The 142,638-nt window shown below is 47.9% G+C and overlaps 1 protein-coding gene and 3 long non-coding RNA genes across 14 annotated transcripts in view; 3 read left to right on the forward strand and 1 right to left on the reverse strand.

Annotated features, from left to right (window-relative positions):
• Positions 1–12,434: 12,434 nt before the first annotated feature.
• Positions 12,435–40,167, reverse strand: LOC132686272 (uncharacterized). Its single transcript, XR_009613543.3, has 3 exons — positions 40,062–40,167; positions 25,685–25,827; positions 12,435–12,728 (listed from the first exon to the last, which is right to left on the reverse strand). It is a non-coding gene; the product is annotated as an uncharacterized LOC132686272 (long non-coding RNA).
• Positions 40,168–54,238: 14,071 nt separating this feature from the next.
• On the forward strand, positions 54,239–77,990 carry CD34 (CD34 molecule). 3 transcript variants are annotated; one of them, XM_060643958.3, is made up of 9 exons: positions 54,239–54,567; positions 56,540–56,608; positions 64,407–64,589; positions 65,258–65,511; positions 66,544–66,624; positions 74,841–74,991; positions 75,228–75,280; positions 75,599–75,763; positions 76,327–76,467. In XM_060643958.3, exons 1-9 carry the CDS (start codon positions 54,489–54,491, stop codon positions 76,339–76,341), a joined length of 1,050 nt encoding a protein of 349 aa, XP_060499941.1. In that variant the 5' UTR covers positions 54,239–54,488; the 3' UTR covers positions 76,342–76,467. The 3 variants fall into 3 exon arrangements, with proteins under 3 accessions (XP_060499941.1, XP_060499939.1, XP_060499940.1); XM_060643956.3 differs by lacking the exon at positions 76,327–76,467 and adding an exon at positions 76,474–77,990 and having other exon boundaries at positions 54,241–54,567; XM_060643957.3 differs by lacking the exons at positions 56,540–56,608; positions 76,327–76,467 and adding an exon at positions 76,474–77,990 and having other exon boundaries at positions 54,241–54,567.
• A 15,607-nt stretch (positions 77,991–93,597) lies between these two features.
• Positions 93,598–97,849, forward strand: LOC144614894 (uncharacterized). Its single transcript, XR_013553180.1, has 5 exons — positions 93,598–93,751; positions 94,920–95,147; positions 96,510–96,606; positions 97,309–97,471; positions 97,581–97,849. It is a non-coding gene; the product is annotated as an uncharacterized LOC144614894 (long non-coding RNA).
• Positions 97,850–138,729: 40,880 nt separating this feature from the next.
• LOC132686274 (uncharacterized) overlaps positions 138,730–142,638 on the forward strand; it is a 22,551-nt gene continuing 18,642 nt past the window's right edge. For 2 of the 9 annotated variants that reach the window (XR_013553318.2, XR_013553323.2), the window contains exon 1: positions 138,732–140,741. This is a non-coding gene — a long non-coding RNA (uncharacterized LOC132686274). Of the gene's footprint in view, positions 140,742–142,638 lie in introns of all 9 variants that reach the window. The other 7 variants (XR_013553322.2, XR_014136431.1, XR_013553319.2 and 4 more) reach the window with 6 other exon arrangements.

Raw genomic sequence — 142,638 nt, forward strand, 5'->3', positions numbered from 1 at the left:
ACATGTGCGCATATACACGGTATGGTATATTCCTCGATGAATAAACTATTTCTCGATCAGAACAAGCGAGGGGAGGAGGAGGAAAGCCCAGAGCCCACGCTGCCCCCATCCTGCTGTTCCATCATCAAACAGCACACTGCAGGTCTAACCAAGGACAGGGAGCCTTTACGTCAGAGTTGTTGTAAAGATTCAGAGTGGCCTCAAGCATTTAGAACAGAGCCTGGGGACAGCGCACAGTAAACGGTGGCTGCTGATGTGACAGCTGATGGTGGGCTGAAGCCATGGCTGCTGATGTGACAGCTGATGGTGGGCTGAAGCCACCGGGAGAGCAGGAGAGCGAGCTCAGCAGGCAGGAGGCCCGGGCTGCGGGAGGGAGCAGAAGAGCCGGCGAAGGCCAATGTCTCTCAGAAAGGATCCTTCCTTGCCTCTTCCAGCTTCTGGGAGCCCCAGGCGTTCGTTGGCTTATGACTGATGGTGTCCCTCCAATCTCTGCCTCCATTCCCCGCACGGCCGTCTTCCCTCTGTGCCTCTGTCTGTGCCCGTATTTCCCTCTTCATATAAGCACAGCAACCACATCGGATCCCCCCCCCCCAACAACTCCAGTCTAACCTCATCTCAGCCTGTTTACACGGCACAGAACAGACCCTAGACCCTACTTCCAAATAAGGTCCCATTCACCGGCACCAGCGGTTGGGACTTGAGCATATCTTTGCGGGGGACACAGTCCAACCCATAACACCGGGGCTCTGCCCTACACACTGAATGTATCTGTGAGGATGGTCGGCCTACACGTGCGTGCAGGCGTGCCTTCACACATCCGTGCAGTGCCCGTGTGGAGCTGTACGCGTGCTGTGCACACCCGTATGCTCTTCCCGGGTGGCCCCAGGCACTGGGTTCTGTGCGGGAGTCTCAGGTTTATATCAAACATGGGAGTTTCCGTCTTTAACAACGGGCTGGGTTTCTCCCCAGCCCGTTCTGAGATTCCTCACCTGCCTCCGGGCCCCTGCGCTCACCCGCAACACGATGGGTTTTCAACGGCTTCTCACTAATAAAACGGTTATTTCCTGACTGACACATTCCTTCCTCTAATTATACACTTAAGTCCGCCCCTGGCTCATTCAGGAGAAGAGACAAAAGGCCCGGGACCCAGGCTGACTCAGGGCACACACGCTCACAAGCACACGCTCACTCACACGCTTTCACAAGGAGCAGTCAGGGTGTGGTTCTCAGAGCTTGTGATGGACCCTGGGGGCCTTCTTGACCGAGATACCTACCTGCAAAACTCCCCAGAGCACTTCATGGCACCAGAGGCTTCTACCAGAGCTGCATATGTATTTAAAGACCCAAACATAGGGGCGCCTGGGTGGCTCAGTCGGTTAAGCGGCCGACTTGGCTCAGGTCATGATCTCGCAGTCCGTGAGTTCGAGCCCCGCATCGGGCTCTGTGCTGACAGCTCAGAGCCTGGAACCTGTTTCAGATTCTGTGTCTCCCTCTCTCCCTCTGACCCTCCCCCATTCATGCTCTGTCTCTCTCTGTCTCAAAAATAAATAAACGTTAAAAAAAAAAAAAAATTAAAGACCCAAACATGAACATCATCATCTCAAAACCTGGTAAAAATTAGGTAAAGATCCCAATAATAATCCATCCCAAAAATGTTACTGTAAGGCTGAGGCCAGTTTCTCTACCAGCAAGTGGGGGCAGGCGGTCGGCATGTCACTCCGCATGGCCTCGAAGTCACTGGACAGGGCGCCCAAGCCACAGAGTCTCTCTGCCTCCTTTCAAAGAAATGCAGTTTAAGAAAGGGGGAAGACAGTTCAAGGCCACGTATCAACCTCCTCATTTTACAGAAAGAAAGACTAAGACCTACAAAGTAATTCAGCGTTGCCGAAGCACAGGGACCCAGTGTCTCCTACCGGATCTTTCCTGCACAGCGTTCTTTCCTCCTCACCTGCCCCACCCACTCCATCTCTCGGGCTTTGGGGGTGAGGGTGGTGGAGAAGGAGGATAGAGGAAAGACTCCCCTCCCCACCCAAGAGGGCCACAGGAGAGTGTCTTATAAGGCTCAGAAGTCCTCCTTCCACCTGCAGATTCCTCCATAGCCCAGTCCTCCCTTCCGGAAAGTCCATGGCACCCACCGCCTGCCCTAGCCGGCTCCGATGAGCTGTTTAACCCAGAGACACTACTGCTTCGGTGCTTTGATCCTGTAGGCACCTGCGGCTTTTTCTTCTATTTTTCACTGCAGGGTGGATGCTGGGTTTTCTTTCCTTGTTACAGGCTGTGGTCGGGCTGCCCACTGCCTCTCCAAGGCCACCGGATGAGGTCCATCAATAGGACAGTAGCAGCAACTGGATTTGGGATGCCTTTTGCAGAAGGGATTTGCACCAATTCAGAATCGGCGTTTTCTACAAGCCTCTTTTTTGGAAGAGGTTGGAGAGGAAGACGATGTGCATGAAAATCACGGACGTACATATAGAGATGATGCTAAGAGGCACGTCTTACCTGCCCGGTTGAGCAGCAAGCTTTGAAGGCAGGTCCTCCTCTTATATGTCTGTGTCCCCCATAGCACCCAAACACACAGTGAGGCATCTGCTGGGGGATCTGGGACAGTCACTTCCCCTCTCTGGGTCTTAATTTGCCCCTCTGTGTGGCGGGGACTTAGATCTCCCATGAGGTCACCCAGTCCCGACGTTTCTTGAACATCAGTGTCACCACCCAGAGTCTACACCGTGAGCCTTTCAGACACATGCTCTGTCACTGGCATCTCCCTCCGCAGGAAATCCTTACAGACCCCTCCATCACAGAGTGCCCCGCTAAGCACAGTAAATGCGGGTATGTGCAGCCAGGGCAGGGGAAAGGAAACACCCTCTAATGGAATGCCTGACTTCTGCAACAGTGGCCCAGCCTTTGAGGGTTCCTATCTCCAGTCCCTGAGTTGCTCTCCTCCCACCAAAACTCCCCGCAGTGGATCACGTCCATCAGTGGGGACGGAGTCGAGAGCTGGAAGAGCCCATAAAGAGGAAAAGCCCTAACGAAGCTCTTCCCTGGCAGACAGCCCGAGAAACGCAGGTGGAAGTGAACAGAGGCAGAGGCGAGTGACGATTTTCAGGACAAATCTTTCTATCTCTGATGAGGGAAAACACATTCCAAAGTAACTGCCTGAGACAAGAACAGGGTGGGACGCAAGCTGACGAAGGACAACTCAGAATCAGGAATTAGGGGAGGACTCAGCACACGCGGCTAGTGAGGGTGAATTTCAAGGGAACTGTAGGCAGTGTGGCTCCCTGAGCAGACCGGGGCACGTAATTCTCCTTCCACTCTGGGGCTTCACCCTTCTCAGCTAAACCCTCCCTTGTTGGGGTTGCCCTTGAGACATCGTTGGGCCTCTAGCGACCCCTCTGCCCTCACCCCCACCTTGCGGAAAGCTTGCCTCCCTGGAAGTGTGACTACTCCATACATACTATGTCTTTGTGGGTGGGCAGAGCGGGGGTGGGGGGGGTAGGGGGGGTGAGAGGTGGGGGGGTGGGGGGGTGGGGAGTGGTATCCACCCCCACCCTTTAAAGGTCCAGGAGTGGAATTTGTGGGCTGGGCCCAGCTGGCTCTTTCTTCTAAGTCTCCACTCCCCTGCCATCCCCTCCCTCTACCCTGCGCAGCAGAGTTGTTTTGCCAGCAGCGCCTTGCTCAAGGTCAGGGAGCGGGCGGTGGTTCCCAGCACTGCTATCACCTGACATTTACTTTACAGGCTGTTGACTCCCAAACAATACAGTGCATGCCGATTTGCAGGGTACCTTCCGTCTAGTTTTCCAGTAAGCCATTCTCACCAAACAAACACGCAGGGTTCCCCTGGCCCTTGCGCGGACCTGGAAAAACACAGCGCCTGGCGCAGTTCCCAGAGCTGGGTTCGCGGGTCCGCGGCCGGCCAGCGCCGGCCACGCCATGGCGCCCAACTTCCACGAGAGGGCAGCCGCGGGCCGCAGAACCCCCGACCGCGCCCGTCTTCCCGGGCCGACTCGCCTGCGCCTGCGCCTGCGCAGACCGGCGGCCGCTGTGGCCCAGTGCCCGGCCCGCGCTTCCGGCCGCCGGGGCGGAGCGGGCTGCCGAAGGGCCTCCAGCCGGAGCAGTGGTTCTGGATCCCGGGAGGGAACAATAGGCGGATTTCATCCGTCGGGGGCGACCAGCCTTCCTCCGAGGCCCCTGAGACGCGATAAGAGGAGTGAGCTTCGGTCGTGGCCCAGGGGTTAGAATTTCCGCGCCGGCTGACCTCGGGGCTCGCAGGCCTCCCCCGCCGGCCTCCCGCTCTCCCACCAGCCCCAGGGCCCCTCCCGCGGCCCACCCTCTGCCAGTCTGGCTCTGTTTTTTGAGCAAGGTCGCCTTGGCCTCTCATTTCCGGAGGTCGCACCGGCCAGGGGTCCCCGGGAGCGGGCACGGGCCACAGGGAACGTCCAGTTAACAGGCAGCCCCAGTAAAGGGGCTGTGGGCTGCGGGCCCTCACTGCGCATAAAGACCTGCACGGTCAGAGCTGGAAACGACTTAAAGGATCGGCCAGGCAGCAGTGAAGAAATGAGGGAAGTACATGAGTCCAGGTCACGAAATTTGCCAGGGAGGAATAAATCAGACCTTGTCTGTTCCCTACGCAGGACCCAGTAATAGTTTCCCTACCTCTTGGGAGAAAGTGGGAGCTCCTGAAGATGGTCTCCAGGCCCTCCAGCTCCATCTACCCCTGCTTATTCTCCAATACACCCTACCCCCCCTCTTTCTACTTGGTTCTACCCCATCTTAGACTTTGCACATGCGGCTTCATGACCCCAGCCTCTCCGGGGCCCCAGCCTCTGCTGGCTGACTCCTGCTCAACGTTTAGACTTTGGCTTACACGCCATTTCCCCTGGAAAACTTCCCGTGCTTTCCCTGTGCTCCTCGCATGGAACCCTACACAGCACATGCTGGGGGTAGACCCCACGCACCACCCTGTTTGTTCACTCCTGTAGTCCTCTTCTCGGCCCAGATTGTGAAAGGCCTACAGTAAGTCCACGTTCATATTATGTCCCCGGCATCTAGGCCAGTCTTGGGCCCAAGATCGGGACTCCATAAATATGTGATGAATGAATGGGCCAGAGCTAGCTTATCTAAGGCCCCAGCCTCTGGACCTGTGTACTTTTCACTACATTGCCCTTTGGCCCTTTCACTCTTGTAACTAAAATAACCAGATTTATGGTATAGAAGGGCCTATGATATAGGGCACAGGAGGGGAAACCCAAGTGTCCAAATGAAAGTCACTTCCTGGCAGAATTATCACGTTCTTTGCTTCGGCGGTGAGGAGAAAAACTTCCAACGGCGTGTTGGAACGTGATGTTCTCCCAATCTCTGTATTCCAAATGGTCAGTTCTAACTTACTATTCTGGTTATTCTACTTAGAGAAATGACGTCGCCAAACAGAGATTTCAAACCACGTTCCTACAGTTTGGCAGAAGTGTTCCGGGGGCCCAATGTGCCCACTTCAATCCGAGCAGCACCATTTTTATTTAGGTCTTTCTTGTTGGGGGGGGGGGGGGGGAAGAGCCAAGATTCCTCTTAATGCTTCATGAAAGTTTTGAGTCCACGGCACCAAAGGATTGTGATGTAGAGGAGCTCAAAAGCTGTGAACAATCATTAACAGCTAATCATTTCAAAGGGCTATAGCCTATGTTCTCAGTAAAGTACGTATCACAACTAGCCAACGTGCCAACCTGCCAACCTATTGACCCACCGAGCCCCATTCCTTTCCTTTTATATGGAGTCTGTTCCCTGCTACCCAATGGGGAGTCTGATGTTTAATGGATATAGCAAGGAACTGGGAGGTATTTTTTCAGATTTTGTTGGATTTACACAAGGAGTTGCTATGTTACTTCTTTTGTGTCCTTTATTTTTATTTTTTAAGCTTATCTGTTTATTCTGAGAGAGAGGGAGTGGGAGAGGGGCAGGGAGAGAGAGAACCCCAAGTAGGCTCGGTGCTGTGAGCACAGAGCCCAACTTGGGGCTCGAACTCACAAACTGTGAGATCATGACCTGAGCCAAAATCAAGCATCACGGGCACCTGGATGGCTCAGTCGGTGGCATCTGACTTCCACTCAGGTCATGATATCACGGTTCGTGGGTTTGAGCCCCATGTCAGACTCTGTGCTGACAGCTCAGAAGCGTGGAGCCTACTTCAGATTTGTGTCTCCCTCCCTCTCTGCCCCTCTCCCACTTGCTCTCTCTCTCTCCCTCTCTCCCTCTCTCTCTCAAAAATAAATAAACATTAAAAAAAAAAAAAAGAGCCAGATGCTTAACCGGCTGAGTCACCCAGGCACCCCTCTTATTTATTTATTTATTTATTTATTTATTTATTTATTTATATTACTGGGGCATTTATTTTTTGTTCTTATATATATACTTTTCTTTGATGGCCAAGAGAAGTAAGAATTAGTGAAATTCGGCTTCCAAAGATTTTGCTATCCATACATGAAAGTTGCTCGCCGGATAATTTTCTTTTTCGCCTTATTTTATTTACTTTGATTTAATTATTTTAGAGAGGGGGAGAAGGAGACAAAGAGAATCTTAGGCAATCTCCAACTCTTGATTTTGATTCAGGTCATGATCCCAGGGTCCTGAGATCGAGCCCTGAGTTGGGCTCTGTGCTGAGTGTGGATCTTGCTTGGGATTCTCTCTCTCTCTTTCTCTCTAAAGAAAAGAAAAAAGTCAGATGCTCAACCAACTGAGTCACCCAAGTGCTCTGCTCTGTTACTTACTTGAAGAAAAAGGGACAGTTGGGTATTTCATATTTCTCTTTAAAAAAAACCTTGTTTGATTAAAGCTCTAAATTTTTTTTTTTCTTAAGTGCCCCTTCCACCCCCAAAGATGTCCAGGTCCTAGTCCCTGGAACCTGTGAATGTTACCTTACACGGCAAGAGAAATTTTACAGATGTGATTATGTTAAAGATCTTCAGGAGATTATCCTGGATTATCCACATGGGCCTATTGTAATCAAAAGAAGGTTTTATAAGCAGGAGGTAAGAGAGTCAGAGTCAGAGCTGTGTCAGTGGAAACAGAGGTTGGAGTGACACAGTGCGAGAAAGACTTAGCTGAATACTGATGGCTTTGAGGCTGGAGGAAGGGTCCGGAAACCGAGGACTGCAGGTGTCCTCCAAGAGGTAGAAAAAGGCAAGGAAACAGATTCTCCCCTGGAGCTTCCAGAAGGAACACAATCCTGCCGATTCCTTGATTCTAGGCCAGGGAGTCACATTTGGAATTCTGACCTCCAGAAGCGTAAGATAGTAAATTTGTGTTATTTCAAGCTGCCAGAGTTGCGGTAATGTGTTAACAGCAACAATAGGAAATTAATGCACGACCCCTCCCGGGAAAAAAGAAAATCCTGCTGTAGACCCACATTCATAGAAAGGGATGAACTGGGGAGAGGAGACAACTGGGCAAGAGCTGTTAAGAAGACAAGGGGCTCCTGCAACGCGGGTAAGAATGTCAGAGGCTACCCACATGTGTGATGTATACGTAGGTTCTTTCTTATTCCAACACGGGTATGAGCTGGCGTCACGGAGATATACGGCGCAGTACTTGCCTGAGACTGCATCTTCTATTTTAACTATTTGTGTAGCCCTTTTTATTTCCCCTGCCAGCCTGCGCTTTTCCGTGATGGCATTCCTCATTAGGTCCTGGTCCTTTCCTCTGCCTTGTATGAATAACCCCGCCTTGCATTTATGAGCATCTCCCACTTCCCCAAGCTTTTCTGCAGCCATTCCCCATTTTGAGCCCTACCACAACTCTCGTGGGGTCGGGCAAGACCACGAGTAGTGTTACCAATATATTTCACTGTCTCACGCAAGTTCTCCAACACCCAGGCCCTTCTGTCCCCGGTAGCCCACCCATTTTCTCTGCAAGGTGAACACTAGGCCAGGGGTGAGAATGTGGAGGTGCTGTGGGCCTGGAGGGGTCCTGAGACTGTGAGCTCAGGGCCACCCAGAGTTACTGTGTGCAACTCCTTGGGCTTCTAACCTCTGAACCTGGAAGAAAAATGCTTTTGCCCAGCTTGTGGGTGGGGGACGGCGGGGAACTGCACCACGGTGAAACCTTTTTCACTGTTCTTCTCAAGGACGTGGAGTAATTGGATAGGAAGAAAAGAGGTCAACCCCTGGTTCGGGGCGGGGGAGGGCAGGTAGGCCAGGCTGACTGTCAGGGGTCCCCAGTCTGAGCCCCCTCCTCATCCCCAACTGTCCTACAGAGGCTCTACTGTGAAGGCAGGCAGGAGGGATAGGCATGCTTCTGGTCCGGGTTTCAGGGCCTGGCGGAAGGGAGCGTCAGAAGAGAGCGGTACCCATAATTCTTTGCATGCCATCCACATCCTCCCAGAGACAGCGGTGTCTCTGGTTAGAGACGGTTTCGGGCCATAGGTCCCCATATATCAGGGGTCTAAGCTTGCCCTGAAGCTTGCAAGTCACTTTGCCTGGATCGCACTTCCTCTGCAGAATGTGGGTAACACCTATCCTGCAAATCGCTGGGAGGATAAAAATAATACATGGAAAATAGGAAGCACTCAAATGACAGCTCTATTATTTACAGCCAAACAAACCGAGAGGGGAAGTGGATTTCTCAAAGTTGGGCAGCTGATAAACGGAATCAAGACCCCATCTTCAACCCAAGTCTTCAGTTTCTCATCCAAAGGCCCTCCACTTCCCACAACCATCTGTGGCCCGGCGTGGGACAACCACCCTGCCCCCCCCCCCCCCCAAGACAAATCTTCCCAGCTCGGCTCACACAGAGAGAGCAGCAGGGGCTGCTTCTGCGCGCGGCCCCCACCCAGAACCCGCTGGAAGCTGAGCGCCGCACAGCTGCACACAACTGGCAACCCTCCCGGCTGGATCCCCGAAGGGCGGCGCCGCGACCCGAAACCTCTGCGCGGGGAGACGTCAGGGCGGCCGCGTGCGTCTCCTCCCTCCGGCCGCTGTCCCGACCGCCGCCCCGGAGCACAGGGGCACTGAGCCCGCGGTCAGGGCGGACCCCGGAGCGGCGCCAGGCACAGCCTGGCTGGCGAAGCTCCCCGCGCGCCTCCGCTCCCGGGTGCGAGCGCTTCGAGCCGGGGCAGCCTGGGGCAGCGGGGAGTAACCGGGAGCGCACGGAGCCAGGGCGCACGCACATCTGCAAACCCGTCCGCAAAGCTCTCCCTCTGCAAGCGTGTCGGGTTCGCGCGAAGGCCGGGCGGGAGGAACCCGGGGCGGCCGGGGGAGGCCTCGCGAAGTCGGCCCGGGGCGGCCGGGAGGCGACGGGAGAGGGGCCTGGCCCGCCGCCTGCAGGGTTCAGACGGGGCCAAGGAAGCCAAAAGCCGGCCGGCTCGCGCCAGCGCCAGGAGCCAAGGCTGACGCGGGGTGCTGAATAATGTTTGGCCGGCGGGCGCAGCCCCCGGGCTCGGCGGGGACGCGCGCAAGGGGCGGGCGGCCTCCCTAGGCGCCTCTGCCCCGAGCCCGCGCAGCACGCTCCGCTTCGGGAGCGCTCCCGTCCCGGGCCCTGCCACCGCCGCGTCGGCCCCGAGGGCGGGCAGCAGGCGATTCCAACCCCACTCGGCCCCTCGGGTCTCCCTGTTCTGGCGCGTGCCGGGGATCCCTGAGCAGATCGTGGGAGGACAGGAAATGCGGTCCCACTCCCCACGAAAGCAGTCCACCCGCCCCGCGCATGTTCCCAGGCGGGACAGCCCTGGGGCCCAGCGCTGAGATGGCTTGCGCGCAGAACTTCCTGAAAGTGAGCACCTGCTTTGGGAAGATGACAAGAACGGGGAACCCTGAAACTCAGCTGTGCTGAGCCCCTGAAACTCACCTGTCGTGAGCCACAAAGGGGCCTCACACAGCCCTGTTATCCCCTTACTGTCATTAACAAGACTGTAAACATAAACAGGTTTGTATTTTACCTGGGCGCTTTCAACCCATCTTTCCTTGTTATCCTTACAGCAACCCTGTGACGCAGACAGAGCTGGTACCTATTCATTTTACAGGTGAGAAGTCGTAGGAGTGAGAAAGACCTGAGTTTCTGTGCCCATTTGCCCAGCCGAGCTCTGTCAACCAAAGGCTGACCCCCTTCTCCCTCTCTCTCTCCCTCTCTCTCTTTCTCCTTCCCTCAGCGGGAAGCCACATTTCCACCCCCTGCAACATTCTTGAAGACGGTGGCCTCTATTTCTCTGAGAATTAGGCCTTCTAGTCTTCTGCTGCCTGGAGAGGTGGTGATAGCAAGTGATGACGAAGCAGGTTCTCCTTACAGCAGGACACATTCTGTGAGTGGCCTTCTTGATGCTTTCCTTCCAGCTGCAAGGAGGATCAGCACTCCTTGCCCTGGGCAAGTAGTTCTCAAAGTCTAGTCCTCAGACTGGCAGCCGGAGCGCCACCCAGGAACTTGTAAGAAGTCCATTCGCAACCTCTGCTCCACCCCAGACCTCCTGAATCGGACACTCTGGAGGCGGAGCCCAGCAATTTTGTTTTAAGGAACCATCCAGTGGATTCTGTGATACATGCTGAAGTTCTGGGAACCACTGTTCTAGAAAAACCTCTGCAGAAGCAGACTCCGAATCCAAGAGCCTGACTGCCGCACTGCTGAGGAGGTCCGAGAAGGCAAGAAATGAACTGGTCCGGCGATCGGCAGCAGTGTGATGGGTCCATTCCTCAGATTCTCTGTTAACTCTGTGTGTGTGTGTGTGTGTGTGTGTGTGTGCGCGCGCGTGCATATGTGGGTAAACCTTTGGGGCCACATAAGAGATGGGAAAGAAATGGGGTCTTTCAGGGTGCCACACAATACTGCGTTCACACACCCACTCGACTCACACACCGAGTGTTCCTGCTGTGGACCAGTCCCTCAACTTGCTAAGGATGATCTGGATGTTCACTGATTCTTTGAGTTGGAAGAAACAGGTGCAACCAGGTCATGTCACGCAGTGGAACAGCATTGCTAGGTACGAGGAAACACGTGAAATGGACACCGTTGTTTCGTTCTCCCTGGCTGACAGGAAGCTGACCCTGACTCAGTTGAAGGGTAGAGCCAGGCTGTGTTTCCGGGAAGGGAGGGAGGGGGGGGGGGGGCAGGCTGCACTCCTCCCAGCTGGCCCCAGTGCTTAATGTAGGGACGGGTACCAGGTATGATTCCAACCAGTGACGGAGCAGGGAAGCTTGCTGGGGAGCGGTTGGAAAATTTTCCTCCCTGTCTGACAGGGTCACAAGAAACATGCATTTCCTTTTTTATCTCTAGGTGCCACTGCCCGGAATCACTACAGTCTTTCTGAAAAGACAGTGACACATTGGACTAGAGGCGCAGACAGCATATTGAGGGTGGCAGAGAAGAGAGTTAGGAAACACTTGTTATCTTCAGGATGTTGTTCAGCCACCAGGTTCATGGATTTGGAGAGGTGGGGGAGGGGCGCGTTTTGGGATTTTCCTGTTAAATGAGATGGATTATCTTTCTTATCTAGACCGCTTCAAGTGCGGTTTTCTTTTGCAGCCCAAACCTTCCGAATACAACGAGTGAGACCAGAATCTCCCTGCGATACACAAGCAGAAATGCAAGTCCCATGCGGCATCAGAGGGGTTATCAGGAGGACGTTCAGAGGCTCTGACAACGCTAGGCCTTAGATCGGCTGGTGTCCCGCATCTGTCTGTCTCAAGAGTTTCCGGCTCTGTTGCTCACGCTGTCGGTCCCTTTTTGTGTCTGTTGTTTCCACTTTCTGCCGGTTTCCAGGTCAGATTTTCAACAACGAGAACCAGACTCGCCTCGTTGAGCAGCACAGCTTCTGATGGGGAAGGACTTCTCATGTGGGGCCTCCTCCTGGGTCGCTGGTCAGTCTGTGCATTGGCTGTCGTTGAATCAGGGTCCTGCTCCTGGTAAGGAGGGTGGATATGGAACGTGGCCAGCCCCACTCAGCCCGAGGCAGAGGCCGTGGGCTGGGAATCCTCCCTGACAAGTAAACAAGGCCCTTGGCAGGTACTGAGACTGACTTGCCACCACAGCCTTCTTGGGGAACAATGAAATGGCAGCGCTGAGCCAACCAGGGTCAGAGCAAAGGAATCCACTCCAACCACAACCCCCCTCCGCTGTTGATCTGTCATACACCCGACAGTCCGGGGGGGTCTGGCCAAAACGTGTGCCTGGGTGCCTCGATCTGCCTCCAGACGCACAGTCGAACTGCTCAGAGACTATCCCCACCCCGGTGGGTCCCCGCAGGAAGGAGGCGCCCTTGCTGCCCGCCCCGAACGCGCACACCACACATGATTTTTCCATATGGCACTTTATGGCAACTGTCTGCAGGGTTGCTTTGTGGTGTGCCGCATCAGGAAAGCCTTCGCGGTGCCGCCTTGCGCTGGGATGTGCCTGCAGCCGCCGCGCTGACGGAACTGAGAGTCGAAGGGACAGCAAACGACCGCAGCAGAACGTTTCCTAAAGCCACGCTTTAAAAAAGCATAAGGGATACCGGCAACAAGGAGCCCAAGTGTGAGAGCACGACCTCGCTTCCGCTGTGTTTATGGCATCCTGATCGGACGTGTGTTATTCTTTCCTTCAGAGCAAGCAATCACAGGAACGGAAGAGGCGCAAACTGAGTGTTTCTGTCACTTGTTAGTTCTCTATCCTCAGGCGAGTTGTTTGAACTTTCTGAGCTTCAATGTCTTCATTGGTAAAATGCGCCTAATACTCCTTCCCTCGCAGGCTTGCCGTATTCCTTCTACGCAGTGAGGCACCTGGGAAGATGTTGAACACCTAACGTCATAATATGTTAAAGCTGCAATTCCGAAAGACCCCCTCCCGGGGGCAGGTGGGCTATCGGATGACTTTGAGAGAACCATAGTCTGAATCTCTAGAGCGTGGTATTGACTGAGTCCTGCGATGTCAGAAACGAGCCGTGGCTGGAAAGTGCCAAGTGGATCGTGGGATCTTGGGAAGAAGACAGCTTCGCTCATGTTCATCTGACCAGGAAATGGAGAGGAAGCCAAAGTAGCTTCCAGAGCTGAGCCCAGGTGTCATTCATCATTTTACGCTACATGGGAAGTGGGACAGGACCCGGGCCTGACACCAGCTAGGCCTCCGAGGAAAGAATCAGAAGCCACGGTTACCAGTCAGTGAATGATGCCAGGGAAAACCACTCAGGGCATTAGGAGATGGGTCAGGAATAAGAATGGGATTTTTCGGGATTTGGGAGCCAAAGGATCTTCAGGGGAGTGATAAAGATGTTTAGGAATTCTCGGGCCTAGCATCGAGAAAGGTCAACTAGACGTCTGAGAGCACTCAGAAGTCTGGAATGGCTGCCTGAGGCCACACTCGAAGAGGAAATCAGCAGTGAGTGTTGGAGAGATTTTAGGGATCCCTGAAGGCCACACGATAGGAGTACCAGACACTGGTGTTATTTAAGATGGTGGGGAGGAACAGGGCCAATTTTTTCCAGAAGACAAGAGTCTAAGGTGTTTCACTCCACCCCGCCCCCACCCCACCCCTGCACATCCTGCAAAATCCTCAGAACCATGAAGAGCCTGGGTCTGACTCCCATCCGTAGGTTACATTAAAATGCCCAGTCGGCCTTAAAATAGGAAGAGTCATCCAGGTGGGTAGGACCTCATCCTAAGAGCCCCTTGGAAGCAGAGAATTTCCTCTAGCTGGTCGCAGAAGGGGAAGTCAGGGATCTCAAGCAGAAGGACTCAAGTCACTACTGATGGCTTGAAGAGGGAAGGGGCCACTTGTTAAGAAATTTGGTGGCTTCTAAGAAAAGTAGCTTTGCTGACTCCCAGAAACAAGAGAGGGATCTCAGTCCTACACCCACAAGGAGCTGAATTCTCCAACAGCAAGAATGAGTGTGGAAATGGATTCCTTCCCAGGGCCCAGGCTGGTCAACACCTTCACCTTAGCCTTGGGATACTCTGAGTGGGGGACCCGGTCAGATCCAGACCCAGATCCGGAGATAATAAGTGGGTGTTGTTTTCAGCTGTTCAGTTTGTAACGATTTTGTGTGCAACCGTTGGACACAAATACAGGTCAATGAAGAACACGTAGCTCAAACTTGAAGACTTAGAAATGTGTCCATCTTTGCCTCGTTTTGACTCTGGTTCTTTCCACCTGTTGTTTACCACTATCTTCTTCAGACTTTTTTTTTTTTAATTCACTATCTGATTACTAGGAACCAATAAGAATTTAAATATACATAAGTGCTAATAAAATATAAGAAAAATATGCAAAAAGTGTAAAGTCCATACTGTTTCTGCCACTTAGTTTGTGTGGCCTCGGAAAATTTTTTTAGCCTCCTTGTGTCTCAGTTTCTCATCACAAACAGGGTTTATAAAGCTTACTTACTGCATTTAAGTCAGACTCAACTCACACGGTGTATTCCAATGTGGTTTATGAAGTATAAGGCTTTATACAAATGTAAGCAACTGCTTCTGTAAAGCCAAAGCAACCAGCAGGATGCCTGGGGCAGCCGGGTGAGCCAGCGACAGTGAAAATCCCAGCTAGAATGTCTAGACACCTAATAGGAGAACATTAATGAGAAGAGCCCCTGGAAGAAAGTATGGAGGACCATTTGCAAGGACTATTTTTCCTCTTGGCTGTGCTTTCATTCTTCAAGTAAAAAAAGAACAGACTCGGAAGCATGCTAGACTAATTCTCGGTATCACTAATAACAGAGTTTAAAATCCTAGATGAAAAAAAAAGTAATATGATTCCCAGAACGGCCGACCAAGTTGTTTAGAGAGCAAAAGAGAAAAAGGAAGCCGCCCTGTAATACGTTATGTAATGAGGACATTAAACAGAACAAATGAATGAAATCAAACACCTATAAAGCAGAGGAGAAGCAGAAGGACATTTCTTGGGGGAAATGTTATCGTTGGTTAAAAATAACACACGCCTGTGCTTCACAATAGGGTGTGAAACGTCTTGCACGGTAAAGAGATGGTTGGGAAGAAAGGCTACAGGCACGGCGTGGCAGCATATGGAAATTCAATCTATAACAAAGAAAATCAGACAAGCGATGGGTGATAAGCACGCCCATGAAGGACAAAAAGACAGATGTAAAAAGCTGATGAGTTCTCCCACTACTAACAGCATCCAAATTAGCAGAATGTTTATTATAAATCATACTACAATAGCTACACAGAGGAATACTTTGGAGAAGGTTCAGAAGAGGAAGAACCAGCACCAGTGCTATATTTAGTCAACAATACCAACAAAGTGTTTTGTTTCCTGCCTGTTCCATTGTTGATTGACAATGAAGCTGCATTTGAAAAACATGAACCCAGGTAATACGAAAGCACACACATACGTACGCACGCCAGGTAAATCTGTAAATAAATTTACAGGCAGAATTAAAAGCTTTCGCTAGCACACAACATGTTGCAGTCATCCTAGAGAATGGACAAAACTGAGAACCAATTCCGGGAAGTAACCCCATGCCACAGAGGAGCCCCGTGTTTAGGATCTTAAGTGTACTTGAGACTAGAAACGGGCTTGAGTTCAAAGCTTAGCTCCACATTTATCCTTTGGGAGATACTGAGCATTTAAATCAGCCTCTCTGAGCATCAGTTTCTCTGTCTGTAAAATTGAGATAATAGGGGTTTGGAGAGGACTAAGTGGAATGTTACACATAAACGGCTGACATATGGTCAACGATCAAAAATGGTGGCTAATTTTTAAATCAGTAATACCCCTCCAGCTGTAAAGGAGCTCATTAAATAGACTGAGGATCCTTTCCACTTTTAAAGTCTTACAGTTCTACCCTTGTACATTTTGATGGGAATATAAAATGGTGCAGTTTCCGTGGAAAATAGTTTGGAGGTTCCTCACCAAACTAAACATAGACTCAGCCTACAATCGAGCAATTCCAGTCCCAGGTGTTTACTCAAAATAATCCAAAGTAGGGATTTAAACGGTTACTTAGAGCATTTTTCATTAGAACATTTTCTTACAGTAGCCAAAAGGTGGAAACAACCCAGTGTCCATCAACAGATAAGGGATAAACAAAATGTGGTACATAATATAATGGAATATTATTCAGCCATAAAGAGTAATGAAGTTTTGTTACCTGTTACAACATGGATGAACCTTGAAGACTTTATGGTAGATGAAATAAGCCAAAGGCAAAAGAACAAATATTGTATGATTCCATTTATATGAAATACATAGAAACACATAGGAAATTTCATAGAAACAGAAAGTAGAGATTACCGTGGGCTGGGGGAAGAAACAAAGGTGAATTATTACTTAATGGGTACTGAGTTTCTATTTGGAATGATGGAAATGTTTTTGGAAACAGATTGTGGTGATGGTTGCACACCAGTATGAACAAGAATGATGCTACTGAATCGTATACTTAGAAACGGTTAAAATGGCATTTTTTATATATAATAAATTATATATAATTTTCCCACAAAAAAGCGTGGGTCTATCTTTCAGACTCTTCTCCTGTGATATGCCAACATCCCAGTTAGAACGATGAATGCCACCTGCCTTTTCCTATTCCCTACAGTCACAAGTGTGGGCTCTCGAGACAGTTCGCCTGGGTTCGAACCCTCCTTCTGTTACTTACTACCTGTGCCATCTGGGGCAAGCCGCTCAAATTGTTTGAGCTTCAGCTTCCTTCTATGTAAAATGGAGATAAAAATAATCCCTACCCCGTAGGCTTGTTTGGAGGAAACTGTGAGATGCTTACAACGGGGCTGGGATGAAGAAAGTGCTTCTGAAATACAGGTTCTTACAATTCCTTGACAAGGGCCGCTACAGTGGTAGCGGAAGGTGAGAGCGTCAGAGTGGGAGTCTAACAGTGCTGGGGCCAAAGTTCCGATTCTGATTTCCCAAGATGCTCCTCCCTGAGGTAGGAACCCTTGGCTCTTGTCCCCAGCTGATCAGAAGACAACAAAGTACTCCTTGAAGCACTACCCAAGCCCACTCCATCCTTCCTACTGTAGGCAGAGAGATCATTCTAATCTTTCAGTAGAGAGCATCTCACGGCTCTTGAATTCAGTCCCAGCTCCTGAATACCCCTTTCTGCTCTAACCAGGTAGACCTGCTTACTGCCCTGCCTGGAAAGCTCTTACCTTGCCACTTGCCCCAGCTCTCTGCTCCCCATCTTTTCGGTTAACACGTGGACATCACCTCTTCCAGGCAGGTTTCTCTGGCTCACCAGGGTTGAGTTAGATGCTTCTCCTATGAGCTCTTTCCACTACCCCTACCATTGCATACTCACTCTGATGTTATTGCCTGTTTTCTTATCGTCTCTTATTAAGCTCCCTATGCTATCAACTTTTTTATCCATAGCACCTAGCATAGTCCCTGCAGTGCCTGGATCATAGAAACACATGCTGGTTGAATGGATGAATAAATTTGAACGGAGGGAAGAATGGCCTGGCATTGGTTCTATAAATTGCGTCAGGTTGTGAGACGGCGATATCAACTTCTATAAGCCTTTGGCCTCTTTCAGACCTTTATCAGACCGTTATGGACCCTTGACGTTATGTCAATATTAACGGAACATAGTAAGTGACAGCACAGATCCTAAACAAGGGAGGTGGGCAACTGTTCGTTTTTTAGAAACTTACTGGCCCCTACTGTCTATGTGCAAATAGATTCCTACCTGTGGTTTCAGTCCCTCCACCATCCAAACCTACCTGGTTCTTAACTTTCCTACTTGTACCGGTGGTGGCCCCATCACCTGAGCTAACCAAACTTCAAATCCTTTCATCTTTGACTCTCCCATAGCCCCTCAGATCTCCACAGTCCCTCAGGCACTCATTTGACCTCCTATCTACACCCACTTTCCCATTCCTACGATCGCTCTTAAAAAGTGCTTTGTGTAAGAACAAAGCTCTGTTAGAGAGTGTTTTCCTCCACTTTGGGAAATCATCAAGGACACCCGGGCCACTCAACGTCATTTAATATGGAACACAGACTTCAGGCTAGTGTCTCATTCTCCAGCACCTTTGGGAAAACAGCGCTGTGAGACTAGTTAGACTCTCAAGGCAGAAACAGCACCAATTTTAAATGGCACCAAATGGGGCAATGACCTAGAACTGCTCCTTTTTTTTTAATCTTCATAATACTAGGAAAATTAGGGGCATGTCCCTCTGCCTTAGGAAACAGGAAGGCTAGCCTTTCTCCTTTGAACCAGTGGCATTGTTTTATTGTCTTTGCCTAGGAAAGGTCTGAAGCAACCATTGAATTTGTACTTTAGCTATTGCCAGAAGGAACATTAATTAATATAAATTACAGCATAATTAAATCACAGAAATAAGTAAGCATTCATCAAAATTTTAAAAAGAACAATTTTATACAATCTTCTCCCACTGGTTAAATGGAATCATTCTGCTATTTAAGCTGCTTTTCCACACTATTACTTATTTGTGGCGCCTAATAGACGCCTTCCTCAGCAAAAAGTACAGAATAATAGAGGAGTTCGCTTTGAGAAGGTATAGACAGGTGGTCACCGCCTAAAGCAGGTTGTCCGATGAAAGTCTTGTTCTCCCAAGCAGTCCTATCACTGTCGCCCTCTGTCGAGAACAGGGTCTCCTCACTCAGGGATGCTTATATGTGACCTTTGATCTCCCTGGGCTTTCAACTTCCTCTTGGAAGATTGTAGATGATAATGGTGTCTCCTTCATCGAGCTATTTAGAACGGTGCCCAGACATCATTCAAGCATTATTCCAAGCTGTTCCCCTGCCCCATCCCATGTTGTTCCTGCAACTCTGCAGTGGGTAGCCTGCCTGAAAAGGATTGCCAAGTCCAGATCTTAATATTACAACATAGAAGGACATGTTTCTTGCTTTCCCATCTTGTATCAAAATTGGATAGCTCTCATTCAGTCCAGAAAAATCTATATCGTTTAGAGGTTTGGGTCGTTATTTATAGGTGTTTAGCATGTGCCCAATGATTGCTTAGGCATCTGGGATTGGAGAGGGTCAAAGCATATAAACCACCCATCAGAGATTCCCCAGGTTCTACACATGTGATCTTCTTAGGCCTTGAAGGAAATACAGGATCACATTTTTTCAGCCTGTGGAGATGCTTTAACAAGTAGGAGGTTAGTATGTAAGGGTAGCGGCTCTCAAGATGACAATCAACTACCTGACTCTCCTGTGTCGCATAAAAACCTGGGAGGCTCAGTCAGTAAAGTGTCCCACTCGATCGCGGCTCAAGTCATGATCTCACGGTTCATGAGTTCGAGCACCACATCAGGCTTCTCCCTGACAGCACAGAGCCTGCTTGGGATTCTCTCTCTCTCTCTCTCTCTCTCTCTCTCTCACTTTCTGTCCCTCCACTACACTCTCTCTCTCAAAATAAATAAACTTAAAAAAAAAAAAAACAGAGTTAGGTATTTTCCACAGTGCTGCCTATCTCCCTTTATTTAAAGGTTCATACATTAATTCCTTCTCGAGTTGTCTGCAGCTGAATTTCATTCTTCTTATGGTCAGAAAATGAAAACTATGAAATCTAATGTGTTTGGCTTTTGTTCTCACTGTCAGAAAGCTGATAGCCAGCTCATTGCCCATATGTGCCAATCCGTTCCCTTTAAGTGTCTAATTGTTTACTCTCCTTGCATCCTTCGACTGTACTTTCTGTTAGTTACCTTATCTTTTTTTTTTTAATTTTTTTTTTAACGTTTATTTATTTTTGAGGCAGAGAGAGACAGAGCATGAACGGGGGAGGGTCACAGAGAGAGGGAGACACAGAATCTGAAACAGGCTCCGGGCTCTGAGCCGTCAGCTCAGAGCCCAACACGGGGCTCGAGCCCACGGACCTTGAGATCATGACCTGAGCCGAAGTCGGACGCTTAACCGACCGAGTCACCCAGGCGCCCCTGTTAGTTACCTTATCTTGAGCTTCTGAACAAAGGGCAGTACAATTTTCAACCTTAAATGAAAAAAAGTAGATAGTTCATTTGATTCAACAATAGCAATAATAGCAAAAATAGTAGGTAAATATGAACAAGTGTGAGTAAATCACCGGATAGTATTTAAGATTTCTGTTCAGAAAAGGTTAAATAGAAGCAATAAGTAAAAAATACTAGAGATTTAAAAAATTTTTTTAATGTTAATGTTTTATTTATTTTTAAGACAGAGAGACAGAGCGTGAGTGGGGATGGGGCAGAGAGAGCGGGAGACACAGAATCTAAAGCAGGTTCCAGGTTCTGAGCTGTCAGCACAGAGCCTGACGCAGGGCTCGAACTCACAAACTGTGAGATCATAACCTGTGCCGAAGTCGGACACTCAACAGACTGAGCCACCAGGGTGCTCCAATACTGGAGATGTTTAATATAGACGCATATTACATATTTATATATAATATATAGATAGAGACATATACCTATACATAGATATATAGACAGGCATGATATGTAGATACATATCTCATATATCACACTTATTTTTTAATTTTTTAAATATTTTTATTAATCTTTGAGTGACAGAAAGAGACAGAGCACGAGTGGCAGAAGGGCAGAGAGAGAGGGAAACACAGAATCTGAAGCAGGCTCCAGGCTGTGAGCTGTCAGCACAGAGCCCAACATAGGGCTCAAAGCCACAAATCAAGAGATCATGACCCGAGCTGAAGTCAGATGCTTAACCAACTGAGCCACCCAGGTGCCCCTATCATACTTATTTTTATAGAGACATATATATGCAAAGATATCAGATTCTTTGCATTCTTTGCATAACTCAGACTGTCTAGGTTTGAATCATAGCTTCATCCTCTACCAGCTGTATGTTCTCGGACGAGTTATTTATAATCTCATTGCCTCAGGTTCATCATCTCACAATTACAGGTAAAAGTATTCCCAACAAAGGTTTCTTTGAGGATTAATGAGATAGTTAGGATATGGCGAGCTTTCAATAAATACTAGCTTTTACTCTTAACAACTCTCTTTTACTCATTTATGCTAAGTGTTCCTGACAACATATCCTGACAATGTTTCTAAGTCCTGTATCCCCAATTTGAACAATAGGCTTCCATGTTTTAAGATGGGATGGGCTATCTTCCCCAAATGCTAAAGACCAAAGAGTCCTTAATTGTACTTCCTGTAAATAATGCCTCACTCAAACTCCAGTCATCTGGGACATATGAAGATCTTTCATGGGCACAGCTGGCCAGGCAGAAGCAGCTATGGTTGTGGACGAGGAGTTCAAGGCCAAGCCATAGCAGCTCCTTTCCTTCTGCAGGTTGCTCAGGATACACAGGGATCAGGGTAGAGAGGGAAGAAGATCGAACTCTCTCTCTCTCTCTTTTTTTTTTTTCATTTCCAAAACAATAGCTGCATGAACTTGCTGTGCATGAAAGTGAGCTCTAAGCTACCCTTTGGGTAAGGTCCCCCACTCAGTGGCCAGCCTTCCCTGTATTTGTGGTCAGAGAAGAGGGGGTCTAGCAAGCCCCTGCTCGAGATGATGAGCTCCTGTGATGAACAAGCCCCACTCCCTGCCAATCAGGGATGTGGGCACGGGATGGGGAGGGGGATGCTGACGAGGACGTCTGCTACCTTCCAAGCCCAGCCTCAACTCCCGAACATCAGTCACCTTTGGCCCTCCCCCCGACCCACCCCAACAGCAAAAGGACAACAGCACCAACTTCTTTTGGCTCAAAATAACCAGCAATGTAAAGAAGACATCCGGATGGCCAACAGGCACGTGAAAAGATGTTCAACGTCGCTCCTTATCAGGGAAATACAAATCAAAACCACACTCAGATACCACCTCACACCAGTCAGAGTGGCCAAAATGAAGAAATCAGGGGACTATAGATGCTGGAGAGGATGTGGAGAAACAGGAACCCTCTTGCACTGTTGGTGGGAATGCAAATTGGTGCAGCCGCTCTGGAAAGCAGTGTGGAGGTTCCTCAGAAAATTAAAAATAGACCTACCCTATGACCCAGCAATAGCACTGCTAGGAATTTATCCAAGGGATACAGGAGTACTGATGCGTAGGGGCACCTGTACCCCAATGTTTATAGCAGCACTCTCAACAATAGCCAAATTATGGAAAGAGCCTAAATGTCCATCAACTGATGAATGGATAAAGAAATTGTGGTTTATATACACAATGGAATACTATGTGGCAATGAGAAAAAATGAAATATGGCCTTTTGTAGCAATATGGATGGAACTGGAGAGTGTGATGCTAAGTGAAATAAGCCATACAGAGAAAGACAGATACCATATGGTTTCACTCTTATGTGGATCCTGAGAAACGTAACAGAAACCCATGGGGGAGGGGAAGGAAAAAAAAAAAAAAAAGAGGTTAGAGTGGGAGAGAGCCAAAGCATAAGAGACTGTTAAAAACTGAGAACAAACTGAGGGTTGATGGGGGGTGGGAGGGAGGGCAGGGTGGGTGATGGGTATTGAGGAGGGCACCTTTTGGGATGAGCACTGGGTGTTGTATGGAAACCAATTTGACAGTAAATTTCATATATTAAAAAAAAAAAAAAAAGAAATAATGGAAACTCAGATGGTCTGTTGCACAACCCAAGAATATTCATATAAAAATGATTACAATGCTGTAATATAATATAAAATAATAAAGAAAATATAAAGAAAAAAAAATAACCAGCAATGAGATGACACAGGGGAAAAAAACCCCAAACAGGTGCGTTGCTTGTTATGTTTTATTATGTTAAATGGTTTACATGGGATAGCCTATTTAATACAATATGTAATAAACAAAAATGTGGAACTTGCGAAAGCTAGATTTCTGAAAGTTGAACTTTTTAAAAATCTTTATTTATATTGTTCTTTCATTACATCCTTGTTTAGAGGAGCCACCTGAATTATAGCATAATTATAGTTTTCAAATATCTCTGCATGTGTGGTTTTGAATATTCACTTAAGGGAACGGAATCAAAACCCCTTGAGAGAGGCGTTTTAGATTCAGCTAGGAGTCTAACCAGGGATGGTTAGTACATAATCCGAGACTGCACCATCCAGGGTGGTGACCACTAGCCACGGGGGTCCACTGAGCACTCAAAATGTGACTGCTGCTGCTGCGGCATTGCATTTTTAAATTTTGGTTCACGGTAATAATTTGCATGTAAAAACCGAAGTCGTGCAAAGTATTTTTCTCGTCACACAAGTTGACCCCTGGTAGGACCACACATGAAACATTCCTCTTACCTGAGGGTGCTCATGTCCAGCACGTGCCCTGTTTCTAGTATTACCTGTAAGCGTTTCACTGACGCGGATGATAGCCACCTATTGATTCAATTCAAATGAGTTCTTTTTTTTCTATACACCAGTGTGACCTTATGATGTGTTCATGTGGATATTTTACGTGCACAGCGCGAGTTACAGTGATATCCGTAAATCATCGTCGGTGATTACATCGAAATTTTAATCGTAACACAGTTGATGTTTAAATTCAAAGTGAAGGCATGCTGGGGCGTCTGGGTGTCTCAGTCGGTAAAGCGGCAGACTCTTGATTTTGGCTCAGGTCATGATCGCATGGTTAGGTTTGCGGGTTTGAGCCCCAAGTCGGGCCCCATGCTGACAACGCGGAGCCTGTTTGGGATTTTCTCCTTCCCTCTCTCTCTCTCTCTCTGCCCCTCCCCTGGGCATTCTCTCTCTCTGTCTTTCTCTCTCTCTCTCAAAATAAATTTTTTTAAAATGTTTTTCTTTATTTTTGAGACACAGAGAGACAGAGCATGAACGGGGGAGGGGCAGAGAGAGAGGGAGACACAGAATCGGAAGCAGGCTCCAGGCTCTGAGCCGTCAGCCCAGAGCCCGACACGGGGCTCGAACTCACCGACCGTGAGATCATGACCTGAGCCGAAGTCGGACGCTTAACCGACTGAGCCACCCAGGCGCCCCTCAAAATAAATTTTTAAAAATGAAGGCATACCACTGACGCCGAATTGCTTAGAGGTCCAGAAGCGGGTACTGTCATGGAAATGATACGTTGTAAACGTCACAGTGAATGGTGATTGCGATTTGCTGACGGGATGCCAAATGAGAAAGCTGATTGTGGTATAAAGATGTTTTTAAAGGTAATGAAGTGTGCAACAGTAAGAGACATTTTCACCAAATACACGGTGAATTTGCTAAATTGCCTCTCAATATTCAAAAAAGGGTTGTTGAAATTAGTTACTTCAAATCAGGATCAAATATCTAAGACAGATTTTCCCCTTTGTAGACAATCTCCTTTCTTTCTTTCTTTCTTTCTTTCTTTCTTTCTTTCTTTCTTTCCTTCTTTCTTTCAAATTTTTAATTTTTTTTTTTATTTGATGAATTTGGGTATATGTAGACACCTGTGATGTTATCACTACAATCAATGTAATAAACATATATCACCTCCAAAAGTTTCCCTGTGTCCCTTTGCTGTGTGTGTGTGTGTGTGTGTGTGTGTGTGTGTGTGTGTTAAAAACGCCTGAGATCTACCCTCCTAACAATTTTTTAAGTGCATAATATTCCATTGTTAACTACAGGCACCAGTTTGTGCAATGGACCTCTAGAACTTACTCGTCTGTTCTAACTAAATTTATATCCATTGAACCAGTCCCCATTTTCTCCTCCCCCAGCCCACTGGCAACCAACATTCTATTTTTCGCTTCTTGAGTTTTCTGCTTTCTTAAGTTTGACTAGTCTAGATACCTCATGTAAGTGGAATCGTACAGTATTTGCCTTCTGTCACTGATGTATTTCACTTGGCATAATGTCTTCCAGGTGTACCCGTGTTGTCACGAAGTTTTAAGACGTTTTAAATAGGATCTGCGCTTGTCACTTTCACCAGATATAAAATTGCTTTGATTCGCACATGCATACATACATATGCATACATTTTTAGATGGAGACATGGTAAAAGAAACTATGATTTCAGCTATAGAAATGTTTTAGAAAATCATGAGGAAAATACTAAAAAAAAAGATATTTCGCAAAAAGAACTTCAATTAAGCCACCAAACAATTGCTTATAAAAGACAAGACCCCTTTAACAATATCAAAGTTCAATTGATTCAAAATCTGAAAAATTGCAAGTTTTTGTTCTGTTTTGCTTTGTTTTGTTTTAGCTTTAAATGAGTCACAAGGTAGAACACTGCCCAATGAGTCCTTAGGGTATGTTTTGTCTCTAAAGGCTTCTTAATTTATAAAGAAATATTGTCCATTCATAGCCTAAAATATCAAGCTCATGGCATGGATATTTTTTATTTTACATCTGTCAAAGAAGAATTTTGTCTGGATATTAAAAAGTTAGTTTCAAACACAATAAACAATTTTCCAGCCATGTTAGCGCAAATCACAGATTTATTGAAATTTTTAAAAAGGAACTGATGTTCCTTTATTTCTTTGTTTCACTGTATGATACATCTTACAAATATTTATGCCCAGTTTTCCAAAGCAGACTCCATGAAATTTGTCCTGGATACAGTTGTTAAAATCAGTCAGTGTATACATGCAAATGCAATCAATCATTAGAAGTGAATAGCAGTGTTGAAAGAAGTAAGAGACAACCTAATGGGCTCGTGGCCAACACTCTGGAGTGGTGAAAAAGTTTTGCAAACATTTACTGTACTGTTAACCTCAATTCCAACTTTCATTCTTGAAAATAAAGGGATATTTACCAAATACCCGATAATTAGAGATTTAAAAAATGGCATCATGACTTAGATTTTCACACCGATATCATACTACATATCAATGAGCTAAATGTGGAGCTCAGAAGAAAAGAAAAGCTTATCAGTGACCTACCAAGACAGAGGCAAAATCTTCAGTTAAAATGGAAGCTCTTCATAATCAAATCAACATTAATGATCTTTATAGTTTTCTTTCATGAGTCAATATGCAGAAGATCTTCATTGTAATTGAGAGCATTCTGTAAACCGGCTGCGAAACTATAAGAAAAAGATGAAAAGCTCAATACTGACCAAAAGCTGCTTTTCAATGTCAATACCATTTTGAGTTCAGGGTTAATACTGAGTTAGCACAGGAATGAATGAGTTTCCTTAGGCAGACCTGGATTTGAAAATCATGCCTTTTGCTTTAAATCGAGGCAGTTACTTTTAAAAAGATGACCCAGTTTTATCAATGTGGATGTGAATATTAAAGGAGAATGATTTTTCAGTTATGAGGAAACTTTTAAGGATGTTTGGAGCAACTTAGGTATATGAGTATGCTTTCCAACTATAAAATTTATAAAATCATACACGGCATTTATTCCCCATAAAAACCAAGCCATACAAATTTGCTGAGCTTTAAGTGCAAAATGCACTTAAGAAGAAAAGAATCTAAAAAGAATCTTCAGGGGCACCTGGGTGGCTCAGTCAGTTAAGCATATGACCAATTTGGCTCAGGTCATGCATGATCTCATGGATTGTGAGTTTGGGTCCCATGTTAGGCTCTGTGCGGACAGCTCAGAATCGGCTTCAGATGATCTGTCTCCCTCTCTGTCTGCCCCTCCTCCGCTCGTGTTCTGTCTCTCTCTCTCTCTCTCTCTCTCTCTCTCTCTCTCTCTCAAAAATGGGTAAACATTTAAACATCAATCAATCAATCAGTCAATCAAATCTTGATTTCAGCTAGGTTGTGATCTCAGGATTCATGAGATTGAGCCCCGCGTTGGGCTGTTGACATCTCAGAGCCTGCTTGGGATTCTCTCTCGCGCTCTGTCTTCTCTCTCTAAATAAACATTAAAAAAATACATGGCTGCAAGAAAGTTTTAAATCACATATGTGGTTTACAATACATTGCTATCAGACAGTGCTGACATGGGGGAGTCTGTGAAAACTGCCTCCCAGTCAATACTGCACTTAGGTGCCTTCAGGGGATAAGGAGGGGAGGGGAGGAAGTCAGCCTGGGTCAGTGATAACCACCCTGACCACTGGGAGAACTTTTTGTCCTGTTGGATATATAAGTGTTTGTCGCTGCTCGCCCTTGTCTTCCTGATTTTTCTTCTTCTGACAGTGGAAAGAAAAGAAAAGAAAAGAAAAAAGGAAGGAAGGTCAGTTCTGGAAGCTTAAAGCCAGATTTCCTCTGGAAGTCTGGCTAGCCAGTTAAAATACGTCAGAGTCTATTCAGAGCACCAAGGAGTGAAAGAGAATGCCTTTCTCTAGGAAGTGAAGGAAATCGCTTACAGGCTTTTGACCCTAGAACCATCAGAAACCCTGAAGCAGAGAAAAGGAGAAACTCCAAGCTTCTGGGACCCTTTGAAGAGTTAGGACTTTCTGACCCTGGAAACTTCATCTAAGAAAGTGAAATCTTGTTTTTGTAAAATAAGGAAAGTGTGGTTAGGAGAAGAAGAGACGAAAGCTAAAAGTCGAAGTTTAATGGAGAAAGGATATTTATTTTGTCCTTACGTATTTTATTTCTATTTTTTCTCCAACATATACAGGAATCACACACAATGATCAGTGATTACCCGTGACCTAACAATTTATGCTTTTATTTTAATAATCACATTTGGAATGGATATCAGTATAAATGACCTGGCTGTTTGCTGCTTTGGTCATGGTTGGGAAAAGGTTTTGTTTGTTCGGGAAGGTGGAGTGCTATGGAGAAACAACCCGTTTACCTAGTGGCAGATGCAAGGAATCCAGACATGGAAACTGGGGGGAAAGAAACACTTTCTGGAACAAACTTACAAATTCAGCCGAGGTACTTGGTCTGTGTCATAAGCAGCTCTTTGCTTGGCATGGTGCCTGCCACCACGTAGGCGGCCAGCATCATTTGCTGGATTGAATTGTAAAATGAGGTCATTTCCACAAAAAGATTTGTTGTCTAATCAGAAGACAGGGTACGAACCAGAAGACATTAAATAAATATAACTGGTTTTAGTGTTTGTATTTTTGTGTTTTGTATTTATTTTGCTAATTATAGAAAACCTGCTTCTAGTTTTCTTTTCTCTTCTTAGGAAAAGACAGTGGGTACACAGAACACAATACCGACATTGAACTTACTACCTGAATCACGCTCTCCAAATATTCTTTGTAATGACTTGGAACCATTTTTCCCTCACATGCATTATCCTAATTGAAATCCTGCTATAAAGTATCTGCATGCTGGGGCCAGTAAAAACTCATCATTTGAACACAAGTCTGGGCAAGAGGACATGGGGCGCCCTGCAGTCTATCTTCTCTGTTTCCCCTGTAAAATGGCTTCCCTCTTCTTGCTTTGTCGATTACGTTATTTAAACTTGCATGTTATAGCAATCATTTCCCCCCATTGGTAAGTGAAAGAAAATGCCTTCTAAGGAAGTGGAAAAGCCTGTGAGAAAAGTACATGAACCAAAGAGTTCTAGAAAACCCCATCACTAAAAAGAGAGGAGAACAAAAGAGCATTCTGAGAGAAAGGAATGAATATAAAACCCTTACGCAGGTAGAAAGGACAAGATAATGTGTATGGGCTACTGAACAACATGGGCGCCCAGAGCTTGTGTCCACACTCACTAATGAGTTCATTAAATGCTACTGGTGGCTTTTAAAACAATTTTTTTAATGTTTTATTTATTTATTTATTTATTTATTTATTTATTTATTTATTTTAATTTTTAACGTTTATTTATTTTTGAGACAGAAAGAGACAGAGCACGAACAAGGGAGGGTCAGAAAGAGGGAGACAGAATCCGAAACAGGCTCCAGGCTCTGAGCTGTCAGCACGGAGCCCGACACGGGGCTCGAACCCACGGTCTGTGAGATCATGACCTGAGCCGAAGTCGGCCACCCAACCGACTGAGCCACCCAGGCGCCCCAATGTTTTATTTATTTTTGAGAGAGAGAGAGAGAGAGAGAGAGAGAGAGTGAGTGGGGTAGGGCAGAGAGAGAGGGAGACACAGATTCTGAAGCAGGCTCCAGGCTCTGAACCGTCAGCACAGAGCCCGACACGGGCCTCAAACCCACGAACTGTGAGATCATGACCTGAGCTGAAGTCAGACACTCAACCGACTGAGCCACCCAGGGGCCCCAAATGCAACTGATGTTTTAAATCCATCATACCTTTTAGAAATCCTCCCTGGATTATTACATAGATTCCTAAGAATGGTTTAGTGATATATGGGAAAATTGATGGGGGTTTTAAGAAATGCTTTTTTATTCTTCTCACTTAAAATAAGAAAATATGGGCTCAAGCTATTTGGAATTTCAATATCCAAAGTATTTTCAGGAGTATATTGGATTTGTACAACACAGGATGCCCGAGGTCACGGAGTGAAAGCACAATTAGATGGTGTTATGAATAAATCTGTTTTAAAGTTTTCATATCTAGAAAGGCCGTTTTGACTACAAAGAGCTTAATATTTTTATGTCGCTTAGAGATATTTGGCAAACATGACTCTAGATAATGTTCCATAACAGAACTTCAAAGTAGTCCTGTGATGTTGAAATAAAGTTGGAATCCTAAATGAAAATTTTAAAAAATACATTTGGAATTTTTGAGATCTTTATGAACTTTCCTTTCCTCGAAAAAAGAAAAATAAAATTGAGTGTGGAAGCCGTCATCAGTCCATGGACTGTTATGGCTGCTCCTCGCTGGTTTCTCTATCTCTAGCGACCTCTCTCTCTCTCTGTCTCCCTGACCCAGTGGTCAGAACAAAGCTCTCAGAATTTTCTGGTGAAACACCATTGAATCATTACAGCTTCCGGTTGAGGAAACATCCCCATTTCTTTTTGTGTCAGATTGAAATGTCCCTTTCCAATGACCAATGATCAGCGATCGATGTCCTGCCGTGTCACCCAGTCTCCTTTCACAGTTGCCATGACTCTGTTAGCCTGCCCTCTTTTGTATGTGACTGTGCGGTTCTTTCAAACCTCCCAGCTTGGCAGGCCCTCTTGTGCTCAGTTAGCAACACTGTGCAAAACTGCTTTGTTCTGTTTAGTTCTCCGGTCCTCTTGGGCACATGTATAACAGGGACAAAGCCACATGTAGCTGTAAGCATAGCTCCGAGCACAGGATGTGGGATCAACTAATGTTTGTTAAATGAACAAATGAATATGACATTATCTGCTTGAGTAACCATTGTCCCATCTTGAGAGAATAAAAATCTAAAGGAAACTTTCATCTTTAATCATAGGGTAGACCAGATACCCTGAAATTTCCTGCTGTAAAACAAAATAAAATATAATTGACATCCTTTTATTTTAATTTTTTTAATGTTTATTTATTTTCGAGAGAGATACATCATGAGAAGGGGAGGGGAAGAGAGAGAGGGAGACACAGAATCCAAAACAGATTCCAGGCTCCGAGCTATCAGCACAGAGCCCATTGGGGGGGCTCGAACTCGGGAACCAACTGTGAGATGATGACCTGAGCCGAAGACAGACACTTAACCGACTGAGCCACCCAAGTGCCCCTAATTGACATCCTTTTAAATGCAAAGTTGAGCTCATAAGATACAAAGAGAAATCCTTAAAGGAATAGGAAAACTATCATAAATCTGTGCTCATACCAAGCTGCTTGGAGGGGTTTTTGCAACTGGGCAAGTGGAGGTTTGGGTTTAAAGGACCACAAGGAGGAGAAGAAATAAAGCCCACTCAATGTTGAGCCTGGAACCAAAACCTCTGGAGAACACTATTGGTGGACACATAAACGCTACTTGCTTGGTGAAGGGAGGATGAGAAAAATGCACTCTACTTCTGAATATAAATGGAGAAGAAATACATCATTTACTGCTACCGTTTCCAAAGCCCCACTAAAATCAGAGGAAGAGATTTTTTTTAATGAACAAACCATAAGAACGAAGAGTGCAGGAGAGAATCAGTAATGGAAAAATACTGGAAGCTTGAATTCCTATGGAAAAGTGGTCACCGACTCAGAAGATACTTAGAGCACTTAATCTTCAGCCTACAGTACAGAAAGCTAAGAAATGGCAGAATTTTGATTGCAAGGTTCCCCCAAGTTCACAAATGGCATGAGGAAGCTATAGGGTATGGGGGTAAATTTGAGGGTAAACATGAAATGATTGGTTGAAGGTCAGTTTGTTTGAAGAGCAGTTGGTCCCCAAATGTCCACCCTGACCCCATTTGTCTTATCCCACCATGCCATAGGTGATGGTTTCTCCCAAAATGCAGCAAGATGATGAGAGTTAGGGGCTGACAGATATGAAGCACAAAGTCTCTAGACTCCAGGTACCAGCCCTTGTTTCAGACAGGTGCATCATTCTGATAATAAGGGCACGAACTGAAAGCTGGGATTCCCCCCGGCCACTTCTCCCACCAGTTCCCAGGTTACAAGTACCTAGGACAAAAAACCTAGGGAAGACAGGGAAAAACCTTCTGGGGCCTCTGGCAAGCACAGTAGGAAAGCAACTAATGCCAGGGGTCCTCCAAAGATACATCCCACCAGAACACCCCCGCTGTGGAGACCACAGCTGACAAGCCAGACCCCCTTTCTCAGCGCTTCCAATCAGCTTGCTAGTATTCCATTTGTAAAGATGAGTAGAGACTCAAGGATCATCAGAGAACAAAGAAAGACTCTATCGCGAGAGACACAGACCAAAAAAAAAAAAAGCAAACAAACAAATAGGAAGAAGAAAGCCACTTGGAGGAAATGGAGGCCATACAGGAAGAAGAATATATATATTTTTAAAAGGTACAATTACAAATATCCTCAGAGAGATAAGAGAAGACCTTATGTCCATAAAAACAAAAATAGAAAGCCAAAAACAGGGAAAAAGAAAAGAAACAACATTGAGTACACAAACAAACTAAAAAGCACTCTGGAAATAAACAACATTCTAGCAGAAGTTTAAAATGCAATGAAAGAGCTGAAAATCACCATAGAGTAAAAATACATGACAGAAAATATTATTGAACAGATAATGCCAGAAGGCTGGTTCAGAAAGTCCAACATCCAAGCAGCAATATCATTCAAGAGATTTTTTCCAAATGGGCAGATTAAAGATGTATTGATCACCCAACATTATAGATGAGCATAACCCACACCAAGGCACATGATGGCTTCTCAGAACACTAAGGAACAAAGAAAATACCCTCAGATTTCCAGAAAAAGGAGAACATACCACATTCAACGATCAAGAATTGGAATACCAACGCTGGGACCTAAATGACAATGAAGTAATGCCTTTACAATTATAAAAGGAAACAACTTATAATCAATCATTCTATTCTTAGCGAAACTAAGTGCGCGAGTAAAGACAATTTCAAACATATAAGATATGGAAAGGTTTGCCTCCATCCAGGACACGGATTCTCAGAAAGCTGGTGAAGGATGCACGTGTCACAAATGAGGGAGGACGCTGAGAAAGAGGGAGACAGGACACGGGAAACAGGGAATCCAGCACAGGAGAGAAACAAAGAGAATCGCTGGGATGAGGGAGTAGGGACAGCCCAGGATGAGACAGTGCTTCAGACACAGATGGCCACCAGTCCAGCCCAGAGCACATTTGAAGGCGGTAATATTTCTTTAAGAAGATGCAATTGATAGACTGTTTGGTGCACCTGAATGTCTTGAGAGATGAGCTCAACAAGGGTGAAGAATTTAGGGTTGAGTCGATGATAAAGGCACAGGAACTCACGCAAATAAAAACTCAACACTCTAGTTATTTCCAGGGATGATAAACAGAACTAGTTCAGGAAGGGGGGGGGGGGGGTGGATTTTAAAGTTGCTTGATTCGCCTGAATAGAATTTGTATCGTTATAAAATAGTTATAAAATGAAACACTTAACTGTCTTTCCTGGAATTCATCTTGTGGGGACGAGAGGAGTGAACGGGATAATGGGGGAGGTGAAATGAGAGACAGCCCGGCCTCATCTGCCAACCTAGGAGATTTACATGTAATGACTAAAATGAAAAGTCTAGAAGTAGTCATGCAAACATGTTATTTAGAAATATGGAGGTAATGCCCGCAAGAATTAGCTAAAAGAGAGGAAAATGATCTGAAGAGGGAAAATAAGAGAACAGGCATGCTTGTTTTTCTTTCTTCCTTTTTTCTTTAATGTTTGGCCAGAAACTCTGGAAATAACAGGAATCTTTAAACTATGTAGAAATATATTTTGACCAGATTTGTGTTTGTATATACATATACAAGTATGTATGTATACGTATTTATAAATGCGTGTACATACATGCAGTTTGATCTCTTTCGGCTTCTATTTCTAACAACTTATATACAAAAATGAATCACAAAGGAATTTTTCTATTTCTGTCTGGACTTTGGGTCTTGTGTGGGGAGGGAGAGGAGAAACACAAAACAAGTTTCCCTAAAACTCTTAACTATAGGCCTGCCCTCATAAGGGTGTTGGATGAGAATCCTTATTTCAGAAAATTTTCCTTACTATATACATTTTGGAAAATTTCGCTTACTGATGTGTCCCATGCTGCTAGCACAGTGTTGGCATATGGTAAGCACTCAACAAATAATTGCTGAATGAGAAAATAAATGTCTGAGGATAAAATTAAATTAGTGGTGTATAATAATATGTAAGACAACACAGGAGATCCATATAGGTAGACTTTGTAAAATCAAATATACTTGTGAAAAGTTTAAAGTTAGTGTCGATGATAATTGAAATAGAATGTAAAACTTCCAAATTAGTGTAAGGGGAAAAAGTTGAGTTAAGCAAAATGACTAATCTAAAAGAATGAGAAAAACAAAATAGAAAAATGGGACGAATAGAAAACATGTAACAAATGGTAGAAATAAATTCCAATGGATAAGTAATCATAATAAATATAAGTGGGCTGAAAACCTACCAATGAAAGGCCAGAGATTATTAAAATGGATTTTAGAAAATTCAGCTTTATACTTTTACAAAAGACACATCCTAAAGCAAGGACGCATAAATGTCACAAGTAAAAGGATGAAGAAAGGTATTTCGTGTAAAAACTAAATAGAAAGAAAGCTCATATAGCTACATTAATACCAAGCAAAATACACTTTGATGTAAAAAAATTACTAAAGATTAAGAATATCGTTAAATATTGATAAGTTTTCATTCACTGTAAAAAATAACAATCCTACCCTTTTCCATATCTACTAACATAATTTCAATATATAAAGAAAAAATTGATAGAACTACAAAAAGAAAATAGCAAAATCCACCTACCCGGTGGAAAATTTTAATGCAATTCCCTCCAAAAATGATAGATCAAGCGGGCAAAAGTTAGCTAGAAACAGAAGATTTGAATGACGTAATTAACACATTTATTCCAGGGGCTATATATAGGACTCTAAATCCAACAATTGGCAAATACACATTGTGTTCAAGCACACGTGGAACACTTACGAAAATTGAATTTGTATTATTAAGCCATTAAGCAAGTCTCTGTAAGTGGGAAAGCTGTCATGTCTCAGACACTATCTTTTCTGACTAAAATAGAATTACACATTTCTTCGAAATAACATTAAAAAATACATGTTTGAAGATTTTAAAACATACTTGTAAAAGGTCCTTGGGTCAGGGTGCCTTGGTTGGTTAAGCGTCTGACTTCGGCTCAGGTCATGATCTCGCGAGTTCAAGCCCCACATCAGGCTCTGTGCAGAGAGCTCAGAGCCTAGAGCCTGCTTTGGATTCTGGGTCTCCCTCTCTCTCTTCCCCTCCCCTGCTCATGCTCATGCTCATGCTCATGCTGTCTCTCTCTCCCTCCCTCTCTCTCTCTCTCAAAAATAAACATTAAAAAATTAAAAATAAACATAAACAAATAAAAGATCAAAAACCAAATCAAGTTAGAAACTGGAAAACACATAAATTTGAAGGATAATAAAATAGTACATATCAAATGTGTTTAATGAACAAAGGTGATATTAGTGGGAATTTTGCAGGCTTAACCGTTTATATTACAGAATCAGAAAGAATAGAAATTTAGTGCGCTGTCTTAAGAAATTACAAAAACTGACAGAAGGTACACAAAGAATAAAGCCAAAAGTTGATGTTTTTGAAAATCTTAAAGCTGACATTTTTTACTAGATTGATTAAAAAAATTAATATTTAAAAATCATTTATAACTATAATTATAGGATATGTTTTAGAATAGTAAGAGAATAGGGTGGATAATTATATACTTTTATGTTTAAAAACTTGGTCAAAAGGAAAAATATTACATACCAAAACTGACTCAAGAGAAATAGAAAATCTGCGTATTAATGTAACTATTAAGCAAATTGAATGAATTGTTAAGAATTGACTCGCACATATAATCTCACCCAACATTCAGATACTTAGCAGTCAGTTCTATAGAACAGTTAAGGAACAAATACTTCTATTTTTTTTTTTATTTTTAGTTTTTTTAAGGTTTATTTACTTTGGGAGAAAGAGCGCAGGAGCGGGGAAGGGACAGAGAGAGGGGGAGAGAGAGAATCCCAAGCAGGCTCTACACTGCCAATGCAGAGCCTGTTGCGGGGCTCCAACTCATGAACTGTGAGATCATGACCTGAGGCGAGATCAAGTTCCGGATACTTAACCGACTGAGCCACCCAGGCACCCCCAAATAATTCTGATTTTATACAAACACTTCTATTTAATAGACAAAGAGGAAATACTACCAACTTATTATATATTTTTTAATATTTAATATATATAATATATATATATATATATGACTACTAAAAAGTGTTAAGTTAGTTAGGATCAGAATCACCTACACGTTAACAGAAACCTGCCAAAATATCAAAAGAAGATAATTTCTCTCTCATTAGATGATACTCAGACAAACACCAGCGACGATATGGCAGCTCTATGGAATCACAGGGGACCTAGGCTCCTCTCTGCTTTGCCATCACAGAGTCTGGCTTCACTTTCATGGTCCCATGTGGCCATTATGGTTCAGCCATTACTTCTGCCTCCCATCCCCTTGTGGCAGTTCGTCTTTTCCAAAGAAGGCTATAGAAATCTTAGATGCTCTTTTCCAATACGACCTTTCCAATGTTACAGCCAAAAATGCAGTTGTTTCTCTCCCTCTTGAAGACGGCAGGTTCTGTTACTGCTTTGACCGGTAGGATATGGCAGAAACAACATTGCGCCAGTTCGAGGCATATCCTTAACCGAACTGGAAGCGATCGCTTTCTGCCTCGTTACAGCTGGCCTCTGCTTAAGAAACGTGACTTCTCTGAGGCCATCAGGCTGTGATAAGCCCAAACATTGTAAAACAGTTCTGAAGAGATACCATGTGAAGTGAGACGAAAAAGCACAGAGATATCGGATGTATGAGTGAAGAACCTATCTTGGAGTGGACGATCCAGCCCTGGCCAGGGGAACAATCCAGCCAAACCCTTCTTGAGTCCCTGACCCACAAAATTGTGAGCAAGGTAAAACGTTTGCTTTAATCCATTATGTTTCTGTGGTTTGTTTAATCACAATGTGTAACCTGAGCACTTCTCATTGAAGGAGTTCTTCTCGACAGCTTATGTAATGTTTATTTTTGACACAGAGAGAGACTGAGCATGAACGGGGGGGGTGGGGCAGAGAGAGAGGGAGACACAGAATCCGAAGCAGGCTCCAGCCTCTGAGCTGTCAGCACGGAGCCCGACGTGGGGCTCGAACTCACGGACCGTGAGATCACAACCTGAGTCGAAGTCGGATGCTTAACTGACTGAGCCACCCAGGCGCCCCTGGACAGCTTATGTGACTCCTGGCTTTACATTTTGTTGGCCCAAACTTAGTCACATGGCTAAGACCTAGAAGTCTGGGACTTGTTAGTCTCCTCTGGGCTGCAATGTTCCCAATGAAAAATCAGAGCTCTCTACTAAGGAGCAAGAGGAGAATAGACGGCAGGGTTGAAAATAGCAATCTTTGACCCAAGTTATGTCTACACCGGTGATTCACAAAATGTGGCCTCAGGACAGCAGCAATGGTATCACCTGGAAACTTGTTAGAAATACAAATACTCAGATGCCACCCCGGACCTCCTGAATCAGAAGTGCCGGGGAACTAAAGTTTGAGAACTATTGATCCACACTTAGAGAATAGGATTCTTCCTGGTGAAATGTCAGAGACAGTTGATGATCTTTTAAAATCAGGAACAGAGAAAGATGTCTGGTATCACTGCTTCCATTGAACATCGTACTTCCTGTTGTGGTCTGTGCAGCAGGAAAAAGAAATAAATGTTATACGAAATATATAGAAAAAGATAAAACTGCCATATTCACAGTTGATATTGTTTACACAATTACAAAAAAAAAAACGAATAGCTTTTCTGGGTAAACTGATTCTAAAATTTATATGGGAAAATGGAAGTTCAAGAAGAGTCAAGATGTTTTTGAAGAAAAGGAAAGAGGTGGAGAGAATTGGCACTGCGTGGCTATACCAAAATTTATTTGGAAGTAGAGTAATCAAGACAGTGAGGTATTGACACAAGGATAGAAATATGCGACTGGAAGAGACAAGAGAGCCCAGAAATATGGGACATGTGTCGAAGTGAAAGTGGCATTTAAGATTGGAATGGAAAAGATAGACGAGGAATTAATTAGTTCTGGGTCAATTGACTTCATTCAAAATGACAGTATTGGGTCCCAATATCAGTGCAACAAACAGTATCAATTCCTATTTGGTTAAAGACTGAATGTAAAAAGCAAAACTTAAGATTTTTTAGACAAAATCATAGGAAGATGTCTTTAAGGCTACAATACAGAGAAGAACTTCTCGTACAAGATGTAAAACACACAAATCATACCGAAAAGGATTGATGAATTCAACTACATTACAAGTTAGAATGTCTACCCAACAAAAGAAACCATTAAAAAAAAAAAAAAAAGGACAATTCACAGACTGGGAGAAGATATTATATAACATATAACGAATAAATAATTAATATCCTGAAAATATAAAGATCTCTTGACACAATCCAACAGTTCTGTATGTGTGATATGTTTTACAACATAAGCATAAGACTGAGATTTTTTACTGGATAAATCTATATATTTAAAATCTATACATTCCTATTTGTATAGATTTAAAATAAGATGCAGCTAAAGAGAGAATTAGCAGAATTAGTTGAATGGTAAAGTAAAAATGAAGAAATTATCTGAGATACAGCTCAGATATCCAGAGCTAGAAACTATGAAAGAGAAATAAAGAGGCATAGAAGGAACAAGAAGTTCTAGGAAGTATATAATCAGAGTTCCAGAAAGAAAAGACTAAGGCAGAGGAAATATTTGAAGAGATAATAACTAAGGCTTCCCCCAAATTTATCAACAGTGGCACCCACACTGGAGAACAATTTGTGAATACGTACTAAAGTTGAGTGGGTTCATTTCCCAACAATCCAGCAGTCTTACCCCTAGGTACGTATATACCATCAATAATGTCTTGCACATATGTACAAGATGATATGTACAAGAATATTCATGATGTTAGTGTTTATAATTGGAAAATACTGAAAATATTCATCAATATGAGAGAAGATAGATTATATGTGCACATATTAGAATACCAGGCATCACTACAAATTAATAAACATATGTCAACACAAATAAATCTTGCAAAGATTTTGAGGGATAAAACCAAGGTCAAGAAAGCCCATGATACAACGTCATTTATTTAAAATGTACAAATGGGTAATACAATAAATATCACTCAGAGATGAATACAAATGTATTCGAAGTATAAAGAAATGCTCAGAAATACATAAACACCAAACTCAGGATGGCGATTTTTTGCAGGCAGAGTGAGGAGAGACAGAGTTATGATCGGAAAAAGGGCAAATAGGGGTCTTTAATTGTGTCGATAATGTTCTCTTTCTTAAGGGAGAAGGCTCACAAGTTCTTTACATCACTTTTTATAGCCTTTTTTATGGCTGAAATATTCCAAAATATACTTTTAAGCAGCTAAAATGCCTTTGAAAGATAACTGAGGATGTCCAAGAATCGGGGCTGTTTCAACTGAAATGTGAATATAATAGTTTCTGGAGACATTTAACGATTCATAAAATACAGTTTATCCACATGTTACTCTTGACTCTCCATCCTCCTTTCTCCCCAGAAGACACTGAATTTCCTCCGGGCGGCCGATATCATATGTTTTCATGGCACGTATGTTCCCCTTTCTCCCAACGTTCGCCGTGTCCTCAGCGTATAAACATCCCCGAGCCGCTGCTGTCTTTGACGACTAAATAAGAAACTCCTGTCACTTACACCTGCTGTGAACGTCTTGCCTCCCCTCTCACCAGGAGTTCTTGGAGGAGCACCTTCTACTTCCTGTCTCCAGCGCATGGCTTCTACTCGCTCTGCAAACCACTCCTCTCTGGTCCCTGTCCGCTTTGCTGAAAGAGCTCACACTTGGGTTACAACAGTCACTTGAAAGTCAACTCCGGGGTAACTTTTCGGTTTAACAGACCCCGGCTGCCCCTGACGCTGCTGATCTCCGCTGGCCCCCTGAAGTTCTTTTGTCCCCTTGGTTCTGAGATCCTGATCCTTGTCCTCCTCACACCTCTTACTCCTCTTCTGTTTTCTTCATAGTCTCTGGGTTAGCACGCTTTTTATAAGTCAGGTGACCGAACGCGTGTGGGTGCACTTCTGAACTCTCTGGTCTGTTCCGTTCCTCAGTTTGCCTCTCCTTGCGCCAAAACCACACGATCTTAGTTACTATACCTTCATAATTGACCTTAATATCGAATAATACAAGAGCTCCAGACCTGTTTCTCTTCAAGATTGTCTTGGCTATTATAAGGCTCTTAGAAGTCTTTTGTTTCCCCCTAGATCTGTCCCCAAAATTCGGGGGAAATTTTTGAAATTCTGAAGTCTGAGAATATCTTAGTTATTCTTAGTCATGTGAAGGATTAATTTCGGGGACAGCTTCTTCAGAAACTTATCATCCCCGCCACACGTGCTTAGGCTCCCATTTTCTATGCACTTATAATCAGTGCACATCTTTCCCTAGAGATATTTTGGGGAATAATAGCAATTGTTTATGTGTTCATTATAATTATTTTTACTCGCTATCTCCCGCAACCCCTACGCATTAGGTATTATTATCCCATTTGATAGATCAGAAGACTGAGACCAAGGAAAATGAACCTACTTGCCTTTCACACAACTGATAACGTTTTAAGTTTGGCATTCAAATCTGTCTGATGCCAAAGCCTGGTTTTATTTTGTTTTTCTTTCACTCTTTACTCCTGCTCTTCTAATGACACAATAGACTAATCACAGAATTGAAACCGAGGTTGTTCGAGATTTGATGCTTACCTATAGTTTCTGCACTGGAGACCACATGACACTCAACATCCGCAAAGAAGGGCTCACTATTGCTTTCTTATTCTAAATATAAATATTGCTCTATGTCTGAATTACTTATTGTTGAGTAACAAATCCCCCCTCGCTGACCCCCAGAGCATAGTGACATCAAACAACCAGTATGTCATCAGGTTGGAGAATTCCGTGGGTCGGGGCTCAGCAGGAAGGGTTAATTTCTGCTCCACGGCTGTGGGGCCTCAGCTGGGGAATAAGAGATGGCTGGAGGCTCCTTCATTGATATGCCTGGTGCCTGATCAGACTCACAAAGGCTGGGTCCAGCTGGGGCTATCAGGCAGAGCACCCTGATGGGGCCTCTCCATATAGTGTGTGGCCGCGGGGTTCCAGGAGAGGGAGCACGTCAAGAGAGCAGGCATTCCCAGAGCAAAAGGAGGACACTGCAGGAACCTTCTGATCTAGCCTCCAAAGTGCCCCAGCAGCACCAACATCGTCCTCCATTAGCCAACGCAATCAAGGCAGATCAGATGCGAGGGGCAGGAATACACAGCCCGCCTCTCAGCGGTAGGAGTCTCAACAAATCTGGGGCCATATCTTAAAACCACCGAGGTTTATGAAAATATCAAGACTTATATCATGTTTTTGATATCTGAACCCCTGATTCTCTCCTTACGGCTAGTATCGGATCTGGGAGTGATGCCTTCACAGTATCCATAGTTAGATATATTCTGCAGGAGACATGTGACTTTTCAATGGGTTCCCATCACCCCTCACGACAGGAGGATGTGGGGTGGTATTAGAAGCAAATTCTAAATCTCCCATTCCTCTCTTCTGGAATTTTCCCATTGCCGTGAACCATGAAAAAAAACAACAAAAAAACATGGCACCGCGTGGTACCCAAGAAATGTAACAGGGAGCTTTTCCCTGACTCAAGAAATTTTATATTAAATTAGGATAATAAGAAATATATGGAGAGATACTTAAATGATATTAAATAAACATGTTAATATTTCATTTGAAGAGTAATAGGGTACATTTACTGAGTACTTAACTTACCACTTGTCAGCACGGTGCTCAGAGCTTCTTTGATCTTTCACGATTCTATGCCCTTTCACTCAAAGCGTGGTCCTCAGACGGGCAGCATTAACGTCACCTGGGTGCCTGTTAAAAATGCAGAACTTTGGGCCCCAGCCCAGACCTCCTGAATCAGAATCTGCATTTTTAACAAGACCCCCAGGCGATTCATGTGCCCATGAAAGCTTTAACACACTGCTTTATGAAGTAGGCACCATTACCATCTGCCCGCGGAAACTTGCTGAAGGTGCACAATGTGGGGCTTGGCAGAGCCAGAATCCAGATCCAGGTCTGATGGGTTCCAAAGCCCCCCACGCTCTTGACAACGACTCCAAAATGCCTCCCAGTAATTCTCAGCACCATTTCAGCCAGGGCTTTGCCACATGGACAACTGTCGTCTGTTTACGGGGAGGTTGTGAAAGTCTTCCACGGTTCTGAAAAAAGAGGCTCAGGAACAGGTTTCTCCACCAAAGCAGCGCTGCTCCGTCCTTGCCCAAATTGTTTAGCCCTCTGTTTCCCCTGAAAGATTGAAGAGTTCCTTAAGAGATGGGGCCATTGCCCTGTCTGTTTTCACAGCTCCAGAAATTAACACAGAAGCTGGCACGTAACACATGATCTGCTCCTTACGGGCTCGTTCATGAATCAACAATAGACCTGTTTGTTCAAGTGATCTGCATAGGTTGTGGACAGTTAACTGGAAGCTGATGTGATTTTGCAATAAGAGAAGGTGCACGGCTTTTCCCTGGCGTTTGTTACAAGTCCAGGATTTCAGCTGCAGAAAACCAAGGCACGGAGCTGTGCTTGGCTTGTCAGTGCGGCTTATCTCTCCATGCAGGCAGCCCCCAACCTCAGCCAAGCAATGGAACTTTCTGAGAAACGTTCTTTCGTTCCCGGCTCTGGAGCACAACTCCTCTGTGGCTATAATTAAACCCCACCCGATTTAGGAAGATCACGATCTGTGAAATGCCAGCAGGTTTGGGCCGCAGATCTCTGTGGTCCCTCCATTTCTTTTCTCTCTCTCTCTCTCTCTCTCTCTCTTTCTTTCTTTCTTTCTTTCTTTCTTTCTTCTTTCTAGTCTATTATATCTCATCTCTTCCTATTGAGAAATCTAAGGAGAGGGCATGGACACGGAGTAATGGTGAGGTTTGAGCCACCCGATGCCCCGGTTTGCCCAGGACAGACTCTGTTTATGTTTGGTAGTTATCAACAACATCCTCTTTCACTGTCAAAAACGTCTCTGTTTGGATGATAGATTAGATGGTCACCCTAGTCACTGGGGCCTCGTGATGCCCTGAAGTTACCTCAGGCCAGAACAGGGCCAGTCCCTCACACAGGGATCTGCTTTCTGAACTGGCAAGTCATCCATCGTGGGCAATTTCTGGAAGAATGGTCTTCCCGTCACCTGCTGCAGTCCGCCGCGGAACTGCCGGGCCCCACCTTGGTCCTACTCAGTCAGAAGCAGGAGCTTCCTTTCCCCCAGGGCCTTAGTCCCCAGGACACATCCTCCCAACACTGGGCACCCAGAATCCTTAGTTTTCAGTCTCAAGGCCTCCAGCTTCCCAGCACCCCTCAGCAGTGGCCTGAAAACACCACCCTTCTTCTGCGCCCCACAGTGCTATTATTAGGTGGTCGCGTCAGAGACTAGAATTGCGATCCCCGGCGGCCCTTTGATCCCCCCAACGGAGGAGAGAATCGCCGGAAGGGACAGCCCAGCCTGAAGTTAGATAGTCCGGTTCTCTTTTCTCTGGACTCCGGGGGACTGCAGGCCAGCAGGAAGGAGCTGAGCTATTCTTAGCCAAGGTGTGGGAGCCTGGCAGGAGCTTCAGGCACTGCCCCAAGGGTCAGAGACAGGAACTGGCCACCCACTTTGGCTGCTTCCCCCCCCCCCTTTCCTTTGGCTGCCCCTCACACAAGGAAATGACCACCACTCTCCCCTAACCCAGCAGCAACTATGGCTCAGACTTGGCCACCCCCTCGGTCCCCTCAGCAGCAAGCTTGTCTCGGCCTCCCTCGGACGGGTCAGTGTGTGGGTACAGTTAGAGATGGGAGGACGGTCTCAGTTCCTTCATGGAACCCTATCACTCCACAGATGCCAAGGCTGAGCTCCAGAGCGGGGGAGAGATTTGTCCAGGCCCACCTGGATACTCAGGGTCTGACCCAGAGCTCTAACCAGTGCCGGGCTGGGACACAAGCTATGGCAGCTATAAGGTTGGGCTGAGATTTCCAAGTGCCAGGCAGAAGGCATGGGCTATCGGTGACAACATCCTGCTAAGTCCTCAGAAAAATGGGAAAAAAAAAATAGGACAAGATCACCAATTGTGCTTTTGTAGAAAGGGTATTCTTTTGAGTTTATGCTCTTATGAACTTGAGGTTGGAAGAAAACGGCCTGATTTTTATGAAAACGACTGTGCTAGCATACGACAATCCCATGTCAGTCCCTAACATGAAAGCATCTCTTACTGATGCGTGAACTAAAAATATATATGTGAACCAATCAAGCAGAGAATACTGACCAGAAAATAAGGCCACGGTTCATTCCTTCATTCAGTAAATATCCAGAGGGTCCGCTGCTGGCCTGCGTCATGCCAGGGCACAACATACACATGGCTTCGGCCCTCGTGTTGCTTACAGCCAGATGGGGATGACAAGGGACAAACAAGTAAACGCGTGACTGCGAAATGTGATGCGTGCTACAAATGAGCCTTTGAGAGGAGGGTGCTGTAAGAGAGAACAGAAGGGACCCGGTGGGGGGACTTAGTTTCCATCAGGTGTTCAGGGAAGACTAAAGGTTGAGGAACCATTTCAGAGAGAGCAATGAGGCAAGAGGAGCGAGCGGTCAAAGGGACGGCTCCAGTAGAGATATGGGGTTGGAAGAGCCCTTGGCAAGCTTCAGGGACCTGAGACAGCCGGTGTTGGGGAGAGTGGGCCAGGGGGCCCGATTCGGAGAGGAGGCAGGCACGGTGGAGGCCGGCCCCTTCAGATCTGATTGGTCCCCGTGAGGGGTTTAGCTTTTCCTGTAGAGCAAAGGGAAGTCATTGAAGCATTTTCAGCAGGGGGATGAAATGGCCCAGTTTTAATTTGAAACGTATTATCTCTGCTTGCTGTGTGAAGAATGAATGAATAGGGGAAACACAAGAATGGTCAGAGGGAGATCAGATTGGAGGCCACTTGTATTCCAAGCTAGAAATGCGGGAGATACAGAGAAGTAATAGACTTTCCTCAAGATTATGTTCTACTTGTAAGCAAACACACACACACACACACACACACACGCACGCACGCACACACACACACACACACACACACAATGAGTCAGATTATTTGGCACATTCAATACAGTCATATGTTTGGACACAGGGTTTTAGAGACAAGAGCTGAGAACACTCCAGGACCGGCCCTCTCCCTCTTCAGTTCTAATCCTCTGGCTTTGCTGTGGGGTCTTCAGATGGTCCTGTGCTCACTCCTCTAGGTCAGTACCTCCTCAGAGGAATCCGCCAGGCCCTGTCCCTGCTGTCCCCAACCGGTCCTCCCCAAGCTCCCCGGTTTGGATAGGGCCATCTCTAGAGAAAACCCACATCTGGGAAGCAGCTGCCTGGCCACTCTCACCAAATCATCATCTAATCCAGTTGAAGCTGGAGTGCAGTGAAGGCGTGGAAAACTAGGAAAAACATGAAGCCTGTCCAAGATGGGATCTGGGTAGAGTGTCAGGGGTACCACCCCATCTTTGGAGACATGCCTCCAGGGTAGCCCTGGGGACTTCAAGTGGCCTTTGTGCCTTCCTCTGATCCCTGCGAAACCAGATGTGTCCCACAGCTGCGTACCATCTGCTACCCTCCACCCCAGAGGAAGCTACAGTTGGGGGGTTAAAGAAGTGAGGGGAAGACAGTGACTCTTCTTTGGCTCTGGAGGGTGAGTTATAGGAATGAGTCTAGACTTCCCACGAAGTAGGCAAATGGCCTGGAATCCATCTGCACCGTGGCTCCCCCAAAACTCTCTCCTGGCATGGAAAACAAATTGAAAGGAACCTCAGTGTCCTGGGGCTTTCAAACTCCTTTCCTACTAAGCTGTTCGTAGACTCCAGCTTAGAGACCTCCTCTCTCCTGTTGACTCTACTGCCTGCCCCTCTTCCTTCCTCCACACCCCAGGCACTTGCACCCCAAGTTTCCAAACGCGGATCATTAGAAGTCCCGCAGCATCTAGTCAGGCTGACATGCAAACCTCCCCAAAGGAAGAGAACTGTACTCCCATCCAGTAGATGATGTTATCAGCCCCCCTCCCTGAGCGCAGAAGCTTGGTGCGGCCCAGACATATGGATCTTTTTAGAGACTCATGCAATTTGGCAACCCCGTTTCACACCCTCCAAGGCCTGCTGCTCTGACATTGCTCTGCTGGGAGTGCACCGGGAGAGGGAATGCACAGCTCTTTTCAGGCCCTTGTATTCTTGTTCTTCCCTGGTCGTTTCTCCTGGCAACTCTCTACTCAATCTGGAAAACAAAAAGTGTTTCTCTCCTGGTTCAATCTTTGGCTGAAAACAGAAAGGAGCTGAGAGAGACAGAGAGAGAGAGAGAGAGAGAGAAGGAAAAGAGAAAGAGAGAGAGAAGGGACGAGGGAGGGAGAGAGAGAGAGAGAGATGAAAAAAAGGAAGAACACAGAACTATACCAGTCAGTCTCCTAAGACAAAGACTAGGAGCTCCTCAACCAGCTACACACTCTGCCTTGCTCCTCCTTCTCCTCTTCTCCATCTCAAGTCACTCCAGGGAGGGCTATTTGCATCCCCCAAGTCTGTGTGGCTGGTGCTGCTGGATTGTGCAGTGCACAGCCTGAACACTGTCTACTTCGACCCTGCCTCCTCCATCAGGTAATCCATCCCGAGCCCCCAGATGAGTACATTCTGCCTTACTCTAGATGCTCCAAAATGATGAAAAATGCTTCTGTGGAGATCAAAAGATGTCTCTGAACCTTGGCAGGTTCACACTTGCCCCCCCTTTTCCCCCAGCCAGACACACAGGAGGCTGGCATGTCTCGGAGGGAAGGGAACTTTCTTGCTGCCCCTGGAAGAAAGAACGACTTCTCTGCTCAGAAAGCAGCAGCCAGAACGGCCAAGGAAAGTATTCTGGCACTCAGAGATCATCTCCCAGCATGAGACGTCTGGTGACCCCCAACTGGGGCATCTGCAAATTTTGAACCCTCAAGGGTGAGGAGGCCATCTTGGATGAAGAGGCTAAACTAGGAGGGTCCCCCAAATTCACAGCAATTGGGTAGTCCTTGAGCCATTCTCCCACCCTCTGCCTCCAAAGTGGTCTCTTCCAGGCCCCAGGCCCAACTCAGAAGATGAGAAGTGAGAGAAGTGAGAAGTGAGGAATGCTTTGCCTTTTTCTTCCCGAACCAGGCCTGCACCAACCACCTTATTTTATTTTTGATGGTTTCAAGACAGAAAAGGCCTCTACACAAAGCGTAAGAGTCAATAGCTTGGGACAGATGTTTCCTTTCCAGCCACATTTTCCTGCCCCGAGTTAAAAATAGCTACCCTCTTTGCTTTGGCTTCCGTAAGATGTATGTTATTAATGCTCTCCATTTGGATTTCCAGAGACGAAGATTGATGGGCCCCTGGATTTTCAAGCCTATTGGCCCATGAACTAGATGCAACGTTGGGTGCGAGATGACCCAGCCCCTTGACAGAGGTTCCCTACACCTACCTTCAGGTAGCACCGCAGAGAATTTCCCACGTGAAGAAGGCAGTTTGCTAAGCAGCTCCACTTTTGTTTCTCCATAAAGTCTTCCTCTTGGAATTTTCTTGAATCAGTTACACCCCGACCCCCAGGGTAGTCTGGGCCCCCTCTGATACTCTGGCTTGAATAGAAATATAAATACTGCCCAGCAGCCTTCATGAGCAATGTTGAGATAGGCCTGCCTCATCAGGAAGATTTATTGAAAGCCTAGAAAACACACACACACACACACACACACACACACACACACACAAGGGAAATGAGCAGAGACAATGCCAGAAGTGCAGACACACTCACATTCGCAAACAGTGGATGTCTGACCCACTCTCAGAGAGCTGCTTCCCAGGACTTAAAGGATCCTTACCCAAGTTGTTCTCACCACAGACACGTTCACCCTTTAGTCAGGCTGTGTTCAGGGATCACAAGGCTGCTGTCATAGACCATCCAGGTCCTGACAAAGCTAAAGGAAAGAACTATAACCTTTCACCTTCTCAAAATGAAAATAGTTTTGCTGATTATATTTGTTTGTAAAAGTAATGCATACATGACTATTGTAAAACCCAAATGTACAGGTTGCCTACAGAAGTGGAGAAGAAAGTGATATTCACCCGTAACTTCATCACCAGAGACAACCATTGTGTATGCACGGGATGCATGTTATCGCTTCACACGCCGACCTTTCCCCTCCTCCCGCAATAAAATGGCATCACACTGTGACATGCTTTTATCTCCACTTACGTATCACCAGCTCTTAATAGCTGCAGTAATGCACAGAAAAGCTGTGGATTGTGTGCAAGTCTAGCTGAAATGCTCCATCCTTTCTCTCTTACTCAGAAGCTTGTCCCTTAGGAGCAAAAACTGAGATGGGAGCCCCAGGCCAATGCTTGTAGGGGAGGGGGGAATGAGACATTACATTTTACGCCTCTTTTCTAATCATCATTTTTGCTTTTAATGATATCCTAAGGGGCCTGTGAAAGATGCCAACAGATGATCTCGGGCGCCTGCACTGGGTGGTCAGCCCAAGCTCATTCCCTTCTAAGGAACAGCCCCACCCATTCAAATGCAACTGAGGGATGTTACAACAACATCAGAATATTCTCCAACCTACTTAAAATATGCACGTGTGCATTTTAATGTATATATACACACGTATACATACAGAAGTAATTTGAAAACTTCTGTGAAAACTTCTGTGACTTAAATATTTGTAACAAATTAAGACACAGATTATTCACAAACAAGTAACGATACAGATTAAAAAGGGAACATACTCCAGATAAAGCACAGATTAATGAGACAAAAGGAATTTTATCAGTAACAATTTGAAGACTTTGATAAATATATAATTGCCTAGGAAAATAAGAACACTTGCTCAAGAAGAAATTTTTTTAAGCTGAGAGCTCATAACAACTAATGGCAACAGTATTTTAAAATGGTCTCACACTAAATACCAGGTCCAAATGATTTCATAGGCAAGTTCTAACAAATCTTTAAGAAAGTAATCATACCAATCTTATAAAAACTCTTCCTGAGAATAGAAAAAAAAGAAAGAAAAGAAATACTCTCCAAGTCATTTTAGAAGGACTTTATAACCCCAATACCAAAATCAAACAATGACAGAGTGATGGAGGAAAAAAATACAGGCTCATTTCATTTATGAATACAGAAGCAAAAATCATAAATAGAAGATTGGATTCACAAATTAAATTCTACAGTGTATAAAGATGATAATAAGCCATGTCAAAGTTGGCCTTAATGCAAAGTTGGTTTAATGTTAGAAAATCTATAAATGTAATTTACTATACTACCATATTAAAAGAGAAAAACCATATATCATTTCAATAGATCTAGGTAAGACATTTAAAGAAATCATAGTAAGTTCATTATTAAAGACAGAAATCTTTTAGTAAATGAAGAATAGAAGGGAATGTGTTTAGCATGAGACAAATTTAATAAAAAATTAAGCAAATGTAGTCCTAAGTGGGGAAACATTAGAATATTCGCCTTTAAGATCTGAAATGAGGCCAGGAAGTAGAAGATCACACAGCTTTAATCTTTGTGGTGGATGTTCCTGTCAGTACGTTAACTTAAAAAAAAATAATTCAGAAGAAGGATTGGAAAGAAAAAATGAAATTATCACTATCTGCAGTTGATGTGATCATTTACATGGAAAACCCAAAGAATCTATAAATACTTAGAAATCGTAGGAGAATTTCACAAGGTAACTCAATAGAAGATGGATATAAAACAATGAATTGTATTTTCACACACCAGCAACAAAAATAATTAAAAAGAAGATACTATTTATAATAGCATTAGAGGACATCAATCACCCAGGAATAAATCTAACAAAAGATGAATTAAAGCCACTACAGGAAAAATCATAAACTTTAATGAAGACCCAAACAATGGAGAGCTATGCCAAATTCATGGAAGGAAAGGTTTGGTTTTCTCCAAATTAATCTACAGAGAAGTTCTGATCAAAATCCAAAGGGCTGTTTCGGGGAAGAGCCTGATAAGCAGATTCTAAGGCATATGGAAGAGTAAAGAGCAGAGAACAGCCAGGCCACTTTTCTGAAGAGAATTTAGAGTCTCACTTGCCCTACCCATATCAGGACTTCCTTGAAGCTGCAGTAAATGAGGCAGTGGTAAATATACACACGGTGACCAATGGATAGAGTCCAGGAACAGGCCCACATTTATATAAAACGTTGGCATAGGGCAGAACGGCATTTCAGATCAGCATGGAAAGGAGAGGCTACTCAGTAAACAGAGCTGGGAAAGTGGTTATCTGCATGAAAAATACATGACACTGGATTAGGGCCAAGTATTTACCCCGAATCTCTTAGTCCCAACCCCACGCATCTATACTCTCCTCTACAATGCTGGATATATACACTGTGTGTTTGCCCCATTCTGTGAGAACATTCAATTCTTCTACAGAGGCCAAGGAAAGCAAACAAGATGGGCAAAATTCATCAGTTGTATTAACTACAGATAATAAGTAAGCAAGTCTTGTGAGACAGAGGCAGAATTCAGATGTGCTAAAAATAGGTAGAAGTTTGTAACCTGCGAAGACATGTAAAAATAAAAGAAATGGGGGGGGGGGAGCAGTGCACCTGGGTGGCTCATTGGTTAAGCTTCCAACTTCTGCTCGGGTCATGACCTCATAGTTTGTGATTTCGAGCCCCGCCTCAGGCTCCGTACTGACAGCTCAGAGCCTGGAGCCTGCTTCGGATTCTGTGTCTCCCTCTCTCTGCCTCCCCCCGCTCACACTCAGTGTATCTCTCTCTCTCTTTCTCTCAAAAATAAACATAAAAAGAAAGAAGAGGAATATACTGTAAAAAGGGTGGAACAACCAAGATTATTACTTACAGGTAGAAAGGGATAGAAACATTAAATCATAAATCACAGGGTAGACAGCATACCATTTAAGGGTTGACAGCCAGGTCATTATCTACCTAAATTGTCTACCTATTGGTGCCACCATTCTGACTCCTGTATGCTCTGCTTCAGAAATGCTGAAAAGGGACAGAACACGGACTAGCCATGTGAGCAGACCTGTGGCCAGGCCAATCTGTCCTCGCACCCCCCAATAGAGCAAGCATTGGTTGCGAACCAACTGGTTGCAACATTGGTTCCATCAATCTTCTATCTACTTATCCCTTACTGAACCTCAATTCTTGTCCTCATAACTACGCTATCAGAGCATAACACAAGAGAGTAGAGTCCATTCACCCTGCTTGCTTCCTATCCCAAGCAGGTTAACCTACCCCCACTCTTTCCTCTGGTTTCTGACTGTATGTTTTAAATGGGTTCAATAACCTTTGTGATCTGATCATCATAATTTGTCCTGAGCCTTCCTGGTCCGTGGTCTCTACAGCCTGCCTATGGCATACTTGGAGGCTAACACTACACGGGCCTAATTTCCCACAGGACACTGGGGCCAGGAATCTCTATGCTACATTTCCCAGACCCCCTTTTCAGTGGTTTTCTAGTTAGGTTGTGCCTAGAGGGTGCGCTGGAGAGAGAATGGGGGGCAGGAAGAGAAAAGAAGCGATTCAGTTCTGACTTCAAGTCCTCACGGCCTCCCTGTGGCCTCCAAACACCTCTGCCACCCAGGCTTCCTCCCTGCCAAACTGGGGTTTAAACCCTGAGAGTTTTCAAAGAGCCAAAACAAGTTTGCAACATGGGAACAAGGTGCTGGTTCCAAAATATGAAACTGGAAAATCAAAATGAACAAAAGTTTTCTTAACCGTCTATAAAAGGTAAACTCGGCCAACTTGTAAACCACAATTCAACTCTTTAACACTTTTATAGAAACGTAATAAAGTTTGAATTACAAGAACCAAATGAAGAATGTACTTTAAAACTCAAAAAAATGTTTAGACCTTTGCCCTTATTTTTTTTTTATATCAAAGAAGTCTATTTAGCATGGGATGGGGGGGCTATTTTAAATTGGTTGATGTGACATGGAAGGGTTGGGGCTGGGGTGGGACGATGTCCCATGGTGAGGGTGGTCATAACCTAGAGGTTTATAAAGGGCCTGACAGAGCCTCTCACTCTGGATCTTTCTGTTGCACCCTCCACTATGTGCCATGTAGGTAACTTCTCCTAGCACCAGCTTATGGGATGAAGCAGGGGGCAGAGACACCAAGGGGGTAGCCAAGAAAGGCTAGAGCTTTGAAGATACTTGATAGCTCACCTCTATATGACTGTGAGGAAACATACGGCAGGGGCCCCAGGACGGACTTGTGTCCAGTGGCCTGCCTGAACCTGAGTTTGTGGGTGGTTGCCGCAAGCTCGTGTGTGCATGAAGTGGTGAGTCTCAACGACCTTGGAAAATAGGAAGGGTAGCCAGTTATCACCCAGTGTCATAGTTGTGGTGCAGACCAGAGAAGAACAGATCCGGTTTCTTAGAAGAACGGATGGGTCAGCCTCCCTTCCCTACACTCCTATTTTTCCTCTCTGAAGTCAGCCAGCCACTTTGCATGGAGCATGTCTTCTTTCTAAACTAGGGCTTCTTGAACTTAGTGTGCGTAAGAATCACGGAAAACGAAAGGAGACAAAAATACAGATTTGAACAGGTACATGCACCCCAACGTTTATAGCAGCATTATCAACAATAGCCAAACTATGGAGAGAGCCCAAATACCCATCAACTGATAAGTGGGCAAAGAAGATATATAAAAATATATGTAATAGAATATTACCTAGCCATCAAAAAGAATGAATTATTGCCATTCGCACCAACGTGCTTGGAGCTGGAGTGTATTATGCTAAGTGAAATAAGTCAGTCAGAGAAAAACAAGTACCGTAGGATTTCACTCATGTGTGGAATTTAAGAAACAAAAGAGATGAACATATGGGAGGGGGAAAAAAGAGAGGGAAACAAACCATAAGAGACCCTTAAGGATAGAGAAACTGAGGGTTGATGGAGGGAGGGTGGGGTGGGGGTGATGGGCTAGGTGGCGATGGGCGTTAAGGAGGGCATTTGTTATGATGAGCACTGGCTGTTTTATGTAAGTGATGAATCACTGAATTCTGCTGAAACCGATTTTGCACTGTATATTAACTAACTAGTCTTTAAATACAAATTTGAAAAGAAAAAAAAAAGAATTACGGAGAGTACCTATGTAAAGTGCAGATTCCCACACCTTAACCTTCATTCTGTGTAAACCAACGCTTTGAGAAGCTCTCCTCCAGAGCTAGTTAAGAAATTCAGGTGCTAGAAACAAACTTTCCTGTCTTCTGGGGCCCAGCTAGGGCAGACAAATGGCATTTGAAGTAACGGAAAGAAACTACTAAGAATGAAGGAAGATCCACACTGACCAAATTGGTTTTCCTATCTAGCAAGGATTATAACTCCACATTTTGTTCACAACCTCTGGGTGTGAAGCAGACCCAGTCTCCGGAACTGAGAATGTTGAGGGGGAGTTGAGAGAGGGGTTGGGAGAGGAGCTAACCTCTTTTCTCTATTAATTGGGAGTCCCAAGGACAAAGGCCTGGTTTAAACATGTATTTTTCAGCTTTTTCTGCCCCTGGCTCCAGGCCTTTGAGAGCTCACAATGTGTCAGGTCCAAATCACCATTTGCACTTTGAGAGAGATTCATACCCAAATTTGCATCTTAAGCCTTTGGTTTTATTACGTGATGAAAGGCTTTGTTTCGTATTTAAAGAAAAGTTAGCCAACAAGATCGGAATAGAGAGCTTTGAGCTTTGTTTCCAGACCTGGGTCCATTTCTCTCTCCTGTACAAACCAAATAATAGTAAATCAGAGAAGGACCATAAAGATAAGTCTGCTTTCACGATGTTAGGGAGTCTGCAGACAAATAACTCAGGAAAGATCAGAGGGGGCTGGTCTGACCTTCCTTCCTCCCAGCTTGGGCTGTACAGGGCGCATATCATGGGAGAGACCCGACTGGGTGTTAGTAATCCTGTGATTCCATTCAGGATCTCAGAGCATGTTCGCATGTTCGCAGACTGTGGCTTCCCTTATCTGCTCCCTGGTGCCATCATCTCCGCCTCCAGCCCCTCTCCCCTCCAGCGTCTTCCTCCCTCATCCAATCCAGTCTGCCACAAGGCTGACAGCCCAGCTCAGAGTTTCTGCAGTTCAGATTACCAACATCTAGAACAACTAGTGAGGAAGAGGGAGCTCCAGGATCGACAGGTAGTAGAGGGTGAGGTCAGGGGAAGTCCTTTTCCTGATGAAAGAGCTAGACAAAGTCTATAGAGTCTCAGACCCAGAGTTGGAGAGGAGGTGAGGGGAGAGAGGGTGTCCCAGATGCCAGGAGAGTCCTTTGTCTTTATGGCGATGGTGACAGGCTCAAAGTACGTGGAAAATTAGGAACGGTCACAGGAAAAACCCCTCCAAATTAACACAGACAGATCTTGCAGGGGAAAAAAGTGAAAAGAAAATCAACAAGGATGGTTTGGACGGGTGAAATGAATAATTACAGTTATTTATGTGTCCTGCTCACTCTTCATGCTTCATTAACATGCAGCACAGTCTCTGGTGTGACCGTCATTAAATGCATCAGATTGGGCACGGGCTACGTTTTTACCTGATTAGCAAAATGCTCACATTTGTAAACTAGGGTCCTCACAGTAGAGTCCTTTGGCAAGATGGTTCTCGGCTCAAAAGTTAAAAATAAAGGAAAACAAAAAGGAAAGAAAACACACACACAGGCGCGCGCGCACACACACGCACACACACACGCACACACACGCACACAGAACTCAGAGGAAACTTGCCCCCCGCCACCGGCCAGGCTGACACAAAGGGGTTAAAAGTTGAGTGGAAGTCGAGCTTGAAGGAGTAAGACGGGGCCTCTATATAAAGTTGAACAAGTATCTGGGGCCCGCACAAACCTCCACCTTTTTTGGCCTCCACGGCGGCAACCCCAGCCCCTGCTAACGTCCTCCGCCTGTGGGACCAAGTGGGGAAGCTCACGGTTGTGGCGGCCAAGGAGAGGGGCCGGCCTTGCCAGGAATATAGAGGGAGGGGAGGGGAAAAAGCCCGATCGCCCACCCCGCTCCCTGGCGGAGGGCGGGGGCAGCGCGTCCCGCGGGCCGAGCGCGTCTCGGGCGGTGCGCATCTCTGCGGAGCGGCGCGGGAAGGATGCTTGTCGGCAGGGGCGCGCGCGCGGGGCGCGGGATGCCGCGGGGCTGGACCGCGCTCTGCCTGCTCAGTCTGCTGCGTGAGTACCGGCCGCGCGCCCGGGCGGCGGGGAGGGTCCCCGCTCTCCCGGAGCCGAGCGCGCAGAGCCCGGGGGCGCGCAGGGAAGGGACCCCCCCCCCCCCTACAGCTGCCCCAACCCACGCCCCGCGCCCACGGCGGCTCCCGGCACTGGTGGGACCGGGGCCCCCCTGGGACCGGCGCACCACCTGGGAAGCGCTGGGGTGGACGGGGAGGCAGGGCGGGCGACCCCGCCGCGAGTGTCAGCCAGCCCAGGTGTAAACCGGGCGGAGCTCTCTGAGCTTCCCGGTAGTGGAACAGTGCGACTCGTTCGCATTGTCTCTAAAGTACGGCGCTTCGAAGATGCCAGAGGCTGTGGCCAAAGGTCCGGAGCGCAAAGTTGGAGCCAGAGCCAGGAGAGGGGAGGACAGAAGCAGGAAAAGTTTTGCGCCTGGGGGTTGATTGAGAAAGCCCAGGCCGGAGCGGGTGCTGGGAAGAGAGCGCAGGCGCCCACCGACCACCACCACCACCACCACCACCACCGGCACTGGGCGAGCCCGAATTTAAGGACGGGAGTGAGGCCAACCTGGGACAAGGCCCTAGCTCCAACGCCCAGGAGGCGCCGGAGGCAGGCTGAGTGAGGTGACCAGGGGGTGTGGAATGAACAACAGTACGGGAAAGAATGCTTGCATTTAAGATCTGAAAGCTAAATTACAACTCCCTCTTCCGACACCCACACCCACTCCCCTGGAGAGAAGGTGGCAGCAGATGGGGTCTGTTGTGCGCCCTGCCTCCGTCTCCCCATCGCCACCCCCCCCCTCGCCGACCCGGGCACCAAGTCCAACCTGTTACATTTGGGGGCATTCTTCCTCTTCCCGCTCCAAGTTCTAGAACTAGGGAATATGTCAGCAGGCTCGTGGACACCCTTCTGCTCACCCACACTTGCTCCTACTTCTTAGGATCTTGCTCTCTCACTTTGGTAAAGAAATCATAGACAGTAAGTATTTATTCTTAATTGCTTTCATTTGGGGAGAACATTCTCTATCTCCTCTCATTGCCTTTAGAGGGTTTTAAACATTGTGAGCTGTTCTACTTTTTGCTCAAGATTCTGCTTCCAGCCCTCTAGGGCCCCCAGGTCCCTACACGTACTCATCCTACAGGCCACCCACTATGGCCCCACAGAGTGACCTGGGCCTGCCAGCGGGACTCCTTTGCTCTCAGTGTCCTCTGGTGTCAGCGTTGGGCCCACCCAGTTGGAGAGAGACTCCGGGCTTGGGAAAGCTCTAAGTTAGGCTCTGAGTTGACCAGTTCGGCAGCCCCAGACCTGCCCTCTGGGGCAGAGAAAAAGCTGTGACTTCAATGTGGAAACACTAGGATAGGGGAACTCCCCTGGGTGCTAGACGGCACCCTCATAACACAGTGGAGCCGATCAACAGCCGATCAGATGCTTCACTCTCCTTTACACAGCTCGTGATGACCTGGTCCTGGGCCGAGTGAGGCCCACCCTTTTTTTATTTCCTCAGCTGGTCAGTCTCAGTCTCGCCTTGGCCCGTAGCAGGGGGTGGGGGGAGCGACTTAACTCCTGCAAAATCTGGGGCAGATATGCTGAGAATCTCACTGTCTCAGCTTTGGGGGTGACAGCTGGGACATGGGTCCCGACTCTCAATCTTGCCAGACCACTTGAGCCAATGTGTAGCCTTTCGTCTTGCCTGAGAACTTTCTAGGGTTTGTTTCTTTCTTTAACACCGGGAGTCATTTTCTGTCCTGGTCTACATTGGGGGATAGACGAGTGAGTGACTGTACCTTGAAAGGCTGACCGAGGGACATTTGCAGGAGTTGCGTGCGATTATTACAAACTTTAGGGCACCGGGGGGTCTTCTCATCATGTACACTGACAGAAGGCTTTGTTCTGGGAAGGTCTTTCTGTGCTCTGTGAGAAGTTGGCGAAAGATGGGCACGGCGGTCTGACCAAAAGTAGACTCTTTTCGTTGCAGATGAAGCTGCTTTGGGGGGCAACCAGACTCAGAATGAGTCGCCAGATAGCACTCCCCTGCCACCGACAGGTAAGAGAAGCCTTTCAGGTTATTAGGAAGCCCCATTTGTGGGCCTCCGGGTATCTGTCCCCTCCAAGACCTCCGTGGCCTATCTCCTTCCTCCCTCTGTAAGGACACCCCCCCCCCAAGGCCCGCCCCTTCACATTCCTCTTCTTCCGTCGTGCATGCTGACCCCACACCCATATCCTGTCTGGGGCTACGTGTAAGAGGGGAAAAAAGAAAAGGGAAAAGAATTTTATCAGATATTTTCCAGAGGAGAGAGGACTCCACCCTTTGACTCTCTGCCATATGGCGACCGACGAGGAGCAGCCTTGGGGACCTCTGACTAATTCAGTGGTCCCCAGTGGTCCCCCTCGTCGGGCCAGTCCAGCTGGCACAACCTTTGCAAATGCAAGTCTTCCACGGCCTTCCCGTTTGACGGATAAAACACTTCTGGGCATCTTTTTCTTATCCCTTTAGCTCCACCTCCTGGGCCTCCTTGTTCACTTGTCCTCCTGTTCTTCCTACTTTGAGTCTTTGTCTCCAAAAGCTCGGGGCAAGGAGTGCCAAGCTGCAGCAGATAAACTCGGGCGCAGAGTCTTACAAAAACAAATAAAAAAGGAGGAACAAATTCCACTCCGTATGGTCTCACTGCCTGATTTCCTTTAGACCCTGGGCAGGAGGGCCTGGGCTCCCTTTCAGGGCTGGATGGCTATTCGGCTCCACCCTCGGGGGGCCCGGCCTCCCTCTCTCCTTGACTTTGCCTGATCTAACTTAAATGGCCCCCGAGTGTGGAGAATTCAGAAGGTGAAGGTATGGAAAGAAGAACAAAAACACCACCCTCCAAAAGAAAATGCTCCCAAGTTGCCAGGGCAGAATTTCCTATTTGTCTGGGTCTTGACTTCTCTAATGAGAACATTCTCTTCCCTCCTCAGCTACGAAATAAAAACACATTATCTACAATTTTTAGTCTCCACGGCCCCTGACTTTGCTAAGGAGAAAGATGCATGTGTCTTGGGAGAGTGAGAGGCCAATGAACGGGGGACGGGCCAAGGGGGACTTCTTAGCACCTGCACTCTGGGGCCCACCCCTGGGGCCATTCGCTTCCCTTTGGATGTAAAAGAAAAGGCCTTTGGGCTTAGTTGGCTTCGTCTGCTTCTTCCTGGTTTGGCGGGGAAAGACCCCAAAGAACCCACAGCTGGTACCTTTTAGTGGGATGGCATCTCTAGGTAGCGAGTTCTGTTGTTACAGAAAATGCCTTAACGAGTCTCTGGGTGAAAGTAACCTGGACCCCTGGACGGGCCTTGGAGGTGCAGGGGCAGACAGGAGGTTAATTGCTGGGCATGGTAGAATACATCGGAACTTTGTGTTTGATGGGCCCAAGAGACACAGGCTGAGGGAATGCAGAGCCCAGAAGGAGTAGAGAGAGAGGAAGGGAGGTGCCTGGACCATCAGAGAGGCAGTGGTGCCTGAGGGTGGAAAAGACCCAGCGAGGAGAAACTCCTTACGGTGTGGCATGCATGCTTAGCACAGTAATGTCTGGAATTTCAGGCTTATGCCGTTGTCTCTTCCGGGCTGGGCTGTAATCTGGCTCCGTGCTCTCAAACCTTTGATAAACACACACCCGCCTGGTGTTAGTGTGCTTTGCGGGGAATAAAGGAACAAGTCCTCGGCTGGCCTACGGTGAAGCAGAACTACAGTGCCTGAGCACAGGGAGGCACAGAGTTGCAGAAAGGGAGTCAGTGGCGATTAGGGAAATGAAGGAAGAGGTGACTGGGAGAAAAGTGGGCCCCCAGAGAAAGCGCAGGAGACCAGGCTTCCGTGGTAAGTCGATGGGGTCCAAGACAAGGTATTTGAATATTAAAGAGAAGTCAGAGTCCGCTGTTCACTCAGGCCACAGACACTTGGTTTACGCTCACGTCTCAGTGAGCCACGAAACCATAGGAAGGCATCAGCCCAGTTCTTTGTTCTGGTCCAAGATGCCCAGACTCGGGGAGACCTGTAACAAGGATGCTTCCTGAATGTTCCCGGAGAAGATGGGTGGCTCACCACCTCCCAGAGTAGTTCATTCCATTAAAAAAAAATAATAGTAACCCCCCCTATTTTAAGCCTTACTTTGTGTTACAATGAAATTAGCTTTCTTGAATCATCTGATCATTAATTTCTATTCTTAATTAGAATTGGCTAATCTTCAGTGGCTTCTAATCTAATTCTCTTCTTTAAACTACCATGGAATTATATGATCCTTCTTCAAGACAATCCTTAACGATCTTTCTGGCCCCACTAGATTATAAGCTCCTTGAGGACAGGGATTTATTGAGATTGTAATGACCTTAACCCCAAACCTCAGGAAAGAATCTTCTTTTCTTCTGTGCATGGTCCTTTGCACGTCATGGGTGCTTATGACCAATACGAATGAATACATGCGTGAAATGAATCTTGAAGAAAGTTACTTATTCTCCCTCCCCAAATTCTTCTTTTCTGGATCAGAGGTTAGCAAACTTTTTCTGTCAAGAGCCACATAGGAAATATTTTAGACTCTGGAAGCCATATGTAGTCTCTTAGGCATATTCTACTCTGTTTAATTATACAACACTTTAAGCATGTAAAAGCCCTTCTTAGCTCACTGGCCGTACAACAGACAGCCCGCGGGTGGATATGGTCCGCCAGCTATTTGCAGACCCCTGATCTAGATGAAATAACTCCGGGCCCTCAACCATATGACTTGGTTTCTAGAGCTCTCCTAATTCTGGTTATCCTTTCACGGACACTCCCTAATTTAACAAACTCCCTCCTAAAATACGGCATTGAATGAGTGTGAACATGCCTGACATGGTCGCCATTCAATCTAAGTGCTTTTTCTGAACTCAGAGGATTGTGCTAAGCACCCTGAGAAAACAAATGTGTATCAGAGATGTTTCCGGCACTAAAGAAATTTATAATGTAACTGAGGTGACAAGACCTATACTCAGGAAACAGAGTTTATGATTTTGTGCCAGATACGTGGTGGAGAGACGTGTCTCAGGGTCTCTGAGAAGCAGAAGGAAGGGGGCCCTATACTAAAGATAACTGCTGTTTCTTGAGCGTTTACCAGATAGGCTAACTGCTTTATGCTTCTTATCTCCTTTATTCCTCAAAACAACTAGGAGTTAGGGAATATTTTTATTCCCGTTTTATAGGGAATGTTTAGAGAGTTGAAGAAGCTTCCCCCCAAGCCCTCACAGCTAGAACATGGTAGAGAAGCCTCTGAACATGGTCTGACTGCAGAGCCCAAGCTCTTTCTTCGGAGGTTTCCTTCTCTTCTCAGAAACATGGGCTGTGGGTTCCCAGCAGAGTCCAGCAGGCTTCTTTTTCCTGCTACTGTATCCCTGTGGGCTGAGACACCCAAGATTTTCTCAAAGAAACTCCTCTCAGGCAGGGCACCAGAATTGGAAAGGAATGGTGGAACGGGGCTAGCTGGCCAGGAGGAGATCAGGAAACAATACCAGCAAAAAAAAAAAAAACAAAAAAACACACACACACACAAGAAAAAAGAAAAAACAAAAACAAAAACAAAAAAAACAAAAAAGAAAAAGCAAAAAAACCACAACTAAACCTAAGGGGGTCTTTGGAAAGCAAGACTGAGCATAGGAGAGCATAAGCATTTAGCTACTTAGGTAGCAGAGCATTCTGGATCTCTGAGGATTTGTAAGCCCTCTTTCAGGATGAAAAGATTCTCCAATTTACTAATTGTAGGTAGGAATCTCTTAAGCATGTATTACATTATGCCTTTGCTTCCTCCGTGTACCCCTCAGAAATAGGACTTTAACTTTCATGACTCGGATCATGAAAATAATTTAGTTATGGTGCAGCTCAGTGACTTTGTTAATGCTTACTAAGGTGTATATATTTATTTCCTCCTACTGTAAATGATTCCAGACCAGTGTGTGGGTTTTTTTTTTAACATTTATTTATTTTTTTGAGAGAGAGAGAGAAAGAGTGAGCTGAGAAGGGGCAGAGAGAGAGGGAGACACAGAATCTGAAGCAGGCTCCAGGCTCCGAGCTGTCAGCACAGAGCCTGATGCGGGGCTCGAACCCATGAACCGGGAGATCATGACCTGAGCCAAAGTCTGGTGCTCAACCGACTGAGCCACCCAGGCAGGCATCCCATGACCAGTGTGGGTTTTAATACTCATGTCTGTTTTTCATTTATGTTTCTTCTTTTTTAAACTGTTGTTTCTCCTTGATGTTTGCTTCTACGAGTCTCCAATTTTTAGCTTTAACTAGGATATCAGATAACCAAGCTTGTTAGAACTCGGTGTAAAACAAGAATAATTGCCTGTGAATAAGTACCTGTAAGTTAAATGCAAAACTTTTACTCCATGAATTCTGTGACCTCTGTTTGGCGTTTTTGGCTTCTTATCCTTATTCCTCTAACTTTCTGATATCTTGTCTCTTCCCTTTGCCCCAAGCTCATGAGTTAGGATCAAATAGTATATCTAGAGTCACATAGGGTACTTAGGGGGACACAGTTAATAAAGGTAGGGTGGAAGGTAAACAACATAAGATGGCCTTTTGTTCAATTTTAAATTGTACTGTAAACGCCCTGTTGGGTTGGGGCTAACGGCTGTTTGTCTGGAAGGCTCCAGTCTAGAACGGAATGGAGTGGAGGTTTCGTTGATCGTCTCCTAGAATCGAACTGGGAAGCCGCTATTGCTCCCTTACAGAGTTGGAGAACAGAATCAGATCAAGAAAGGTCAGCATTTGATAGTTTAATGCCTTGGATGGGGGCGAGAAGCTAGGATAGACAGAGACACGTGGTCGTCTCGATTCTTATAAATGTTATTCCTCCAAGGCGCAGTCTCTTCGTGGGAGCTCCAGAAAGGGAGCCCTAGAGACTGTGAAATTGAGACACTTCCTGCCTGCTAGTCCCTACACCGCAGCACCCAGGTTGGATTGGTCTCCGGGTCTTCCACCACCTTGTTCCCTCGCTCTACACCCCCTCACATATCCTGTCACATAGCCTTGCCTTTCTGCCCTCCCTCTTTGACCTGTTTCTCCAGGGTCTCAGAGGCTGCCTTGCTCACAGAGGGCTCAGGGCCATGCATCTGAGGTTGGGGTTTCCTTTTCCTGGCAGGTGAATCGTGCTACCTGCTCCTCAGCGTTTGGCCCGGTGGTGGGTGGGAGGTGGCTGCGGCAGCTGGGAGCCCGACCCCAGCGGGTCGGTAGCTGGCCTGGGTCCAGAGTCGCTTCACTTCTCTGGCACAGGCCCTCCGCCCTCCGAGCTAGCAGCAGGTCTCTGTTCACATCTGGAAGAGCTCAGAACTGTTTGTCTGGGTGAAGGCGGCCCTGGGGAGGGGCTTCAAAAGCATGACATCACCTCAGTCAGGCGCAGCTTTCTTTGGAAAGCGCGAAGGGCTGGGTCAGCCTGAGCCAGATAGGATTCCCAGGAACTGATGTGTTGGAAGGAAGAAGAGGAAAGGGTGGGCAGGAAGAATGATGTCAACGGGGAGTTCCAGCGGTGCCTTGGAATGGTACCTGGGGAGGATGATCCTTCAGGTCAGTATCTGCCTGCTCCCGCCACCCGCCCCCTGTGGTGAGTTCATAGCTTAGGGGCCGATTGCTGAGCGGGTCCTGTCTAAGGGCCCGGGGAAGACTGGATCTGCTTTCCCACCTATTTCATTTTGATAAACCCACCTCCTGCCTAACCCAGGTAGGAGCCCATCCTTTTCTCTCCAGAAGTGCGGGGGATGCATCCTGGTTCTTAGCAGTTTCGACTCTCTGACCTTCTTGCTACTTCTACTCAAGAGTCAGCTAAGCCTCAGTGGCCGCAGTGTTCCCTGCCCTGAACTACGGCCTCCCCTCTTGGCCAAAACCTTGCGTGATTCAGGTTCTTATCTCTAAAATGCAGGTGGTGCTATCATTTCATCCTCCTGCTCACATGCACATAATGTCAAGATATGATTGTTGTCTTCACCATTTATATCCATCTACTTGCAACAGGTGGCAAGGGAGGCAGATGTGGGACAGTGAGACTTGTCACTGCTTTTAGGGGAAGCATTGAAACTAATGCCTAACTTCCCTCTTGATGCCGAGGGAAAGAAGAGTTGTCACTCTACATTGACATTTACCTGGAGACCTCCCAAAATTACAGCTCTAGATCTTAATCAGGAAAATTGAAAGACAAGCTTTAGGGTGGCCTGGGATCCTCAGGGCCTTTCCTTGAGGGTGGTACTGTGGGTGCTGAGCTCTGGGTACCAAGTCGATCCTATAGCATTTATGGGGCCCAAGCCAAGAATGGAATAGAGGCCCTCATACCATATGTCTAAATACTTCGAAGTTACAATCAGGCCTGTGGGCTTATAAATGAAATGTCCTCTATCCCCTTACCTTGAAAAACATACCTAATGGCCACCTGGAAGGCCAGGTTTGAATTTGGGACCCTCTCAGTCTCAGAATTCAGTGCCACCGTGTGGCTGAGCAGGAAGAGATGGCCCTTGGCTTCAGCCTGTCCCGCTTCTCTTCTTTTTACCCCCAACCCTGGCTCACTGTAGGGGATGTTGCATGCATGCAAGGGACACACCATCCACATGTTTCATGTGTACACCTTCTCCCTGCCACCTCTTGGCCACCCTTGTGCCTTGGAGGTCCATACCCTGGTACTGCGGTTCACCCTCAGAAGGATGGACTGCGAGAAAAGGCCCCATGAAGATCCTCAAGTGAGAAAAGAGGCATTTGGGCAAGAATTTCTAGGAGTTCTGGTCCCCAGTGTATGATCTAGACAAGAGGGTACCTCTCTGTTGGCCCCACGGACGCCTCATGGTTGGGAGCAGGGCAGCGTAGGAGGAGGAATAGAATACAGACTCTAACATTCAGGGAAGTTTCTCCTTTCTGGACGTAAGGGTGGCATTGATAGGTACCCCCAGGAAACACAGAAGGACAAGCACCCTCATGAAGATCTTCAGAGAATAATTCAATACAGGAATATTATACTATATCAATTTAAGTTATTTGTCATTAATTCTCCCAAAACAATCCATGTCAGGAAAGACCCTCACTTTAAAGGTTGGTAAACACACACACACACACACACACACACACACACACACGCACACACACGCACACATGCACATTAAACTACATAGTTATTGGAAAAGGCAAAACTAAGCTATCTTCCTACATTTGATGAGAAACCAGGCCTTAAGTTCTCTAGAGCGTCCACTGGTCAGAGGTTCTTAAAAGAAATCGTGGGGTCACTTACTGAGTTTCTCAACAAAAGGCAAGGAGGATGGGTTTGCAGGCCATGAGGGAAAGACTAGAGTGTGGGAATGGGGAGGTCTTGGACAGATAGAAGATTTTTAAAGGGACTGAACAGAGATGGCATGAATCTAGTGGCTCTTCCTAGAGTATATGAATGGAATGGCTGCAGGGTGACAGAAAGAGAGACAGATATGTTAAAAAGGAAATCTTCCCCCATACTTTAGATCTTTGCAATGTTTATTCAGATATAACTTGATATTTTACTATTTTATTTAACATGTTCTAAACATTGCCTCGTAGTCTCATGTGGCTTTAGTTTTTTTATATTTCTTTATTTGCAATGATTCTGGTACGTTAAGCGCATATAGCATTTATCCCATCGAGATTCATTTAGTTGTTTGCGACTTTTCCCTCCTGCAAATGGTACTATGCTGGACACTTGATGCGTACAAGCTTTTCCTTCCTTATCTTCTTAGGGAAAATCTAGTAGTGAGAAATTCTCCTGTCCAGGAGGATAGTCTTGATGTCATGATGTCCTAAGTCTCCAGGATGATTTAGGTTCTGACTTTTCCTCCTTGCTTCTCGATAGCCTCTGGGTTCACAAATACACAAACCGGGACCACTGTTACCACAGCATCAGCCACCTCACATACAAGTTCAACTGTTTCTGCAAATGTGTCCAGCCAGGAAGCCACCACACTAAGTCCTCTTGGAACTACCATGCCATACCCTGTCTCTCAAGACCGCAATGGGACCACAACAGCCATCTCAGGTAAAAAGTGTTTGTCTCGGGCCCCAGAGGGATGTGGCTGGTGCTTGGGTAAAGCATTAGGATGCCTGCAGACCTCCCTTAGCCCTGCCTTCCCCCGCAGATGGAAACACAAGTCCTGCGAAGCATGGTTTGTGCATCATGTTTAGGGTGCCCTGAGGTAGACTCCTGACAATTCCTGTAGTGATGGCTTTCTCAGGCCAACAGTTTGGCTGCTGATCCTGACCAGTAACTCTCCTTGTACCCTCTTTTCATGCTGAGTTCAGCTTAGTGACAAAATAAGGATCAGATGAGGACTCCCTAGACATCTCTGATCTCTTCTAAGTGAAAGAAAGTATGTACAGGTTCACACTGGTTTTTGACTTCTTCAGGGTGAGCCAGATTCCAGTTCAGCATCAGAATCCTGAAAGCACCTCTCATACATTCTCAGTGATAGCCATGGTTCCAGTAGCTGGCTTGAAATGAGTTTGGTAAGGGTTAGGATATGAAGTAACTCTTAACTCCCCCGATTCTCTTTTCTGGTTTGAAGTCCAGGTCAGTATCGTTATCTGTAAAGTTTTAATTCAAGACAGTGAACTGAGATGTGTGTAGGGGTGTGTGTGTGTGTGTGTGTGTGTGTGTGTGTGTGTGAAAACATGTGCATGCAAAACATGTGTTTTGGTCTATTTCAGAGACTACAGTCAACTTCACTTCTACCTCTGAGATCACCCCAGTGCCTGGAACGGGGAACTCTTCTGTCCAGCCACAGACCTCTTTAACTGTCACAGCATTTTCCACCACAACCAACTTTTCAACTTCAGACATGACTTTGAAGCCCAGCATGCTCCCCGGAAATGTTTCCGATCCCCCATATAACAGCACCATCAGTGTGACATCCTCCACTGAGCCTTATGCATCATTTTCTCCCACCCCAAGTACCATCAAGGTAGGTGAATTGGGCCAAAAGTGGCAGATTGCCCCCTCGCTTCGTATGTATGCAAACCCTCTCCTCCCCGCAACCTCTCCTCATCCCAGCCAGTCAGATTTGGGTCATGTAAGAATTAACATGGAAAATATGCAGCTTAAATATTGCTGGCAAAGATAGAAAGGGGAAGGGAGGAGTGGACACAGGTCGCTGACATATGCTGTGGGTGTTTCATTTCTAGGGAGTTGAAAGTAAAGGGGGATTCTTGGGGGTCCATGCAGTCGGCTGTGGTTCTTTCTAGTACCTCTTGGTCTGGGCTTTGACCAGGGCACCATTTCCCTTTGAGCGTATTTGGAAACCATCTTCTATTTAATGGGGCGACTTGCAAACAATGTTTAGGACCACCACCATTTCCTGTAGATGAGAGAGTTTGGTGGTATGTCAGGTATAGAGAAGCAGTGAAGAACTGGGCAGACCAAGGATGGTGAGCTCAGCCTTGGCGTCTGTGGCTGTCAACAGTTTGGGGCAGGAAGGGTAGAAAATATGAGGGTGCGTGGTGCCTGGGGGCAGGCTCAAGGGACCTGCCTGGTTTCTGTTTTTAAAGGAACCAGAATAGGAATCTGGAGAGCCCTGGGGACCAGGAGGAAAATGAGTGTCACCAGGATCAGCCTGGCCACCCCCATTACCTTAGTGCTCATATGGCCTCACTGCATGTGTATAATCCACCGCAGGGAGAACAGCCCCAATGGGTAAATTTCGTCCCCTCTTCCATTTCTGCACCATCCAAGCTCATGTTTACCAAGATTGCAAATAGCTACTTGTTGGCAAGCCCAGGCTGGTAACAAAAGTTTTGATTATCTGATGGGGATGCGTGTAAGGAGGAGGAAGAGACTGACACCAATTTATACATCTAGTCCCCTGCCATTTTTAAATTTCCTTTTTCCTAAAACCTCTTAAGAGAGTACCCCACAGAAATCAACCTGGACAAGAGGTGGGGGTAAACATGAGGGGCAAAGATACTGGCTTATTTACTTTGTTTTTGTTTTACTACAGGGAGAAATCAAATGTTCCCGAGTCAAAGAAGTGAAATTGACCCAAGGTATCTGCCTAGAGCTAAATGAGACCTCCAGCTGTGTAAGTCAAACTCCCCTCCACCTCACCCCTATCCTTTCCTCCTCCCTCTTCTCCCACAATCCCTTCCGAACATCCTTAAGCCCTCTCAGACTGGACCAGACTTCGGTGGGGGTGGGGAGAACTTAGTTGGTCAGGCGCTTTCAAATACAGTTTTGGGTTTAGGGAGTAAGAGGCCCCATCTGGTGGGCAAAGAAGGCAAGGCAATTTTTTTTAAATTGAGTTAACTTTTTCCCCTCCTCTGTAGTACATTTAATATATACATGTCAGACTTAAGTTTGCTTTCATGTTAAGAAAGTCCTTAGTGAAATACACACTAGTGACCTAAAGTGCCGGTTTGCTTGTTATTTACATATAACTCTTTAATCCGTTTAGAATTCTTTTGGGCTGTAATGCCACATTTTCCATATAACCGTCTTTCCTCACATTGTTTATTGAATGATCCCCTTTGTTGACTGGAATGCTGTTTTTTAGCTTGTGTTAAATTTGTATTTGTCCCAGGGCATATTCTACAGAGATATTTTGTTCAGTTTGTCGTTTTTTGCCTATTTTAAGTTTTTTAAAATTGTTCTACTTTTATATTATAGTACTCTTAATATCCAGCCATGCAGGTCTTGGCTCACTACACCATAAAAAGTTTATTTTTTGTCTGTTCTTTTAGAAAAACTTTAGAAACATCTTGTCAACATTAAAAAAAGAAATGTTAACATTTTCATTGGAACTGCTCTAAAGTCTCTCTCTATTTTTCTGGTCTTCTCTTGTATCATTCAGCATATTATCTTTTTAGTTTTTAAAAACTAAAAGCTGTTTGTTTGTTTGTTTGTTTTTCCGGTAGGCTTTATGGACTTTTAAAGTTTATTTATAATACAGATTTCCCATTAAATATTCGAATCGATCATTGCTGGTATATTATAAAGTTGAAAACTTCCAACTTTTCAATATACGTTTCCAATATATATTGAAAGTTTTGAAAATTTATCTTAGGTTTAGCCATTTTCTTTAACTTACTTGTTAATTTCAAGAGCTCTTTACTTGATTCTTTTTTGTTTTCAAGGCAAGCTCTCGTGTTATCTGCCACCATCCATTGTTTTTCTCCTCCTTTTTAGTAGTTATGCCTTGTTTAAGTTTCACATCTTATTGCATTGGTTAGACCATACAGCTCGGCGTTAACTTTGAATGTTGATAGCAGACGTCCTTGCTTTGTTTCAGTAAATCCAATTTCCTGACAGTTACAGTTTCCTCGACGAAGAATGGAATGACAGGACTCTTCCTATTCACTTGTAGGAAAAAACATTTCCTTATAAGTTGGGAATCCATTTAAGGGAACTACATGTGTGACGTGTGACATGTACACACACATGGGTAGCCTATAGTCTGTAGAGGGCATTCAGTTATTTATTTTGTCCATTCTGACTGCCCATGTCGTACCTGTGATTATCAGTTGGGTCATTCTGACTCACAGATCTTTTAGAATTATGCCTAAGCTCTCTTTTTAGCCCAGGACTTCTAAAAACAATGGGAATTGCAAAGACATAAGTTCGCACAATAGAATAAGTGCACGATGCAAAATAGTGAACTTAAACATGAATATACAATGTACAAGTAATACAGGAATTGCAGAGACAGAGGCTCACACAATAGAACAACTAAATGCAATTTGCAGACTAGTCAACTTCAACATGAGCATACAAAGTACAAGTAATACTCTGTGTGTTTCTGATAGCTATTTTCAACTCTCCTTATTAAAAAAAACATCGCCAAACCCTTCGTTAATCATAGCTTTAAAAACGACTTTTTTTTTTTTTTTTTTTTTTTTTTTAGTAATATCCTGGTGAAGCACTTATTTTCCTGTGTATCACACTGGTCTGTGCCAAAATGCTGCTTCTGCGTGCCACTGATTTAGAGCCAATTGCAGGGCAATCTAAGTGTCTGTCCATTGCCCTTCAAGACTCACATTTAACTAGGGTCATCATACAAGACAAGTGCTGGAAACTGACCGCTACTCCAGAAATAACTCCTCTTACTGTGGTTGCTTTCTCTCTGTGGTCTTTACTGTCTCGTCATTCATGCCACAGCTGAGAAGGTCTGCTCTCTCGTCTGAGATCTGGGGAGCATCTGTGAGCAGGGACGTGCAAAGACAGCAGTCCCTCCACTATGCTAAAGAAGACCTCTGCACCGTTCACGGTGAATCAACTCTCTGGTGACCCCTTGGTCGTGCTACTTTTCCCTGGCCCCTCTGTCACCGTTGATCCCCCGTCTCTTCCTGAGGGTTCCTCCTCCCTAGTACCCAAGCAGCAGTGCCTCCTAAGTCTCCCCAAGGTAATTTCCCACCCCCCCCCCCCCCAGGCAGCAATCCTTGTTCAGAATCTCTAGCCAAAGCTCCGGATTGTGTTTCAGATTCCTTTCCCTTGAGTCCTACTGCGTGCTTATTTGATCATCAATCTGTTCCCAAGGCCGTGAGCGAGTGGTGTGGTGCCTCCTAGTTTTCCTTAAGTTGCATTTGCCCCCGGTGTCAGAGGGCCTTAAGGGACTGGGTCGAACCGTGGGAAACTCAAGCCCTACTCACACCCTAAGGAGAAGCATTAAGGATTTGAATTCCCCTAACGTTATGTCCTTGAGTACTTGTGCAATGTCGGCGTGCTCCTGCCTCCCGTGCACTCCCGTAACGGAAATACGTGTGCATGTTCTCGGCTATCCACACACTCACTCTGCACTGGGACGTACTGAGTATCCAACCTTTCAGCTCCCACTGTGTGGATTATTCCGCCTGTCTTCTGTACCTGCATCCTGCAGGCATTCATTTCTCAACTACTCTCCTTTTGCTCCCCCTCCTTCACCTCTAGGCAGAAATCACCCCTATCAGCCTGGGGGGGGGGGGCGGGGAGGGCAACCCCTACCCTCTTCTCAAGCACCTGCTACTCCGTCTTGGAGCCCTCATTTGCAGGACCCGTCAGTCTGAGTCTGACTTTCATTCTCTCGGCCGCAGTGTCAGGGTAATTTAGTTTTTGTGGTTATGGGTTCCCAAATCGTTTCCACAATGTGAGGTTACTTTCTTCTCTTACGCTGTCCCCCCATTTATCCAGGGAAATACACCGAGAAATTTTTTAATGGTGGTAAAAGACACATAACATGAAATGGACCATCATAACCATCTGTAAGTCCGCATATAGTTCAGTGGTATTAAGAACGTTCGCGTTGTTGTGCAGTCTCCAGAAGCCTTTTCATCTTCCAGAACTGAACCTCTGCACCCATGAAACAACTTCCCATTCCCCCCACCTCCTCGCCCCTGGCAACTACCCTTCTACTTTCTGCCTCTACGATCGGACTACTCCAGGTACCTCATAGGAGTGGAATCATACGGTATTTCTCTTTGTGTGACTGGCTTATATCACGGAGCATAATGTCCTCAAGGTTCATCCGTGTTGTAGCATGTGTTAGGATTTCCTTCCTTTTTAAGGCTGAATCATGTCTATACCACATTATGCTTATCCCTTCATCCACCAATGAACACTGGGTCGCTTCCATCTTCTGCTGTTGTGACTGATGCCGTTATGAACATGGGTGTACAAATACCTCTTTAGCACTCTGATTTCATTTGGGGGGCGGGGGGCACATACCCGGAAGTGGAATTGCTGGATTATATGGTAAATCTATTTTTAAATTTTCGAAGACCCGCCATACTGGTTTCCATCGCAGCGGCACCATTTTGCAACCCACAGGGCACAGGTTCTGACATGCCCACATTCTCACCAGCATTAGCTATGTTCTGGGTTTTTTGATAGTAACCATCCTAATGGGCATGAGGTGATAGCTCATCGTACTGTTGATTGGCATTTCCTAGTGATTAGTGATGGTGAGCATCTTTTCGTGTGCTTATTGGCCTTTGCATATCCTCTTTGGAGAAATCTCTATTCAAGCCCTTTGCCCACTAGTTTGTTTTTTAGAACTACCTTTCTTTAGAGCCACATGTGTTTACATGCAGAGGTCGTATTTCCTCAGCTAGCTCTCATCGCCCTTATTCTGTCGTATTGACTTCATCTAAGGCAGGCCGCTTCCAGCCTCCAGATCATATCCCCCAGCCCACGCCTTCCTTGCCCTCTGCCCAAACACTAAAGGTCAGTTTCCATGCAGAAAAAATAACTTACAGATGGAAGACAGATGAAGACCATGTGTCTCCTGGTGAGAGCCTGAGATCTGGAGACAGTCTTACTCCTCGCTCGTGGTCAGCTGCTCACCGGTGGGGTGACTTGTAGCAGAGTCTTTCACTCCAGTCTCTAAATGAAAACAGGGTTTTACCTGCCACGTCAAGGTCACACCAACATAGATAAAATGAGAAAGAGAGGGAAGGAGGGAGAGAGAATGAAAATTGATCCTAAAAATCTCATCATCAGGAAAAAAATCTTTTTTTCCACTTCTTAAAATTTATCCTGAGGGGCGCCTGGGTGGCTCAGTTGGTCGAGCATCCCGCTTCTCCTCAGATCATGATCTCGTGTTTTGTGAGTTCGAGCCCCACCATCAGGCTCTGTGCTGACAGTTTGGAGCCCGGAGCCTGCTTCGGATTCTCTGTCACCCTCTCTGCCTACCCCTCCCCCATTCACACTCTGTCTGTCTGCCTGTCTCTCTCTCAAAAATAAACAAACATTTTAAAAAGTTTATTTTGAGAGAGGAGCGCGTGAGCGGGGGAGGGGCGGGGAGAGAAGAATAGAGAGAATCCCAAGCAGACTTGGCTGTCAGGTCAGAGCCCAAAGCGGGCTCAAACTCACGAAACTTGAGATCCTGACCCGAGCCAAAATCAAGAGTCTGACGCTCAACTCACTGAGCCTCCCAGGCGCCCCACATTCGGAAAAAATCTTAAGGATGATTTGGAAAAATACCTGTCCCTCTCTCCCTACTCCAAGTGCTTAATGAACATGCTTCCTTAACATGTTAAGAGTCTTGGCAAAGTTTGAGAATGCTGCTCTAGAAAGGTTAGATGGTTTTATCATTGTAGTTATTATTTTTGCAAAGCAACATGTGTGAGCAGATGTGGTTAGGGGCTAACAAATCTGATTCTCATGAGCAAAATGGCAAAGGCTGTGGCTTCCTCCTGCCCACTCTCCCATGATATCTGCCCACAGCCTCTCTGGGGGGAGGATGTTTATTTCAAGCGTCCGGAGAAGCATTGTGCTTTGTTCAGGATCCACCTGCTCCTCTCCAGCTCAAACACAATTCACTGATGCTGTTGGATTCCAGAGTGGGAGGCTGGCCACTGTTATTCCCTTGAATTTAGTCCAAGAAACTAAGCGAAGGGTGGAGGGACCCTGCGTGGAAGCCAGACCAGTTGGAACTTTGAGCTGAACAACAATTCACTGGGTTCTTCTGTTTGTTTGGTGCTACGTTTAGTGTCGTCTGGGTTCAGAATTATGTAACGTACGCCCATTCTCCCCATTAAGGAGTCGTACTGTCTAGTCAGAGAGAAATGGCAATGACAGTAAGGCAGAAGATGATCAGACACCGAAGTGTGGGTTCTAAGGGCTACGGTATATGGTATATTACTATTATTGATGGTAACAATACCAGCTGCCCTTTGTCGAGTGCCCATTGGGTTCCACACACTTTGTCGGGGGCTCTTCATACGACACCGCTTTAGTCACAGCTCTGTCTTCAACTGAGGAACCTCACGCTCAGACTAGTTGTATGTCTTGCAAAGACTCTAGTCAATCGCAGAGGCAAGGTTGATGCCGGGTCTATGGGAGATAGGGCCAGTCTCACTGGGGAGCTGGGGTCTGAGTTGAGTCTTGAAGGATGGGATTTCCAAGGAAGAGGGCCATGTTCTTCCTTTTCGTATAGGCAGGGCTGTGAAGGTCACAGGCTCTCACACACTTGGGCTCCCCATAATGGCACCCTCAATCTGAAGGCCTTTCCTGACCAGCTTCCCCTGCACACATTCTCCCCATTCTTCAAGGCTTACTTTGAGGTGTTTCTGATAACCCCCAACCTGATGTATGCTCACCCTCCTTTGAATGTCCATAGAACTTTAGCTGTACCTTCCTCATGGTACTTACCGTGTAACTAGCTCTGTCACTTGTCTCTTTGTGCCTCAGTTTCTTCATCTCTAAAATGGGGGAATAATAACACCCATCTTGAAGGGTTGTACAAGGTCTAAATGAGTCAATATACATAAAGCACTTGGAACAGTGCCTGAGACATAGTGACCATCATTTGTTTTCATTGCCATGCATGCAAACTAAGAGCTTTGGCTATGTGGAATTCATAGCTACCCCCCTCCCCCCCACGATACATGTGCAGAGATTTGCACACAGTGTCTTCCATTCAGGGCTTGGTAAATGTCAGAAGAGCTGAATATGGTTGAAGTGCAGCTTCTTAGGACTCTGCAGGTTGAAGACATGCCATTTTGTGTGGTTTGTTTAGATTGTGCAGGAGCCCTGTCCCTCTGCCTCTCTCAGGAGAGATAGATTTCAACCAGAGACGCTCCAGGAGGCCAGAGTTGTCCAGGCGGGGACTTCCCTCCTCCTCCTTCAGAAGGCATGGTGTTTGCAGGGTGCTCCCAGGGAAGCAACGTAAGGCTCCCCAAAGAGAAAGGGGCCTAGAGAAGAAAGACACTGCTGATCATATCCAGTGGTATCCAGAATGCCCACAGCAAATGCTGTTTTGAAGAGCCAGATTTTTCCAGAGACAGAGCCTCTATCCAAGTACTTCCTCGGAGACCTTTTCTTTGCTTTTTAAATGCTTATTTATTTTTGAGAACGAGAGAGACAGAGTGTGAGTGGGGGGCAGGGCGAAGAGAGAGGGAGACCCAGAATCCGAAGCAGGCTCCAGGCTCTGAGCACAGAGCCCAACGTGGGCTCGAACTCACAAACTGTGAGATCATGACCTGAGCAGAAGTCGGACTCTTAACCGACTGAGCTGCCCAGTAGGCCCCTTAGAGACCTTTTCTTGAGAGTTGAAGCAGCAGTGGCCTGAGAATGCATTTTTCTGTGCCCTTGGTTCTTGAGGGGCTTCTGAGGCTACCTCTGTGACCTGAAGGTTAGCTAGCCCTGCTCTTCTGGCCTCCTCCAAGCCCTTTGAGTTCCACCCAGCTCCCTTCAAGTCCAGCTGATAGAAGAAAGCTGGGGCCTGAGGCCAACCCTGACCTTGCCGTGTGCAGAAGCAAAGGATCCTGGGTTTTCCTGCCGTGGGCCACAGCAGTAGGAAAATACCCAGGCTGCTTTCCAAGCTGGGAGGCCCACAAGGAGCAGTCCTGCCCCACAAACAGGAAGCTGTCTCCTCCACGGAGGCTCAGTTCGGATGCCCCTCACACGCCCCAGCAGTTTTCCCCGAACAGGAAAGTTGTCGGAGCCGTTCAGGCATTTCCTCCTCACCATCTGCCATCCGGACAGAGGAGAGAGTCTTGGTTTCGGTTCCTTTCCTGTGCAGGGGAGGCCGCTCTGATTGGAAGCTGCTGGAACACATCCTGGGAGGTGTGAGAACAGGGTGTTGGAAGGGCACAGCCAGTGTTTCCAATTCATCTCTGTCCCAGGACTCAACTGGCAAAGAATCATGAGAGCTTATCTCCTGGGGCCAAGTTCCTGAGTCCTAGGGACCAGACAGCAACTGGAACCATCTGTGGACCTCATGTAAAACTGGTTTCCATGCTTTTAGTGGGGAAAGGGGGATGGTAGACTGGACAAAAACACCATTTCAGTTTCAACCATGCTCCTCGTGAGCCCCAAATTGGGGGGTAAAGACGGAAGGGCCCAGGGATGCCACTGGGTCTATAGCCATAGACTTGTTCTCTACTCCCTTCCCTTGGCTTTTCCTCCAACACTTGGAGCTTTTATAATCTTGAAACAAAGGATTTTTGTTTCCATCAGTAATACACTATTAATATTTGCTGTTTGAATTTAATTTGAAATAGTGTATGTGTCCATGGGCAATCCTTAAATAAGACAGTGTTTCCTTAATTTCTGCTCTGGTCCTCTTACAGCCCCACCCAGGACACTGACAGATGTTTCGGGACGGGGAAATTTTTGAGTTTTTTTCTTATTGTGTTTTGGCACATCTGTAGTTCACCGGATTTTTTTTCTTTTCCCGGTTAAATTTTTTAGGAAAAAAGGATCCTTCTTGTTTAGAGAGTCATAGTGTGACTTTCATCAGGATTACTACCTGAGACTCTGGATGCAGCTCAGGGTATATGAATAATTTCGTCTTCTGTTCCCCATTTCTCTCTATGTTGCCAGGAGGAATTTAAGAAGGATAATGGAGAGGAACTGACTCAAGTCCTGTGTGAGAAGGAGCAGGCTGACACTGTGGCCAGCATGTGTTCCCTGCTCCTGGCCCAGTCTGAAGTGAAGCCTCACTGCCTGCTGCTGCTCTTGGCCAACAGAACAGGTAAGGGGTGCATCTGTCTTGGGGTCTAGGGAGGGAGTGGGGCTGAGGTTAGACAATCCTGGGTAGAACTCTGGTATCTTAGCTCAAAGAGCACAGGTGCTGGGGAGAAGAACCGGGCTGACTTTGGGAGATGGAGCACCCTGGGCATCAGAGCATCATCGAGAACATCACAGGAGGGCACAGGAGGATGAGCTCTTCCCGCTTCTAGATTCAGCAATCCCTGTTTCTCATTCTAGAACTTTCCAGTAAGCTCCGTCTTCTGAAAAAGCACCAGCCTGACCTGAAAAGGGTAAGTTCTCTAAGATGATGGGAATTCTCAAAGGGAAAATTGGGTCAGGGGAGTCACTGGAGTGGAAGAGAAAGTACTTATCTTTTCTAGACTTGTCCTTCCTACTTCTCCGTCCTTCTCCAACAGTCCTTACCTGTCTGAGCTTGAACCAAAATTTTATGGTTTTAAAAGATGTCAGTCTTAAGTCCTTTTTAGAAAAATCCCTGAGGTCCAAGACTTCCTGTGTTCGTCCGCTGTTGGGTCTAGCGTGGGCTGGGCTTCTCTTCTAGAACTCACATCCCACAAGTGACAGGCTGTCTTTTCTGTCTTCCCTTCAAGCTTGGGATCAAAGCCTTCTCTGAACAAGATGTTGGGAGCCACCAGGTCTATTCCCGCAAGACCCTGATTGCCCTGGTCACCTCAGGGATCCTACTGGCTGTCTTGGGCACCACTGGCTATTTCCTGATGAAGCGCCGCAGTTGGAGCCCCACGGGAGAAAGGCTGGTCAGTTTGGGGGTCCAGGGCAAAGGAAATGAGGAAGATAGTGGTCTTCTGGGGAGGTCCATAAATGTCCTGGAGCGGGGAGGAGACATACCAGGAAAGGTACTTCCGTGCTTTTACACATGGACGTGCAGAATGCACATTACCATGTCCATGGACAAGTCTGAATAATATATAGCAGATTGGAAAGGAGGCACTAACTGGGGCCAGCCCACCTGCTCACTGTGGCAGCAGATGGCTCATGTCATCCGTTTATGATTTTGCCCAGGATAGTTCAGCTGGGTATACCAGAACAGGCTGCTAAATCAATCACACTTATTGACATGTATATTAAATGTCCGTGGGTGCCACTTAGCTCACCAGAAGGGCCCTTATGGAAGGAAAATCTACTGTTGGAGTGTTCTGGATGAGGGAGGACAAGGCTGGGGTTTGACTCTTGGCTTCTGGCCTGCTACCCACTCTGGGGAGGGCATTCCATCCTGGGAACTGCCTGGTGTCTGGCGGGAGCTGGTTATGGAGCTGCGGTGGCACGGTGTTGTGCCTCTCCTCTGTCCTTTCTCCTCTAGGAGCTGGAACCCTGACTGCTCTTCAGGAAGAAAGGAGTCTGCACATGCAGCTGCAACCCCCTTCTCTCCCTCCCACCTCATCTCCCCCCACCCCTGCCTCACTCCCCTGCTTACCAGATAATGCTCCTTTATTTATACACTGTCTAGGGCGAAGACCCTTATTACACGGAGAACGGTGGAGGCCAGGGCTATAGCTCAGGCCCTGGGGCCTCCCCTGAGGCTCAGGGAAAGGCCAGTGTGAACCGAGGGGCTCAGGAGAACGGGACCGGCCAGGCCACATCCAGAAACGGCCATTCAGCAAGACAACACGTGGTGGCTGATACCGAATTGTGACTCGGCTGGGTGGGGCAAGGCTGGGCAGTGTCTGGGGAAGGGGCCCCTCCCTGCATCTGACCACACGCTGCCTCCACGCTGGAGGCACCATCGATTGCATTCTACCCTTTCCTGCTGCACACATCCTCGGAGGCTGTTCCTGGGGCCCGGTACTGCACCGGGCCGAAGGGTTCTCTCCACCTTGGTGGAGGGAAGATAACCCCTGCCATTTACATGTTCAGCTCGCTAAGCCCAGAATCGGGTCGACTCTGAGTAAAGGTGTGGGGGGAGGGGAGGCCAAAGTGCAGAGAAGCTACCAGGGTTGGGGGGTGGGAGGTGATGATCTTGCATCACTCACACGTGGGCTTCTGTCCTCTCCCTCCTCTCTGCCATATTAAAGGAACTACCAGGGGAAACATGGGGCCTTTTCTGGGCTACAATTTCCTCCCAGGAGGCTTTGCCTTTTCCTGTTTCTTCCTCAGATCTGTCTTCTCTACATCAGGGAAACCAAAGCAACCCAGTGCGCCTGCTCCCTTGTAATGATGCAGCCAGAAAGACTTGTTATCCTAAACCGTCCCCCTTATGCCCTGGCCAAGGCACTGTGGATTCAGGCACAGGCTTCCCTCATGCTTTCCGGTTTCCCCTGAGCTCCACACCTCCCTCCACATCTGCATACAGAAGCCTGCTTCGTTTTCTGGCTGAGCCTGGAACGAGGCTCCAAGTTTTGAACAACGTCTTGTGTGTGTGTTTGGGAGACAGGATTAGGGGGACATGGGTCCATGCATTCCTTCCTGTGGGGGCAAGTGGGAGAGAGCGAACGGCTCAGTCCTTGTCTCTCTGGGGCTCATGGAGCCTCGTCTTGAGCCTCTGTTTCTCCCTGTGGGTCAGAGTGGACAGGATCATGGGACCAGACGTTTGAGCCAAGCCTCTTGACTTGTGCATCTCTGAGGAAGCGCCTTGCTCAGAGGCTAGGTCCTGGCCTTATCCTCTGATCTCGATGGCTTCTTCCTTCCTCCCCCTGACTCCTGGGTTGAGCTGTGGACTCAGTCTCCCAGCAGACTCCTTTCGATCTCTGTCTCCCTCACTCCAATCCTCTCACTGCTCCGCACCTCCATGTAGTCAGGGCCCCTTGACATCTCCAGAGAACCTTCACCACAAGCCACCTCCTCTGTAGGTGACCCAGGTTCTCATTTGCATTTTTCGGTTTTTTTTCCAGAGGGGTAAGCAGGGATCCTGGTTTCAGTGACGGTTGGAAATCGAATTTTCCAGAGAGAGGAAGATTGGGTGGGTTTTATTTCTGAATAAAAAAATGGTGTGTGTAAATACTGTAATTAAAGTGATACTGAGACACATCTGTTCTGTGTCACTGTCCCAGCCAGTTGTGTCTGAATGCCCCAGCGGTCTCCCCGTCAGACCTCAGACCTGGCCAGACTGTGCAGTGATACGGTGGAGAGGGGCTAGCCAGGAAAGAGGTGGGCCCGTCGTGGGGACACAGGTAAAACCCAGGGTGCTGCCCTTTGGCCAAGTCTCCCTCTCTGGGGGAAGCTCACAGGAAATCTGGATGCATCTAGTCACAGAAAGACAGACCGGGATGCAGCAGGGGCCTTGAGGATGGAGGGTGGTGTGCCAAGGACATAGGCTCTGGAGGCCTCGTGGCCTTTCTGGGAAGTGGCACGTTTGGGTCACCGTATGCAGAATATGCGTAACCGGGTGAAGGAGCCCCATGCACGCCTTACTGCCACACCACATCCTGCCCGGAGCTGGGAGCAGAACGGTGAAGGCTGGGGCGGGCAACTTCTGGCTGCCAGCTCCGGGAGGGAGTGGTTTCTATCTTCAGTGTGAAGACACCAGCCTAACTGCCAAAAACGTCCGTAAGGGCACCCCCAGCTCCCAGGCCCCCCACCCCCACCATAGGAAGTGGGGGAGGGACCGCTGCCAAACACTGCCCAGGAGCTTCAGGAAACGCTCCTGAGTGTATCAACAGTAGCAGAGGCAGTTGGGGCCAAACAAAGGATCCTTCCCTTCTTATCTGGCCAAAGCCAGACCTTTCCCTTTAGCACTCCCCCACCCCCTCTTCCCTCTTGCTTTTCTCTAACTGCTGGAACCAGAGGTTCCTCTGCAGGACTCAGGGAAAAGGAGGGGGGGCGGGGAGGGGGGGGCGGGAAACAAGGGATGAGATCTAGAGCTTTCCCTAGGAGGTGATGGCTGATTCTGGGAAGGGGTGGAGGAAAGGGAAGATGGTAATCTGGGAAGAGAAGGCAGATCGGCCTCCATCTAGTTACATCGTGCCATGAGAGCGACCAGATGAGGGGTCTGGCAGGTTGAAGATGACAGGGAGACAGTGTGCCGTCTCCTGGGAAACCTGAGAGAAGAAAAGGCACCTGGACCTTTTGAAACAGGTTAAGCCTCAGGCCCAGCAACTTACAGTAGTATTTTACCCTGAGTCTGTCAGCCAATGTAGGCTTTGAGAGGTAGAGGGCTGTGTGTGTGTGTGTGTGTGTGTGTGTGTGTGTGTGTATTTAGGGGGTTGCTTTGCGGCTGGTTCTCTTTGGTGGCTGGACAGCATGCCCCGAAGGATTCATTGCATTCTTAAAACCTCAGACTTCCCCACCTTTGGCCTGAACACCCTGGTGCGGCAATGGCTCCACCTGCTGGCCATGATGGGCACCTACCACTCAGCTGTTCATTTGTTTCCATGGTGGGGTTCTCTCTTGGCTGCTCTACCCTTAAACAGCCTAGTCCAGCAGATCTCGCATATGAAGCTCATACGACTATAAGAGGTCACTGCTGAAGACGACTATACAGATGCGTTCAACTTAACTCCCCTATGTCAAGTTAAAGACAAAATAAGGCCCAGAGAGGAGGGGTCGCTTGCCCAGATCCCCTGGAATTCAGATGTCCTGAATCCGAAGCTCTTCCCTTCATCCTACCATCCCACTGTTCCACCAGGGCTTCAAGGTTCCTCCACTTGGATGTCATGAAGCTGGCAAGGGCCAGTCTCAGGATAGGTCTGGGGCTTCCAGAGTCTTTCATCAACAGGTGCTGTTCCAGGCCTGGCCAGCCAAGCAGGTCCCGGGGCCTTGAGACAAAGGAGAGACTGAAGAGCCCAGGAAACTGTGAGGCACAGCTCCCCCCTGCTGTGCCCACAGTCAGCCCCAGCGAACGAACTCTGGAGCATCACATAGTCCGTTGTGGAAAGCATGCCCAGAAGTGTCTTCTCCCGGTCGCACCTAAGTGGATAAGTCGGATTGTCCTCTAGGTGTAGACTCATGGGTCATCCGCACTGCATCCCCTCTAGGTAGGTCAACCAAACCCAGTAGCAAGCAAGCGATCCTGTGCAACAGGACGCTGCTTCTGTCCCTGAAGACCCCATCCAACGAGTTCACTGTCCGCATTCAGTCGTTCTGGAAGTCTCATGGAGCACCTGCTATGTACCCACGCTGTGCCAGTGGCTGGGGATAGAGCAGTGAACAGATCCTTATGGAGCTTCCAATTCTGGTGGAGAAGAAAGATGATAAGCAAACATATTTATCTAAGCAAATAAAGACATACGTTTTCAGGTTGTATCAAGAGCCATAAAATACAATGATGGAGAGTGACGGCTGATACTTTGCATGTATGGTGGATACTCCCAAGGAGGGGAGAATTGAGAGCGTAGCTCACCTGAATGGAGCGAGGGGGAGATGACGCCACGCAGGAGAAATGGCAAATGCAAAGCTCTGTGGGGCAAACCTTGGCAAGTTCGAGAAGCCGCAGATAAGCGAGGGCAAGAAGGCCACTGAGGCTGCGTCAGAGTGAGAGCAAGCAAGATCCGCAGGCCAGACCACATCAGGCCTCTTGGGCCTCAGTAAGGAGTCTGGATTTCATCCGGAGATCAGGAAACCACTGGGGGGTTTTGAGCAGAGAAGTAACGATGATCTGGTCTATGCTTTTCAAGGATCAAGCCGGTCACTGATTAGAGAATGGGGGTAGAGAGGCAAGAGGGTGGAAGGGAGGAGGGCAGGTGGGGGATAGCCACCGTATCCAGAGGAACGATCGCGGCCGGGAGCAGGGTGAGAACAGCGGAAACAAAGCAGAATTCCAAAGAGGTCTTGAAGGTCCAGCTACCAGGACTTGTCACCTCCGTGGAGTCCTTCAAATACCAAATTTTAAATAGTGTATTTTATTTAATATTCACAGACACTCTATGAAGTAAGTCCTATTATCCCGGAAAACAAAACTGAGTTTTCAGGGGGCTGTGCTCGACGCTCCGCGGGCAGAAGCAAAGATGGGTAAGCTGTGAATTTATTTGAACCCACAGATGTTTCAGTCTTGAAAACAATACTGTAAATGCATTAAAACAAACAAAAACAACAAAATGCAAGGCAGCCGGTGAGAAAGAACACAAGGAAAGAGTGAGTGAAGTATTGTGTATCCAGGGGCGGGCGGACTCCTTCCGGCAGAGAGAGAGACTGGGGACGGTGGGTCCTGGGAAGATGGCACCTGAGTGGGGTGGTAAAAGTGGATACAGTTTTGGTAGCAGAAACGGGTGAGGACCTTCGAGGCTAGAAGGGCATCCATAGGTACCTGCAGAGATAGGCATGTGGGGAAGTAAAAGGTCCTTTCAAAACACTGTGTTTCCCAGTACAGCAGACAAGTTGGAGGTATTAAGGGAAGCCAAGTATCAAAAAGGTGTGTGTCATTGAATCCCAGGCCACAGAGCTTAATCGTATTCATTGGAAAAGAGAGTACCACGGAAAAGTTCCCATGTATTCATCGACCTATTCATCTATTCGACAAACCTTTTTATTTATTTATTTTTTTTTTGAGTGCTTATTATAAACCAGGTACTATGCCAGGCACCTGGGATAAGACACAGTCTCTTCTGTCAAAGTCTTCTCACTGGCGGACATGGGAGGGACAGATGACAGAACAATTCGTGCTGAACCTAAGTGATATGGTGAAGGACGCTTTGAGTGGAAGGGGCATGGAAACCATGGAAGGCTTCCCAGAAGAGGTGACATCTGGGACAACTTAGTTTTAAAAGAAGACTCTAGAGATCAGTGTTCCAGGAAGAGGAAGGAGCCTTGGCCCAGGTGCAAAGTGAGGATGGTCGTTCCAGAAATAACAAGGGGTTCTTTTAAGGCCCAAGCAGAGAACACGATTCTTCTTTGTATCTTCTATTTCTGTGCAGAGACTTTCTATTTGTTCTTTTATTTCAAGCATGTTATAATTGCTCACTGAGGCATTTTTATGATAGATGTTTTAAAATCCTTGTCAGATAATTCCAAACTCTCTGTCATCTCAGTATCGGCGTCTGTTAATTACCTTTTCTCCTTCAAGTTGAGATTTCTGGTCCTTGGTATCACAAGTGATCTCAAGTTGTATCCTGGACATTTTGGGTACTATGTTACAAAACTCCAGATCTTATTTCAGTGTCCTGTTTGGTGCTGGTCTGGTGGGGGGATTCGTCGTTACCAGGCAGGGGTGGAAGTCCCTGCCCTCCATTCAGCTGTTGACACCTGTTGGGATGGGTGCCCCATTCCTGTTGGATAGAATGGAAGTTCAGGCCCCCTATTATCCTTGTGTTAACACTACCCTGGTGACATGTCATTCTAGGAGTCCCGAGGGCCCCAGCCTTCATCAGTTTACCTTTCAGAGTCTTCTTAGGTTTTCTTTTTTTTTTTTTCATTTTTTTTTTAACATTTATTCATTTTTGAGAGACAGAGTGCCACTGGGGGAGGGGCAGAGAGAGAGGGAGACACGGAATCCGAAGCTGGCTCCAGGCTCGGAGCTGTCAGCACAGAGCCCGATGCGGGGCTCGAACTCACGGACCGCGAGATCATGACCTGAGCCGGAGTCGGATGCTTCACCGACTGAGCCACCAGGCGCCCCACTTCTTATGTTTTCTATACACCATCCAGAATTTTTAGAAGCGCTCAGCCAGAGGAATAGGAAGCGGTACGTCTACTTTCATCTTGTCTGGAACTGGAAGTTCGTGCCAAAAGTATGAAGAAGTCAATCACTGGCCATGAGGCCTGCGTGGTAGGGAGGTTGTAGATGAGCTTCTCAGAGCCCTCTTACCCCCTTAAAAGTTCTTGAGGACTCCAAAAAGCTTTGGATTTTGAGCGTTACATCTATCAATAATCACTGTCCCAGAAGCTAAAACCGGGAAATTTTGAAATTATTCAGTAATTCATTTAAAAGTGGTAATTTTCTCATTGTGTGAGTATATAAGTAACCTATATTTTAATGAAAAATAATGCATTTTCAAAAATAAAAGCACTTCGGGAGAAGAGGGGCACTGTTTTGCATTTTGGCACCTCTCTTCAATATCTGGCTTAAGAGAAGCCTCCTGATTCTCTTTCATGTTTCTGTATTCAATATGTTGTCATATTACACGTCATGTGGCCTCTGGAACAAGGCGGTGTCTACACTTCAGAGAGGAGAAAAGTGAAAAAGGGCAAATCACATTTTACTATTATCAGAGAAAATCGTTTCAACCAACCCTAGAGACCTCTGGGAAATGTTTCAAGGTCCCTCAGGGGACCCTGGATTGCACTTAGAGAATTGCACTCTTTCCATGGCTGTGGCTGCTGAGCCCAGGAAACGGGGCTGGTATGAATGAGGAACAGAACTTTTCATTTTATTTCACTTTAATGAATTCAAATTTTAAAACTGAAACAGTATAATTTTTTGTTAAATATAATCTTACTGTTTTGGTAAGAATACATTTCACTTTAACCCTCGAAAAGTTAGCATGTGAAGTGAGACGTGCCGTACGTATGAAACACCAGCCAGATTTTGAAGACTTTTGAAGAAAAGTGAAGGCGAGGGGCCTCTCATTAATAATTTGTTTACATTGGGTTTGTGTTGCTCTGGCAATTGTTTTGAATACAGTGGGTTAAGTAAAATGCACTGGCAAGGTTGATTTCATTTGTGTGTTTTAGGGTTTTTTGCTGCTGTTGTTGCTCTTTTAGGGGTTTGTTTGCTACTTTTACTTTAAAATTTTATTTATGTATTTATGTATTTATTTATTTATTTATTTTGAGAGAAAGAGAGAGAGAGAGAGAGAGAGAGAGAGAGAGAGAGACTGGGGGTGGGGGAGGGACAAAGAGAGTGAGAAAGAATCTTAGGCAGGCTCTGCACTGTCAGTGCAGATCCCGACACGGGGCTTGAACCTGAGAACCGTGAGATCATGACCCGAGCTGAAACCAAGGGTTGGATGCTTAACTGACGGAGCCACCCAGGTGCCCCTGTTTGTTTTATTTATTTTTTTTAATGTGGCTACTATCAATTTAAAGCTACACGTGCAGCTCATAGTAGGTTTCCACCTGGTAGTGCTGCTCTAGCAGAACCTGGGCAACGAAAGCTTTCTGTGCCATGTGAAGTTTATTCTTTATTGCCAAGGTAATGTGGAGCCATCAAAAGGTCCCAGGTAGGGCAGCGGCAGCAGCAGCAGATTTGCATTTTAGAAAGTTCGCTTTGGCAGCAGTGTGGCGTGTGGGTTGAAGGAGGAAGCAGCTAGGAGGTGATTTTACTGCTGAGGATAAGGGAAGCTTGGGGTCTGGAGAAATATACTGGAAAGACAAAATCAACTGGTATCGGTTCTCAGGTGTAGTGACGACACTGTGGGTCATACAGGAGAGTATCCTTATTCTTAGGAGATGCCTGCAGAAGTATTTAAGGATGAAGTGTCCTATTAGCCACAATCAACTTTTAAGTCCTGTATATCCACATGGAAACATCGCACACATACACACAATGCATATTTGTGAAAGCCTGGGGAGGAAAGGCAAGTGGCATGTTAGTATTATTATGAAAAATATATGTAGATGGCGAAGGGAGGTGGGGAGAGAAGGCAAATGCGTTCTAAAACGTGAGTCACTGTGACTCTCAAAGTGATCTAGTAAATAAGGGATCATTTTAATTTTTTTTAATTTTTTTTAACGTTTATTTATTTTTGAGACAGAGAGAGACAGAGCATGAATGGGGGAGGGGCAGAGAGAGAGGGAGACACAGAATCGGAAGCAGGCTCCAGGCTCTGAGCCATCAGCCCAGAGCCCGACGCGGGGCTCGAACTCATGGACTGTGAGATCGTGACCTGAGCTGAAGTCGGACGCTTAACCGACTGAGCCACCCAGGCGCCCCAATCATTTTACTTTTTTTTAATCTTTCTGTATGTTTGAAATTGTCCAAAATGAAGATATGGGGGAAAATGAAAAAAAAAAAAAAAAAGCCCTTAATACATTGATTGGATGTGAGAGCAAGGGGAAAAGAGCAGGCAAGAATGATTTTCTGGTTTTTTGATTGACAATGGAGTGGACAAGGTTGTCATTCTTTTTTTTTTTTAAGTTTATTTAATTATTTTGAGAGAGAGAGGGAGAGAGAGAGCATGTGTAGGGGAGGGGCAGAGAGAGACGGAGAGAGAGAATCCCACGCAGGCTCCATGTTGTCATCGCAGAGCCTGATGTGGGACTCGAACCCATGAACCATGAGATCGTGGCCTGAGCTGAAGTCAAGAGTCAGATGTTTAACCGACTGAGCCACCCAGGCGCCTCAGTGGTTGTCATTCTTGAGATGGAAGCACAGAGAATACGCAGGACTGTGGAAGGTCAGGATGAATCCAGTGTGGAATGTGTGCGCTTCAAGGTGCCTTGGGGACCCAACGGGCAGGGTACAAGCTTAAGTTTCTGAGAGGCAATGGTTCTAGAGATGCAGACCTGCATGATTTGGAATCTGGACGGTAATTGAAGGTTTCTGAGAGCAGTATAGTATCTAGGGTGTGTGGGGTGGGGAAATAGAAGAGAAAGAAGTGTGAGGACAGAACCCCAAGGGAACGCTAATGTTTAAGGGTCTGCAAAGGAGAATGGTGTTGTAGACAGCCTCCATGATGCCCCTCAGGATGGCCTCCTCATATTTGTACCACCATTGGTCTGTGTGACACAGTCAGAAATGATGGTGTGTCACTCCTGATATTAGGTTCTAAAAGACACTGTGGCTTTCATTCGGGCTCATTCTTCTTGAATCGCTTGCTTTGGAGGAGGCCATCTGTCATGTCACGAGCAGTGCTGTGCAGAAGTCCACAAAGAAGTGGCAAAGAACTGAAACCACCTGCCAACAGCCATGCGGAGCTGGGAAGAGCTTGGAAGAAAATATTCACGAATGAATGAATGAATGAATGAATGGATGGATGAGACTGAAGTCTCTTGAGAAACCCTGAACCAGAACAACCCAACTAAGTAGTTCCATACGACTAAACTGCTCCCAAACTCCCACCCCTAAGAAACTACATGAGATAATCAGTGCTATTTTGAGCGGCTAAATTGGGGGTGATTTGTTATGCAACAACTGACAGCCAGCACTGAGGTCTCAGTGGAAACTTAGAAGAGTGGTCAAAGAGATATGAAAACTTTGAGACTAGGATAACATGAAGCCAGGGAAGAGAATCTTACACGGAGGAAGGTCTGGGATACAGTATCCAAATGCCACCAAGTGGAAGAGAAATGGACTTTTCAGCAAAGGGGTGGTTGGCAATCTTGGTGAAAGCAATCAGTAGGGTGTAGGAGGGCAGAAACCAGATGATAGTAGACTACAGAGTAAATAATAATAAACGCTATGATCTTTCCATTGTCACGTTTAATTGGGGGGGGACCCTAGTGACAAGTATCATAATCCCCATTTCAGGGATGAGAAAGCCAATGTCACGCTGCTGCTATGTGGTAAAAATCTGTCCCCCCACCCCTACACAAGGGAACTATTCAAGAATTCTGTCTAACTATATTCATTACTGTCTCTGGAAAGAGTTCTGCTAAACTCCATTTTGGTAACCTCATTCCATTGGTGGTTGTGTTCTTACATCCTTTATAATTTCGGTGCCCCCAGATGGCTGCCCAGCTGGGACAGAGGCTCCTTCTAGTTCTGCCTAAATCAGCCTTCCTGCCTTAGGTAAATCCTTGAGAAAAGAACTGACAAATTAAAATGAGTGAAAAGCCATTCTTCCATTCATTCCATCATTACTCTTTTGAGTTCTTTGAAAGAGCCTCAGCTACCGGGCCAGCCTTCTGAGATACGGATGGGCTACCCATGTGATGTTTTATATCTGAAGTCGGCACTCCACAAGCAGAAGAAAGTCTGCCTTATCTTCCCAGGGAGGGGGCCCCTACCCAAGGTTGAATAAAGCACAGCATCAACGAATGAAGCAATCAGAGTAATCACTCAGCAGTGATTAATAGCAATAACTCCCAGGTCTCACACATGAAGCTATAGATATGTAGCTATTTCTAGCCCCAACTCTGTTCTAATGTCTTTGACCTTCAGTCAATCAGTTCACTTTCCTGTGACCCATACCACCTCCGCCACTGAAAGGTTTCCTGAACAAGGTTTGCCTTGTGAGAAGAACCCACCTCAGACCTGCTCGAGCTTTATTAAGTGACCGTGTGGTGTCTCGGTCAGTCTCCCTGGCTTTGGACTCAGGCAGGCTCCACTGGGATTCCAGTATCTGTGTGATTGCAAGTGGGTTTCACTTTTAACTTTTATTATTTCCAGGTTTCTCATCTGGGAGAAAAAAAAAAGAGGGATGATAATATTTACCTCATAGCATTCCCCTAAGTATAGTAGGGAGAAAAAAATTGTCTGTAAAAATATGACCGCCCAACTTCCTCGTTCTAGTGTGGGACAGGAACCACCTCAGAGGTGCTTGGGTCATTTGTTGAGGGAAATGCTTTGGTAAACCTGTGTGGCCAAGAAAAGCAGCTAAGCTCCCTCATGTTCACCCATCTCCACAGTTCCTTCTCCAACCCCGATTGAGAATAGCCCAGAATGCAGAGATTTGCTCAAGAGAGATAAATTACAGGACACCTGGGTGGCTCAGTTGGTTAAGTGTTTGATTCTTCAAGTCAGCTCAGGTCTTGATCTCAGGTCTTGGTCTCAGGGTCATGAGTTCAAGTCCCACATTGGGGTCCATGCTGAGCGTGAAGCCTACTTAAAAACAGAGAGAAGCAGAGAGCTGAATTTATTTGTGTAATAAAGTAGTAAGAAACTTGTGTTTCCAGGGAGAGGTGGGGAACAGTAGAGAGAAAGAAAGAGAAGGGGAAAATGGCAGCCAGGTGGGAGGGCACCATGTGAGGGAGATGGGGAGCGTTGGTGTGGAGATTTCCAGCTCTTGCTTGTTCTAAGTGGTGTTACAACCATCATGTCTTGCTTCCAACCTCCGGTAGAAGTCTTCCACACAAAATGGCCCTATGTTCTAAGGGTTTCGGGGATAGAAGGAAGGAAGGAGCTCAGCTTGCTATGAGTGAGAGTGATGCGTCAAGCGAAAGACATTGGCAGGAGGCAGATACAAGAGGTTGAATTCAGCCAGAACAGGAATTCATAAGGAAAAGTGACCATGAAAATCTCAGCCCATCTCTCAAGAATCCTTGGAAATTTGGGGGCAGAACACAGACATTCCACAAAATTGGGTATGGGGACTGGGCTACATCAAAAAATACATGATCCAAGAAGGCTGGTAAAAATCAGAATACATAAGGATCAAATGAGAGAAGGTCCATAAAGCATAATTAGCTCAGAGCCCAGCTTGTGATAAGCACTGAACTACAGGTAGCTTCTTGTTATGATTTAGTGAGCAATTTCCTTCTTTCTTCACCCCTTTGAACTTCAAGGGCTCACAATCTACTTGAAAATTACGATCTAGTCATTCATTCATTCTGCAAACATTTATCAAATTCCTTCTGTACATCAGGTAAGTTAAATCATCTCAGGTAGCAGCGATGATCACAGCTAATGTTATGCAAGGCTCACTATGCGCCATGCGCTGTGCCATAGGCCTTACCTGGCGCGTGTCATGTGTTCCGCACGACAGTCCTAGGGAAGAACGCTCCCACTTTACAAATGACACACTGAGGCACAGTAAAGTTAAGTGGCTTGCTCAGATCACACAGCTAGCCAGTGTGTGTGTGGGGGGAGGCGCAGAGCCAAGGCTTGAACCCAGGCAGCCCGATTTCAGTGGACTATTTTAAGCTCTACGCTGTTTCTTTTTAATGTTTATTTATTTATTTTGAGAGAGAGAGAGAGAGAGAGAGAGTGCAAAGGAGGGGCAGAAAGAGAATCCCAAGCAGTGTCCGCACTGTCAGCACAGAGCCTGACACGGGGCTCAATGCCACGAACCGTGAGAAGATGACCTGAGTCGAAACCAAGAGTCAGACGCTTCACCCACTGAACCACCCAGGCGCCCCTCCAAGCTGTTTTTAAATGCAGTCGACCTGGGTGAGTTATGGCCCACGGAAGGGGGCAGGTGGAGATCACGAGGTAAGGGTCCTGGGGAGATAAGCCTACAAGTACTGGCAGGATTTTCTTGCCTCCTTTCTCCTCACCCCTTCTACTCCCTTTCTAGCTCTCAGCTCTCCAGATGGGGGTGACACCAGGATCCTTACACTTTTCGTGGGTTCGGAGGTGATATCAGCTCTGCGTTGTTCCCACCGTTAGCAAAGGGAAGGAGGAAAAGAAAGAGAAGGAAAAGACCCATTAAAGCAACCAATAGATAATTAGGAGCAGACTATTTTGCCATAATGCAGCACAACAGCAATAAATAAATCAATCACTTGGGGGGGTGGGGAATGACTCGCCTATAATCAGCTATTAAAGGCTTGTACCGCTAATTAGTCTATTAATTAGAACTGTTCTCGCCCTTCCACACGTTATCAGCCTGCCAAGGCAAAGAAAACTCAGCCCCAGGGGCAGGAGATAAGAGAAGTAAGAAAGACGGAAGTAGCAGATTCAAACAGCTGGGCAAGTCTGTGTTTTAAAAGCACAGCTTAGTGCCCGGGGCAAATCCACCTGCTAGTAAGAAAGGAACGTTTATCAAAAACCAAAGGGCTGTTGTCTTTGTTGAGCAGAAAGGGAAGAAACGATTTAATCTTTAAAGAGAAAAACCACCATAACCACACAAGGGGATCTGTGAAGGGCAGCTCCACTGGGTGTTCCCTGGGGCACTGGACACAGTGAGAAACACACTTGCTTAGCGCAAAGGCAGCGTTATCGGAGGCTCAGGAGCACGGCCCTCTATCCCCTGATGCTCAAGTGTACTCATCTTGGGGAACTAACACATGTTGAGTGCCTACTATGTGCCAGGCACACCCCTTCTGTGCTTTATGCTTGCAACATCTTGTTTGCTGATTTCATTGACGTTCTTAGAATGCCCTACAGTTATTTCTAGGAGTTCTCAGAAAGAAGCCTCATTGGAGCCCTCACAGCTGTGGTCACCAAAAGACGGTTGTTCGGCTCTTCCTCTCCTGTTCTGACTCTCAGTGGTCTGTGCCCCCTGCCACCCAGAGCCTGAAGAAGCCTCTCATCCATCACTGACTCAAAGGGCCTAGGGACTGACAAGGTCTTCTTCAACAGTTCATACAGGCTCTGAGCCTCACAGCTCTCTCCGTGTCCCCAGGAGGGGCGCAGTGGGGAGGACTGTGGCCTTCATACTGCTCCCCTCTCTTTTCCAGCGTCTCTGCTCCCCTCCGCCCTCCCCTGGTTACCAAACTGACATCCCCATGCACTCAAATGAAAAATAGCAGACACAGAGCGGGGTGTTGGAGGCAGGTGTCTCCACTGGCAACAGCCCACCGGCAGCTGCTAGGTTATCTTGTTTCATCCTTACAAAAGCCGTGTGACAGGCTATTACCAATCCCATTTTGCAGAGCGGGGAAACTGTGGCTCGGAGAGGTTAAGTCACGCGGCCAGTCTTCCCGAGGCAGTGACAAAGCACTTAGCGAGACTTCAGTAAATATTTGCACCGCAGACAGAATTGGAAACATGGAGGTGATGGAAGGTTTCCAGCTTTGGGGGGACCTCAGAACTCTCAGGGGTCCAACTACGTGGTAAAGGGGGGCTGTCAATTGGGACAACCCTCTAGAGTGGCAGAAGGGCCAGAGATGGAGAGTACGGGGTCAGCCTCAAGGTCAATTGCTCCCTACCCCCACTCCTTCCTGCCCTAATACTTGTCGTACAGCTCACTTTCTACCGGCAACCCTCCCTAAGAAACCCTTTCAGAAACGGTAAGCGGTGACACTGTCCTGCCTGATCCTCAGGATGTCAATAGGTCTGTGTCCCAACAGTGCTTTCTGCTTTGTGGGTGAGAGGGAGGGGCAGTGGTGATGGATGTGTGGAGAGAGCCTGGGCTTGGGAGCCAGTGACCAGCCTCTATTCCCTGACAACCAGCTAGGTGACCTTAGGCAAATTGCTTTACATCATCCACCTTCAGTTTCCTCATATGCAAAATAGGAAATGTCAGCTGCCTACCCCCAAATGTTATTGCGAGGATGCAGTGCAGTAATACAACACTACTATTATATATACAGAGAGAACTTCACAATTACAGAGTGCTTTCATATATATCCCTGCCAACCTTTAGATCCTCAACACCCTCAGGATTATTATCCCTAGTTTTCAGTTGAGGAAATCAAAGACACAGAAGGATTGAAATTCACTTGAAAACAGCGAGCGGTGCTATTATTCAAAAGCAGAATGCCTGGCCCTACCACGTCTGACTTTCAGACCACGTAGCACCACGGCATTTGCCCTAGAGTCTCTCCTCTGGGGTATGTGTCATGTTCAAGGCTTTCATTCATTCAATAAATATGTGTTGCCTTTCTACATAGAGTCAGGTAGCGAGGACACTTTGCAGAGCTCCTAGTGCGGCAGAGAAGGCAGACCTCATATGTGTGAGGAACAATACTGTGTGAGAAGGAGAGCGAGGACAGGTGATATAGGAGGAGACCTTAAGGAACTCTGAAGAGTGAGTAGGGCATAGCCTCATAAAAAGCCAGGGAAGGGCATTCTCAGCTCAAGGTGGGAAAGGGCATGGTGTTTGGGACTACTGAAGCATAAAAGGTAAGAGGGAAAGTGATGAGAGAGAGACTGGAAAGTCGGCTGAGTCCAGATTTTGAATGCTTAGCAAGCGAGTAGAGGAGTTTGGACTTTATCCTTAGGATAATGTGGAGCTACCTAAGGCTTTAAGCAGGGAAACGATTGGGAACCTAGGAAGATTTTTCTCGCTGGGATGTGGACGCTAGATCTGAGCTGGGCAAGCCTGGAGGCAGGTAGACCAGCTAGATGGGGACACATGCAGAAATTCAGGCAAGAAATAATGCTGGTCTGAGCTCCAGATGGGATCATAGGATGGAGAGAAGGGCAATCTTTTTTTTTTTTTAATTCTTTTTTTTTTTTAACGTTTATTTATTTTTGAGACAGAGAGAGACAGAGCATGAACGGGGGAGGGTCAGAGAGAGGGAGACGCAGAATCTGAAACAGGCTCCAGGCTCTGAGCTATCAGCACAGAGCCCGACGCGGGGCTCGAACTCACGGACCGCAAGATCGTGACCTGAGCCGAAGTCGGCCGCTTAACCGACTGAGCCACCCAGGCAAGAGAAGGGCAATCTTTGAAATAGATTTAGCAATCAAAACCAAGAAGTGGTGATTGGTGGGGAATGTGCATGGAGAGAGGCAAGTGAGAGGAAAGAGTCAAGGATGGCATTAGCTTGTGTGACTGGTGAATGGTGGTGTCCTTGTTGGAAAAGGGGACATTAGAGGCAGAATATCTGCTTTCTATCAGGTATATTCTGCATGAACTTGTATCCCAACTTTGCCAAGAACCTCTAAATTATGGCTGTCTTGTCCAGAGGATGAGGAATGGGTGAAAAGATCCTGCCAACTTGAGAATTCCATTGGCCAGGCACTGAGGTGTGCACATGGTATATGTTGATGGTGCAGCCTCAGGAGGTGGAACGGCATCCAGTTCCTCTGGAGTAACAGGATTCATCTCCCTGGGTTTCCTGTGGGCCTTCTAGTCCTTCAACCCAACTTCCTTTTCTTTGGTTTTTAAGAGCTGTTTGTCAAGGGCAGACCGTATAAGGTATATTAGTAGTTGCCAAGGGGGAAACTGATCTTAAAAGAGTTTACTATCTAGAAGGACCAAGAAGACAACTAACTACGAAAATAACTACAGATCCATCCGTGTGGATAGTATTAATGGCCATAAATGTCATAAAGAACATGCTCCCAGAAAGCCATTCCTTCTGAATGGGGGAAATCAGGGGAAAAGGTATCCGAGTTGGTCTTAAAGGAAAGATGGAATTTCTATAGGCAGAAATGTGAGATTGGGGGGCAAAGGAGATATTCTAAAGGAGGAAACAGCATGGTCAAAGATGGCAGCGGGTACAGGTAATCACCAGCTGGGAATCCTGCTGTCTTAGGGTATCTGCAGAGACGGTTCTTAAACTGATGCTCAGGGCGTTTTGAGAAGTCTGCGAATGCCCTGACTATCCAAAATTGCGTATGTATGCACATGGACTATTCTGGAGAGAGGGCCCACACCTCTCCTCCAATTCTCGGAAGGGGCTGGATCTGAGAAAAGTTTAGAAAACAGCACTCTAATTCTCCCGAATTAGAATTCACAGGTGGGCTGGAGGCGTGTGTGTGTGTGTGTGTGTGTGTGTGTGTGTGTGTGTGTGAAACAAGCACGGTTGGGAATGACCGGTGCATACCTGGGATCTCTCTATAGGCCCAAGGAGGCCTTGGAATGCTAGCCTCACGAGCTTCCTGCCCTTTGCCACCCCCCGATTTCCCACCCCCATTTTACAAGAGCAGTCACCACTGGCACCAGGGTCTCCACTGCCCTAGGAGAAATAAAGGAGGCAAGGACCGAGGAGCAGGGGAGGAAGAATTCGGGAATCATGCAAAAACTCTGAATCGCCTTTGGAGAGAGGGTGGGAGGGGAGTCGTTCCGCCCTAAATCTGGAGACAGTCAGTGGGCCCGGCAGGTCCCCCCCCCCCCCCCCCCCCCACCGCCCCACAGCAAGGCTTCGGTCAAATTCTGGGAATTTCCCAACCCGTCGGCAGGGCTGCGGCAGATTTTCCCGGACGCGAGCGTGCCGTGCCCGCCGCGGCCGCTGGGTGGCGCGGCGCCGGGCACCGAGCGTGGGAAGCGCGGGCGCGCGGGCGGGCTGAGCTCACACTCCCGGGAAGCGGCCGCGGCGGAGCCGGGGTCCGCAGCGGCTGCGCATCGCGCGCCTCCCGCCGGGCGCTCGGGGGCTGCGAGGTGGACTGAGCGGTCCCCCGGGAGGGAGGAGGCCGGCCGGAGGTGAGAGCGGGACCCCGTCAGGGTGTCGGGGAGTGGAGGAGGTGGGGGGGGGGGGGAGTCACAGCGCGCCAGGCCTGCGGACGCTGTCCGAGGGCCCCGGGGCAGGGAGGGGGTCCCCGGGGGCGATGCCGGGCGAGGGGGGGTGGGCTGGCCGTGCTCGGCTCGCGCCCCACCCCCGCTGCGGCGCGGCCTCCGGGTGCTGCTGCCCTGGCCGCGTGGGTAGGAGCGGATCGCGGCCCGAGCAGCCCCGGTCGGCCCCCGGGCTCTGGGGCCAGGGCTGGCTGGGCGGGGGAGGTGGCGGAGCAGCCCCCTGGTCCCGGCGCGGCAGCCCCTGCCCACTCCCACCTTGCGTTTCTCCGCTCCGCAGTGGGCGTGGTGCCCCTTTGCTGCAGAGGGGGCGCCCGGAGTTGAGGAAGGCAGTGGGGGAGGGAGAGCGCAGAGACAGGTGGTTGAGGGGGCGAGGGCTGGTGCGCCGAGGCTCGTGATATTAATGCGTATTTCTTTCTCCCCCCTTCCTCAGGGGGCGCGGAGGTGCGTGTGGAGGAGGCGGCGGGAAGGCCAGAGGCATGGCTCGGGAGAGAGGGCAGGCTGCCGGAGGTGCCACTGGGCTCTGGCTCCGATCAGCCCCCCCACCCCCACCCCCCAAATTAATAAAGTGGGTGAGGTGGTGAGGGTGGAGGAGTTTGACGAACACCTGGCCCCGAACTGCCCCGAACTGCCCGCAGCCGCCGCCTGGCTCCCGCGTGCATATCCGGGAGCCGCATACTCCCGAGCACTCTGCAGAGGCCGGGGTGGTGGGGGGGTTGGTGAGAAAGCCCTCGGTTGAAGGAGCTGCAGCAACTGAGTCAGCTCCAGAGATAGGGGTTTTGGGGGGCGGGAGGTGAGGGGAAGTCTCCAGACCTTCAGCCCGTGTTCATAAGTGGTGGGAGGTGGGGTCTGTAGGGAAACAGGGTAATGTCCTTAGGATTCCCCCCCCCCCCCCCCCCCCTCCAGCTTTGTTCAGAGCCACAGACCAAAATTCCGGATTCGGCGTTTGCCACATGTGCTTATTTCTTTTTTCTTTCCCTTTCGGTTTATTTTGTTTTGTTTTTGTTTTTGTTTTTTTTTGTTTTGTTTTTGGGGGGTTTTTTGTTTTTTGGGTTTTTTTTGTTTTTTTTTTTTTTTTTAGAGGAACTGCAAATGACAGAGCAGAGGGACGGCTGGCCCAGCCAATCCTGGAGCTGCTGCAGCACTTGTTCCCCAAACAAACACATTCTGGTGCAAGGACAGAGAGGAGGGGGCTGCTGGCTCACGCGCCCCCCTGCCCCTCCGGGGACCACAGCCCCCTTGCTGCTCCCGTGTGGGAAGGACGGCCCGGCACCTTGGGCCACACGGACGGAGGCTGCCCTGGGCCAGGGTGAGTGATGATGGTGCTGCAGCCCCTCCCTGCTGCCCAGCGTGGGAAGAAGAATGCAGAGCCAGGCAAGTCTCTCTCTGTGTCCTCTGGGGTGGAAGGAGCGGGTATAGACAGGGCCGGGGCAGCCAGCTTTGGCATTGGTGGTGAAAGCCTTTACCTCCAGCCCCTTGGGTTTGGTTCCACCCCTGGCCTGTCCCTGGCACTCAACAACTGTGGCTATGTGCTCATTGGTGCCACCATGTTATATAACGCTTATATAATCTCCCAGGGCAAGCGCTGTGTCTCCGCTCTCGGGTCACGCCGACACTGTGTCCCTGTGGGAGGCAGGATCTGTGGAAGCTTTGGGGTGGACCTTCTCCTCAACTTGGCTCCTCCTCCGGATCCCCGGCGTAGGAGGGAGGGATGGGAGAACCGGACCCATCCACAGCAGCTTCCTCTGGGGCTCAGAAAGAGGAGTCGGCTGGGCGGCCTCCTCACCTTCTTGCTTCTCTAGTCCCCCTTGTCCAGAGAACTGTCTGGTGGAGTGGATGCCCTTCTTGCGTTTTGAGGTCAGCATCGGTTCTTGGGGCCCCCTGGCATGGCCGATGGGTGTGGTGAGATGACCCCTGGGATGTGACAGAAGAATACGCGGTACATAGGGTTGGAGAGAGAGAGGCAGAGATTAACTGTGCTTTGGGGTTTATGAGCAGAAGTGATTAGAAGGATGGTAGTGGCCTTAGGAGAAATTTGGAGCAGGCCTAGGAGCTGGGGGATGGTCAGGGAAGGGTGTACGGGGAAGTGGATCAGACAGCAAAGATAAACATGGTGTTCTTTTACTGTACTCTCCACTGGGCTGTCCCTGGTTACCAGGGCAACAGAAGCAGTGATGAAAATCATGCCTTTCGTTCAGTGGAAAAATCTAGCTCCTCCTCCCGCCTCTTCCTTCTCTAATCGCCTGCGACCCATTGGGAGGTTGATGGCTCCAGGGATCAGAGACCCCAGTGTATCCCCATCAGGCCCCCCATTCCCCAGTGTTTTAATCATCTTGCCCCTGTTCCAGCATCCCTTATCTCCCCCAGAGCTCGGCAGTTGCGCAGGAGTTGGAGTGGAAGGAGGGGGAAGGGCACGGACGTCATTGCAGGGCAGGGCGGGCAGAGCGTGGGCAGAGACGTGGATGCAGGAATGACGGGCGCACGAGGAGGGTCAGGCACTGATCAGCTAGATGGCGCTTGTTTCTGGGGTGGTAGGACCTGGGGGTGGGAATAGTGGGTGAGGGCCCGCAGAGCCTAGCAGCCTAGGCTTCCCATAAATAGGGAATAGAAGGGCCTCAAGGTCTTTTTGGGGGTCTCAGCTCCCGATGAAAACCAGGGTTCATTCATTTAGCAGGGACTGGCTTCCTGCCACGTTCGGTAAGGTTCTGGGAGCTGGGAAGACAGGACTGGCCCTTGACCTTGGAGAAATTGCAGTGGATAGGAGGAAGGTGGGTATATAGGGGAAGATCAGCCTGGCTTTGTTACAAGCCTGGAATCTGGGACTCCAGGCGAGGAGACTGGTGGTGTTCCAGACTGGAAGTGATAGATTAGGGTGGAGCCTGAGGGAATGCAGAGGGAAGAGTCTTTCAGAGAGCCACTTTGGCTTGCGGCTAGGTCGTGGGGAAGAGAAGGTGCTAAAATTTTGAGCCTTAGCGATTGACAGAAAAACCCGGATTCAGACTTCTTTACAGGAACATCGTGTTTGATCTGATGTTAGGCGACCTGCCTTCAAGACCACGGCCGTCCAAATTGAAATGTTTAGGGTCAGGCAAATAGAGTTTGCAGTGGAAGCCAATTCTGGGAAGAGAACTTATAGGAAATTGCATTACCAAGCCTCGAAGGTGTAGGTCGCTGAGAACGTATGCAGGGAGAGTGAGCCCAGGGCCCTGGGCATCAGCCTAGAATTGGGCGAGGCTGTATATCTTGTACCTGTTTATGATCCCAGCGCCCGCCCAGACTGCTGGACCTGTTTCTGCTAATGAACACACACGTCTTCTATCAAACCACACCCGTTTTTGAAGTTCAGGTTTCTGTTTAAGTTTCCTTCTCCCTAGTAACTATGTCCAGGAGGCTATGTCCTGGAAAGATAGGTATGTACGCTTACTTCTCCACTCGTTCTCCTTGACCTTTGCTGTGCCATTCACTTATAGATTGCTGAGAGGCCCCAAGTTGTGCCTGCTATAGCCACGAGCCATCGGTCTTTAATTAGCCTCCACCAACAAGACTGTTCTGGTTCCTTCCCAGTCATCACCCTAGAGGAGTAAGAGCACTGCACAGAGCGTCAGGAGGCTTCTGCCAGCTACGTGGTCTCGGGTGAGGCACTTCCGTTTCCAGGACTTAGTGCCTAGTCTGAGCGGTCTGGTTTCTTCCATGTCCAAAGCCTTCGGATTTGACATCCAAAGCTTTCTCCACCTCTGCCCAGGTTTCTGGTGCCAGGCAGGCGTTTTGACCGAGCTGCGCAGATTTCTCTGATGCTTTGTGGGAAGGAGTAGCAGAAATGGAGGCCTGCTCTCTAGGGTAGACCCCTGTCTCCAAAGTGGGTGGGCGCCCTCCAGAGGCAGTGTGGCCCTTATCCCTCTTGGGAATGTGGAAATGCGGGAAGAGCAGGTTTTCCCAGTCACCAAGCAGTTGGCAGGCTACAGCCCATAGGTCAGATGCCTGCTTTTGTAAATAAAGTTTTATTGGAACCCAGACGTGCCCATTGTTTATGTATCGTCTATGGCTGCTTTCCCGCTAGGTTGGTATAGTTGAGTGGTGCAACAAAAACCGTATGACCCGCAGTCCCGAAATACACTGTCCTGCCCTCTACGAAAAACTGTGCCGTAGACCAACAAAGTGCTTAGATCTCCACTGAGATGCTTAACTGTGGCCGTTTCAGAGTCCTATGGTTCTTGAAGGTTCTGCATCGGGCCTTACTGTGTTATCCCATGAGAGGATGATATGGCAGTTGAGACAGTAGATTACTGGAATCAACCCAAAGATAGCCACCCTGTATCTGGGAAATCCCTTTCATTTTCATATTTCATATTTCCCTCGATGCCTTTGATTTGTGACTTCCAGCCTCACAGCCCCTTTTAGTGCCAGGGCCCTTAGAGATGCATTTGCAGAGAGCCTGCAGCCGAGCCTAGTTTGTCTGCCTGAGCCTGGCACTCATCCACTCTGTCAGAACAAGGCCCTCTGGCTTGGGGTTCGTAGGGTGTGCATCTGCGCTGGCTTGGGTCCGGAATTAGCATTCAAGGCTCTTGCGGCCAACACTTACGGTGTCTTCTTGTGTCCAGGTTTCCACCCTTTTGACCCGGTCCTCAAACCAGAGTCTTGGTGAAATTCTTGGTTGGGAACAGGACAAGCCACCCCCTTCCCCCCTCCCTACTACAGGACAGCCACACAGCAGTTGCATCACTGCTGGTCTGTGTTGGGATAGGAAGTGAGACACTCTCGTGGCCAGAGGAAACCACGTCCTGGGGACGGCGTTGGGGGGTGGGGGTGACTGAGGTTTATTCCCATTGCAGCTGGAAGGGAGGAGGCTGGCAGTGGGAGGAGGGAGCAGACAACCCAGAATAGCAAGCCAGAAGCTGAGCACACTCAGAGCTGCTTTTAGCCGGTACTGGTAAGCCTGGCCCTGGGAGTCTTGCTTCACACCTCCCTCCGCACATTGTCCCCAGAGGCTGGCTCTCTGACTGTTCTCATCCCCCCAAGAAAGAAAAAAGAAAGGGTCCTCGTCAAAAGCCCTCTCTAAATACCTTTCATTTGTAGAGCTTAGGGTGACCCTGTCCTGCTTGGACTTGACCCGATATTGACACTGGCGCACTGACTTGGGGAAATATTTGTTCACCAGATATTTATTAAGGGTCTGTTACGCGTGGGGCACTGTATGAAGCTCAGAGGCTGCCAAGGCAAAGAAAGGATTCACAGTCTGGTCTGAAAGGCACAGGGACCGTTGAACCCATTTCAATATGATCTGCACTGGAATCTAGGCTTCTAGAGAGCGTATCTGCATCTGTCTTGTTCGTTGCCGTCATCCTGGCGTGGGGTACCGTGCTTGACACACTTGTAGGTGTGCACGTGCTTAACTGGTTGACCCGTCCTGATTTGGTGCGTCCCGGAAGTGTGCAGGAGGTATCTGAGTAGGCAAGTGGAGGAAGAGGGGAGCTCACGGCAGCGAGTGTGGCCAGTTTGGGGGAAGACGGGATGTTCCTGGGCCTCCCGGTAGTGTGGGTGCAGTTAAAGAAAGAGGGAACGCCCTGTGGGAATGGGAATCCTTGGGCCTCAGGGGACCATGGGAAGGGAGGAGAATGACCTAGGACAAGGTGGCAGGACAGCGGCAGCCCACACCATCGGAGAAAGCAGAGGGCCGGACGGGGGGGGTGGGTAGCAGGGAAGGGTAAGACTGGGGAGGGAGAGTGGGAACTGTGAGAGAAAGCAGAGCTGAAGCAGGTGAGTCCCGGATGCACACGATGGCAGTGACAGAAAAGACACGTCTCAGCCCCATTCTGTGGCTCTTCAAAAGACCGTGTCTGGGTACGACCCCCATGATACCACATTTCTCTGCAGTGGGGCAGATGTGGGGAAATTAGCTGTAGTTTGAGATGATGGTTACCCTCTAAAATTCTTACTATGGAAATTGCACATGTATGTGAAGATACAGTTACTGTGAGAACATCCCACGTTCCTGTCACTCAGCTTTAACACGTAATCAACATGTAGCCTGATTTTATTTGTATCCCACCCACCTATTCTTTATCTTTTTGTTGTTGTTGTTGTTGTTTTGTTTTTACAGCAGATCCCAAACATCATGTTCCATCCATAAATTCTCCAGTGTGGCTCTCTTAAAGCATAACCCAGTCGTCGTATCCCCCTGAAATATCACTGGTTTCCCCCCCCCCACCCCCCGCCCGTGTTTACGTTTCCCTGCTGGTCTCAGGTTTTTAACAGTTTTGTTTGAATCCAGTTCCAAACAAGATCCACACATCTCATTTAGTTGATGATTAATCTCACGTTGTGTGTTAATAAAGATTATGGGCATGCTTAAAATAATTTATGTTTTGCAGTTCTGCCTTTTAGATTTATTTAGCTGCCCTGCTCTGTCTCCCTTCAGCTGCCATCAACAGCTTTCCTGAGTTCTGTTGAACCGTGTTGTGATTCCTGAGCGTACTTCATTATTCTTCTTGTCTTTTTGTCTTTGTGGTTTAATATAACTAGTCATTTATTCCCTCCTTCAGTAAGTGCTTCTGGACAGCCTGCTTCGTGCCAGGCGCTCTGCCGGGCTCTGAGCATGCAGCTGTGGAAAGAGAGCGTCCTGGGAGCTTACAGTCCAACCACATGAGAGCGGTTTGGGTCCACCTGTTGTCTCTTGCCCCACGTGTTCACCCCAGCTGAGTTGGGTGACCACGAGGTCACTTGTGTGCTGTCAGATCTGCTGTGTTCTAGGGCTTGGTATTCGTGTTCTTGTGTGGTCACTTATGTGGCTGATAAGAAGTGCTTCTAGAACTATCCAAGAAGTCGGGTATGTTTCCTGTGGGAGGCATCTTTCATAGCCACGTGACCGGGAGTCTAGGAGTATCGCCGACGGACTTGGCGTGGATCCGTGAACACTTGTGGCCTTGAGTCTTTATCTCTAAGCAAGTTAAAATGGAGAGGCTGCTTTCCCTGGGGGATGGTAGAGAGGCCGAATGAAACATCTGGAAGGTGCTCTGAAATGTCGAAGGGCTCAGCAGACACCAAGCGGTGCCAACACGTTCTTTGAGCAGGTTGGCTGTTTCTGTGACTCTGTGAAGGTCAGGCTGCTTGGGGACTTTCGTCCAGTCTGATGAGGTCACCTGCCTAGGTAGGTTCACTTTTCCAGTTTTCTCTTCTTTGCTGCACAGTCGAGTCCTGGCTAGCCTTGCTGCCTGAGTAGCAGACTGTGATGCTACTGTTCGGGTCTGTCTTGCTAATAAAGCTATTAACTTATGTGCATCTCTCTGTGTAAATAATAATCAGACCTGTGTTGGGTCCCTGTGACCCTCTGATTTTGAGAACGGTCTGTGATTCTTGTATTTTTTTCTTCCATTTGCAGTTTGGATGCAGCTACGCTGCGGTTCACGAATTAGCATCTGAGCCTTTAAAAAAAAATCTTCGTTAATAAATTAAATGTATTCCCAGATATAAAGACTAGTATTCTTTCACCTCTCCTAGATATTTTGTCGTATACTTAAGATAATAGTACAGAGTATATTAAATATACCATGATATATATAATTCCTGTCACTGAAGGATTCATAGGTTAGAGTTTGAGAATACTTTTTTATTATTTCCAATTAAGCAGTCTTTAATTATTTTGATCGTATGGCTATGTTGGTTAAAATTTTTGAACGGGTCGCTGTGTGTGTGTGTTTATAATTTCTATACAGTATGCCGTTGCCATACTAATACATTATATATGTTATAAAATACAAAATAAAAAGAATTTTTTTAATGTTTATTTTGAGAGAGAGAGAGAGAGAAAGAGGGAAACACAGAATCCGAAGCAGGCTCCAGGCTCGGAGCTGTCCGTACAGAGCCCAAGGCAGGGCTCGAACTCACGAACTGTGAGATCATGACCTGAGCCAAAGTCGGATGCTCAACCGACTGAGCCACCCAGACGCCCCCAAAATAAAAAGAATTAAAGGAAGTTGTGCTGCAGTGTATATTCTCTGCCTTCCTCCAGCATGAGCCATTCCTGGTCCTGGTGGAGGGCAGCTCACACTCCGTCCCCACCCCTTCACACATTCAGGGCATTACTGCTCTCACAGAGCTTCCCTCTCCCCCTGGCATTGCCAGTTGTGTGCCCTTTCTACTGGATTGCTTCCATGTTCTGTTCTTTCTGTCTTCTTTGACTCCAACCCTTCCTGTTCCTGCCCCTTTCTCTGTCCCCAGAGAGTCTTTGGTCCTTGCAGCCTTCACTTCCTCTCTTGATTCCCCCCAACTCTGGGTGAAAGTGGTCTTGACGAAGCCAGCCGTGACCACCATGTTTCTAAATCTAGCCCTGGCTTCTTTGTCTCAGTCCTAGTAGCTCTGGCAGTTGGGCACATCTGGTCGGACCCTTTCCCTCGAAGCGCTTTCTTCCCTTGGCTCCCAGGCCATGAATCTCTGGTTTTGTGCCTGTCTCATTGGCTGTTCTTCTGTGGCATCTCTTCTCTTGACCTCGAAACATGTGCCCCTTCCTCTCTATCTTCTCTGTTTCTCTCTGTCACCCTCTCCCAACCCATGGCTTGAAATACAATCTGCATGAATGATTTCTAGAATTTGCTTCAAAGTAATCCTGGGAGATAGACAAGATTGACCATGAGTTGTTAACAGCTAGATCTGGGTGATGTGTACCTAGGGGTTCCTTGTACTGTTCCTTCTGGGTTTTTTTGTTGTTGTTGTTTGGAATTTTCCATGATAAAAAGTTTAAAAAATCTATAGGCTAGTGACCCCCCCCCCCATTATTTGTCTGAAGCCCAGCCCTTCTCCTGAAGTATAGAGCTGTGTGTGTATCCACCTGCCTACTTAACCTTTTAACTTGGATGTTAATGGGCATTTCATGCTTACAAGTCCAAAACTGAACTCCTGATTTTCCTGCTCAAATATATTCTTCCTGTGGTTTCCCGTCTTGGTTGTGGGAATGCCGTCCTTCCAGTGGCTCATGCAGAATACCTATGGTCATGCTTGACTTAGCTCTTTCTCGTACATTTCTCGCTCAGTCCATCAGCAACTCCTGTTGACTCTACCTGCAAATATATCCAGAATGTGACCCATGAGAACTGCTTCTACTGTCTTCGCTGTTGTGCAAGCCACCATCATTTGTCACCTGTTTCTTCTTTGCCCCTTACAGGCTATATAATCCTCAGTAGGCAGAAGGATCCCATGATACAGAAGCCACATCATGCCCTGCCAAGCTCCAGCTGCGCAGTAGCTCCTTGTCTTGCTCAGCGAAAGCCGTGGTTGTTGGTGTGGGGTAGAGGACCCCGTAGCTTATAAACACTGCCCAACAGAAATATGATGTGAGTTACGCACGGGAGCCACACGTGTAATTTGACATTTTCTGGTAGCTAAGTTGGAAAAGGAAAAGGAAACAGGTGAAATTCTTTTTAATAATTAACCCGCGGGGCGCCCGAGTGGCTCAGTCGGTTAAGCGTCCGACTTTGGCTCAGGTCATCATCTCGCCGTTCGTGAGTTTGAGTCCCGCGTCAGGCTCTGGGCTGACGGCTCCGAGCCTGGGGCCTGCTTCGGATTCTGTGTCTAAACTCTCTCTCTGCCCCTCCCCCACTCGCATTCTATCTCTCTCTGTCAAAAATGAATAAACGTTAAAAAAAAATTAAAACAATTAATTAACCCGGTGTGTCAAAAATACTTGCACTTCTGGTAGATATCACAGGGTTATTCGCACGAAGTCACGCTCATGGCACATCTCAGTTTGGATTAGCTCTGTTTCTTGGGCTCCACAGCCTCCCGCGGCGAGTGGCTCCCGTGTTGGAAATGCACGCCTCCGTGATCTTCTGTGTCCTTATCTCCTACTGGCTCTTCCTTCTTTGACTTTGTTCTGGCCGCACTGGCCTCTTTGCGGCCCCTCAGATAAACTAGGCATTTCCTGTTCTAGGTCCTTCTATTTGGGACGCTTTTTCCCAGATAGCCCTGCGGCAGAGTCTTACTTCCTTTGGGCCTGTGACCAGATAGCCCCCTTGCGGTGCCCACTCCGCACTCACACGTTTGTTGGCGCCTCCTGTATCCCTACCCTCCAGTGTTTTCTCCCGAGCGCCATCACCACTTAACACACTGTAATATTTCTGTTACTTCGTGTATTTTCCCTCTCTCCCTGCTAGAATCTGAGCTCCACGAGAGCAGGGACTTTTGTCACTTTCGTTCACTGCTGTATTTCCACAGCATGGAACAGTGCCTGGCACGTGTAAGAGATAGGTGGATGTGGTTGAAGAATTAAACGGGATGAATGATCAAGGAGGATTCTTTTTTTTACCAAGCACCGTTCGGTTGAGTGCATGTCACCGTGTGGTGTCATATTTTTGCAGCGTAGCAGTTTGAAGGCCTAGTTGAAGTCAGGGTATTTTGAAAGAGACCCCTTTATAAAGAGGCGATCATGGGTGCAACTTATAGCATAAATGGATTCAAGACCCCTGAAACGCTGCATTTCATTCATTTCCTTGGGTCATTTTAAACCCAGCTTGAACATCCTGTTGCAAGGGTGTGCGTAGGTACGGCATTTTGGAGATGACGTCCTTACCTTGAACGCGGTAACGTCGTCACATCATGGTGGAAACGATTTCCAAACGCCTGCTTTTAAGATGTTCTTTCTGTGACGGAAGTCTCTTTCAAAAAGTAAAGGTTTTCTTACCCAGTTTTTAAATGTCACCTTTACCTTGAAGGGACAGATTAAATACTTGTTTAAAAACATTCATTAAGTGGCATTCTACCGACAGGCGCTCCCTGCAGAAGAGGTCAGCAGATTTCGGAGCTGTGATGTTTTCTGCTTGAAAAAAACATACGTGTGATTCCTCTTTAAGTTGAGCGCCTCTTTCAGGGACCCTGCCGTGAGATAAGCAGTGACCGTGTGGTCAGATGATTTGTAGCCCTCACCCTCTCATTACAGAGGGCTGTTATTTGTTGTATGGAGGATGGTACCCTTAAATTTGCTTCCCCAGGTACATGTAAACTGTATGAAAGTACACAGTCAGCTGGGGGTACCACTGCCCATCCTTTTGTGTTCGGATCTCCTACTCAGGCACAGGATGCCCCCTGGACCTTAAGTGACGGTGACCACCGGACACACAAATTGAAAGAATTCACTGGTGTCGATTCACACGTCAAATAACAATAAGATTTAATTCCCTATTTTCAAATAAAAGGAAATACAGACATCCTCCTCATTTCTTCTTCGTCCTGATGGATCTTGTACTTGCCTCATCCAACACGGTTGTTGGATTGTTGGTTCTTCTGTATTAACCTTGTCTCTATAACTCGCATCCAGTTGAGGACTGGGTCTCCTCTTTTCTGTTGCTCCTCGTACCTAACAGGGCTGGGTTTCACCAGTATCTAAGGACTGAACGGTGTTGGGGAATAGATCATTCTCTGACCTCGGCACCTTTGTTGGACGGCAAAGTCCGGTATCCAGATGTCTTTGGTAGCTGCTATAGCCATTTCTTGAACAGTATCAAAGGCATCGGTGGCATTACGGAGAACAGCAGTGTAGTGTTGATGCTTGATGAGTCTTGATGCCTCGTCTGGTTCTGACAGGTAGCAAAAGCGGCAGCTGCGTGAGGCACCGCCGTGCCGTGCGGTAGATGGCTGTGCTCAGGTGCTGCTCTGGAAGTGGGCTGGCAGAGGTTGCTGGAAAAGATGGCCAGGGTAGCTGGAGTAGCCAGCTGTCTTCTTAAAGCATGGTGATACATCTTGAAAGCATCGTGGGATGTCTTCCTTCAGCTCACCTAGATGCTGAAAATGTCTGTGCAGGTCTGCTCTTCATCCGTGTTGACGGTCTAGGAGGTATGTCAGCTGGATGTGTTCGCTTGGAGTTGACTTTCCGACTGCTGTGACCAGAAACACAATTTACAAGATGAGCGGCTGGAAGGAGAGCCGCAGACCGTCTCAAGAACAGAGGCCCTGTGTATTTTCTGCTGCGTGGGCCACCTCTCGTGTTCCCTGGACCCCACGTTGGCGAGCAAGGCTTGTCCCCGGCGGACCGGTCTTTGCTACTTAGATAACGCACTACTCCATCGGCATCTCATTGATGCACATCTGTACAGGGCCTCCTGGGTGAAAGAGTCCACCGTTCCGAATGGAGTGGGGTGGGAATGGGACAGGAAGGAATCTGCCAGCGTGAATGGGACAGGGTCTCTGTCCTCAGGGAGCTAATGGTTAGTGAAGGTGCCAGGCACCCACGCTACAAATACAAGACGAACATAAAAGGGATGTGAACGGAGTACAAGAAGGGGGTTTATTAGCCAGAGGGGGCAGTTGGGAATTGGAAGATGTCCCTTGGAGCATGAGGAAGAAGATCTTGTCCATCTTGCTCTTAGCTGAATCCTCGGAGGTGCTTTGTTCCTGTCAGGTGCTCAGTAATTACGTATGTGTTAATCGTTGGGTATTGAAGGAGTAGGCCTTCACCCGAAGAGGCAATGCAAAGGCCCGGGGGTCAAGGAAGAAATGGCTGCTTGGGAGAAAGTAGTTGGTGTGCTCTGAGGAGGTGTATGTGGCAGAAAGTGGGCCTCCGTATTGCAGAGTTAAGGGCAGTCTCCGGAGGGCCTCTACCAACTTCCTAGGAATTTGGTGGTGGTGGTTCTTAAGCTCTTTTGCACCAGTACTCATTGGGAGTTGCGTGCAAATGAGTCTCTTTCTCCAAGAAAAAAAAAAATATCATAACAGCACGTGGTCTGGCATATGCCGTCAGAGAACTCACAGATCCGTGCTGTCAGCCGGGGGTCTGTCCGGGCTCTTGCTGACATCTCATCGTGGGTAGGAGGCGCTTGTTTTTCCCTTGATGCACACATTCCAGGTTTTCAGGGCACCGACGGGCGGCAGGCCTAGTCGTGACCCCGATGAGCTCAGGGAAGCCGTGGAGAAGAGGGGAGAGGTCTCTCTGTGCACTGACGTAAATGGAGAGATCCAGCGTTTGTTCCATTTAGCAGAGGACAACAAGAAGTGTACCTGGGAAAAAAATCGGGGGAAAAAAATGAACCCTTATAACTTACTAATTTGGACTATGGGATGCTTGTGCTAACTTTTTTTCTGTGACGCGGTTTCCAACGCCGACACCCGGCCAAGCAGTAATTACAGATATAGAGAGGCAGTGTTTGCATTTTTTGGGAACAGCGATTGCGGAAGGGAGTCATTAGAGTTTCATGTTACCATGGTACAGGGTCCAAAGAGCTCCTTAGCTGTCCCGATCCATCCGGGAGCTGCCTGGAGGAGGAGGTGGCGAGATTTCACGGGCTGCTTGAAAAAGCTGAAAGACTGGGCAGAGGGTAGTTTGAAATTGGATTGTTCTGTTCTCCTTGTCATGAAAAAATTCCTGTAAAGAGAGTATCTGTGTACCTTCAGTTAAAAAATAAATTAATCAGACTTCCCGTCTGCCAGGAGTTTGTAGTGTATCTGATACACAGATAGGATATTTGGAGATTTGAAAAACCCGACGTGGGGTGGGCAGCACGGTGTTGACTTTTCTGCCTGTGCGTGTCGTAGGAAGTTCGTCCCGTGGAGGTGCGGTGAGGCCGTGCTTCGTTCTGGTGAACAAGGTTGATTGAAGACCAGCCCTGTGCGTGGCCATGCTTGATGCCGGCCAGCAACAGAAGGAGCCATCGGAGGTGGAAGGGGAGCACCTTTGAGCTCCCGCATCCAGAGCAAAGCAAGGAGCAGGGTCGGGGACCCTTGGGAACAGCCATTGCTCGATGCAAGCTCTTCCTCCCCTCTACTCCCCCCCTTCCTCCCCATTCATGTGCTTAGCGGGATTTTGCTTTGTGAAGAGGTTAGTCTTATGAGTGAGTTTTACGTTTTTGGGGGGCTCCTGGGTGGCTCAGTTGGTTAAGCGTCTCACTCTTGATTTCGGCTCAGGTCATGAACCCAGGGTCGTGGGATCGAGCCCCGAATCGGGCTCCCTTGAGCGTGGAGCCTGCTTAAGATTTTTCTCTCTTTCTCTCTCTACCCCTCTCCCCTGCTCACACTCTCTGTCTAAAATACAGTACAATACAATACGATATTTTTTTCAAGGAGAAGAGGCCCTCCTGTTTTTCCCAGAGTTGTGTTCAGACTTCAAGTCCAGACACGTTAATGGGGAGTAAAATCAGTTTAATGGGTTGAGACCAACGTTTTTTTTTTAAAGGTCATAATAGAAAATATTAGATTGCGTGGAATGTGGTAAAGAGGAGCATGATTGTGTGAAGGTTTGTTTCAGTTTTATACATTTCATATTTATGTATAAGTACATAGTATTATATGCTTACATATCTGTGTCTCAGAAAGGTCACATGTAGTGTACAGGGTCACCTTGTAAACTTTATTTCTTACTGTGGGTCAGGGTCCAAAAAGTTCGAGAAATGGTCCTGGAGGGATTTCTCAGCTCTTAGGGTAGACAGTGGGTTCCAGCTGCTTCCCTGGAGGCCATCTCTATGGTGACAGATGTGTGAGAGGGCTTTTTTTTTTTTTAAAGAGCAGCAGATTCAGGCTCCCACAGTGTGATCCGGGCTTGTCTGTGGCTGCTCGCCACCCCTGCCCCCACTCTCCTGTGCCCAGTGTTTCCTGCCGCGGGGTGGGGTGGGAGGGGCAGGGAAACCTCACCAGGGGATGGGAGCAGAAGTCACCCTCCCCTCTGTTTCACCAGGTATCATTCCCTGGAGTGCAGCGTATTCAGCCCCCTGCCTCTTCTCTGTCTCTTGACTTTCTTAGCTATGTCCACACCAAGGTTAGGGCAGGGAGAAGGCCATCTGAAAATGCTGTTCTGCCCTATGGTTCATTGGGTGGGGATGTTAGAGTTCACACGATCTGGGGGAGATTCTGGCACAGTGGAATGAGCCAGCCCAGCTCAGTGATTTCACTTGGATTTGTTGATTCTCTGCCTCCATCTTTCCTCCAAAGGAGAGGAGTCTTTCCTGGATTCTAGCTGCCTCTCCTTCCACCAGCTGTGCCAACCGGCCTGCGGAGTGCTGACCCACTTGTCGTACCTCAAATAGAGGTTTAAATTAGGACCTTTAATCTGTAAGAGGCTTACTGCCTGTTGGGTGGCCAGCTGCTCTAGACTCCCATGGGGCAGAGCTGGGCTTTGCCTGGCTGTTGTTGTGTTTAAGGAATCAGGGGGTTGATGACTTCATGTCAGGAATAACCAGACATATAGACTCACTTGTCAAAGGCCAGGGAAGCAGGGTCTTTGGGAAACAGAGCTGTTTTCCCAATATCCCTTTTGCCGTCAGCACTCACACAGGCCCTGGGGGTGAGCGGGTGGGTTCTCTTGGGATGGAATGCTGTAGTGGTATATCCTTGTAATGATAGCGTGGAAAGCCCAGAATTCCATGGGGTTTGGGTGCTGACCTTGCTTCTCCTGGGTACTCAGCCTGGATGTGCAATTAGTTCTGCTGGCTCCACCTGTGTTTCCATTCCACAAATATTTATTAACCAAGAGTCGTGTGCCCAGGGTGGTGCTAGGTGCCGTTGGGAACACACAGAAGCATGAGAATTGGAGCTTCCCCCAAATTGCTCATTGTCTTTTGGAGGAGACCAGACTAGTATATATCAAAATGTTCGTTCATCCGCCAGGCAGATACTTACTTGGCTGGAAGCTGTTCAGGGGAACAGATTATTGAGTTCCAAAGTAAACGGCATGGGGGATGTATTTTTGGAGACCTGAGCAGGGAGAGAACACCAGGGTGGGCAGAGCTGGGCCCTGAGTGGGGAGATTAAGAAGGATGGGAGAGGAGAGGACATTGAAGGTAGGTAGGAGCAGCGAGAATAGGCCGGGGGACTGGGTGGTCCTCTTCCAAAGGGCAGGTGCCTGTGGAGCCCCCCAGTTCTGGAAATAGCCCCAGTTTTGGGCCTAGCCACCCTTATTCTTTGGATAACATTGAGACAGCTCTAGGGTTTCCTCTCTTTTCTCCCCCTCTTTATCATTATAACAACGAGAAGAATGATTCCTAGCATTTATTGAGCATTTATTGCATACCACTGTTCTGTATGCTTTTACGTGGATGTTCTCATTAAGTCTGCCCAGTAACACTCTGACGTAGGTGTTAATGTATTATTACATGCATTTTACAGCGGATGGCACTAAGGCATAGAAAGGTTGAATAACTTGCTACGTCACGTGGCAAGGAAATGGTTAGGTCAGGAGTCCCCCCAGGGCAGCCTGAAGGCAGAAACCTGTACTCTTAACCCGCTGGTTCCTGAACTTGTCTGAACATTGGAATCGCCGGGGGATCTTTTAAAATTTCTAAAGCCCGGGCCAATTACATTACACCCTAGGCCAATGACATCAGTCTCTGGGTGAGGGGGGGCTCGGGCATCAGTACTTTTTGAAGCTTCCCAGGTGATTCCAGTGTGCCACCAGGTTTAGAAACCATTATGTTAACCTCTGAATTTTTTGGGGGGGGGCCTTGAATATTTGATTGAATCCATTTTTTATCTCCAAGACAGGGGGGCCTTCCCTCCAGGCCTGTCTGAAGCTCACCCATGGTTCTTGAGAGAGTGACTCCAGCATGTCTTCTGAGGGAGCAGGACCCGTCGCAGCCCACGGCATCTGGGACCCCACCTAGGTGGGCTGGAGTGGGCAGAGGGAGGGGTGTTCTCCTGGAGGGGTGCCTCTTCTCTCGGAGGGCCGTCTTGGGGCAGAGACACTGTCAGAGCCCTGGAGATCTTCAACTGTGGTTTCTCACGTCTTCTGCTCCCATGGGCCCCTGACTTCAGCGGGGAAGGACGAGGGTCACTTGAGGGCAGATCTCTTCTCGACGAGTCCCGCTCCTCTCCGCCTGTCCCCGGGTGAACCTGAAATGGACACGAGGAACGGAGTCATTTGGGTGGCTGGGAACAGCACTAAATTTAGCAAAAGTGTAGCTGGTGGGGGGCTGGCCTGTAGTGAGCCAAACGCAGCCCGAGTGGACCAGATTTATAGTCAGCAACGCAGCCAGCGTCGTCTCTGCTTGGACAAGTCTGTGGTTATACAGGATCTTCCCGTGTCTAGAGCCCGGAAGCTTGTCAGCCTGTCCTGCAGGATCTCCCTGACTCTGCCCCCAGGAGGCTTGGCTCCACCCCCGCTGCCCCTGGGGATCTGGCTCCTTCGTCCTTCCCTCACGTGTCTGGAATTCTCACTTGAGTACGTTAGCCGTGGCCTGAAAATTCTTCCATGCCTCTTGGCAACCTTGATTCCCAAGGCCCTGGAGGGCAGACATGAACTTTGGTGGATTTCTCTTAGGGCATCTGGCATGTTAGGATACCTTTTGGTCAAGGTTTTGGAATGGAGCAAAGAGTTCATTCACATGGTCAGTTGAACAAGGTTTTAAGGGTCTGAGAGGCCCACTGTCTCCACTTAAAGTGAATCACGATGTGGAGTGACCGTGGGTGGGCCGAAAGGCTCGTTAATAGTTGGGGATTTCTTTGGGTGCCTCATTTTCTGCCCTGTTGGGGCCCATTTCTGGAAGGAGGTGGGTTTCGTGGAATTGGAGAGTGGGGGTCTGCCGGTGACAGGTTATCTTCCCCTCCTGGATCTCCTTCTTCCACTTCTCAGATCTCATGGTGGCAGCTTGCCTGGGAGAGCCGCTGTTGCCTCAGTGCCCTGGCTTTGATTAATGACAAGGCTACATTTTCCCAGCCCTTTCCAAAGTGGACAGTTACACTTTGGCCAGGGCTGGGGTCTTGTCTGCGTGACATGATTTGTTAGCTTAAAGCATCGGTTCTCAACCAGGGGCATTTCCCCAGGGGACTTTTGGCAAAGTCTGGGGACATGTTTGGTTGTCACGACAGAGGAGAAGGAGGTATGTTATTGGGGTCTAGTGGATAGAGGCCAGGGATACTGCTAAACGTTGAGGGCAGTCCTCCCCACAACAAAGAATTATCCAGTCCGGAATGTCAGTACTGCTGAGGTTGAGAAACCCTGGTATACGGGGGACGGTCTTATAGGCCCTTAGAGGCCATTTCTTCCAGATCTGTGCTTCTGTTGGAAATGACGAGACCAAGAGCTGTCTGGCCACCCCCTTCTCCCTTTGTCCTCCAGGTCCGTTCCCCCTCCCCTTAGCATTTACAGTTATATACTCTCATATGTTCATATATATTCCTGTATATAAAGAATTCTTATATGCATTGTGTTCAGGAGGTTTCCAGGGAGTTGCTTAAACCTTCTATGGTACAGATTCTCATAGAATCCCACCATTAAAGCGCTCATGTACCCTAGGTCAGTCTTATAGTCAGCATGATGCAGTTATGTCCCTGGTGCACCTAAATCAGCTATGGTGTTGGCATGTTTCGATGCTGATGTCTTTGAGATGAACTCTCAGTGCAGCAGAGAAGCCCTTCCAAGCAAACCTCCTGTGGAAGGACAGGGTCTAGCCTGCCTTGCAGATCGGAGTTGTGCTTGCTAAGTCCTCTTAAACGCAGGAAACATGCTTCTGGCCTTGGAGAACATGATGTTGCTTCCCAGATAAAATATCCCAACCTGTTGCTAGATAGCCTCAGCTGCCGAGCACATCGCTCGTCTGCCAGCACCCTTCTCCTGCAGCCAGCAAGGCTGCTTTAAGGCCAGGACAGGCCAGGAAATGCGATGTCTTCCCAAATGAGGACCTGGAGGGAGGATGGCTGTGCGTGGATTCTGGAATACGCTGGCTTTTTACGTTTCAGGACAAGCCTCAAGGTTCTTCTCATGTGACTTCGGTACTGACTCTATAGCTGTGATGTCAGAGAGCAAAGGTGTGAATGGAGCTTTTATAGTTTTGGGCTGGTGGGGGGTGGGTAAGAGAAGAGGCGGGGAGTGTGGTGGCAGGGCAGAAGCCGGGGGAAGATGGACAGATACTTCCCTGGATGCATTTGGCACCCTCGCTCCCAGGTCACTCGGTGTTCTCTGTGCTCTGACACGCGCTCTCAATTTCCATGTGTTCTAGTGAGACCAATATATTTTTAGATGACCCCAAGCCAAACAGTTAGGAAGGTAATTCTTCCAAAGGGAGTAAATACAAATGATGTTGGGGTTACCTGTTTTGTGTTTTAACTTGGAGTTTGCGGTCTCTCTCGGTTGGTGGAAATCCCTGGGAGATGGATTATATGGCAGATCCTGATGTTCTTGGAATTCAGGTTCACTGCTTCCCTTATTCTCAGATACAGGACTAAGGTGATAACTGTGGGCTCGGGAACTAGGTTCTAGATTACTGCTAGTTTAGTAGGCAGCCAGGGCAGTCGAAACCAAAAGCCTCCAAAGTCCCGGTCAGTGATGGTAAACATCTGAATGCAATGAGCAAATGCATGTGTGTATATTTAGAAAGTCCCACCCTGTCGAGAAAGAACCTCCGGGTAAGCCCGGATTGCTCATCCCAGCCACAGGTCTGAGCACACCCAGGGTCACATCCTCTTATTCCATGATCAGCTGAAGTCACTTCCTTATGTACCCAAGGCTGCCCACACCCAGCCAGTATTTCCTGCACTGGGTCAGGAAGTGCCGATCACCCCTTTCATAACTTCTTGGTAGCTTGTAGTCGGCTACCAGCATAACTGAGCCGCCTTCCATCGTGGCTAGCATCTTGCGTCTTGTCTTTGGGCCCTTGGCTTCTGCTTGGACTAGCTGGCTTCCAGGCCCAGACCGACTTCAGTTGTCCGGTAGCCACTGGAAATTTAAGCCCTGGGTTGCCTATCTGGAGCTGTGTTGTCTCCCCAGTCTTCTCGATTTTCACTCCCTTTCCCCCCCCCCCCCCCCGGCCCCTACCCCTTCTGTCTTATTAAAAAAATCTTATTCCTCATAAAAATTACTCCATTTTTCAACATGTATCCGTAAAACCCAAATACATTCTCAAACTCTGTCTCATAGAACATAAAACTTGATAACTTAATTTGGAGTTTTAAAAACATGTCAATTTTATATGCCTTCAAAGTTTTGTAGAGTAACCTCTACCATTTACTAAAAGGCAATAAGAACGCGATCAGAAATGTATGTGTGTCTTTCATATTTCGTGAGTGGATAGTAGACACAAAAATCTATTGGTGCTGGGGAAACAAGCCACTTTTCTTAGGGTTTTTGTTTTTTAGTCTTTCTCATGAACTATTTTTTTGTCTATTTTTGCATGACATATACATTCAGAAAGGTGAACAAATCCTAAGATTTTAGCACAAAGTGTTTATAGCCTATAACCAACATGCAGGCCAAGCAAAGAAATAGAATATTACTAGACACCTCCCTCCTCTCCCCGAAAACTCCTTGTGCTTCTTTCCAGCTCCCTTCCAAGGGTACATGCTATTTTGACTACTAAAATGACAGATTAGTTTGGTCTGCTTTTCAACTTTACAGACGTGGACATTCTCTTTTGTGTCTGGCTTCTTTCACCCGTCACTTTGTTTGTGACATTCATCCATGTTGTGTGCTATTGCTGCTTTCCATCCTGCTGGCTGTGTAGTATTCCATTTTATTGATAGACCACAATTTAGTATCATTATGTGGCTGATGATGTTTGGACAGCGTGGGCGTAGACCCTGGAGACGAACCGCTGGATCATAGTTTTAGTAGATTGTGCCAACGCAGTTGTAACAATTGTACTCCCACTGGCAACATAGGCAAGTTCTGGCTGCTCTATGTCTCTGTCAATATCTGGTATTATCTTCCTTTTCCATTGCACTCAGCCTGGTGGGCGTGAAGTAGTATTGTACTCTGCTCTGAATTTGCATTTTCATGATACTGGCCATTTGGATATCCTCTTGAGAAGGGCCTGTTCAGGTCTTTTGCCCTTTTCCTATTGGGTTGCCTGTCTTTTTCTCATTGGTTTGTAGGAAGCTCTTCATATGTTGTTGGATATTTGTATTGCAGCTGTCTTCTCCCTTCAGTAGCTTTTAGTGTCCATATCTTTAGTGATATCCCCAAGGTTAACCCATATGAAAACATTGGGATTATAGATAGTACTTTGTACGTGGATCTTTTATTCTTTGTTAGTGATGCTCAGCTTGCAGCTTCATTCTGTCACTACTGACCTAGAAAGGCACTGTTGGAATATTGGTCGTGTAGGGTGGGACAGGGACTCTTGAAATTCTTGGCATACCGAGGTGCTGGCACCTTTGGGGCCCCATAAAAATACAAATTGTAATATCCAAGTGCTTGCCATGTGCCATATGCCATTCTAAGCATTTTACATAGACTATCTCATTTATTTCTCAGACATGCTTATCAGTTAGTTACTATTATTACTCCTCATTTTTTAGTGGGGAAACTGAGGCCCAGAGAGGTTTTTTTTTTTTTTTTTTTTGTAATTAACGAAGGTCACATAAATAAGACTCTGGTTGCAGAGCTCATGCTCCATAACCGTTGTACTACATAGAAAGCTGCACTTCCAAAAATCAGTGTGTTATTAGCATGCCTGGAAGAGTGCCTGGCACATAGTAAGTGCTCAGTAAATACCCGCCGAGTGAAAGAATTCGACAGTGGTGAGTCGAAGTCTTCAATGAGTGGGGAAGTTTGTCCTGGCACTGGATATGTCGGCCTGAGAAGTTGTGTTCCATCCTGCTGTATGTCTTGCCTGGAGTGGTGCCTGTTGTGGTGTAGACATCACAGTGGGCATTTGTGGAGTGAATGACTCAATCACAGACAGACTGCAGCCTCTGCTTAGCAGAAGAGATGAACTCAGAGAACACCGCAGGGACCAGGGCTGAGGCAGACACATCACGGGGGGCTATGGTGACGGTCCAGGGAGAATCGAGAGCCTGGCCAGCAGCGCCCTGGTTGTGCGGCCACAGGGCAGCCCGGTGTGTGGACACAGAAGCAGGGTCCAGTGTCAGCAGGCGAGGCTGTCCCAGTTATAGGCAGTGAGGTCAGAAGAGGTCCCAGCAGCAGTGCAGGGCTGACAGGACGCAAGGTCAGGTAATCCAAAGTCACAAGGTTGTAAGCAGTAAAAGTTCAGGCTGGCAGGAAAGAGAGCCAGGGAGCGCTTGGAGGGAGTCATCTCCCGGGCTGGGTTCCCCTCCTGAATGAGGCCTTTCTTCTCAGGCTGCAGAATGCCTGCGAGGAATACACCAGACCTCGGGGCAGGGTGAACCAGAGACTTCTCCTGTGCTGGAGCCAGCAGCAGCCTTCGTGAATGTGTTGTCAAACTCTTTATTTAGCGGGCGAGGAAATTAAAGCTTAAAAATGTGAGGTTATTTGGAGCCGGTGGTAGAGCCTGCATTGGAACCAGGCACTACAGAGTTTCTCTGTTTCCTCATGCCGTCCTCAAACATTATTAACATGTGGTGGAAACTGTGATACCGGGAGGACGGAGAGGCGAGAGCTTTAAAGAAGGATGATGGCATATGGGGAAGAAGGGGGGGGTCAAGCGCCTGCAGGACAAACCTGGAGGGGCGGCACAAGTGGCAGAATTTGGGGAGGGAAGCTGCGCGCGTGACGATCGCCATCTTGACTCCAGAACGTAAGTTCCACGAGGGTAGGGTCTTTTCTGTTTTTACCGAAGTGCAATTTACAGAGGGGTGCGAGGAGGACGAGGACTTTTTTTTTTTTTTCTTGTGACAAATAACGTCTTGTGACTTAACCATCTTCACCATCGTTAAGCGTACAGCTCAGGGCATGAAGTACATTCATGGTGTTGAGCAGCCATCGCTGCCGTCCATCTCCAGAGCTGTGTTCACCCTGCGAAGCTGAAACCCTGCACCCGTTAACACTACCTCCCCTTTCCCCCTCTACCCAGCCCTGGCAGCCACCATGGCTCTGACCACGCTAGGCATCTCGGATAAGTGGAATTCTCCAGCGTTGTCCTTTTTGGGACTGGCGTTTTTCAGTTGACGTGCTGTCTTCAGGTCTATTCGTGTTGTAGCACACACCAGAATTTCCTTCCTTTTAGAAGCTGAATAATGTTCTCTTGTGTGGATATACTCCATTTTAACTATTCATGCATTGAATCAGTGGATACTTCGGGCACGAACTTTTACATGGTTTGCTGATCAATGACCAGACTGAGTCCTGGCTTTGTAGGCACTCAACAGAGAATTATTGAATGAATTTTAGTTATGTTGAACATGGAGTGACAGTGGATATTCAAGTAGACTGTCCAGCAGGTGTCCTATGATAACTCGGGTCTAAATGGAAGGGGACGGGGAGGTGGTGGGGACGGGGGCGGGGGGCGCCTGGGTGGCTCAGTTGGTTAAGCATCAGACTCTTGATTTTGGCTCAGGTCATAATCTCACGGGTTGTAAGACTGTGCCCTGCATTGGGCCGCCTGCTGAGTGTGGAGCCTGCTTAAGATTCTCTCCCCCCCCCCCCCGCTCTGCCCCTCCCCTGCTTGTCTACACTCTCTCTCTTGCTCTCTCTCTCAAAAAAAAAAACCAAAACATTTAAAAATAAATAAATAAAGGGGAAGGGAGCAATGAAGCCAGTAGTGAAGTTACTCCCAGGGCACAGGGCCTGAGCCACAGGAGCAGGGGCCTGGCCTCCGGACAGGTGGGAGCAAAGCCAAGAAAGATGCAGGAAAGGGGGTCTCAGGGTAGTGGCATGTACTTAAAAACAAGATAGCAGTTTTAAGAAGGGGGTACTAAGTAACATCCAAGTCAAGAGGATGAGGTATGAGGAAGGAATGCTGGAATCGGCCCACAGTGATGAAACCAACACTTGAACTCAGCTCTGCCTGACATCACTTCGGAAAGAAATCCGTAGAGTGTTGGTGGTGGTACCGGCCAGAATGTGCGATCAGGGGAAACACACCTGAAATAGCCAGAGCTATTAAGTGCTGAGGCACCAGCCCTGGCAACAGGTGAAGCAGCGGCAGAGAAAGATTGAGGGAACACAGATCATTCTTGAACTTGCCTGTGGCCTTGGAGTGTGGTTGGGGGCTCTGTGCTGTAAAGAGGAGAGAGCAGGGCACCCGAGTGGAGGAAGCAGTGAGGGAAAAGAGCTTGGGGGACAGAATGTGGGTGTGCATGGGGATGATAAGGAGACCAGACCAGTGAGGCAGAGGATTTGCAGGGGAACATGGGAAAGATGGTTGGCACATCCATTATCTTCTCCCTTTTATTTATTTTATTTTATTTTTTAATGTTTATTTATTTTTGAGACAGAGAGAGACAGAGCATGAACGGGGGAGGGGCAGAGAGAGAGGAAGACACAGAATCAGAAGCAGGCTCCAGGCTCTGGGCCATCAGCCCAGAGCCCGAAACGGGGCTCGAACTCACGGACCGTGAGATCGTGACCTGAGCCGAAGTCGGACGCTTCACCGACTGAGCCACCCAGGCGCCCCATCTTCTCCCTTTTAAAGTTGATTGAGAGATGGTGATTGGGAAGCCTGAGTAATCTACATCTAAAGTAACTCAGCAGTCTTATTTATAGTTACTGGACACCAGAGAATCCCCAGGACAACCCCGTTGCCCTGTAAGTATAGTAGAATATTCTATCACCGGCCCTGGTGGTTATGAAGATTCGGTTGCATCTGACAGACACAGCTGGCTCAAAACGAGTGTGGCTATTTCTGAGTTGTGTGGTAGAGAATCAGAGCCCTCATTCTGCGTAACCCGTATTTGCCGGGCCCCAGCTGAGAGGCACGCCTGGTGCTCGATGCTGGGCTAGAAAGACAGAAAGGCTGTGGTCTAAAAAGGAGGAGTTGAGCCCGGACCGTTCTAGATTTACCTGAGTCTTCAAGACTTTCCTTCCCGCAGAACCTGAAGAGATGTTGGACTGAAGGCCGAGAAAGTGAATGGTACGTCTGCCACCATCTCACTCTCGGAAGCCTCTAGAAAATGCCAGGCTGCCCACACACTGCCCCAGGGCCAGGCAGAAGTCTGTACTCTCATACGTACCCCTTCTGAAAAAGCAGTTTGGTGAATTCTTATGTACACCCACAGGGTTGGCCCTAGATCTTAAGGAAATATTCAGAAATGGCTTTTAAAGATAATACCCAGATAACCGCCCCCCCCCTTCGCCCCCCAAATCCGTGCTGCCTGGAAGCTATTTATCTCAAGGAAAACGCCCGGAGCATCCCCACAGGGTATAAATGAAGCATGTGGACCGTGAATCCTCCGTGCAGGGAACCAGTCAGATGCCGCCCCCCAGTGCAGGAACCACGGCAGGGAATGTGGGGCGGGCGTGCTAACGTCCTTGCCTGCTTCTGAGTCCCAGGGTTTTCCTGAGCGAGCTGACGAGCAAGAAGCATCACACTGCCTGCCTCCGGCTCTCTCTGAAATGCTGGAAAGGAAACCAGGACCCTCAAGGAGGCTTTGGATCCCTTTAGGCTCGTGCCTGTGTCATCTGGTACCGTGTCTACTCCAGCCCACGTCGGGTTCTCTTAGCGTAGGGCCCATCTAGTCTCACCCGGCACCTCGGAGCCTAGGTTTCAGGGAGTCTTACCTACAGACACACAGAAAATAGTAAGAGCTAAATGTATCGAGTCTTTACCGTGTCCCAAGCCCTGTCCTAAGTGTTTCCTATTCATTAACTTGTTTAAACCTTAAGGTGACTCTGTGGGATAATTGTCGTTTGACGGACGAGGAAACCGAGTCACGGAGACGTACAGTATCTTTCCTGAGATCGAGTCGGCTAGCTAATACCAGGTGGAGGCAGAAATCAAAACACACGTGCCTCCAGAGCTGGTGACTCTTCAGAGAAGACAGCCCCAGTGGGACCTGTGGGAGCCACCAGAGGCCAGAACAGGGAGGTCATTTGTTGACCAGTCAGACTCCTGGATCCGGTTTCTCCCTGTTGGAGCCGGCTGCCCCTGTTGCTTCAGGGAGAGGACTGCTGCCTTGTTGTATTACCCAAGTTTGCCAGGAGGATTAGCCTCTTCCTCATGTCAAAACAAGCCAAGCAGGAAAAAAACCAACAAACAACTCATGACTTTGAGCAGAAAGAGCCCCGCAGCTTCCCCAGCAGGAGGGGAGACCTCCACCGCAGAGGCCCCGAATGTTTCTGGTTACGTCCCGGTCATCGGCCTATGCTCCTGAGAGGGACCCCGAGACCCCTCGTTTTGCAGCTTCGGGCCCTGAGGCCCGACCCGTTTGGCGGCCGGTGTCTGTAGCAGCCCGCCTTCTCTCCGCTGTCCCCCCATCATACCGTGGGGGCTGTGACGGTGTCACGGACAGCTCACCAGCAACACAGCCACCTGTGGTCTATGCTCGGCTCTGCCACGAGCTAGCTAAAAAAAAAATTTTTTTTTTATCGCAGTGGAACATTTTCTTCAAATCAAACGTTACTGATAGGGGCAGAATATGAAACCGTTAAAAGCAGAGGTATACATTTTCAAGAAAGAAACAAGGGGAGAGAAACCTTAGGCCAGTCAGACTTCTTTACAAATTATCCCCCGCGCCTGCCCGGTTTTGCTCCCCTTGCCTTTTCTCACATCATTCCTTCCCCTCGGGTTGCCTTTGCTCCTTCCATTTTTATTGGGAAGTTTTGGATTTTTCAGATTCCCTTTCAGCTTCTCCCTCCTTCGTGGAGCCTCTCTCTCTCTTCCAGGTGGGAAGCACCGACTTCCGGGGTGTCTCTTTGGGAAGTGGAGGGCAGGTGCTGGGCACTGGCCCTCCTCGTACTGGGCTCTGTCCAGTACTGCGGTCACCACTGATGGCCCTGCCGGCCTCACCGCCCACACCAGCCTCCCTGCCGGGGACGCCCCATGTCCATGGACGTTTGTCTTTCAGGGTGATTTCAAGTAAGTTTTACCTGCTAAGCTTCAGTTCACTCACCTATAAAATGGGACTGGTGATAGTTGCACTTACCTCATCGGGTTAGTGAAAGGATTAAATGAGCCTGCAAAGTGCTTAAAATAGTGTCTGGCTCATGGTTAAGTGCTCTGTGTCTGTTAATCCTAGATTACTTGCCACATTTGTGTTGTGTCGGTGGGCTTATTTGGCCCTATGACCACGAGCTCACCTTGAGCAGACTGTCGTAGGTATTCCTATAGTCTCAGTGCCTAGCCCACTGCCTGGTCCACGGTAGGCATTCAGCAGGCGTGTGTTGAGAGAGCAGGGACCTCGGATTTGGGCCGAAAGGCGGGTAGGCAGATCTGAGGGCACCGTATGAGAGAATGTGGAAACTGATGTTGGAGGGGTGGGTTGAAACCAGATGCTAGGGGGGCGCCTGGGTGGCTCAGTCGGTTAGGCGTCCGTCCGACTTCGGCTCAGGTCATGATGTCGCGGTTCGTGAGTTCGAGCCCCGCCTTGGGCTCTGTGCTGACAGCTCGGAGCCTGGAGCCTGCTTCCGATTCTGTGTCTCTCTCTCTCTCTCTCTCTCTCTCTCTCTCTCTCTGCCCCTTCCCGCTCATGCTGTGTCTCTCCCTCTCTCAAAAAAGTAAACATTAAAAAAATTAAAAAAAAAAATTCTTAAAAAAGAAACCAGATGCTAGGGGGCCGTGAACCGTTGAATGCCTCTGTGAGGCACTGGGGAGCCATGGAAGGAAGGCATCAGAGCAGAAGGACGCGATGGCTGAGAATTTCAGGGAGGATACCGGTAGAGGAATCTAGAGTCCGGATGGCAGAAGAGAGCCTGGTGCCAGCGGGGCCACCAGTTAGGAGGCGTTGGGGACACAGCTGGGAGTCACGAGCTGTGTGGGCAGGCAGCGTGCTGTCTGCTCTCCCTCCCTCCCTCCTCAGCACCGCGAGGAACCAGGCCAGCTGGTTGTGACCTTCCCCCGTCCAGCCCTGACTATTCCCAGCCCTGGTTCTTGACTACGTACGTCCCACTCACTCTGACACACCTTTCCCAGGTTGCCAGGTTACCACAGCCCTGCGCTGCGTGAGTCCTTGTGCCGCAGCTCTGATGCCACTTCATTCTCCGCCCCCCCCCCCACCCCGCACTTTCCAGCCTCTCTCTGTCTGTGTGTTTATTATTTTAATCTTAAAGTGAGAAACAGTGAGGTTGCTGGATGTAGGCCACGAGCTTCTGTTTGCTCTTCTCACCAAGGACAGGCATGTTCCCAAGCCCTGGGAGCGGAGCCCCGGAGCCCCCCCGGGGGAGGGAGGTGTGAGGCAGAATGTGGAGAGGAAGGCATGGGTGTGCTCAGGCTGGTCCGCCATCTTGTCTGTGGCCTGCACGTGTGGCCACAGCCTTCGTGGGCTCCCTGTTGGTCAGGGAGCTGTTCTTCGGCATCACGTGGCGGGGCGCCTGGTCCCGGCCTCCCTGGCAGGAGAGCACAGGTCCCGGCCGTGGTGTCCCCGCATAGCAGTGGCAGCGGACACACTCTGGCTGGCTGTCTTGGCCACGGCCGCTTGTGCGGCGTGGTGGCTGGATATGCATAAGGAAGCCGCTCGTGGCCAGCCTGTGTTAAGCACCTCCTGTATACAGAGTTTTGTGTCTGGTGTCCACGACACGGGCAGATAGAGAGTTCAGGACACTCTGTAGTCCCTGCCTGGGCGGTGGGGAGTAGTAAAAATAACTGCCATTTAATGAGTGCTTACTGTGTGTTGACCCGTGTGCTAAGTGCTTTGTATATATTATCTCATTTAATCCTCACGGTGACGGCGTGTCGCTGCTGTTATTAGCAGTCTTCTATGGATGAAGAAACTGAGGTTAGCTAATGGCCCTGGGTCGCACGGCCCCTGAAGGTGAGTCTTCCCGACTCCCAGGCCCCCACCGTTGTTCCTGATGCTCTGCCGCCTTTCATGCGTTAGGACGTGTTGTCTGTGCATTTGGAAGTCTTGGGTCGGTTTGTTTCTCCGGCGCTCACTGGCTGGGCTGTCTTGGCCAACCAGCTCCCTTTGCTTTTCTCATTCGCTCATCTGTAAAAGGGAAATCAATGTGTATACTTCACCAGGCTTTGCGGGGGGGGGGGGGGGGGGGGGTTCGACAGGATGATTGGTCGTAAAACGACTTTGTAAACTAGGAGTTTTACCCATGTAACATCTCATTTAAATGAGTCAGTAGTAAAAACCTACTTAAAAAAGACTTGTTTACCCAAAAGACATGTATCTTTGGGTTTGTTTGTTTAGAGAAATGTGGTTAGTCCCACCTTTATTTGTCTATTTTTAATGTTTATGTATTTCTGAGAGAGAGACAGACCTAGCGTGAGCAGGGGACGGGCAGAGAGAGAGAGTGAGACACGGAGTCCAAAGCAGGCTCTGAGCCGTCAGCACAGTGCCTGACTTGGGGCTTAAACTCACGGACCTTGAGATCATGGCCCGAGCCGAAGTCGGACGCTTAACCGACTGAGCCGCCCAGGCGCCCCAGTCCCACCTTTAGATCTAGGGTTGTCGGTTGTGAAAATAAGGAGGAGTTTGTTAACGAAGCACAGGTATTTGGAGGAAGTCTCCTAAGAGGATGGGATGTCCTGTCTAGCACGGCGAGGAAGAGGCCGGGCTTATAAGTCTTTGTTCCTGGCTGTATGTCCTTGAACGCACCCCTCAGTTCCTGAGTCGTAACATGCAGGGAGTAGTAGTCGCAACTTCGCAACGCCGTCCTGAAGGCTGAGTGGGCTGTGAGGCCAGACCTATGGCAGGTGTTTGATGGATACTGAGGCCCACGTTCGTGAGGAAGAGAATGCCGCTTGGGTACATAAAGGCGAGGGGCATCCGAGGCTGGGGACTTGGCCTTATTTGATGACTCTCAGAAGGGGGATGAAGGGGACCATCCATATCTGTGGGACTGAGGGCTGAGGCCACAAGGCAACCTTGATAGGAAGCCAAGCTCCTGTTAAGGGCTCTAAGCTGCATGGAAGCTCTGCTCCTATCCCTCATCTGGGGGCCAGTAGGGGTCAGGGCTGTGGGAGAGAGGGTAGCGTCTCCCTGCAGTCCTGCAGGCCCCCAGGGGGAGGCCAGGTCTTAGAGGTCAGCTAGGCAGATACCGGCTCGGGTCAGAGCAGGTTACAAATCAGCAGGAGGAGGGATGCATTCCATGGGGTGACTTGGCCGAGGAGCAGAGTTTACTCACAAAGAGGTTTTTTGTTTGTTTGTTTGTTTGTTTGTTTGTTTGTTTTTAACTTGTTACTTGGTTTTGTGTGTGAGGGAAAGAAGACAGGGGAGCTAAAAGTTGGGGAGGGGAGTGGAAAGAGATGGAAATGTTGGGAGTGGTTTGTTGGGACACAGTGATCTATTCCTTACGCAAAGGTGATGTGTAATAACTTTGAGTGTAGCCTGATGGCAAGGAGTGGTCAGTTAGTAGCCTCTGGGCATTTTATGATCCGAGAGTGAGGGGTACACACTGGTACTTCGGATATTTAGAAGTAGGCCCCACGGAAGTTGTACTGTGTTTCCTTACCTGTGGTCGGTTGTCCATTCAGCCAGCGGACAGTTATACTGGAAATGGATGTGCCATCATCATGGCATAAAGGGCCACAAGACACAGCCCAGTCCACGAGAAGCTTCCTTGCAGTTAGGCTGTTTTGTAACTGCTCCCAAATCATGTTAGCTCTGGAGGCTATTTTAGGAACTCCTTTGGTTATGAACCATATCTTGTATTTAATTTTGATTCTCTTTTTCCTCTTGTCCTGGATTCAGTAACAGCGTCAACAAACACTGTGTGCGTTGTGTTGTCTTTAAGTGTTGCGAGTATTTAGGAGAATACGAGATAAGTTGGTGAGACCCGGCGTAGCCTCCCAAGGATGTTTGGCCCTCCCCAGGCGGACACTTCCGTGTCTCAGAGGACCCTGAGTTTCTGTCCGGCCCCTGTCAGTATCCGCGAAACATCTGGGGCTGGTCAGCAAAGTAGAGGGCTCTGCTCTGTCTTCTTGCTTGGTGCACGTGTCTGATAAAAGCGAGAATTTCGGCCCACCCCAGGAGGCGCCTGAAGGTGGCAAGGCTCCAGCTTTCCACGTGAAGGCTGTGGATGTCACCCCTTTGCTCCTTTCTCTCCTTCTGCCACCATCTCAGGCGAGGACAGTGTTCTGCTCTCCCTTCACCAAAGCCCGGTTGGTAGCCGTAGGGAGCTGTGAGTCTCTGGGCTTTGATTCTCTGGAGGAGGATGGCTTTGACAGTGGTCTTCCCACCTGTGGGACGAGCACAGCTGATTTCTGTCTCCCGCATTCTTAGCTTCACATGGGGTCACAGGGAGAACCATGGAGCAGACCGCCCCCCCGGGTTCAGAGTTGTGGTTGTACTGTTATCCTTAGTATCCTCCAGCCAGAGGGCGAGGTGGTTACTCGTGCTTGCGAAAGCACAAGTCGGATGGATGTCCCTCTGGCATTTGCTTGGGAACCCTTTCTAGAAACTGGAGTAGGATGGCTAAATTCATGTTCGACAAGTCTAGATCAGAGGGAGGAGAGAATAGCAGAACCCTCAGAGGACCAGGGCACGCAGGGAAGGGCCGTGGACGAAGTGAACCTGTTTCCGGTGTGGCTGTCAGGGACTCAGGGTGGGCGTGTTGACAGGGAGGGCTACTCTGGCCCGATCAGCCAGTCAGCAAGTATTGATTGAATGCCCCTGGAGTTTAGCTTTGAGGAGGATGAAAGAGAATTCTAAAGCTTGCCTGGGCCCCATCTTTGAAACATTCACGCTGCAGGGGCAGGCCCTAGAGGAGCACCCATGATGACACACGACGGCGCATTATCAGTGTCTAAATTGCAAGATGGGTTGCACATGTTGTTGGCGTCTGGAGAAGAGAGAACAGTCACGGTGGCAGACGTGTGGCCTGCCTGGGAAGGAACGGGGACTAAAGGCAGATAGATTGCCGCATCTTGCGGAGACCACGGGCCTCAGGTTCTAGTCAGCAGTGTCTGGGCACCTTCTCCTTGTAGAAATTTGGCCGGGGAGAAGGGATCCATCCAGTGCGCACTCAGGGAAGGAGGCCAGGTAAGCTTAGGATCAGAGAGCGGGGTTTGATTCCCAGCGAAGGGAAGCGGAGCAGATGAGCAGATGTGTGAAAAGCACCGGGCTGGGTGTTTTTCAGATAGAAAGAACTCGGCACAGGCTTACGCATAGATCCCTAAGACCGTGGTGAAGAAGAGTCCCGAAGAAGACACCAAAGGGAGGTTTGAAAATGGGTGCAGGGGGTTGTGGAGGGAATGGAGAAACAGGGCAGCGCGCTGGTGGACTGGGACCCAGAGGGGGAGTGGAGAGTCCTGGGGAAGGAAGCAAGTCCAGAGGAAGGCTGCTGACCTGTGAAGGACGGTTAAAAATTGGCCATATCGATTCCAGAGAGGGAGAGACGTCGGTGGAGGGTGTTTGCTGGGCCCGGCTTTGTGTATTTAAAGAACTGTCACGCGATGTGGGTGTCAGGCTTCCTCCGTGGAGCTCCAGAGGGCAGCTCCGGGGCCAGTGGGCAACAGTGACAGAGAGGCAGATGTCGACGCGTGGGACTGAATTACGGCTTCCACCGTTTGAGCTGTAAAGGATGTGACGGGGGGCAGATGGGTGACCCTGTGAGGTAGTGAGCCCTTTCAGCGGGCCGACAGTGTTTACAGGTAAGCCGAGCGGCCGCCACGCAGGGACGCTAATAATAAAGACAACAGCTACTGCTCACTGAACGCTCGTGTGCCAGGCATATTACCGTGTACTTTCCTTGTAGGGACTCGTTTACTCCTCACAGCCACCATTTTTAGCCCCGCTTTACAGGTGAGAAAAATTAGGTAGGGAGACAGTCCCCCACCCACAGTCCCCCACCTTGGCCTCGAACCCAAGGCTGATCATCTTACCCAGATGACCTCTAGGGTACCTTACCTCCCCAGGACTCTAAAGGCTTTATGTGGAGGGTCATCCCAGGCCATTTGGATGGGGCTGAGTGACTCTGTTGGGTTTGGGGCAGGAATGGTGGTTGCTGCTCTCGGCGTGACTTCACTAGGGGTGCTTTTGCCTGACCTTGAGGTCAGTGGGTGGGGCTCTGGCAGCAGGGGTGTTCCATTGGCAGTGAGGCTCTTGTCCAGGATCCTCCGGCCCTCTAGTGACTCTGGGTTCTCAGACGCACCAGTGGCGTTTTTTTCTCATCAGCCTTCCCGGAAGCTTCCTGGTGGTGCCCTCAGCTCACTGGCCTGCGGGCTCCCCACCCCACTGCCAGCTCTGTCTGTCCAGAAGGCCCGAGTGACGCACAAGGTGCTGTGGCCTGGAGGGGTGGCAAGACTTGAGCCTCCTCATTTGGGGGGGGGGGGGGTCCAGGATGGGACTAAGCAGCCAGCTGTCCTCCTGGTGCCCTGCTTTTCCAGACAGAGTGGGAAAGCCACAGCTGGCCGAGGTAGGGCTCCATAAAATGTGCCCAGCACGGTGCCTTGACACGCAGTAGGCCTCACGCACACCTTCTGGGGTAAATAAATGGTCCATTCTTACTGTTGGATGAGCCTTCTTTTTTTTAGCATTCATCTGGCCCCTGAAGGTTTTGAAGTTTTCAGAGGGAGAGCGTTGGTGAGGCGAGGTGCTCCCGTCACCCCAGATTACATGGCATTGGGGGAAACTTCCAAATGTAATCTTTTGTTTTGATCTATCTATCTATCTATCTATCTATCTATTTATTTATTTAGTGCAAGGGGAGGGGCAGAGAGAGAGAGGGAGAGAGAGAGAGAATCCCAAGCAGGCTCCGTGCTGTCAGTGCAGAGCCTGATGTGGGGCTCGAACCCACAGATGGTGAGATCGTGACCTGAGCCGCAGTCAGAGTCCCCCAGGTGCCCCAATCTTTTGTTTTTTTTTTTTTTTTTTTTTTTTTTTTTTTTAAGGCAGAGCTTAATTGCCTCTCTGCTTTTCGGGAAAGAACATTGACCTCAGAGGCCTGTGCCAGATCCTAACCTGAGAGTAACTGCTGCCGGCCCGTCCCAGAGGCCTTCAGAAAACAGAACCCTCTAGAAGAGTGTGGCTCCAGCGCTCTCCCTCCATTGTTAAGACAATCACGGGGCTCTCTCTCACCCTCAACGATTCTGGTCAACAAGCCCTCCCCACTCCTGAGCTTTCTGTACGCAGGGGATGTATCCATTCACACCATCAAAGATGTTTAGAACCTTAACTTTTGGTAGGATTTCGTATTATGGAAACACTATCCTGCAATTGAAAGCAGTGTTAATAAAAATACGTCCCAGATATTTGCCCCCGAATACGACATTGACTGTTAGGTTGTAGACTGCCCCTGCCCCTCTCTCACCCGGCTCAGCCCCAGAGGCCTTGCCCCTGCTCCAGCTCCTGGCAGGGCCGGCATTTTGCTGAAAGCCCAGACTTGCTCGCTGGCGTGCATCACGGCCCCCGTGTCTTTCCTTTTCCTTCTTAGGCTGTGGGTATGGGCATGGGCATGCCCCCGTGTGGGGGAGAAGGCAGTCTGGAAATTAAAGCTCAAGTCAGAGCTGTTTGGGGAACCCCCTGTCCTACTGGTGTTTGTGACTCCTGCTGTCTAGATCTGACTCAGCTAAGCAAGCGGTAGTTTGTTCTGGAGCAGGAAAGAAACTTGATTTTTTGAGTGACACGGTGCTAAGCTTGTATCTTCACGCAAAGGTCAGTACAGCTCCATGAGTCATCAGTTGTCCAGGTTCTGTGCACCCTAGAGACATCTCCTCTTGCCCGGAGCTTCCCTCCCGGATCAAGACAAAGAACCCCGAGAGCAACAGTAACATCTAAGGGTCCCAGCCTGTGCCTGGAGGGCACGTGGGCAAGACCTCCTACCATCCCCACCCGGCCATGTCTGGCCCGTGGCACGGACCGCAGGTTCCAACCGTGCAGGGATGGGGTAGGGCTCCCTTCAGCCCAACTCACGTGGCCCAGCCACACTCCATTTCTCTGGAAATTATTTCCATCCGTTGACAGGGCCAGGATTTTGAGAGCAGCCAGCCAAGAGGCGCGTTGGGTTACTCCCTGAGTCGCAAACAGACTTTGTCCCCCTGTGTGTCAGGCAGCGCTGGAAGCCCCTGGGGCGGGGGTTTCCAGGGGCTTCGGCTAGTGGAGTGAGTGTGTTCACTCAGCCTCAGGGCATCGTCAACATAGTAGGTGCCGGGCCCCTTTGTCAGCCTCTGTTTTGTGTGAAGCTGAGTCCTCTGTGGCAGGAGCTCAGAGTTAATGGTTAGTGGCCGAGGACAAGATAGACGTTTTAGCCTTGCTCACTTTCCCAGGAGGTGACGGGAGCCAGCTTGGGCAGGACACTTCGGAGCCTGGACTTTTGGCCCAAGAAGCAGACTGACTGAATCTTCCCAGGAGAAAGCATCTACGTACCAACAGGGCATACTGGTCACGATGTCTGCCGTCCCAGGCCCGGCCATCCCCAGGCCCCCAGACAGACACGCCCTGTCACTCTGTTTCCCTTGAGGGAGACATTCCATGAAGGAGTCTCTTTTGGTGCTGGGGCTCACTTCCTTTTGTGACGTGAATTCAGGACTTGCCTTGGCCTTCACTCACCTTCCTTCACGCCTGCAGCCCTAGGAGTCCCATGCTCTGCCAGGCCGCTTACTGTCTGCTGCCTGGCTCGTGCTCCCCGTCGGTGGTGGTGTTCTGGGTCTGCGTCTGCATCTCACCTCTGCCAGGACCTACCCTCCGGCACAGGCTGTCCCCAGCCCTCGTCTTGGATTTTCACTTGGCACGTGGTACTGCATGTGTCCTTGGGGTGTTTGTCGCCCCTGCTGGGCCTTGTCTCACTTCAGCTCAGCAACCTGGATGGAAGTGCCATGGTCCCTTGGGTTGGGAATTTGATAGGAAGAGCTCCTCGGTGGCTCTGGGGGGAGTTGTTCCAGGAGATGGACGAGATGCAGTCTTAAGGCTGACCACATCATGGTCGTTACCGTGGATTGAAGCTGTTGACAGCACTCTTCCTTCAGGAACCTTCTCCCCATCAGACTTCTAATGTATGAGGACCATTTCTCATGACCCCCAGCACGTATTCAGACTTTTGCTAATAGTACGTATATAAATATATATACGTATACATATATATTTATGTATACGTGTCTATATATATATATGTATATATATCTGTATACATATTTGTAAATTCTGTGTTTTTGTTTCTTCTTACAGAACCCTGAGATTAGCAGTTATCTTACTAGGTGCTTAACTGTTACAGCAATTTCGTTTCTACTTGGCATCTCTGACCTTTGTGCTTCCTCTGCCTTGGACCTATCACCTGAACACACACTTGATTTTGTGTACTACTTTGTCTTGATAATACGAAGCTAGGCTGGCTGTGCCTGCTTAGTGCTGGGACGGAAGACCAAGAAGGCCAGGGACTATAGGTTTTACAGGCTACAAATTTTCTTCCAGTGCCCGATATGGCACCACACCCCAGACTGTCATTGTCTGTCGTCACTGTTACCATCGTCACGATAGCTGGCATCGGTTGAGCTTTTACTTTTGCATTTTTTCCCAAAGTTTTAAAAATCGCCATTGACATATAGTTGACACACAGTGTCCATCTTAGTTTCAGGCGTACAACATAGTGATTTGACAACTCTATAGACGTGACTCGGTGTTGACCCCGATAAGTATAGTCAGCATCTGTCATCATATGTTACTACAGTATTACTGACTGTATTCCCTATGCTTTACTTTTCATCTCCGTGACTTACTTATTTCATAACTGGAAATTTGTACCTCCTAATCCCCTTTATCTATTTCACTTATCTTCCCACTCGCCTCCCCTCCCCTGTAGCAGCCCCCAGTTTTTTCTCCATATTTGTGGGTCTGTTTTTTTTTTGTTTATTTTGTTTTGTAGATTCCGCATGTAAGTGAAATCATACGGTGTTTGTCCTTCTTGGTTTGTTTCACTTAATGCCCTCCAGGTCTACTCGTGTTGTCACAAGTGGCAAGATCTCATTCTTTCTTATGACTAATACTCGTGTGTATGTATGTGTGTGTGTATATATGTACACATGTATATATGCCGGTATGTATATACATGCAAATGTGAACACGTATATACACGAATATATGTGCACATACATAAATATGTATACCATATCTCCTGTATCTATTCATCTGTTGATAGACACTTTTATATCTTGACTATTGTAAATAATGCTGTAATAAACCTAGGGGTGCACATATCTTTTTTCTAATTAGTGTTTTCATTTTCTTTGGGTAAATACTGAGTAGTGGAATTACTGCAATACGTGGTGTTTCTATTTTCAATTTTTTGAGGAATCTCCATACTGTTTTCCACAGTGGTCGCACCAATTTACATTCCCACCAGCGGTGCTTAAGAGTTCCCTTTTTCCACATCGTCACCAACACTTGTTATTTCTTATCGTTTTGACACCAGCCATTCTGACTGGTGTGAGGTAAGAGCTCATTGTGGTTTTGCGTTGCATTTCCCTGAGGGTTAGTGACATTGAGCATCTTTTCATGTGTCTGTTGGGCATCTGGATGTCTTTGGAAAAACATCTATTCAGGTCCTCTGCCCATTTTTTAATTGGATTGTTCTGGGGGCTTTTTGGTGTTGAGTTATGTAAGTTCTTTATATATATATATATACATACATATATATATACATACATATATATATACGTACGTATATATATATATACATACATATATATATACGTATGTATACATATATACGTACGTATATATAAATATATACATACATATATATGTATATATACATACGTATATATATATACATACGTATATATATACGTATGTATATATACATATATATAAAATTTTGGATATTAACTCCTTTTTGGTTATATCATTTGCAAATATCTTCTCCCATTCAGTAGGTCGCATTTTTACTTTGTTGATGGTGTTTCCTTTGCTGTGCAAAAGCTTTTCATTTTAGTGTAATCCCAAGAGTTTATTTTTGCTTTTGTTTTCCTTGCCTGAGGAGACATATCCATAAATACGTTGCTGAGGCTGAGAGATTACTTCCTATGTTTTCTTTTAGGAGTTTTATGACTTCAGGTCTAACATGTAGGTCTTTAATCCATTTTTGAGTTTATTTTTGTGTATGGGGTAAATGGTAGTCCAATGTTATTCTTCTTACATGTAACCATCCAGTTTTCCAAGCACCATTTATTGATTAAAAGATTGTCTTTTCCCCATTGTATCTTTTTGTTTCCTTTATCATAGTTTAATTGATCATATATGCATGGCTTTATTTCTGGGCTCTCTGTCCTGTTGCATTTATCCATGTGTGTGTTTGTACTAGTACCATACTGTAGTTTGGATTGCTATAGCTTTGTGTAGCCTAGCTTGAAATCTGGGCTTGTGATGTCTACAGCTTTGTTCTTCTTTCTCAAGATGGCTTTGACTATTCCAGGTCTTTTGTGGTTCCATGGAAATTTTAGGGTTATTTGTTCTAGTTCTGTGAAAAATGTTATTGGTATTTTGCTAAGGATTGCATTGAATTTGTAGATTGCTTTGGGTATTATGGACATTTGAACAGTATTGGTTCTTCTAATCCATGAGCATGGTATATCTATTTGCTCATGTCATCTTCAATTTCTCTCATCAATGTCTTATAGTTTTCAGAGTATATATAGGTCTTTCACCTCCTTGGTTAAATTTATTTCTAGGTAGTTTATTCTTTTTGGTGCAGTTGTAAATTTGATTGTTTTCTTGATTTCTCTTTCTACTGCTTCATTATTAGTGCACAGAAACACAACAGATTTCTGTGCATTAATTCTGTATTCTGTAACTTTGCTGAATTCATTTATCAGTTCTAAGTTTTTCTGGTGGCGTCTTCGAGGTTTTCTATATGAGTATTTAGTTGTTGGGCATTGTGCAGAATGCTTCTGTTCTCTTAATAGCCTTACCAAAAAAGCCCCTGGGAAGTATGGATGAAGCTGAAACTAGAAACTTAGAAAGGAGAAATAAGTTGTTCGAGTTTATATAAGACATAAAGAGGCTGTACTAGAATTTAGATTCAAATATGTCTCATTTTTTAATCTGAGTTTTTAATCACTATGTGTGCTATATTTGTTTAGTACTGTGTACTCACTAAGTGTTTGTTGGATGGCAAGCTTGCTCCAGCAGCTGGGTCTCCATTAGATCGCTAACCATGATGAAGACAGCGCCCAACCTCTTTTTTGAATACTTACAGTGTTAGGCTCTGTACTAAATGATGTACATCAGTTAACCTATTTAATATGCACAGCTCAATGAGGAAGATATTTCCCCATTTTGCAGATTAAGAAACTGAGACTCAAGAAGACAGTTAACTTGCTCGAGATCACGCAGCTAAGTAGTATGTAGTCAGGATTTGGATGCACGTTATCTCTTACACACAGTATGAGTCTGTTCTCTTGATCACTGTGTTACCGTCTACAAAAACGAGACTCAATTTTGCCACTATCTCTTTCTTCTCCCTTAGCTTTCTTTGTCTGGTACTGCTCCTTTTCTTTCTGAGAGGTCCAGGCTGGGGTCCTCTTCTCACAGTATGCGAGTCCACATTGAACTTACTTTGCAAAGCTGGCTCTTTAGTTTATATTTTCTTAAACTTTACTTGTTGGCAGATTCTCATGTTAAAATCACCCAATTTAAGATTAGTGCTCCATTATACAATAATAGATCTATTTGTCTGTCTTATTTCTGACCGAAGGAATGGAACAGGGAAACAGACCCAGAAACAGGCCCATATGTATCTGGACACCTGATTTATGACAGAGGAGTGGGGAGATTTATGTTGAGCAGTGGGGAACGGACAGTGGTTTTAATAAATAGTACTGGGACAGTTGGATATCCACAAGGAATTAAATGAATCTTGACCACTGCCTCACAGCATGCACAAAAATAAATTCGCGAGAGTCCATCTAAATGTGCGAGTAGACAAAATAAAACTTCATCTACGAGACAACATAGAATATCTTCATAACCTTGAGGTTGCCATACATTTTTTAAGGAGACACCCAAAGCACCAGCTCTAAAGGGAAAGATTGATAAGTTGGATGACATTAAAATGAAAAACTTCTGATCAATCATCCAAAGACCTCACTAAGAAAAGACAAGCCTAGTGGAGAAGACGCATGGAGTACCTATAACTGGCCGGCGGATTTGTACCTAGAATATGTAGAGACTCTAAGAAATCCAAGGAAATGAATCCCTTCCCCAAAATGGGCAAAAGAACGTCCCATACATATAAGATTGTGAGCTGTGTGGTTTTCCTCTCCCAGTTCCAGGTTTTAACCAGTTTGTCCCAGATCATTGGCACAACTTGGTGGCTGGCCTTGGGAACGATTTAATGCCATGGCTCGCTCTGACATTTCCTCTGTGTGTGGACTGTGGGCCCTTCCCTTCACATGTTCTCACGCACTCAGCTGTTCATTCTGCCACGAGTGCCTCCTTTCTCATGAATGTGTAATACATGTGTCTCTTCCTCTTTTCCTTTGGGTTGTTAACTTTTGATCAGCTATTTTAAGAGTGTTTCTCTCCGGCTTCTTCCTCCCCTCCCCCCCCACCACCTCTTTTTTCATTTCCCTTTTTGTACCTACTTGTTTAGCCTAAAAACTTGAGGTTGTAAAAGTTTTCCTGAAATGTCTGAGTGTGTTTGGGGGACTAGGCTTGTTCCATGGGCTCCAGAGGCAGAGTGAAGATGGGAGGTGAGTAGTTAGTTACCTAGAGAGAGATTTCCTCTCAACCAAATTCAGTTGTCAGAATCCTCCAAAGGTGGGATGGGAGTTATTGAACCAAGGTGAGGCTAGACAATGGCTTGGCCATAGTGTTGTTCATGGAGTGCCCTGTGCCTTGGGTGGGCAGCTGGATCATCCCTTCTAATTTTACCAGCAAAGCCCTAAACAGACTCTTTGAGCATGTCCAGAGTAGCAGCTCCTCTAACTGTGAGAGAGGGCCAGTACGTTGGAATATATATGTATATATGTCCTGTGTCTTCCCCTAGGACTTTTGTCTTTCTGGTGGGTCAGGATGAGACACCATTACTGGCCCTTGAGCGGTCTCGTGTATATTTAAAAATAATTCCAAAGCACCCCTCCATTCACAGCCCTCCACATAGGGCTGGTTGACCTCCATTGACCTGAAGGCCGAGATTTCCCTCACTGCCCTCTCTTCCATCCTTTTCTTCCGGTAGCAGTAGCTGTGAGGTAATGCTGTTCCCTTCGGTTATGTTTTTCGTTTCTTTAGTTTATTGAAGTCCTCACTCTTCATGGCATTGCTTGCTCCCATTTTTTTTTTTTTTTTTTTCATAACAAACGTATTTTGGATACATTACCACAAAGAAAACAACTTAGAGGCTCTGCAGGTATGTTTTGACTTTTAAAGGTTTTTGACAGTGTTTAAAAGTTGAAAGTTTAATATAATTAATCTGGATTTCCACCTTCTCCTGGAAAACTAGATGATGTGGGCTCTTGGTGGCCTCTGTTCCCAGATGGTCCCAATCAGGTGGGGCTGGGGAGGGCTGCCCATGAGGAGTAGCGTGTTCCTTCCACTTGGTACATTCCTTCCCAACCCACGTCACTCCTTTGTTACCTGCCTAGACCCCAAAGGCATTTGAGTTTGTGGCTTTCTGAAGTGGGTAAAGTGGGTGAGCCTAGGAACCCAACTGGTGAGCTTAATATGATTTCAGTGGGAAAATTGATTCCAGCTTTTCAAGAGCAGATTTTCGAAATATCAAAAATACCAGTTTGGGAATGCTAATACAGGTTCTGTAACTAGCATGCATAGGTCTTAAGGTCTTCTATGCTGTGTGTTGGCTTAGCACCTAGAACGTACTTAATAAATGATTTACCTCTTGGGGTCACTGGGTGCCTGTTGTCTGCCCCCTCCCAGGTAGTGAATAGAAACACTGTCTCACTGTGGCCCACCTGTAGGTTCTGCCTGAGACTGAGACCATTGTCATTTTATCTAGAGCACTTTCTCTAGCCCTAGATATTTGTGTGGAGTTTGGGATTGGTCTCCTGCACAGGTACCCTGTCTTGAGAAAAATGGTTTCTTTCCCGATTAAAGATCCAGGGACGCCTGGGTGGCTCAGTCGGTTAAGCGTCCGACTTCGGCTCAGGTCATGATCTCGCAGTCCATCAGTTCGAGCCCTGCATCAGGCTCTGTGCTGACAACTCAGAGCCTGGAGCCTGCCTCAGATTCTGTGTTTCCCTCTTTCTCTGCCCCTCCCCTGCTCATGCTCTGTCTGTCTCTCTCTCAAAAGTAAATAAAATATTTAAAACAATTTTTTTAAAGATCCTGTCCTCATAGGGACACCTGGGTGGCTCAGTTGGTTAAATGTCCGACTCTTGATTTCAACTCAGGTCATGATCTCATGGTTCGTGAGTTCGAGCCCTGCGTCGGGCTCTGTGCTGACAGTGCGGAGTCTGCTTGGGATTCTTTCCCTCTCTCGCTGTCTCGCTCTCAAAATAAACAAACTAAAAAAAAAAAAAAGATCCAGTCCCCGTAGAGTAGGCCAAAATGAGGAAATGAGGGGACGGAGAAGCCTGCACTAAGCCTGCTCTCCTGGCTGATGCCCACCAAACTGGAGTTTGTGGCAATTACAGAGCGATTGCATTCCAAAGCCTGGACGAGGCCTGGGTAAAAGTTCAGCTTATTCCCTGCAAAGAAAATACTTCGTCTTTGGCATTTCATAGTTTTGACCCAGATCAGTCAGAGGCCACGGAGAGCTTGCAACGTCTATAAAGCGTGCACAGCTTCCGAGGCCTGTAGCCGCAGAGAAGCCGAAGGGAGCCGGGGGCCTGCTGAGCTCGAGTTGAAGCCCTGCCTTTTCAAGTTCGCCGTGGCCCAGCCTTCCCGGGCCTCACAGGGTGGACGGAAGGAACCAGCACCTTCCCTCTGCTCCGAAGTTATCTTTACCCCCTGAAATCAAACACCACACGCAGCACCCTGTAAAACTGCTTCCTTGTAGGACTCGAGCGTGCTTGCTAAGTAAACATCCTCCCATGTTTTTAGAACTGGATTCGTTTCTGCTTCCTGGTCATCCCATTCGGGTTTTTCTGTCGTAGGCACCACGCAGAATCAGGTTAATAGAAGGAAGATCTAGCATGGGGCAGAGGCACCTAAAATGACTGTTTCAGTCCCAGTAAAACTGTGAGAAGAGTAACACGGTCGTGGGAAGAAAAAGCAAAGACTTAGAAGAAAAGCAAAGTGAAACAAAGCCTCCCCGAACTGAGTACTGTCCCAGTGCCGTTCGAGTCAAGAGTTGGGCCCTGCTGAGTCCCTGAAATGGGGACCTTTCTCTGCATGGACTCAAGCTCAGGTGTGCTGTGATTGGAGAGTACGGTTGGCCCTCCTCAGTAAATTCCGCGGCTGCGTATGGCCCTCCTCTGACCCCGACTTGCTCCTTGCTCTGTCTCTCATGACTTATTTGCCTCTTCTCTCTCACTTCCGCCCACCCGTGACATCTCCATCGCCATGGCAGTGAGCAGCCACGTCATTCACCAAGTTCACGGGGTGATGGGCCAACTCTTCAGAGCCCTACTTCCCTCTGGTTCTCCCTCCTGAAGCAGGAGGCTCCCTGGCAGAGCTCAGAGCCCTTTGTTTATTTGATCCTGGGCTCTTGGATAAATCAGGAATGTCCTGACATGAACTTAGGCATGTTTTTCTTCCATGGAAAAGGAAACTACAGCAAATGGTATTTAAGTAGGCAGAGGACCATTCCGAGGGACTTGCTTTAGTGCCATCAAGGCCACATTCCTTTGGTCATCAGACCAGTAGGTGACTTCTTTATTGGCATGCACTACCCTGGAGCCCAGAAGGTGTGAATTTGAAGCGCTTTCCCCCCTGCTGGGAGCCTGGCACAGATGCTCTGGGCTTCTTTTAAGCCCGTGGAGTGCCATGGTTCTCTTCCAAGTGGTCTTCTTTCTGCTGGGTGAAACCTTGGCCCCAAGTTGCCCCAAGAAGGCTGCTTGGGAAGCAGGGTGCAGGACAAGGTGGCCGCCTGGTCTTCCGTCCTCAAGTCCTCTTCCCAGAAGTCGCAAGGTTCTTGATGTGATACACCTTATGAGTCGGCTAGCTACCCGAGGACCTGAGTGTATTTCTCACTTCTGGCCAGGTCTAGGCCCATAGAGCACAACTGGTCGTGGGAAACCTCTGTGGGTCTGCGTGCTTTCCACGCGGCGGTGTGGGAACCCAGCCTCCCTGGGTCTGTCTGGGTAGACAGGGTCTAGGGAGTTGGCTTCTAAGCTGTGCTGGATACATTTCTGGGTCTGGGGTCGGGAAAATGTTGGGAGCTATGTGCTTGGCCGCAGTGGAGACCTATCGGGATCCAAAAACAACCCCGGCCGGCCTTCAGAGTGTTGGTGGGAAAGCCCCAGCCCCGTGAGGGTTTCCAGGTGTGGGCAGGCCTCCCACCACCATGACGGGGCAGCCGGGGGTGAGCCGGCACGTGCTCGTGCCCCTGGGCTGCCCACCCGGAGCAAAGAACCCGGCCGTTGGCCACCCCAGGTCCAGGCTTGGCCGCTGCTCTGTTTTGCTGCTTTCCATGTTGTCAGAGGATCTTCTTGGGAACAAATGACTCAGCAACCTGAATCTCTGGGACTGAGTGGCCTAAGTGCCTTTTGAGAAGTGATTGGACATTTCCACCGAGGCCCGAAAATTCTGAGCCTGGAAAGAATGGAGATCCAGCCTGGTGTTACCCTGGACTCTTCGGGCTGCAGTTCAGTTAGGTTTCTCCCCCAGTCCTGCCCTGATAGAAGGATAGCATCCGTGGGGTAAGCGGGCAATGTTTTAATTACGCTTTTTGTCCTTAGGAAATTCCAGGGAGAAAAAGGTCCTGGTTTGTGGCCAGAAAAGCAGAAAACAACAAAAGTCAGCTACAGGTCATTGTTCTGGACGTGTCTGTGGCACAAAGAGTTAATAGGACAGTGGTGTCAGGGTGAAGACCATTTTATTCTCCTGTGTGGGAGAAGTTCACAGGGTTCAAGAAGAGATGAGGCAACGTTTAGCATGGGACGGCCCTGTCTGGGTTCCGGGTGCTGTCACTCAAAGAGTTAAGCTAGTCTGGTGGCTGGGAAGCCGGCAGGGAAGGCGTGAGCCTGTAGGGACCAGGCCCTCTATGCCCCAGAGCAGTGAGGTGTGAGGGGTAAAAAAAAAAAAAAAAAAAAAAAAAAAAAGAAAAGGGCTCAAAAGTGTGGCCAGGGAGCAGAGTGTAGGCCCAACTTTTTTTTTTTTTTTTTTTTTTTTTTTTTTTTGCCTTGTTTGACCAGCCTTGGCATTGCCCTCCGGCTCTCCAGGGGAAGAGCTGCAGTTCTGCTCTTGCAACACAAGGAGCAGACTGGAGAATTTAGATCTGCGTCACAGAGCTCAGAGAGAGAGAGAGGGGAGAGAGAGAGAGCGAGAGAGAGAGAGAGAGAGAGAGAGCGCTCCGTCGATAGGTCTGCTAGCAACAGCCGTGCTGCAGCAGAGAGAGAGAGAGAAATCAAGAAACAAGTCATAGCAACACCGGGCACCAGGTTCTGCCAGCTCACTTGCCAAGCGTTCAGAAATCTGTCGGGGGCTAGAGGCCTCTGGGTGGCCCGGGCTAAGGAGATGACACACAAGGTGGCACGGGCGGTTCCCGCGGGGGGGAGGTGGGTGGTGGGGGGGGGCAGGGGTGGGAGCAAGAGGTTGCGGGGCGATGGTGGAAGGTTTAACGGGACCAATTTCTGGAACATTCGGGACTGCGGCACCCTACGGCCAAGACCGAGATTTGGGTCTGCGCAGGCGACGATGGGTGGTCCGACGGGCTTCAGGACTTGATGGCGTAACCCCCTTCTTCCCCCACGTACGTATCTGCTGGGATCGGGGGCGATGTCTCTGCGTATGTGGGTGCTCTGTCTTTCTCACCTTCTTTCTCGCTTTTTTGCTATTTTTTCTCTGAGAGAGGTTTTTTGTGTGTTGTTTTTTTTTTTTTTTTTTCCACTTTAATTTTCTTTTCTTTTAGTGTCAGCTGCTCAAGCCTGACCGGGGTAGAGGCTAGAGGAGCAAGCTGTCCCCGGCGTCCCACCTGACCTACCAGCCTTTGCCCCCGTTTCCTTCTTTTGAACAGACAGACAGACTGGTTTTCCAGGTTGTTTGGGTATCCGCGTCTGTCTGTCCATCCACGTCGTTCTTAGGTGGCAGGTAGGAAGTGAGGAGGAGAGGTGCTGGGAGGAAGGTGGAAAGGCATAGCTTTCCAGGGGTTGCCTTATTGAAATGTTCAGCCTCGGGGCAGCTGGGCTGGTGGGGAGCCGGTGGGCAGGATGGGGCGTGGGTTGGGAGAAGTGGGGTAAAGCTGGTAGGGTTGTCACTGCGTAGTTGGGAAAAGTGGGGAATGGTGACGCAGTCACTGTTGCATCTTGTTAGGAGCTCCAAGGGGGACAGGTAGTGAGGCTCCCGGCATCTGTAGGGCCAGCTGAGAGGGGTTAGGGATGAGCTGAGAAGGGAAGCTAGCATTTAGAGATTAAATGTCATCCTTTTGGCGTTGGAAAGTTGTTTACCTTGCGCTCTCTGTGTCTCCATGTTGGCACCCTTCCAGTTCACATGTGATGGCCTTCCTTGTACTGCTGCATCATTAACTAAGTGACTGAGCTGGCCTTCCATTGGCCAGGGGAGGGCTCTCACTCCAGACATTTCCTCTGATTGGTGGGTGGGCCAATGGCAGGTGAAAACCTTTTTTTGATTGGCTGAGGGCAGGGTATCAAATCTGAATTTGCATTTCACTTGCTTAAAGGGGAGGGGGGGAGAAGCCCAGCAGCTTTCTAAAATCTGTTTAGGGGTGTGCGTATGCTCCTGTGTCTGTGCCTGCTTTTGACTGACCAGGTGAAGCCTCTTCCTATGCCTTTTTTATTTCAAGCACTCAGAGGAAGAGGAGCTCCGGGTTCCCCAAACTTTTTTTTTGTGTGTGTGTGTGTGTGTGTGTGTGTGTGTGTGTGTGGAGTAGGAAGGGTTGGAGAGATGGGTGCGCAGAGGGTTGACCAAACTGGAAGGAAGTATTTGTCCTTTAGTTTGGTGTCGGAAAAGGGAATTTTCCAATCGGCCACACCTCGGTGTTGCGGCACAATAATTCTTGGCTCCCCTGGAAACGCACGGGGCAAGGTAGGACAGATCTGCTGCTGCTGACACTGCCACCACCATGGGCTTCCTGCTGCCTCTGGGCTGCTCCCTGGGGACGAGAGATTTGCATTGACGGGGCTGTCCAGAGCTGAGCCCAGTGTGGGAAAGACCTGCCTTCTGGAAGCTGCTGCTCCTTGGTCTTGGAAAGGTGAGGATGGGGACTGACCCCAGGATGTTGCTCAGAAACTGCGTATTTGGTGGGATTTCCGGGAGAGCCACTGGGCCGCAAGAGGTTTGGAGGTCCCAGGTTAGGAAGGTTTGTCATTCTGGGGAGTGAGGAGAGTGAGAGCAAAACTAGGGCAGCAGGCTGTTCGCCTGTGGTTGGGGGAGGGAGACTTGGAAAAATCAGGGTCCCGGCTCCCCATCGAGTCCGTGTTGCAGGTCTCACGTTTGTGGGGAGGGGGTTTCAGAGCCCTGCGCCTTGCGCAGTGGCCCCCGCCCATGACTGCGCATCCGGGAGCGCAATGCGCCCTGGGTCGCTGGCCTAGGACAGCACCGCCCTTCTTCTTACATAACGGAGGCACGGCTGTGCCTTCTCGGCCTTTCTTTGCAACCCTGCCTCCTGGCTCCCCAGGGCCCATGGAGCTGGGGAGGGTCTGCTTGGGGAGCCGGGGAAGACTTGGCTCCCTCAGAGGGTTAGCCCTCATCCAGTCAGTGATGGGAGTTGGGTTTGAAGACAGAAGTGGGCTGCTGTCCCCCTTGGGAGGTGGCACGCAGAATGTCCTTCTCAATGCCCTGTGTCACCCGTGGCCCCCAGGACCTCTCGGGGGCATGGGGTGTGACGTCTGTTCTTTCCTTCTTATGCTTTCTGGGTTTTGAGAGGAAGTTTCTGAAGGGAAAGACATGACGATTCTAAGAGTGAGAAAGGGTGTGTGTCGGGGGCCCAGTTGGGAGGTGGTTGACAGTTCACTCCCCTTGTCACTGGCTTCCCTTTCCTTGGGTGGGTTGATAGTGTTTTTGACTCCTTTTATCCTAAGGCTGCCATTTTGGAGGCATTTCTGCTGGTCTCTGACATGGTGGCGTTGGTTTTTCTGGTCCTGCTGTGCCAGTTCCGCAGAGTGGGCGGGGGGCGGGGGCTGTGACGGAGGAGGGGAGGGGGGGCAGAAGCGCAGCAGAGGCGGGCCCAGTGGTGGCTGCCGCAGTGAAGGTGGCCCCAGGGGCAGGACCGCCCAGTCCCACCCTCGGACACAGTCTTGGGTGGGGGTTCCACCACCTGGGGCCCCGGCTTGGCCAGAGGGTGGGCATTGCTAACAGAAGGCCTGGGTCTCCCATGCCCTCGTTGGCCTGAGGCTTAAAGCAGTCCAGGGGAGAAGCTGAGTTTTTTTTGGGGGGGTGTGTGTGTGGAGGGGGCGACTGAAGGCAGAGACCTGGCTGCTCATCTCAGACGTGTCGGACCTGTGGTTTGTGTTCCCCAAATAGGCTCTGTCTCCGGCAGTTTCTCTATGAGGACAAGGGGGTGGGGTCCAAGGCAGCTTTGAGGATTTGTTCGATGGCCCTCCCTTCTCATTGTTTTTCTTTTCTGCTCCTCGTCATGCCCCCTGCCAGTGCCATGGTTCCAGCTGTAGTCCTCCGGTGAGGCTCCCTGCTGCCCGTCCCTCTCCTTTCCAGGCCCTTCTGCGTGCAGCGGCCATCTTGTCTTTTCTTGCTTAGAGGTTTAAAATGGTTTCTCATCATTTCCAGAGTACAATTCCTTCCCTTTGGCACAGTGCTGAGGACTGTCTGTAACTAGCCTTAGCTCTCCTCTGCAGTCTTACTCTTCTGCGTTTCCCCAGGTGGACCACGTATTCCAACAAAGCCAGGCAACTTACTTTTTCTTGCTTTTCCTATCTCTCGGTTTTCCCTACTGGTATTTTCCATGCCTCCTTGGCTCCACCGCACCCACCTGCGGCAGCCCCAGCGTCCTCCTTGGACCTTTCCCGATCACCTTCACAAGCAGCAGTCCTCGTAACCTCTCCTTGCTCCCTCCAGCCAAGCTCTCGTACACTTTGTCCCTCTCGTGTGCTACTTTGGTGGCCTTACGGCTCTTTGTGTAGAAGTCTTGGGTC

This window comes from Panthera onca, chromosome F1 (assembly GCF_046562875.1).
Source record: "Panthera onca isolate mPanOnc1 chromosome F1, mPanOnc1 haplotype 2, whole genome shotgun sequence".
NCBI lineage: Eukaryota > Metazoa > Chordata > Mammalia > Carnivora > Felidae > Panthera > Panthera onca.

Bases quoted from the DNA above. Each gene is read 5' to 3' on its own strand.
- CD34 (XM_060643956.3), top strand. From the start codon at position 54,489: ATGCTTGTCGGCAGGGGCGCGCGCGCGGGGCGCGGGATGCCGCGGGGC. The intron at 65,512-66,543 runs GTAGGTGAATTG...GTTTTACTACAG, and splicing joins CCACCCCAAGTACCATCAAG to GGAGAAATCAAATGTTCCCG. The intron at 75,281-75,598 runs GTAAGTTCTCTA...CTTCCCTTCAAG, and splicing joins ACCAGCCTGACCTGAAAAGG to CTTGGGATCAAAGCCTTCTC.